Source organism: Python bivittatus, unplaced genomic scaffold, assembly GCF_059951505.1.
Source record: "Python bivittatus isolate LINGU-HERP-01145 unplaced genomic scaffold, Pbiv_v1 ctg000080_np1212, whole genome shotgun sequence".
NCBI lineage: Eukaryota > Metazoa > Chordata > Lepidosauria > Squamata > Pythonidae > Python > Python bivittatus.
The window spans coordinates 50,197,946-50,342,124 of NW_028277035.1; the positions used below are offsets into that span (position 1 = coordinate 50,197,946).

The 144,179-nt window shown below is 40.7% G+C and overlaps 1 protein-coding gene and 1 pseudogene across 1 annotated transcript; both read left to right on the top strand.

The window, feature by feature from the left end:
• Window positions 1–6,991: 6,991 nt before the first annotated feature.
• LOC148216695 (uncharacterized) lies at window positions 6,992–47,331 on the top strand (annotated as a pseudogene).
• Window positions 47,332–47,385: 54 nt separating this feature from the next.
• On the top strand, window positions 47,386–54,117 carry LOC103064046 (kelch repeat and BTB domain-containing protein 12-like). Its single transcript, XM_007428776.2, has 4 exons — window positions 47,386–47,470; window positions 48,110–48,188; window positions 50,511–50,738; window positions 52,677–54,117. Exons 1-4 carry the CDS (start codon window positions 47,386–47,388, stop codon window positions 54,115–54,117), a joined length of 1,833 nt encoding a protein of 610 aa, XP_007428838.2.
• Window positions 54,118–144,179: the final 90,062 nt, after the last annotated feature.

A 144,179-nucleotide genomic window follows, 5' to 3' on the forward strand; every position in this document is an offset into this window, starting at 1 on the left:
AATAAAAATATATTTTTTAAAAAAGTAAATACATTCCCAACTGTTTGGCTTATTGATTTTCATTCAGCTCATTACTATTTCAGACATTTGCTCAGGAATGCCACTGGTGGTCATTAGAATTTGTAGAACAAATAGTTAATTATGTGTCCAAGCAGTGTGAGGATACATGGCATGGATTTATTATTTACTGAATTGATATAGCACCAAATCATGTAATTCATAGTGGTTTACAACAATGATGTAACTGTAGGCGTTATAAAAGTAGGTAGCCATCTTCAAAGCCCTATGGAACAGCTCAGTTTTCACTGCTTTACAAAATGGTGTTAGAATCTAGCCTCTGGTGGGGGGGTTAGGTAATAAAGTGGGGGCCATAACTGAAAAAGTACTGTACCACAATTCAGTCCAACTGCCTGTAAAGTAATGACCACAGAAATGCCATGATGTTGTTGCTGTTGTTTAGTCGTTAAGTCGTGTCCGACTCTTCGTGACCCCATGAACCTTATTGCGCCAGGCCTTCCTGTCCTTCACTGCCTCCCTGAGTTTGCTCAGTTTCATGCTCATTGCTTCAGTGATGCTATCTAACCATCTCATCCTCTGCCGTCCTCTTCTCCTTTTGCCTTCAATCTTTCCCAGCATCAGGGTCTTCTCCAAAGAGATCTCTCTTCGCATTAGGTGACCAAAGTATCTGAGCTTGAGCTTCATTATCGATCCTTCCAATGAGCAATCAGGGTTGATTTCCTTTAAGATTGACTGGTTTGACCTCCTAGCAGTCCAGGGGACTCTCAAGAGTCTTCTCCAGCACCACAGTTCAAAGGCATCAATTCTTCGGCGCTCGGCCTTTTTATGGTCCAGCTCTCACAGCCATACATTACTACTGGAAAAACCATAGCTTTGACTATGCGGATCTTTGTCGGCAAGGTGACGTCTCTGCTTTTCAATATGCTATCTAGGCTTGCCATAGCTTTCCTCCCAAGGAGCAAGCGTCTTTTAATTTCATGGCTGCAGTCTCCGTCTGCGGTGATCTTGGAGCCCAAATAAATGAAGTCTGTTACTGCTTCCATTTCTACCCCTTCTATTTGCCAGGAACTGATGGGTCCAGATGCCATGATCTTAGTTTTTTTAATGTTGAGTTTCAAGCCAGCTTTTGCACTCTCCTCTTTCACCCTCATCAAGAGGCTCTTTAGTTCTTCTTCACTTTCTGCCATTAGGATGGTATCGTCCGCATATCTGAGGTTGTTGATGATTCTCCCTGCAATCTTGATTCCGGCTTGTGATTCTTCCAGCCTGGCATTTCTCATGATGTACTCTGCATATAGGTTAAATAAGCAGGGTGACAGTATACAGCCTTGTCGTACACCTTTCCCTATTTTGAACCAATCGGTTGTTCCATGACCCGTTCTGACTGTTGCTTCTTGGCCCGCATACAGATTTCTCAGGAGACAGGTAAGGTGGTCTGGTACCCCCATCTCTTTAAGAATTTGCCACAGTTTGTTGTGATCCACACAATCAAAGGCTTTTGCATAGTCAATGAAGCAGAAGTAGATATTTTTCTGGAACTCTCGTGCTTTCTCCATGATCCAGCGAATGTTGGCGATTTGATCTCTAGTTCCTCTGCCTCTTCGAAACCCAGCTTGTACATCTGGTAGTTCTCGGTTCATGTATTGCTGAAGCCTAGCTTGTAGGATTTTCAGCATAACCTTGCTAGCATGTGAAATGAGTGCAATTGTGCGATAGTTTGAGCATTCTTTGGCGTTGCCCTTCTTTGGAATTGGAACATAAACTGACCTTTTCCAATCCCGTGGCCACTGTTGCGGTTTCCAAACTTGCTGGCATATTGAGTGCAGCACTTTAACACCATCATCTTTTAGTATTTTAAATAACTCAGCTGGAATACTGTCATCTCCACTAGCTTTGTTGTTAGCAATGCTTCCTAAGGCCCACTTGACTTCACTCTCTAGGATGTCTGGCTCAAGGTCAGTGATCACACCAGCGTGGACATCAGGGACATTAAGATCTTTCTTGTATAGTTCTTCTGTGTATTCTTGCCACCTCTTCTTAATCTCTTCTGCTTCTGTTAGGTCCCTGCCTTTTTTGTCCTTTATCATGCCCATCTTTGCACTAAACGTTCCTTTCATATCTCCAATTTTCTTGTAGAGATCTCTAGTCTTCCCCATTCTATTGTTTTCCTCAATTTCTTTGCATTGTTCATTTAAGAAGGCCTTCTTATCTCTCCTTGCTATTCTCTGGAAATCTGCATTCAGTTCCTTATATCTTTCCCTTTCACCCTTGCTTTTCGCATTCCTTCTTTCCACAGCTATTTGTAAAGCCTCATCAGACAGCCATTTTGCTTTCTTGCATTTCTTTTTCTTTGGGATGGTTTTAGTTGCTGCCTCCTGTACAATGTTACGGACCTCCGTCCATAGTTCTTCAGGCACTCTGTCTACCAAATCTAATCCTCTAAATCTATTCATCACCTTCACTGTGTACTCACAAGGAATATGATCTAAGTCATACCTGAGTGGTCTAGTGGTTTTCCCTACATTCTTCAATTTAAGCCTAAATTTTGCAGTAAAAAGCTCATGATCTGAGCCACAGTCAGCTCCTGGTCTTGTTTTTGCTGTCTGTATAGAACTTCTCCATCTTTGGCTGCAAAGTATATAATCAATCTGGTTTCGGTATTGACCATCTGGTGATGTCCATGTGTAGAGTCGTCTCTTGTGTTGTTGGAAAAGAGTGTTTGCTATGACTAGCTTGTTCTCTTGACAGAACTCTATTAGCCTTTGCCCTGCTTCATTCTGTACTCCAAGGCCAAACTTGCCTGTTATTCCGATTACTCCTTGACTTCCTACTTTAGCATTCCAATCCCCTATGATGAAAAGGACATCTTTTTTTGGTGCTAGTTCTAGAAGGTGTTGTAGGTCTTCATAGAACCGGTCAACTTCAGCTTCTTCAGCATCAGTGGTTGGGGCATAGACTTGGATGACTGTGATATTGAATGGTTTGCCTTGGATACACATTGAGATCATTCTGTCGTTTTTGAGGTTGTACCCCATTACTGCCTTTCCCACTCTCTTATTGACTATGAGTGCAACTCCATTTCTTCTAAGGGTTTCTTGCCCACAGTAGTAGATATAATGGTCACCCGAATTAAATTCACCCATTCCCGTCCATTTCAGTTCGCTGATTCCCAAGATGTCGACGTTCAATCTTGTCATCTCATGTTTGACCACATCCAGCTTGCCTTGGTTCATAGATCTTACATTCCAGGTACCTATACAATATTGTTCTTTACAGCATCGGACCTTCTTTTCGCTTCCAGATACATCCACAGCTGAATGTCCTTTCGGCTTTGGCCCAGCCGCTTCACTCTTTCTGGAGCTACTTGGAATTGCCCTCCGCTCTTCCCCAGTAGCATATTGGACACTTTCCGACCTGAGGGGCTCATCTTCCGGCGTCATATCTTTTAGCCTTTTAACATTGTCCATGGGGTTTTCTTGGCAAGGATACTGGAGTGGGTTGCCATTTCCTTCTCCAGTGGACCACATTTTGTCAGAACTCTCTGTCATGACCTGTCCATCTTGGGTGGCCCTGCACGGTATAGCTCATGGCTTCACTGAGTTACGCAAGCCCCTTCGCCATGACAAGGCAGTGATCCATGAAGGGGTTGGAGGAGATACACAGCTACCAAAGGGCTCATTGCCAGAACAACTAATACAGGTGGCAAAATAAGGCATCTCACCCATCAGTAGGTTTACTAGATCCTTCTCCCCAATATGGCAGTGTGCTAATTAGCGGTAATTGCCGCAATTGCAAATCTCTCCCCGCTTTATAGCAAAGCACTGACTAGGGATGCAATAACTGTAAATTCACTGGTGAATTTAAAGGGTTTTACTTTCTTTTCCTCCTGCATCCCCTAACTTAAGAGGCCTTGGCATCCTAACTGCCTCTAATCTAGTTTTGGAGCCGTTTGGGGAATAACCCTCTAGCCACTGCTTGGTCACTTCTTTGTAGTTATTTTGGGTACTTGTTTTGATTAATTGTCTGTATTTTGCTGTTTTTTTAATGTTATTTTATTGTTGTGACCTGCCCAGAGTCGGTTGGAGTCAGGCAGCATCCAAATAAAATAATAAAATAAAATAAAATAATATTCTGTTCGTTAGTTTGATGAATTTAGGAACAGTGCTTCTTAGAGTATCTAGGTTCATCTGCTGGACCCAGGATGTAGGGCTTTGGGTTTTTTTGGTTTTTATGCTGTGAGGAGTCTTGATTATTTTTAATTTTGTGTTGCCTTCTGTCTTTATACAGTGCTTTTAAAATATGTTTTGTAAGCCTTCCACAGTCACCTGATTAAGATGGTGGCCATATAAATTTGCTAAATGAAATAATATATGAGATAAATGAACTTTCTAAATAATAATGACAACACAAAAAATTATGTGCCTAGAATTGTCCTGATTACTTTAAAGCTCAACAAAACTGTTGCTGTGAGTTCTGCCACTTGTATTCTGGACCCATGCCTCTCCTAGTTAGCTAAGGCCTCCCCAGGAGGTGGCATGTGGGTCCAAATTAAGGTTAATGCCTCCTTACAGATGGTTATGTGGTGCACCCTTCTCAAAAGGCCATCCTTGGACCCAATGGTTTTGGATAATTTTCATCCAGTCTCCAGCCTTCCCTTTTTAGAGAAACTTGTTGAGAGGGTGGTAGGGGCCTAGCTGCAGAGGATCCTAGATGAAGCAGATTATTGAGACACTTTTCAGAGAGGGTTTAGGTCAGGTTATAGGACTGAGATAGCATTGGTTGTACTTGTGGATGATCTTTGGAGGACTTGCGTTAGGGGTGGTCTAGATCTCTTGATGGCTTTTGAAACCATCAACCATGGTATCCTTCTGGACCAGCTATGCAGATTGGAAGTGTGTGTGGGGGGGTGCTCCTCCTTTGTTCATGGCCTTTTTTACAGTATGTGGGAAGCCTCAGGGCTTGGATCTCTCACAACTCCTATTTAACATCTACATGAAGCCACTGAGTGAGGTCATTTGGTGGCATGGGGTATGGTATCATTAGTTTGCAGATGATACTCAGTTATATATTCCCCCCCACCCCAGGCTGGGCAGGTGATGACATTCAGTTGCTTGCCCAGTGCCTGGAGGCTGTAAGGGCCTAGAAGGGGAGGAACCAGCTGCAATTCAACTCTAGCAAGAGTTGACCAAGGCTTGGGGTTTTGGCCCCTGAGGTCTAGTGAGTTGTCATCTTTTACTCTGGGTGGGGTAGTGTGATGGACTGGAATGGAGGAAGGGGGGTGAAAACAGTGCTCTCGTCTCCAGAGCAACGCTCAGGAGATAAGCGGAGGAAGCTGGCGCATCCCTAAACATTCCAGAAGACAGTGAATAGCTGTGCCTGGGAACTAGTGGTCAGTCTGAGAAGATTTCTGTAAACAGGCGCTGGCTAATAAACCTTGCTGATTGAACCTGCATGATCTCCAGGAGTTCTTTGGGCTAGGCCTAACAGGTAGCACTCCCCTAGACAGAGTTGGTGCACAATTTGGCGGTTCTCTTAGACTTGCTGCTCCTACCTGAAGAGGAGGTGGCAGCCATGGCTGGGGTGGCCTTTGCATAAATTCATCTTGTGTGCCAACTGAGCTCATTCCTGGGCCAGGAGGCCTTGCTCATAGTCACCCAAGCCCTAGTTACTTCCTGACTGAATTACTGCAATGCATGGGACTGCCTGTGAAGATCACCCATAAGTTACAGCTAGTCCAGAATGTAGCGGCGCACACAGTTCTGGGTGGCCCATAGTTTGTCTGTGTTACACTGCTGTTGTGCAATTTGCACTGGCCCCCAGTTTCTTTCTGGGTGCAATTCAAAGTGCTGGTTATCACCTTTAAAGCCCTGAATAGCATGGGGCCAGGTTATCTGCAGGACTGGCTTTCCCTGAGGGTATCCACCTGTCCCACCAGATCAGATAGGGTGGGCATGCTCCAGGTCTCTTAAGTGTTGTCATATGGTAGGACCTCAGAGGCATATCTTCTCCATAGCTGCCCTTGGAAAAGCCCCCCCGCCCGGAGACCCAGAGAGCCCCTACTCTCTTAGCCTTCCGGAAAGCAATGAAAACCCTACTCTTTTCCCAGGCATTGGGCTAGGATGGGAATGAGCCCAGCAATGTGGAGTTGACAGGATGCTTTGGCATGATGGCAGGAAGCATGATCTTTTTTTCAGTATGGTCCATGCTTGTGGGTTATTCTGTTTTTACTGGGTATTGTTGTAAGCCACCTAGGACTATGTTATATAAAACAGGCGGCCATATGAGTTTTATAAATAAATATAACAATCCTTAATAATGGATTCCCCAATATACAAACTTTCATTGAAATAAGGATGTTGCTAACCCTCACAGAAGTTTGTTTAAGTGAACCTGACAGATTTTTCTATAAAAGCTCTTTTTATATATGAATTTCAGAATTCTTCAAGCAGATTTAACCAACAGATATTGGTTCATTAATTGAGCTAAATAAAAAACAGTAAACAAATAAACAAATATCTTGCTGGTATTTCAGGGAGCTTTGAAGACCTGGCTCTTTGCCCAGTGCTTTGGCAAGGGTGATTGAAGCCCTGTTCTGGGTAATATGGGTTTGCTTTGGTTGTTGTCTGGTTTGCGCCATTTTTTGTTATCTTTTGTTCTATGATTTTATCATTGCATTCTTTTATCGTTCTGTTTGTTTTTATCTGTGAACTGCCCAGAGTCACTGAGAGTCAGGAGGTGTAAAAATTTTAAAAAATAAATAAAAAATAAATAAGAATAATAAATGTTGAAGTATTGTAAAATACTCACTGACTTGAATGAAAAAAGAGCCTTGGGGTGCCTAGTTTCCCTCCCAGGTATGGCTGGTAAGGACAGCAGATGCTCCCTGGTTTTGGGAATTGAGGGGCTTCAATATAGGGATGGGGCTGCTGTTGGGGGGATGGGGGCAGGCCAAAATATTATGGTGGTGACAGGCATGGGGAGATATGGTGGGAGACGGGGAGCAGGCCATTCCTGGGGACCACGGGACTGTTGTTTGCTGCCGGTTTCATGTTCCAGTTCCTCAGTCTCAGCCCCAGTATCCTGTCAGCAGAACTTCAGAGGCTCTGGTCTCCGGCTGCCACTTCTAAATGCCAGGTTAGTCTGTAATAAGGCATCCCTCATCCGTGATTTAATCACGGATGAGAGGGCTGACCTGGCACGCACCACTGAGACCTGGCTAGATTCGGAGGGGGGAGTAGCCCTCACAGAGTTATGCCCAGCTGGGTTTCGAATGTGGCATCAGTCGAGAGTCGGGGGCAGGGGTGGAGGTGTGGCAATCCAGGAATCTCTTACAGCCTTCAGGGGCGCTGCACCACCGGTCACTGGATGTGAGATCCTGTTCATTAAGTTAGGCTCTAGGGATCAGTTGGGATTGCTGCTGTTGTATCAGCCTCTCTGCTGCACAACAACCTCCCTGCCTCAGCTCCTTGATGCCACATCTGGGTTGGCAGTGGAGTTCCCCAGGCTTATGGTCTTGGGGGACTTCAATTTGCCTTCTCTAGGGATGGGGTCTGAGGTAGCTTGGGTTCATGGCCACCATGACGGCCATGGGCCTATCCCAAATCATCCAGAGCCTGACACGGAACAGTGGTCGTACACTGGATCTGGTGCTCCTGTCAGAGCAGTGGCTATGTGATTTGAAATTGGGGGAGATTTTGGCGTCCCCCTTGTCATGGTCAGATCACGCCCTAATTACAATGGGATTCCCTAGCACCACTATCCACTGCAGGGAGGCTGGACCTATTAGATCGGTCCACCCCCAGCAACTAATGGACCCAGATGGGTTCCAGAGGGAGCTGAGGGTCGTTCCTGTCAGTCTGCTGCACAGTCCATCTGAAGCCTTGGTCGCTGCTTGGAATAAAGGGGCGGCTGAGGCTTTGGATCAGATCACGCCCATGCAACCTCTCTCCTTTTGGGGATCCCAGCACTCTCCATGGTTTACAGAAGAGTTAAGGGAGAGGAAGTGAGAGATGTCTACAGTGTCACTGGCGCTCGCAAGGGACGAACTCGACCGAACATGGGTTAGAGCGGCTATTTATGCCTACTTAGTGGCAATAAGGGCAGCGAAGCATCATTACTCCTCTGCTCTTATTGCATCCACAGATAGCCACCCCGCAGCCCTGTTTCGGGTGACATAAGCCCTCCTGGCTAAGGATGGCTGGGAGAACCTTCTGCAGGGATGTATGGAGGAATTTTCTCAGCATCTGTCGGATAAAATTGGATTCATTCTCAGATGGATGCTGGCTTTACTGCAGGTCCAGTGGAGGTACCTAGGGTGGAGTCTTGCCCTGTTATCTGGGAACAGTTTGAACCTGTTGGACCTGAAGAAGTGGACAGGGTCCTTGGGGCTGTGAGCTCATCCACCTGCTCTTTAGATCCATGCCCCTCTTGGGTTGTGAAAGCAGCCCTGGGGGTGTTGTGTAAGTGGGTTCTAGTGATGGTTAATACATCCTTGAGCGAGGGGGTTATTCCCTCACCTCTTAAGGAGGACTTGGTTTGCCTCCTCCTCAAGAGGCCATTGCTAGACCCCACTATACTGGACAATTTTTATCCAGTATCTAACCTCTCCTTTTTGGGGAAGGTGATTGAGAAGGTGGTTGAGCAACAGCTTCAAAGGATCTTGGATGAAGCAGATTATCTGGATCCCTTTCAGTTGGGATTCAGGCGTGGGTATGGGATGGAAACAGCACTAGTCGCACTTTTGGATGATCTCTGGCGAGGGCAGGATGGAGGTTGTACATCCATCCTTGTCCTACTTGACCTCTCTGCGGCTTTTGATATCATCGATTGTGGTATCCTTCTGGATCGGCTCAGAGGATTGGGGGTGGGTGGCGCTATGTTGTGCTGGTTCACCTCCTTCCTCCAGGGCCAATTCCAGTCGGTAGTGGTTGGGGAGGAGAGATCCCATCCTCAGCCCCTGTTATGTGGGTGCCATAGGGTTTGGTGCTCTCCCCCTCCTATTTAACATCTACATGAAGCCGCTGGGTGAGCTCATCCATCATCATGGGGTGAGGTATCATCAGTATGATATACCCAATTATACATCTCTGCCCCTGGTGAATTAAGTGATGCTGTGAATGTCTTATCCCAGTTCCTGGAGGCTGTGAGGGTCTGGATGGGGAACAACGGGCTTCAACTGAACCCTGGCAAGACTGAATGGCTGTGGTTTTGGAGTCTTCTGGTGCTAGAGCTATGTTATCTTTGGTGCTGAATAGGGTTGCACTGCCCCAGAGAGACCCTGGGTGCAATCTGGGGGTCCTCCTGGACTCACAACTCCTGCTCGAAGACCAGGTAGCAGTCATGGCTAGAAGGGCTTTTGCACAGCTTCATGTTATGCGCCAGTTGCGCCCATTCCTAGATCAGAGGGATCTAATCACTGTCACTCCTGCCCTGGTCACCTCCCATTTGGATTTCTGTAATGCACTCTACATGGGCCTGCCCTTGAAGAGTAACTGGAAGCTTCACCTGGTGCAAAATGCAGTGGCATGGGCAGTTATGTGTGCCCCTAGGGCAGTACATGTTATATCTCTGCTTCACGAGCTGCACTGGTTGCCAGTTTGCTTCCGGGTCCAATTCAAGGTGCTGCTTTTGACCTTTAAAGCCCTTCATGGCATGGGGCCAAGTTATCTGAGGGATCGCCTCTCCCCCATTACATCTGCCCGTCCCATCAGATCTGGCAGACAAGGCGTGGTGCCGATCCCGTCTGCTAGAGAATTACATTTGGTGGTCCCCAGGAGGCGGGCCTTCTCTGCTGTGGCGCCCACCTTGTGGAATCTTCTCCCCCTGGAAGTGAGATTAGCTCCATCCCTCTTAACGTTCTGTAAGTCCCTCAAGACCTGGCTATGTGATCAGGCCTGGGGTTCCCAGGAGACTGGGGAGATTTTACGATGGCTCCCTTATTAATTTTATCCCCTCCTATTTTGTATGTTTTTACATTTTTTATGTATTCATTTTTTAATTGTTCTACGCCATCCAGAGTCACCTTGTGTGAGATGAGTGGCTATGTAAATATGATTGATTGATTGATTGATTGATTGATAAATAAATAAATAAATAAAGTATTTGATTCTACAGCATCTCTAAGGAGATATGAATCTTACCAGTCCCTTGACCACTGGAAGTTTCATGTGAACCCAAAATATGAGTACAATCACTAAGCCTTTTCTTAATAAGAGGAATTGCTTAATGAAATAGAATATCAAGTCTATTTCCTACTCTAAAGACTTCCCCATCCTTATCTTCATTCACTCCTTTGCTTCAGCCTGCTTACTTTAGCTACTAAAATTAAATCCTTGAAGAACAAATTTCCCACAGAGAATATTATGTTTATTAGCTATTTTATGTTGTGGCTATATCTATTTTCATCACAGCACAGCATGATAGATTGTTATCAGCTAAGATCCAAGGACTCTTGATGAATCATGGTTAGACTCTTTTATGCCTGCTGAACTGCTACCATGGAACATTAATGTAAACTGATCCTACTGTGCCAACCTTGATGTGCCAGCACAGTGTCCCATTGAGGTCATAGGAAAGACCAAAAAACTGCACTAACTTTTCACCTTTGAAAACTTACGCTTTATGCCTGTTCTACTGAGAAGAACGCTCAAGGAACATGAGCACTATCCAACCTCTTCTTAATGAACAACTTGCATGGCAATTCAATGTGTATAAAAAGAATCCATAAAAGAATCACAAAATGCTTTTCAATTTCAATCTTCCTCTTCCCTCCAATCTACTCTAACAGTATTAACTGCTTTTATAAAATTGTGTCCATTTAGTCTCTGATGCCAAATTAGATGAATATTTGCTGAGAAATATACCTAACTTGGAACCTCCACCCTTTTTTCTCACTGGACTACTCTCATTAATAGCACCTCTATATTCTTTTACTCTGACACTCTTTATAGTGCTGGAATATTTGTATACTGTCAGTGCCATTAAATATTTTCTGCCCATTACTGAATATTATCCCAATGGATCAGGCAAATCAGATGTGCATGTGTTTGCTAAATTTGCTAATCACAAATACTCTGTGTTTGGGCTATATTTAATTACTTTGTCACTAAAAAGTAGCAAAACTGCTTTTGTCTCTGCAGTCCAGTGTTTTGTTTTATTTCAACCTGGCTCCGAAATCAAATAAGGCATTTAAAAGACAAAAAGGCTTCAAGTAGTGGAGTACAGAAAAGGGTTGCTCTTGGCCCCATGAGTTCTATTAAAGGTCAAAATAGACACTTCATCTCCAGTTGGATGCCTTGGCAAATACACATAAACCTGATTCATTGGTGGTGATGCACTTGCCTTATTTTATGCTTTAAACTGACACCTCATTCATATGTTTATATTCACAGTCACTGCCCTGAAGTGACATCCACAGTGAGAAAGAGAACAACAAGGAATATGTGGTAGTTGACTGGTAAGTAGTTCTGCCTAGAACTGAAACAACATATGCCACCGAATGCCACCAACAGCTGTGTGGGGGAAGCTTGAATCTTCACTGCTGTGCATCTGGTACAGTCACTAGCACTTCACTGAAATTCTGCGAGATCACAAAAATCTATTCATCAATTCAAACAAACTCCTGCTCAGTATCCTGATCAAAAGACTGCCCATCTGTCAGATGCATAGGCAGAACCACTCGTGGTTGTTCTTTACAATTGTAAAATTCATTTGGCAGTGACTTGGAGCAGACATAATAGAGATAGGACAGAACGGAGGACAGAACAATGTGTGTTTTTCCCAGCTCATAGATGGGTGAGTAGTAATTTATCTCAGTAGTGGGGAACCATCTTAAGGAATGGTTGGGTTTCTTCCTTTCTATAGAATGGATAAACATCTATTTGTTTGTTCTTTCCTTCTTATAAGAAGATACTGAGCCTTCAGCCAGTTAATGGGCTGTTATTGTATTAAAATCATTGCTTTTGGATCTCTATAAAATTTCTTTGTTCTGCTTCTAAAATGCTAGGCTGGTGTTTCCTTCTGCAAAGGAATGAACTTGGAGTTTTGAATTTGCTGAGCAGCTCTCTTACTTTAAGAAGAGGAGGAGGAGAAAGAAGAATTCCCTTCTCCCCTCAACAGCTGGGGTTTAAAGTGATTATACCAAACAGATTTTCTACATTCCCAAAGGATTTGAAATATACTTCATAGAACCAGAAACCAAAATACAGGAATCTATAAAACACTAAACAAGACCCAGATGTTTTGTACTCAATCTAATCTCCCAAAGTCTTTTTTTTTTTCTTTCATTCCCCAAGAAGTAAATCTGCAATAATGTGGGAGAAGAGCCACGTTTCAAAATAACAAGTCAAGTTGTTTTTCAAACACAACTGCCTGGATAATTAAGTTTTACACCCTTGAAAAATTTTCATCCAAGTATTCCTGACCTCAATAAATTAATACTCACAGAGAAATCTCTTGTTGAAATAAATGAACAATAGAAAACACTTTGATTCCTTATGATTCCCATTACAATCTTACTCAGTATAAACAATTTTACAACATGAAAATAATCTTGCATGATATATTTGCTGTTGTATTCATTATATCCTGCCTTTATTTTGTACAAGGTTCATAGTGGCACATATAATATTCCATTTTCCTATTTTACTCCTAAGCATGAGGGCGGATTGGGCTGAAAAAGATGACAGCCAGCTTCCATATTTGATGGAAGATTAGAATGTAGGGTTTCCTGGTTCTAGTCTGGCATATTATTATTAGTAGTATATTTTATTTACAAATTACCCCCCTCAATTGATAAAACATCTAAATACCCCACAAATCTTCCACACAATTAACAAACCAATATTTAAACTTAAAAAAAAATAGAAACCCCAAAAAAGGAAAAGACTAGTTACAACCCCCCCCAACAAATTAAGAAAGAAAAAAATCTACATTATATATTATCAATAGTCCCTGGTTTATTAATAAGTACCATACACTAATATGCAATATGATCAATACAAAATATTATTATAAAATACCACAAAAACTGGCATCCTAACTATTACCCCACACTGGCTCATCTATCATATTGCTGAAGGCATTATCAAGATATACTACCAGTTCCTCTTCATCTCAAAAAGGTATGTTCTGGATATTCTGAGAATATTATTTTGTACTAGGGTTGTTTAAGAATACTAAGAGAAAATGAAATCATGTTATAGTGGAAATGCTGATACAACATAAGCCTCAACGGGTGTTGAGCTAGCAAGCTACAATTTCAGTTTCTTAGTCAAAGTCAGAATTCACAGTGAAGACATTAACATCCCCATACTGTATTTTTCTTACTCATTGGCACAAGTTTTTGATCTATTGGTTTTACCTCTTTGATGTAATATTTCAACTAAGGTATGAAAACTATTATTTTTTTAATGAGATTCAAAATGACTCAATAGTTATCCCAAGGAAAGAAAAAAAATACTTTTAAAATCAGTCTGAGTAACAATGAAAGGTTAAAGGACAGCAACAAATTAGTGTTTTTGTCTGCTAATGCATCCTTAATGTTCTGCTCATCTCAGGAAAAAGCAAAATGTGTCAGATTTAGAAAGGACTCTGTGCCTTGAAGTCCAAATCCTGGAAAACACAGCACATTGTTTTTTGCATACCTTGTCAAATTCTGCCTTAAACATACAGATGAAAGCAAACATTTCATCCAGGTTTCCCATTAGAAACAAACAGTAAAGCCTGGGTTTTATTTATATACTTATATGACATACAGCGCTGGTTATACTTGAATTCAGTTTTGGACTCTGTTTTTCATGTCAGAATTTCAAAATGATTTCAAGTGCTTTTATCACTACTGGTAGTGGTAAAGCATTTGGAAGGTATCGAAAAGACTTTTGGAAGGTTTTGAATCCAATCACTCCTTTTAGATATCAAAGATGACACAGCCACGCTGGCTATGACTTGCAGAATTTGATGTCTAAAACACTGGAGGGCACAAGACTGGGCCAAGTTGTTGTAAGGCTTACTGTTGCAGTGCCTTAGACACTTCTCTGCCCATCAAATTACCATTGTTGTGTAAGAAATTTTTACCACTATAACAATGCTGAGGTACAGGATTATGGCTTTTAACTTAAGGAAGGCTAGATTGGTAGAGGGCATAGGAAATGGCCTTGAAAGACAGGAAGAACAGTGGCTACCAAGGCAACAGTCAGAGAAGTGGGGCTTGAGCCTGTTCCAAGAAACTAATTTGAGAAAATGCCTCAGACAAGCCCCTCCCTAGTTCACACAAAGATAAAGTAAGAGAGGGGGAAGCACATTCAAACTTGCAAGATTCTGTTAGTATAGCTGTTAAAATAAACGTAGTCCTGGCCTATATAGCATTGGTTTCTTAGTCTGGTCTACCTTGTGGGGCTGAAAGGTTGCTTCTGTTTCTTTGTTGATCAATTAATCTAGTATGGTAATCTGCAAACGATTCAGGACCTTTTGTGTTAGAATCTATAAACTAAAAATAGGCATAAATATCACATGATCGTACCAACTGTGCACTTTTATGCCTGTTTCCTTTTATGTCTATAGTTAGGATTACAGGTTTCAGGGGACTGTGTGGCAGACAGGAAGAGAAAGGACATGGGAGAAGTGTAGAGAAATAGACTAAAAGGAAAACCGTATCTAAAATGAGTATGTAATCAAGAGTCTATATAAAGTACCCACTAAGAAAAGAACAACAACAATTGAAAGTAAGATCCTGGAATATTATATAAGCATGACTCACTCTAGACTTGCTGCTCCTCAGCCTCTTAATATTTATTTATTTATTGGATTTCGAGGCTACCTGAATCCAAAAAGACTCTGGAGGCTTACATTATTTAAAAGAATGCATAATTTAAAAAGGAACATGAATGCCTGACAAAGCCACTAAATAACATCCAAATGACTTATAAACATACGGATAGACATTTTTGCATTCTATGAATTTGCTATCAAGCTAGATAAGGAAGATGCTCTTTGACTGCACTGCTTGGGAGCTCCACTTCAATGGATTTTTTTCAAACTTACCAGGAGAAAATTATATCTTTTCCCACAAGCTAAAGATGCTTTGGATAAATATTTCACTCCATGCATAAGTGTTGTGATGGAACAATTAAAATTTGGACATAGAATACAGGCACCTAAAGTTTCTGTAGATGCATATATTAGTGCATTTACAGAATTAGCTAAGGCACTAAGAAGTAGGGTCTGATTTAATATCAAGAAGTGAGAAAATGCATTCACAAAACATTGTGTTATATATATTGGCAACAGAAAGATTTGACACTGGATAGAGCAGTTACCATATGAAATTATATGAAAGTGCTCAAGAAGAAAGTCACCTAATGGCTGCAATGAGTAGCATTTCTGTAGAGATTTTCATTACTTGTGTGTATCAAGAAAAGGTGGTGAAAGGTTTAGTAAAAAGAAGTTACAAGGCCATAGTGTTTCAGGATTCAAGTCAGTCACTGGCAGAACTGCCTTGTTATTGCTATAGATCATTGTAACATTCTAGAAAACAATATAACACTACCTATTTATATTGAAAAATAATCAGATTCAAATTGTTACAAGAAAGCCGAGGATGCATCTCATAATCAGAACATGAACAACCATATAAAGGAGAAAGTCCATGGGGGGCAAAAAGACAACAGAAAGTGAAGATGAGTTTATGTTCTGGATTCTGAAGAAAAAGAAATTGCGTTAATGGGTACCCACTAGACACGGTGATTGCTACTGGGACAGAACTTTATTTGCAGCAAACTTTATCATGCATATTTGCAAGCAGAGTTATTGCCAACATTTATTTTATTTTAATTGTTGCCTATGGTCAGCCTCACTCACTCATGTGCCTGAGTTACTCCATAGCAAGTTCATTTGGAATTGTGGTTGATGATTTTGTATAGCTTATCCAAGGAGATCTAGAGCCATTACCTGACTGAAAAACTACTTTTACTCATCATATACTTCAGAAAGGAAACTTTGCAAACTCACTAATTATTCTCAGAATCAACTGGATCAACTGGTATACAACTTCTTGTTTAAAGGGCATAAATAGATTATTGAATGTTCAGTGCCTACAGTGGTTGAATGCATTGTGCCTTTCACACATATCTTGAGACATATAGCCATATGGCACCACAGAAGCTGTGAATGCTGAATTAAACAAAATGTTGGAGAGTGGTATTGCAGATGTAGTACACAAGGGTATGAGTTGGATATTGAACATGTTGATTGTACCAACAACTTGGGTGGCGTACAATTTGATTATTATTGTTGGTTACACAGCCAAATGTTTAGACTAGATTTGGCATTTTTATCCACCTATTGAGTTCTTCCCAAGGACCTGGGATAGGCAGATGTTGTTGTTTGATGGTGTTAAAGGTATTGTCGCAGGATATAAGCTGTTCCAAGTAAAGCTGCCTTTTGCAATTGACTGATGGTGATTTTGTCAATGCCGATAGTCTTCAAGAGGTACTCCAGATGTTTTGGGATTGCACCCAAGGTGCCTATAGTACTACTGATACTATCTTTGCTTTCCTTTGCCACAGTCATTCTATTTCTATTTGCAGGTCTTTGTATTTTGCGATTTTCTCCAGTTTTTTCTCTTCTCTTCTGCTGTCTCCAAGTATTGCAATATCCACTATCCAGATTTTTTTGTCTTTCTTATCAACAATTGTTAAGTCTGGGGTGTTGTGTGGCAGGTGCTTGTCTGTTTGAATTCTAAAGTCCCAGAGCACTTTAGCGTCTTCATTTTCTCTCACTTTATCTGTTTTGTGGTCCCACCAGTTCTTGCTTGCAGGCAAATGCTATTTCTTGCAGATATTCCAATGCACTATTGTTGCTACTTTGTCATGCCGTTGTTTGTGGCAGCTGACTAGGTGGTCCACTGTTTCTTCAGCTTCTTTGCACAGGCAGCATTTGCTGTCTGTTGCTGTCGTCTCGATTCTGGCTTTGTATGCATTTGTTCTTAAGGCTTGGTCTCGTGCAGCCAGAATTAGCCCCTCTGTCTCTTTCCTCAATTTTTCTGCTCTTAGCTATTGCCAGGTCTTGTTGTTATCTGCTTTGCCTGCTAGTTTTTTTTTACTACTGGCCATGTAAGACTTTGCCTTGCCATGTCTCCTTTCTATTATTTATTTGGTCTTTCTTGTAGGCCAGTTTGGTCTCTTCAGTATTCAGTAAGCCTTTGTGGTGCACTAACTTCAATGTATCTTCTTCACTGTCCTTCAGATATTCTTCCAATGCCTTTTTTTTTTCTTCAACTATCTGGTGTACTTGCAACATTCCCTGCCCACCAATGCTCCTTGGTAAGTAGAGTTTGTCAACATCTCTGCATGGATGAAGGCATGATTCATTGTCATTATTTTTCTGGTCCTTCTATCCAGGTATTCTAGTTCTGCTTGAGTTCAGTCCACTATTCCAGCTGTGTATCTAATGACTGGAATTGCCCAGGTGTTAATTGCCTTGATGGTATTTCCTCCACTGAGTTTGGACTTTAAGATCTTCACTCTCACCTGTAGTTGCCTGGTACTACCCCTTTTGTTGGATCTTTCATTATCAGGTAGGTTTTGCCAGATGTTAACCAATCTCAGATACATTGAAGATACATTGAAGTTACTACTAACCTTCTTCTTGACTTCAATATGCTTAATGTTACCAGCTTGAAGAATGCCCAGGTATTTGTAGTGATCTTTTTCATCCAGACTCTTGATGTTATTTCCATAGGTCATCTTGATTCCTTGAAAATAGGTTTTCACTATTTTTCCCCTGTTGATGGTAAGGGTGGCACATTTGTTCAGTCCAAACTCTATTGCAATATCTTGGCTGTATGTTCAGACAGTGTTGAGCAGCGATTCTATTTCAGATGGTGTTTTTCCATATAGCTTATCACTTCTCAGCCTTTTGGCTAAAATCAAGTGCAGTATCACACCGCTTCAAATCATCCATGTAAAGGAGGTGGGAAAGCCTGGCAGATGTTTTTGATGTATGATAGCCATGGCCTGACTTGTTCAGTATTGTTAACAGAGGAATCAATGCAATGACAAACAGTAGTGATAATAGTGAGTCTCCTTGAAAAATTCCTCTCTTGATATTCACCTCTCCTAGTCTATTACCATTGATCAGCAAGTGTGTCTTCCACTGAGCCACTGATCTTTGCACAAAGCTTCTGATGTTTCTACTGACTGCTGTTATTTCTAGGCACTTGATTATCCAATCATGTGGCAGGGAGTCAAATGCCTTCTTGTAATCAATCCAAGCTACATTCAAGTTGATCTTCCTTCTCTTGCAGTTTTCCAAAATCATGTTGTGAATTAGGAGCTGATCTTTTGTTCCACTGCTGTTTGGGCAGTTTCCTTTCTGCTCACATGGAAAGAGCTTGTTTTCAACTAGATGCTGTTGGACTACATCAGCTACCACACTAGTTAGCAATCTGAAAGGTGTTGGTAAGCAGGTAATTGGCCTGTAGTTGCCTGGTGCTGCCCCTTTTGTTGGATCTTTCATTATCAGGTAGGTTTTGCCAGATGTTAACCAATCTTCAACTTCACCTCCTTGCAGGATGTTGTTAAACTGCTTGGCAATAAGTGGGTGCAGGCAAGTCAGATGTTTCAACCAAAAACCATGCAGTTCATCTTCACCTGGTGCTGACCAACTCTTGATCTTCCTTGTCCTTTTCTCTACCATTTCTGCTGTTATTACAAGTTCCTTGATTTCAGCTTCTTTTTTATTCTTATCCACCTTCTTTATCCAAGCTGCATTCTTGTTGTATTTCTTTGGGTTGTCCCATAGCTGCGCCCAGAACTGCACTGTTTCTTCTTCGTCAGGTGTTGACTGGTTCATTGCAGTCTCTCCATTGATGGGTTGGTAGAAATGTTTCTGATTCAACTGAAATTGGACATTCTGCCTATAATGTGCAATTCGAGCTTTGTATGCTGATCTTTTTGGCTATGGCTGTTGGTTTATTATTTTACTTCTCTGATCTTCCTTGTTTCTAGGTGATATTTCTTGATCAGGTATCCTTTGGTCTTCTTGTTCTTCAGTTTCTTTTCTTTCATCTGTCCTAGCTTGCTTGCATCTGATCTTAGCATGCTGATCTTATTTTCCAATCTGATCTTCCATTTTGGTGGTGCATTGTTTGGCTTTTTTTCTTGTTTGTTGATCTTGCATCCAAGGTATTCAGTTATAACTACAGCTGTGCTGAACATTAGTTGGTTTGTTTCTTGCAGTGAGCTGGTGCTTATACAGTGGTACCTCGGGTTACGAACGCCTCTGCTTACGAACTTTTTGGGTTACAACCAGCTCTGGCCACAAAAATTTACCTCGGTTTGCGAACTCCGCCTTGGGGTATGAACTGGATCCGTGGCCATTTTCTGCCGTGCCACGTGGTCCGCGGCCATTTTCCGCCCGTGCCACGTGGTCCGCGGCCATTTTCCCGCCCGTGCCACGTGGTCCGCGGCCATTTTCCGCCCGTGCCACGTGGTCCGCGGCCATTTTCCCGCCCGTGCCACGTGGTCCGTGGCCATTTCCCGCCCGTGCCACGTGGTCCGCGGCCATTTTTCCGCCCGTGCCACATGGTCCGCAGCCATTTTTCTGCCCATGCCACGTGGTCCGCGGCCATTTTCCGCCCATGCCACGTGGTCCGCGGCCATTTTCCCGCCCGTGCCACGTGGTCCGCGGCCATTTTACGCCCGTGCCACGTGGTCCGCGGCCATTTTTCCGCCCGTGCCATGTGGTCCGTGGACATTTTTCCGCCCGTGCCACGTGGTCCGCGGCCGTTTTCCGCCTGTGCCACGTGGTCCGCGGCTGTTTTTCCGCCCTGCCGCGCAGTCCGCGGCCGTTTTTCCGCCCGTGCCACGCGGTCCGCGGCCATTTTTCCGCCCTGCCGCGCAATCCACGGCCGTTTTTCCGCCCTGCCGCATGGTCCGCGGCCGTTTTTCCGCCCTTGATGCGTGGTCCGCGGACGCCGGAACGGATTAACGGTAATTATATTGAACCTTATGGGAAAATTTGCTTCGGGTTGCGAACAAATCGGGTTGCGACCAGAGTCACGGAACAGATTAAATTCGTAACCCGAGGTACCACTGTATCTGATATTACAGTATTGGCATCTTTTAATACTTGTGCTAGCTGTTTCTTTGTAACAAGCCTCAATGCAGGAAACCTTATTCTGTTCTTTGCGTTCTGTTCTAGATGCTCAGGTATTCTTTGTTTCAATTCATCTTGTTTGGTGGAGGGCTTTGTTCTTTCTGAGGAGAAGGTAGAGGAGAGGGTGCCTGGTTTGGGAATGAAAATGATTCAATAGCTATGCTGGCTTCCTCTACTGCCGATTCCCCCTGGTTTGTCTCTACAGTCTGAGCTACTTCTGACAAGGCTTCGATTTCTTTGCCCTGGGTAGACTTTTGCAGTTCTTTCAATTCTACTTCTGTGAATACTTTATTTGTTATTATAAATCAACATTGATCTGCTAGCCTCTGTTCTGTTATTTCTAATTCTTTTTAGAACTGGTGCATTCTTTTCAGATATCCTCTTCTCACTGGACTTAATTTGTAATAGCAGATCATTATTTCTTTGTTTTCAGTATTCATATATTTGTGACAAGTAAACAACTTTTCTTCCAGTAGTCCTGCAGCTGCTGGCCCTGGTTGCTCAGCCAAGAGTCCTGAGTCCTGTAGCCCACTTGTCACCAGATGTCCAGGAACTAGAACACCTAGCGTGGTCCTTGTTGACCCAGGTGACAACCGATCCGATATAGGTTTCTGTAAATTATGTCTCACAGTATTGTTTATGGGAAAGACACTCTTCATCTGGCTCCTCTGATGAGACCTGTCCAGTATGGCTGAACCTCTGGTATAGCTCTCATCCTCCTCGGAGCAAGCAAGCCCCACAACCATGTCAAGGTAGTGCCTCACTGGGGGTATTATTATTATTATTATTATTATCATTATTATTATTATTATCATTATTATTATTATTATCATTATTACGATTATATCTGCCTTTGTATCAATCTGGGGGCAGTAAACAAGGCTGTGGTGTGACAGCACCATTCTGTACCAACAATAGATAATATTTTGCAATGCTATGCAAGATGCATCAGATTTGCTAAATTAGATGCACCAGAGGTTTTGGCAAACAGAATTGCCACCAGAATCTCACCATTTGAAAACATACCACAAATGTTATAGGCTCGATAAAGTTCTGTTTAAATCTCAAATACCCGAGACTTATCAAAAAGCGATTAACTCTATCCGGTAGGGTCTTCCTAATGTTATCTGATACACAGATGATGTTGTCAATGCAGCACTTGTTGAAGTTTCAGGACAGATTGGTGACCATTTTGAGAGATTTCCATAAAAGAGGACATAAACTAAATAAAACAAGTACCATTTTGGTTTTGAAGAGATTGTTATATTACAGCATGGTGTCTCAGCTGAAGAAATTAAACCTGATCCAGAGAAGACAGAAGCTGTTCTGAAAGCTCCAACCTGAGAATCTGGGTTTGCTGGTTCTTTTCTAGCTATTGTGACCATCTCATGACATTTATTCTTAATTATGCAGACCCACTCTGCCTGCTGATTAGAAAGGGAATCACTTGGCATTGGTCTGCAGCAGCTGACTCTGCATTTCAGCAACTGAAAGATGAGTCCACTAAAGAACCTTGTCTGGTTTATTATAATCTCAATGTACCAACTTTTGTGGTGACTGATGGTAGTCATGTGGAACTTGGTGCCATTTTGCTACAGACTCAGGAAGATGAATCAAAGATGCCTTTTGTGTATACCAGCTGCTCACTTTCTTCTCCAGAGAGAGGATTTTATGGATCAAGCACAAAACTTTGGGCTATAGAAGATTTTAATACTTATCTGTAGAGACATCAATTTCTGTTGTTAATAGAACACAATCCCTTTGTACACATGCTTCAATCACACAAAACCACCATTTTGCCATCTTGCAGCCACCATCTCATTTGGATATTGGTTGGATATTGCAACCTTACGATTTTGTTATTTAATACATTTCGGGAAAAACGAATATTTCTGATTTCTTATTGTGCCTTCAATTACCTGATTCAGGATCAAACTCATTGGTGGAGGAGTAGATTCACTGAGTGTTCAAGAAGCCCCTCTGTCTGATTTCCAAATCTGGCCTTGGTTTAGAGCCAGTCAGGATTTAGATTTAAATTACTTGTGGTGCAACTGCTCAGTCTCTTTCATACTATGGTGGCTAGAAGAAAAACTGTTCAATTGTAGTATCCTAATTATGGAATTATCTCCTTGAGAAGGTACTGTTTGTTTCCACAGTGTATGCTTAAACAATTAAAAACGTGCTAGTTCAGATAAGCATTCACAAGGTAAACAACCACTCCAGAACTAGACCACCTTGTAGGCTGCCTGTTAAAATGAATTTTAATTGTTGTTTTATTTGCTTATTTTTACTGGAGATTGTTTCATTGCTGTTTTGTTACCAACCTGAGCATCTTCAGTACGAAGTGTACTAATGAAATATGTATGCATGTATGGGGAAAAAATCTTAAAAGCCTTTATTTTTTAACATTTATCTAAGGCTTGGGGAAAGATAACAAGCATGTTATGTGCAGAGAGCATGTTTTTCTGCCACTTCAAAAAAAGCCTTTGCTCTTTCTTTCATTTTCCCTCTAATGTTTCATTTTTAAACTGCTTGCTTTCTGCTTTTTTAAATGCCCGAGGGCAAGCGAGTGAGGGCAGAGTACATGACAAAAGCTCTCAATACCAATTAAAAAAAAAATTGTTCTTTTTTTTCAGATCTGGTTTTGCAGTCATGAAGAAACTTCTGTGTTTGGTCCAATGGCTTGTTGGTGAACCAGAAAAATATGGGCTGAAAAAAAATAATTATTAAGCTGCTATGCAGGTCTGCCTTCCCCCAACTTTCCGCTTTACATTTGCAATCTTGAAATTTCTTAGTCTATTTTGTTCTTTCTGTGCAATAGCTTATTGCCAGAGTTCAAAGGAGTGTTTTTGTATTTTGAGATCACCCTCCATCTTCTACCTTTTGCCTCTGCATTCATGAACTTATTTATCAAATTTTTAAGGCCGCCAGACTCCATAACAACTCTAAGTGGCATATAGTATTCAAATCAGTTCAGAACAGAATAACAAATAAGGTATAATAATATTCAGAAAGAACAATAAAACAGATAACCTACACACAAAACATTCCCACAAGAGGCCCACCATATACTCAAGCCCAACGTTTGGGCAGAAAGAGTTGATTTTTAAGGCATTTTTTAAACAAAAATCAGGGTAGGAGCCATACGAATCTCTGGGGAATGCTGTTCAGGTGCTATGACAGAGAAGGTCTATTTCTTGAGTTCTATAAGATGACACTATGTAATTGATGGGACCCGATGGGAAGTATCACACAGGACAGGCAAAAACTGTAGGAGACAATCCCTCAGTGACAAGTCCAATACAGATAGTCCTTGCTTAATGACCCTAATTGGGACTGGAATTTCCATTGCTAAGTGAAGAGGTCATTAGGCAAAACATCACGCTTAGCAATGGTAGTTCTGGGAGTTCCGGTTGAGGCCATTAGGAGAAGACCGAACTGTCCTTAGGTGAGGACTTCATGCTTCTCCTGCCCTGCTGCACTTGCCTCTGCTTAAACTCCCCCCACCTGCTTATCTTTCCCCCACATCTCTGCCCTTTTGGCTGCCCTGCACTCCACCGCTGCCGCCTACAGCTGGCCTCATCAGCTCCTAGCCCTCTGCGAGGTCTTCACGCAGCCTCATGGAAGCCTCACAAAGGGCCAAAAGATGCCTCAGCAGCAGCAGGAGGAAGAAGACAGCAAAGGTCAGCTGGGGCAGCAGGGGGCAGCAGAGGTAGGAGGCATGGAGGGCAGGGCAGAGACGGGGGGGGGGGAGATAGGAGGGTGGGGAGAGTTGAAGTGCACCCTGCGGTTGTAAATGCAGTGGGCTGAAGCAAGGACTACCTGTAAAATGAAGATAATAAGTAATGATATGTGGGAATGACTTTGGGAGGCAGGAGCAAGAGCCATAGACTAGACAACTATCACGCAAAAGTTATTTTAGCCCACAGAAACAGAGGGGACATGGGAAGCCTTTCAGAAGAAACCCTCCCTGGTTTTCTGGAGAGTAAAAGTAAAGGAGGGGAGAAATACTTGTAGACTTGTAAGTCTGTTGTTAGCCCTTCGAGGTAGAACAGATGGGAAGCACAAACTATGAGTACTAACACTACCTTTATTGTAAGGTTACATTACCAGAATCTTGCAAGTCTAAAAGTCTGTGGCTCTTACTCCTGTCAATCAATATTTTATGATGGTCACAGACCAGAATTTCTTCTTCCTGTCTTCTAAGGTCATTCCCACATACCATTACACCAGCACATTTCGCCCAGAAACCAACTGGAAACCAGTGCAGCTCACAAAATAGAGGTGTTCCATGAGCACATTGTGGCATGTCCATAACTGCCCTTCTGCTGTCTTCTTGACAGGCTGCAGCTTCCAACTAGTTTTCAAGGGTAGACCCATGTATAGCATATTGTAATAGTCCATGTGCAAAGTGACCAACAAGTGACTATTTGAAGGACCTCCTGGGACATAAAATGAATCTATGCAAAGGCTTTCCTGACCACAGATTCTGAAGTTATTTTCTTCTTGAAAAACAGTGCTATCAATGCCCCAAACCACACTGGGTCAATACTTTCTTAACTTTGTTTCTGCCTAGCACTGATATCACAAGTTGTGATCCCTGGCTCTGCCAGCAATGTCCTGACTTGGCCCAACTCTGCCTTGGACACCCCCCCCCAACAGACGCTACTTCTCATATGCTTCCTCTGAGCTAACGCGGCTTAATTTGTGACACTGAGTCACTGAATCAGTCTCACACACGAAATATCTGGCTTCGATACAACAAGGGGCATCTTTCCTGCACGCAGCTCTCACTTTAGCTTCTACTGAGTAATACCGACTAACTCTGCAAATGGGCTCCCAACAGGCAGGACCAAAGTGTAGTTAGCTTGCTTGTGGCTTGGTGTGTTGTGGGAACCGGGTCCTTGTGGTTTATAAAGTATGGTTTAGCACGATATGCAGACCCAACCCATGGCGCATTATTCAGCAAGCCACCGTCTGCTTGTTCGTTTATTTATTTCATTTATATACTGCCTGACTCCCAGCGGCTCTGTTCATGTCTACCCAGAATCACTTGTTAACTCTAGGCTCGGTAACGCGGAGAAACCCCAGACATGAGAGAGCCTTAAAGCAGCCTGCCTCGCCGCCCGTGTGTGCCCCCCATAGGCGCTGACCCACCCCGCACCCCTCCCACACACCCCACACCCGGCTACAACGCCTGCCCAGGCTGGCCAACGGCGGGCCGCCCTCAGGACCCCGTCCAGCGGGCGGGTGACCGACTTCGCGAGGCTGCTCTAAAGCTTTCTGACGGAGTCCACGCAGATCCCGAGCCCGTCGCCACACCGGCGCCCCCCTCCCCACCGCCCCCCACCGCCCCCTCGGCCCCGTCGGTACCCACCGAGCCTGCGGGCTTCCCTGCCTGCGCGGGGCAACCGCTCGGTCTCCAAGCTACGGGACGCCCGGGAGCGTTGCTAGGGGGCTGAACCAATCCACGTTTCGGGCTTGGAAGGACGGCGCCGCTCTTTTCCGAAGTAAAAGTCATGCTCCCTGCTCCCTTCTCCTTCCCGAGTCCGCCTTCATTTCCCAGTGACTTACTCCGCCACTTTTACTCCCTTTAGCCACTTCCACTCTCCTCTCCGCCGCCCGTCCACCCACCCCCTGCTGCCAAGAAATTGGTTGCTTCTTAGGAAAAGCAACGCGCGCTGAATCCGGAAGTCGCTCGCCTTGCACGTGGGGAGATGAGTAGATTGTGAATCGCGACCAATGTAATGATTAAGAGTGTCCCACGTGCGGGTTGTATTTATAGGTGTATTGATAATGCAACGAAGCGAGAGAAGCGTTGCTGCAATGGCCAGTTGGACACCGTTTTATTACTTAATTTAATGCCTGGATGTTTAGGTTTTATTTTCTAACGTATATTTTTTTTCTATAAAAAGAGCAATAAAGTTGATGAGTAGAAGACTCTAAACTGAGCAAGAATCAAAGGAGTTACTTTTCTCAGTGTAGCAAGTACAGTATTTTTGTTTGGAATGAATGAAGCAACTTCGAGAGAAGGTTTTGCCTGATCATACTGCAAAACTGGCTCCCACTCTGAATTTGAAAGTCGTGGGAAAAGTAAGGCCCACTTGCTGAAGATGGGCTTTTGAGGGTAGGGAACAGGAGGATATTGGGGCCATGGACATTTAGTTTTATGACATGTAGCTTGCAGATGAGTTGGAGCAGGCTCTTTCCCCATGAGCTTATGCTTCGATGAACCCTTCGTTTTGTAAGTATCACAAGATTCACATTGCTGTGGCTCCTGATGGCAGGTTGAATGTTGCCAGTCGTATTCAAAAAGACATAAATCATGGGCTGAAGCTGGAAGCAACACTGTAGTTAATATGTTTGTGAAGGCAACTTCTGGAGAAAGTGACTTAAGAAGGACAGCAGCAAAAGGCACATTTGCTTACCATGTTGTAATGCGAAACCACAGCTTTCAATCAACAGACTGCAATTCTGCTTTATGATGAACACTTCTGTGCTTGTCAAAGATTAAAGCTCTGGTTACATATGGGTTTGCATATTTTGCCATGGATAATCTGAACAGTGATGTGGAAAAGTCCGATTACAAACCTATGTCAATTGATTTTTCCAATAGAAAGATGGCGATACTGTAGTAACCTGTTACTTTAAATATTAAGACTGGAGTGAAAGTAAATTTTTTGGAGTTTACTGAATCTTTTACACAAAGAAAGTCATGACAAAAGACAAAACAAAAATCTGCTGGAGAAAGAAAATATAATGAAGAGATAGTGCAAATTTATTGAAGAACTGTCAAACAAAAGTCCTCAAATCTATCACATGCATGAAGGTTTGTGAGAGCCACACATTCTGGAAAGTAAAGTTAAATGCCTGCCTCCCCCCCCCCCCCAATATTGCTAACAGCAGAGCTATAGGAGTTGATGAAATATTTACAGAACTGCTAAAACTCTTGCAAGATGATGCAATGAAAATGTGAACTGCAGTTATAAGTGGGTATGAAAAATACAGCAGTGGTAAATAATGCTAATACTACCAAGCAACTGTACTTATTTCATACCCTTATCAGATACAGTAACACTCAAGATTTTGCAGCCTAGGCTTCAGCAGGACATGGAACAAGAACTGCTAGATGTACAAAATGGATTCAGATTAGAGACAACAGAGATAACATCGCATTGCTGAAAAGGCAAGGCAGTTTAAAAAAAAAATGTCTATTTTTACTTAATTGATTATTCAAAAGCTTTTGACTACAGAGTACAATAAATTGTGGCTAGCCCTTAAAAACATAAATGTGCCTGGTCTGCCAGTTCAAGAATTTGTATAATGATCAGAAGGCAACAGTTATAATGGAATATGGAACAACTAAATAGTTCAGAATTGGAAAGGAGTGTACCATATATCATCAGCTTTTTAAATTTACTTTATATGCAGAATATATCTATAGAAATTCTGGACTAGAAGAAATATAAACTGAATTAAAATTTCTAGCAGAAGCATCAGCAATTTCAGATATGACACTACTTTGATGGCTAAAAGTGAGAAAAACTTATTGAAAGTGAAAGAAGAGTGTGCAAAAGCCAGTCCTATTGTTCAATATGTATATACAGTACATATATAATATTTCAACAGGTGATACCAGCCCAAGTGAAACAGTTGAAGAAAAAGTAGTAACAAGCTTCATCTTCCAAGGTTCAGACATGAGAATGGGGACTGTAGTTCCTTGGGAGAAAAACTATGAGAAATTTCAACAACATATTAAAGTGCAGGGACATTGCAGTGACAAATAAGGCACATACTGCAACACTATGATTTTCTGAGTTGTTAGAAGGCTATGAAAACTGGATTATCAGAAAAGCCAAAGAAAAACTTACATTTTTAATTGTGGTGTTGAGAATACAGTGGACTGAAAGAACAAATAATTCAATACTAGATGAAGCAAAAGTGACTGCTCACTGAAAATATGACTAAAAAGCTAAAGTTATAGTATTTTGGACATATAACATAACAGCACGAGTCACTGCAGAAGACCCTGATGCTTTGAAAAATCAAAGGGAATCAAAAAAGAAAGGTGGCTGGTGACTATCACTGTTGACACAAACCAGAAGCAGTTTTTGACAGTCTGTCTTGGCAAAATGATGTCCATTGTGTCATGAAGAGTTGGAAGTGACTGACTGAATAACAACAACAAAAACAGGTGAAATTTCTTCCATAAGGTGTGGAAATATCTGTAAGGCCTTTAGTAAGTAAAGTTACAAAAAAACCAAAGTGATTGGATTTTGAACTGACAACACAGATGCTAATTTAGCTGGTATTAGTATACTAAAAAGAATATTTTCTTAAACATGAAAGAAGCAATCCCCCAAAATTATTTAAATGAAACAGGTAGCATAGCCACCTTGTCCAAATGAAGTGCAAACTGCGGATGAAGAATGGTCTTCACACAGAGTCCTTGGTTATCAAAGTTTACAAGTACTTCAGAATTTATTGTGTCAGAACCACACAGTTAAAAGAATGCTGTGATGTAGTTGATCTGGAATATCAGCAATTTCTTCTGTCAAATAAAACTTGTTTAAGTTCTCTGATGCCTGCAGTGGACAGGTGCTGGAGCTCTTTCCAGCTCTCAAATCTCACTTTTCTTTGTAAGAATTTATCTCAATAGCATTTCTTCTGTTCTTTGATGACCCTTTTGGTGAAATCAGTCTGGTTTCTGCATAGCCACAATACAATTATATATAACCAAAGTGATGGACATTTCATGGAACTGAAAGGCCTAAAAATGTTGGAAGTGGCTTCTTTTCTCTCTAGTTTTCTACTGCAATAGAGCTAACAATGGAATGGCTCTGCTTTCTGTTCACTACTGCAAGGCTAAGAATATATTCTCAGTTTAACTTTCCTGGATTAATCCTACAGAAAATGTACATAAAAGGGATGCTTTCATGCTACAGATTTTGAGATGACTAAATAGTATAGATGCAGCAGGAGCTCCAAGAAATTGTGCACAAAAGATCTATGTTTATAACAAATTAAACTGATTTGCCAATTTCTTTGTAGATAATTAAAGAAGTGCAATAATAACAAATATCTTCATCTTCTGCCAAACTCCCCAAAAGGAACAAAGCACTATGGCACTTAAGAAAATAATGAGGCTTCAATTCTACATACATTTGCATGGGATTAAATCTCATTTCAGTCAATGAGCCTTACTTTATTAAGTCAAAAGTAAGTCAAATTGACTTAAATTAGTTTTATGTTCAGGTAGCTATGTATAAATGGAAAGTATATGTGAATCGTTGGAAGGTATTTCCACTGTTACTGCAGCATGAACTTCCATAAGAAAGAACCAATTTCAACAATAGCATGAACAGTTTCAGATCGCACTAGGTATATGTTTCAGACTGAAAAGAAAACCAAGGTCAGACAATAAAATAAAAAGAATGAAATGAATTAGCACTTACAGAAAAGTTGCCCAATGAGATAATGAAATTTTGAATATGTAGCACGGAGTGCAGAATTGCAGTCTAAACTTGTAGTCTTGAACACACTTACCTGAGCATAAATGCCGTTAGAGAAAATCGGCGGTCACTTTTATATAAACAAATATATTTGTGTTCATATTTTTGCTTTCTCTACGATTTAGGGGGTTGTCCAGGACCCAGAATATGACCGTATTTCATATGTAGTCTCTAGTCATCCAAATTTAAAATTGTGTACAATTTCTGAGCATGATATTCTCATGATATTCAGAGATACTCTCTTCTATTGGTATTTCTGAGCATGTTAGGATTTCAGCATAGGCGTAGTAGCAGTGGTGCCTGCAGGCTGTTAGATCTGATGGAATGGAAGGCAGGGCCAGCTGCAGACGAAACAGTGTGTGAATGGAGCTCCGTTAATTTCAGAACGCCAGGAGCTGGGAAGTCCTGAGTGCAGACAGAGGAGTGGGAGTGGTAAAGCACTGCAAGTTAGGGTACGTACCACCATATTCAAGAGATAGCTGGCAAGGACAATGGGTCACTACCTCAAGAAAACTATTTCTGGGAGGTGGGGGGAGGCTTCCTTCAGAAAGTGGAAGTGTTGCTCAGTCATGAAAAAAGGGAACACAAACACTAATTACCATGAAAGAAATGCAGAGAGGCGATAAGGGATGCAAATAGCCCCCCCCCTTTTTTTATTGCAGAACATAAAATTAGTTGAGACCAACTAATGAAAAATCTTAAGTACAGTATCTGAAGTGATAGTTTATTGGATAATTGGGGAGTAAACAAATATTAAAGGAAAAAATAAGGAGGTTGCAAAGAAGCCGAAGGCTTTGCATTTGTCTTCACTGTAGATATAGAATGACTATCCAGACCTGAAAGGATATTTTTAGGGACTAATTTTGAGAAATTAGGGCAAGTAGTATCCCCTCCCTTTTGTTATTTTATAACAATAATGATTGTTATTTTTAAGAAGTAAAAAAATGGTATGTACTTCCAGGCCTTCCTGTCCACTAACCAATTCCTTGTTTCCTTTCAGTTTTCTTGAGGTCTCAGCAGGCATGGGAAGAATAAAACAGTAGCCACATTCATGGGCACTGACTGACCATGGAGGGCCTTTGGGGCTGCTACACAAACGTTTGGATCCCAGTCGGTACGGGTGGAACCAACCAGAGCTGACTGAAGAAGGGCCTCATTGACTGCATCATTTGTAATGCAGAAGAAAGTAGGGAGGCTGGCTCCCACACATTAGCGCAGCCCTGTTGAGAGAGAGGAGACTGAGAGCAATATTGCCCAGTGCATTCCACTTCCCTGGAGATCATGGGTAAATTATGCGTCTCTATTATGAACAAGATATTTCCCAAGCATGATCATTTTTGTTAACGAATATGTTTTAAAATCTAAAGCAAGTAGGAAATCAAAGCAAAATGCTTTACTTATCAATTGTCACTTTTAAGAAATTGTAGCATCCATCACATTTTTGATAGTTTTAAAGATGGGGCAGCAACGTGGCCACAAGAGGGCAGTGGAGATCACCCAATGAACCACAGGCAGCAGCCACTTTCTGTGGGGCAACTGTACTTCTCTGAAAGCAGGTCCAGCAGTCATGTGTCAGAAAGTGAAATGTTTGTCTTAATGACATTCTTGGGGAAGAATATATCCAGATTTGGTACGCAGACAAAGAAGTTTGCTGAGTTCAGGAGCACAGCCAAGGATTCTTGTTGGATAAGAAGCCATATTCCAAGAACACAGGATTACCGCTCACTAGCAATATAATTGGTTTCTAAATACCTGACCAGTCCTAGTGGCTGAAACTCTGCAGGCTGAGCTGTTCCTCTGAACATTTCCTTCTTTATGTATTCTATAAGTCTTTCTTCAGGAGCACCATATATTCTCTTTAATTCTTTAAAAAAGTTCCCACTCTAGTCGGAGATGGATCCCCTGCCCCCTTGAAAGGTAATATAAAATGGCTAGTTGAGCACCAGTTGCATTTAGTCCCTGTGGAAAATCCAAGTGATTTATCCAAGGCTCTTCAAAGCTTTGGTTCACAGCGAGCCTCTTCTGCCTCTGTGCTTCATCTCATCTAATTTTTACTGTGTGTTTCAAGGCTTGAGACAAAATGCTTCACTGAGTCAAAAGATTAAAGTGTAGAAGTTTAACTAGCAAGGAGTTCAAGCAGCTACTGAACCATAGCAGACCAGAGAGTTCTTGTGATAGGCAGGTGATTTCATCCCCATGCTTTCTGGCCTTTGCAAAGAACTGGAACTTAATTTTTCTATGGCTGCCGGAGAAAAAATGATACACCCTGTCCCCCAACATGCTGTGCCCATTTGTTCTCTCCGAAAGGCACCGTGTTCTCCTCTTCCATTGAAATCTTCATTACTCTCAGTGGAAGTTTTCTTAAGCAATAAGCTCTATAAACAGCCTTCCAGATGGTGTTAGCATCTGAATTACAAGCTAGCCAGCTATATTTACCCTAGCATGTTCTAATATCTTCTCTGTATGGTTAGCTGCAGGTCTGACACAATGTGCAAATACAAATGCAAATGCAAAAAAAAGTGTAGTTTTGGTTAAGCAAACCATTGATCATGTGTTTCATGCAAACAAAGTTGATGTGTTGCACCCCAACTCTCATAATTCCCAACCTTCACTGGGACCAGGTTGGGAAAAGTGGTTTTAAACCTTTTATTCCAAAAGGGAAAACAAATGTCAGTATTCTCTCTTGTGTGTAGACTATAGCCTAAGGCAGTGTTGTCCAAACTTGGGCACTTTAAGATAACCCATGCTGGCTGGGGAATTCTGGTAGTTGAAGTCCACTCATCTTAAAGTGCCCAAGTTTGCACAACACTGATCTATGCTAACGTGGGAGTGAGCTGTGTTGAAGGCATACATCCAGCAGGGTGACCTTGGGCCAGTTATTCTCCCTCATCCCTAGGAGGAAGACAAGGGGCAGGCCAGTTCCAAAATCTGGCCAAGGAAACTGCAGTTGCCAGGAGTCAACACTGACTCGAAGGCACACACAGATACACAAAGAATTTCTATACTATTTGTCTGAAAACCATCCAAATAGTGCATGACAATGAAAAACTATAAAGTGGTAAGGAAATTACCAAGATCCTTAAAAAGAAGAAAATCTAGGAAATGGCATCACCCGCTGGTTCTGCTTTTCCTTCCTAACCGTGTCAGAGGAGGTACGGCACAGCTTGTACCTCTTTCATAGTTGTGTAGAAGAGGGATTTTTGTCAAACTTACCTGGCCCTTAGTTTATTATTTAATTGAGCTGCTGGACATTTTATATGATTCTGGTGATCATATTTGAAATTAATCTGTTTTATTTTACTCATTGAGTTATGTGCTAGTGTGTTGCGGTTAAAAGTGGGCCATTTTGTGGTTTTGAAGGATTCATTCTTGCAAGTAGAAGTAACGTAAATACATTTGGATAACTCTAGATAGTGCTTAATTCAGATTATATGGCCATGTACAACAGATACATAGTTAAAAGTTTAATGATTAAGTTAAATGAGCTTCCAATTACTCTCAACTCACTGAAAATACTTATATGGAAGTTTTAACAACCTTCAAGAAACTCAAAATACAGATCGATTTTGAAGCATTCTGTAAGGCCAAGAAAGATGAACTGAAAGCTGTTTGTCCTTTCCCTTTTTCCATATGTTTCAAATAGACAAACTGATGCAATAGATTCCATTTTTTGACCTTGAGTCACCATTTATACTGTGTGGATTAGTTGTACAAAATGTGAATATTGATACTTTGGGTTCACCACATAATTCTCTCAGTAGAATTGTTTGGGACATGGGGTGATTGCTTTGACTATGTTGAGTAACAGCAAGCCTTCCATTTTTGTCAGTACACCTACATACTCACCCACAGGATAAGATACTAATCTGGAGTAAACATCACATGTTATAGCAATGGCCTTAAAATACATCTGACAAAGCTTAATCATACTTCAACGTGCAGTTTTATAAAAATAGCCTAGTGTTATAGGGGTGTAAAGAGAATACTACAGAAAATGTCAGGACAAAATAACAAGGCTTCCAAAATGTATCTTCCACTGGTTGTTTTGCATCAGGGTCTGTTTGTTTGGTTTTTTGGTTACTTCAGTTTCTAGCTTCTTTCACTATAAGTCTTGGTTTGTTATGTAGGTAATGCACCTCTCCTGCCTTTTTTCCAATAGCACAAGGCAGCTTGCTTGGATATCTTCTCCCCAGAGCAAGAAGCCTATGAGGTAGCCTGGGCTAAGAGACTGACTGGCCCCAAGTCACCTAGCGAATTTCCATGGCTGAAGATAGATTGGAATTTGGATCTCCCCACTCTTAGTTGAAGTGTTTAACTTTATAGACTCTGAGCCATGAAATCTTATACCATTAAAACAAAGTTAGTATTTTTAGTATCAGTAGACATGTTCTCCTCCTCTGTAAACCAGCTGATAAACTAGGTGATAATTACTTTATTTATTTGATTTATTTGATTTATAGAGCTACCCATCTCACAGCAGTGACTCTGGACTATATACAAAGATTTAAAACCATCACAAAAGTACAAACTTATGATGCCCCAATTAACAATAACCCCCAAAACAAAATCACATCACCAATATAGCTTGCCTAACTGCATGGCTCAAAGCCTGGAGGAACAGCTAGGTCTTCAGAGCCTTACGAAAATAGGTATGTATGGCATAGCCTTGTTGTAGTCACTTGGTAAACAAACAATATACACAATTAAGATCCTTAATGTTCCCCTATAAATCTCCTTCCCCTTCTGCTATAAGGCAGAAAGATCTCCCAGGGACCATAAGATATGGCATTACAGTATCTTTGAGAATTCTAGAGATCTCCTGTTGGAGAACTCTCATCTCAGATCCAACATCCCATCACAGAAATCCCTTTGGAGAAGGAGGTATGCAGGAAGCTACCTGGTCTCCAGACACCCTCTCAAACTAGTGGTAGCTCTATCTAGCCCCGGATCTGGCATAATTCAATACTGTCTCACTGATATTTGTGGGACACGGAATCTGTAAAACAAAGGAACTAAGCTGGGAGAGGAAAATTGAAGCTCAAAAAGTCTATTTCTTCCATTCCATCAGTATAAGCCAAACAGGATCTTAGATACCTCGTGGTCTCTTCCAGTAGAACTGTATTATTTCAGTGGCTTGTATTTTGCTTGACATTACCCAGAAATCTTGGCTCAGAGCTTCCATTTTGTTTGCATTCTGTTCTGGATATAGCGAGACCAGCTGGAGAAGGCCGAGGAAGCTGCCAGAAACAAAAGGCTGTTTTTAGCTGTAATTTGTATATCTCAGAACATAAATGAATTAAGTAGTCATCTGCATATGCCTGCTAATTTGATTCAGGGAAATTTCCTCAAGTGATAGTACAATTATACACTGCGTATCTAATTAGGAGCCACTGCTCAGCTGGTAAATACTAGGGCTGTGCAAAACATTAAAAAAGGTGCTTCAGAAAACACTTTAGCACAAAGTATCTCTTTTCAAAATGTCAGAGTCGCCACATCCTTTACAAGGCTCACGTGGCTACTTCAAAAGTTGTTGAAATCCACTTCATTTTCCTGGCACTCCCGTATGAAGTCTGTGGGCAGGGCCTGGACACAGGCGTACCATTTGTAGCCTCTCCCCAGCATATGATTTTTGCCCTCCTGCTCCATAAAGTGGTCTGTATACAGGGGCTCTTTTCCACCAGCTGTGAACCTGGGTGAAGTCCCTTTCCATCCCACTTTCTCTGGAACAGGTCACTCCAATCTATTCTTCCATCACCTCCTTTGTAAATCCCTCTGTTCCTTTCCTTCTGCATTCTGCTTTTTTTCCTTCAGCAACTGAGCTTATAATTCTCCATATAGTGTCCAATTGCTGATATCTCCCTTCCTTCCAATCTTTAAACGCTACTCCTTTTCTTCTTATTTCCTCCTTAGGTTCTCTTACTATTTTCTCCTTCGGTTTTCTTACATTTTCTCTTTAGATTATGACACTTAAAATCAGTATGTGAGTCCATATAATGAGTGATGCGGTAATCAGCCATTTTCTCCTTTCTAAAAATAAATCATTGCTTTCTCTGTGCTTTCTTGTTTATTAATATTGGTGTAAAATAAATGGGTTAACCTGTTTGCACACTAAAACTTGCCTGATATAATTTTCCTATTGCTTTTAAATCTTGGCTGTGCTAATTTTATGTCCCATTGTTTGTGAGTACAAGTGTGAGATAATTTCCCCCCCCAAATTAGTGGGACAGAAATAGCTTTTCCCAAATAGCCAAACCAACAATGCCTAGGTTTGCTGCGTACATATCAGACCTCCATCAGGCTGGCTCCTGTGAGTTTCTGTGCACCTGCAGAAGGAGGACGTCATCTAACAAATCCTAGCCACAACTGGTAGGATTGCTCTGAAATCATTCTATACTTTTACTGGTAAGCTCGCTTGTTTCTGGGTTTATGAATTTAAGCCAAACTAGATGTTTTATAAGATGCCCTATCTTATCCTGGCTATGGTTCCTTTCTGTTTCAGGCACACAAACACACAAATCGATCAGGAGATGAATGTAGATTTAGCTCGTGGTAGACTGTGAAAATTACATGTTCAAATTGAGCTCTTTACTTAGTTATTTCCTAACTATTAGCAAATGATGAGTCAATAGGGAACTAACATATCCTTGAATGTCTCATAGTGGAGCTTGCCCTACAAAATGAATTCATTTAACTGGGCTTTACATTTATACTGAATACAACTTATTTTCTATTTGTTGCACATTTCAAAAATTATACTACTTGAGAACAGTGGTTTTAGAATAATAATGTTTTATTAAAATATAAATATTCAGTAGAACAGTAAACAGTCTGAAGCATCATTTGGCCAAAGATGTTGGTTAATATTAACACCAGCTACTGTGGAATTTGCTTCTTCATACCACTTGCTCTCTCTCCCGCTATGAGGAGCTACACTGTTATGTAACGAGAGAAGTGCACCTATTTTAATTTGACAAATATAGAATGAGAGGAGTTTATATATACTTTTTGCTTTCCTTTGGGCCATGGCTAAATAAAACAGAAGACAGTTGCTAAGAGAACCTCAACTGCTTCCACTGATCAGGCTAGGACTAGGGGAGCGATTCTTACCTTGCACTGATCTGTAGAAATAAGTCCCTTTCCAGAGTAGTCAGGTGTATATACACAATTCTGATACCTGTGAGCAATGGTATATTTGTACAACTTTAGTATGTATCAAGAACAAAACAAGTGCACAGAATTAACAGTACTAACTAAAACTGGACCCCTTCGCCTTGCAAAGCCAAGAAAAAATACCCCTCTATATTCTATCCCCATCAGTCACCACAACATTTACAGCCAAATCAATCAGGCTATCTATCATACAGGCTTCATAAATTTTGTCTGTCATTATGCTAGACTTCTCAGCTGAACTGGCGTGGTGATGAAGAGTCTAGGAAGCAGGCTCATGCAGCAGATTTCATAATCTGATTCCTGGCTCCACCATTTCGTAGTAGAAAAGGGCAAGGAGGACACTAACCATTGTTTCTGCTGGAAATGTTTCTTTAGTGAGTTCTTAAGATCTAGATGTGTATGAGGTAAGGTAGTCAATGCTTTTAATAGTTGCAAAGAAGAAGGAATTTCAAAAGGGGCTATAGTGTGGCAGGAAATTCCATTTAAATGTGCTTTGACCTCTTTGATCATCTATTTTCCCCCTCTTTCACCTATGATAATTCCTCACCATCCAGCATTTTTGAGGCAGAATGTTTCAGTTTAATCTTCATGGAGACAGGGAAGGAGAAGACAGAAAAATTAAGAGAGGTTCCATTCTCCCATCTTAAAATTTCAAGATGGACATCCCACATGCATGGTTTGTACTGAAAGTAAAATTTATGGCAGCTTCAGTCTCTCTCATTATTCACAGTTCCACAATCCTAGAAAAAAATCTCCTGTTGATGCAAATGAGGTGGATGCTAAATCATTAAAGGCTGCCTGAAAGGAAGAACATGGTACGCACTTTCTCCCCTCATGCATTTCTTATTTTCTGCAGCCTTTTCTATTCTCGTTTTTTCTTGTATCTGACAGTGTTTTCAGACCTCTTTCCATAATCAGGATCTGATTCCCTTCATGAGGGAAAGATACACTGCAGACAAGACGCATCCTGCCAGATGCCATCAAAGGCTGGCAACCTTGTATTGATGCTTTCTCTGGGCATAATCAGTGTAGCCGAATATAAGTCCTTGCTCATACTTTTGACATCTAGTTTCCAGGCAACCACCAGGGGAATGGGAGAGGAGAGGTCCTGTTTCCACTCCTCAGAACTGTGCAAAGAAAAGTTCACATTTGGCATATCCTGATTACTCTCCAGAGTCAGCTCTTGACTGATCTAGGCTTAGGAATTTTAGTCTTGCAGAAAAGTGGTATTTTGCTAGTTAGGCACAAATAGGTTCCAGCCAGCCTTATGGATTCCCATAAAGGGCTCAGAAAGACTCCACAGAAGTCAGAGTGGGGACTCGGGCGATTGGGACCAGGGACTTTACTGAACAACAAGACTGATTCGCCACAGAGATCACCCTCCTCTGCTGGCTTTCCGTTACCGCAAACAGACTCCTGAGGAAGATCTTCTTAATGCGGTGACTGCCATCTTTTTAGATCAGGCCACACCTCCCCTTTTCAACTCAGTGTTTTTGGTGCAAGGGTTTATTTTTCTGCTTGCAGGTGGAGAGCTTCTCCCCCCCTCAGCGTAGCTGTATCATATTCTGCATTTGCCTCCTTAATAAGTGGTAGTGGGAAGAGAAAAGAAAGGGTTACAAATGAAAGGGAGTCTCATCTGGCATCTTTCTGACAGTTGTTGAATGATCCAGGAGGGTGGACAACACAAGCCTCGTTTGGAAGCCTCCACCGTCTACTAAAACTTTTCCTTCTGTGCCGCTTTTGAAAAACAGCAGCTGTATTGGGGGGGTGGGTATTTTTTCATTTGTAGGTTCATTTATGCTTTATTGCGCTATGCCTTGGCTCTTTGCCTTTCTCCAAAGAACAGTCCCTTCACCCTTTAAAGGTCTAATCTGAACCTCCAGTGGAAAAACAACGCTCGGGACCCCTTTCCCCCAAGTCCAGGCACGGTGCACCGTCACACAGGGCTGGATCGGGTCCCTCTTGGTCTGCTTCGCAGCTGAAGCCTCAGCACCACTTGCCAGGTCCTCTCATAGAACTGACATTTCCCGTCCTGACATTTCCATAGCTCCATCTGGGGATTAATGGCTGGATATTAACAGTGATGGAGGCTGTTTATCATAATTAGGCTCATGAAGTTCTTGAGTGTGAGGCTCTCCCTTTCTCTTTTTTTCCTTTTAATCAATTCTGAGGCAATAAGAGCAGAATCTAATAGGAGAAATAGCTGGCTGGCTGGCTGGCTGGCTGGCTGGCTGGCTGACTGACTGACTGACTGACTGACTGACTGACTGACTGACTGATTTTGGTCTGCCAAGGTTCATCTGTAAAGTTAGCCAAATTGTGCATCTCTTCATAGGGATAACCCCAAGCTTGACCTGATTTGGACATGTAATTGGAATTACTGAAGCCATTCGGTATTTTGAAAAGACGTGTATTATTTTGACATTTTCTGAAATTCAGACCTTTTCCAAGGCAAACTAAATAGACAGTCCTGACAGGGATATTTCAAGTACTGCAGATATTATAGTGCTGTATCGTCTGTAAATGCATAGAAAAATTTTTAGATCATATGCAGTTTCCCACATTTCCTGTTTCTGTCCCTGCAGGGTGACCTCAGGATTACTAGATCAAAATCTTTTCTTTTCTTCTCTTTTGTTTTTTAAAAAATCAATTTTTATTTGATCTAAGAGCACTGTTTTCTATGGACATGTGAAATATGCAACAAAGGAACATCCAGTATAATTGTTACTTTTATTGTTGATTCTTATTTAATATCTCTCCTATATGTTTTGGACCTCTCAAGTAGCTGACAAAAAAAGGAAGAAAAGGCTAAAACTCAAAATCTATAGCAATAAATCATATACACAAATGAAAACACCAAAAAAGCACATTCAGATAATACATTTGATGTACAAGGAAAAAAAAAGGGAGTGGGTTAAATCAGTTTTCACCAACCCTGTTCAATTTCCTAAAGTTTTCTTCCCCTGTAAAAGAAGCTTTTCTTATTCTACTCAGTTCTTGGGGAACTTTAGTATTTCTTTCTCATTTCTTTTGGTTAAATTGTACTTATTGTTAGGAGGTAGTAGAAGGGGCTGGTGTTCTCACTTTATTTTTATTCTTCCTATTAACATTTTTATCTCCCTCTGCAGCCTCCCTGGCTACTTATACTTCCTGATCTAAAAATAAAAAGAAAAGAAAACTCATAAAAAGTGTTCCTTTATGATATATTCCCTTGTTAAAGCATAAGAAAGCTGGGAATCTGCAGACTGCTAGAGAAATGGAGACAAGATACTCACACATAGTGTGAAAATTTCAACCAAAAAAAGCTTCTCAAGGGAAGATTTACAAATAATTTGTTTTCTATCAAACTGAAGGCCAGTGGTTGAAAAAAGGCAAACACTTTTTTTTTTTAAACTGATCCAGGACTAGAGAACAGCAACTAAACTGCGTGGTCCTCTCCCAGCTATAAAGGTCTGGACTCAAGCCCACCTCCTTTACTTCTGATGGGAGAAAAACACAGAGGAAGCTCTCATGTATTCACTGAAATTACTGAGAAAGTACATATGGGACACGATATACCATCCATCCATTCACTCATTATGGTTGGGAATATTGAGAATGCCTCTTCCACAAAAGATGAGGTTAGTGAGAGCCCAGGAATTATGTTTTTCTATAGTGGTTCTGAATGAGAGCCAGTTTGGTGTAGTGGTTAAGGCACCTGGCTAGAAACCAGAAACCATGAGTTCTAGTCCTGCCTTAGGCACAAAGCCAGCTGGGTGACTTTGGGCCAGTCACTCTCTCTCAGCCCTAGGAAGCAGGCAATGGCAAACCACTTCCAAAAAAAACTTGCCAAGAAAACTGCAGTGGCTAGTTCCAGGCAGTTGCCAGGAGTCAAAAAGGCACAAAAGAATAGTGATTCAGACTTTGTCAAATAGGCTTCTACCGGTGCACCAACTCTGGCATTTTTAAAAACATCACCAAGCCAGTTATTCCACAGGGTGTTTGGAAGTTGAAACTGCCTAGTTGTGCCAGCAGTTGTGTCTTATAATTAGTATTTTTGTTATTTTGATGTTTTCTTTTGGATTAAGTTGGTGGTTATTATTTTTTCTGTTTTTGAAACAATATAAACTGTCATGAGTCATCTAATTTGAGTGGTATAAAAATTAAATAGGTAACTAATTTGCATCAAAGTACTGATTAATTTGTTTGTTTTTTCTCTTTTTATAGTAATTGTATTAAAGATTATAATTACAACAGTAAACACTAATACAAACTAAAAAAAGAATAAAAAGAAAGAGTAGAAGGTGCAGAAAAGAAAGGAGAAAGAGAAAGAGAAAAGTAAGAATATAGTAAAGAAAAAGAAAAGAAATATATAAACAAGTGACTTCCCACCTTCATCACAAAAAGTATAAATAATTTTAGTAACTTATCACCTCTTCTTAAAATATAACAAATGATCTCTTCTTCCCATACGCCATCTCTTATCTATAAACAAATCCATAAAGCTTTGTCATTTCTGTCCTAGTGTCAGCAAAAGTCCATTAAAGGTTACCAGAAATAACATATATATTTTAATTTTGATTAAATAAACCAACTTTATATTCCTTCCTTTTACTTCTAACAACCTTACTCTTTAGTCCATTCAAACAATGTCATAGAACTTGATTTCTTTTTCGTCCCTTCTCACGAGATTCTTCAAAACTTAAAATAAAATGGATGAAACTAGCGTATCCAAACTTATAAAATGGATAAATGGAAAAAGAAATCTGGCATATCCTATACAAACATCACTTAGTTCATCTATAAGATTTGCAAATAAAAAAGCAAACAAAATATGGGACAGTAATAAGTTGTTCTGATGTTACCCTGAAATTCCATCAGAAATATATCTATATGTATATATTTCATTATTCTTATCTTGTTCCTCCCTACCCCATGTGTACACTATTGTTCCAGATGTCTATTTTCCCTGTGTATTCCAGTTCTGCCCCAAGTAGGCCTCTGCCAGTGTCTTCCTGGTGTAACTCCCAATAATTCCACCAATGGTTTTCCAGCACAAAGAGATTATCTAAAGCTTCCTCTCTAGATATTTGCTAGGTAAACATAAAAGATTTTGTGTTTACATATTATCCATTAACATTCTTCTGCTGTTGCTGATGTGAAGGTGGTAATTATAGAACCAGATGGGGATGTACATACCATCTTTGACATCAAGCCCACACACTGCTGGGTGGCATTTTTTTTAATGAGAGGCCAACTACCAGCAGGAAGATCAGCAAAGCAATTAAAAACTGAATGTCTAAATCTACCACTTGGCTTATTCCAGGTGAAAACTAAATGCTTTTGGCTGAAGCATTTGGCAAAATAAGTAGAGTGTATGGGAGCCATTCCAGGCTAATGTGCTTAAAACTGAGATACCCCTTGTTATAACATGACAGCAATAGTACAATAATTATATGCCATCACCTTCATGTTCACTGCAAAAATCCTTATCTCTGAAAGGGTACTCTATGCTGATACTGTCATGTTTGAAATTCATGTAGCACATGGATGTTTTCCCTGTGCAGACTCTCTGTTCAATGTTGCATGATGCTGAAGACATCAGATGCTGATATGGAACCTCTGTAAATAAAATAGCCTTTGCATGCAATTTAGCAATCCAGAAGCATTATCAGCCATCTTAACATGAAGGGTTATAGCATATCCATTCAATTTTAGTCCCTGAATGCCAGTGGGAACATTTCCATGACTCAGGAGAAGTTTACAGAAATTGTATAAGTAAGATCCAGTTCTGTCTTAGTTACCTATAAGAAAGAAAGTGACTTATGATTGTCCTAAGGAGAGTAGATCAGGTTTTTTCCCTAAAACTTCAGACTTCAGAGGTTTTTGGGACTACAGCTCCTGGAATTCATAGCCAGCAAAACTAGTAATATATGAGCCAATGAGCCCATTCAGTGTATCTCAGCCATTGAAGGTTTGCTTGCAAGATAAATATTAACAATCAGTGTTAAATGCTTCATAAATGCCCAAGGATACTACATTATAGTGGATAAATAAACAGTTATGACATTCATAAAGAAATATGGAAATCAAATTGATAATGAATAGGGAGTACTACCAAGCTCTGTGTGTTATTTCACAAATCTCAGAATTATAAAAATAAGGGAAATGTTTAAAATATTACTATTATTATAACAACTTTGGATAATCCCAATTTTTCACAAATACAAAATTCCTGGTCTATTGCTATTTGGAAAGTTAGAAATTTGGTTTCTTTGAGTCCAGATGTTTATTATACTATTCTCTTGACTCACTAGGGCTTTTTCTTCTCTTTGTATAGACTAGCAAGTGTGTCAGACATGGTTTGGTGCCTCAAAAGAGTAGGAAACTTGGTTTGAGAGAATGCATAAGTGAACTCTGTATCTATAGAGATGTGGGCAACCTAGCAGAGACAGCAATTGGGAAACAAGACATCAGGTGTTGAAAGAGAAATGGAGATGAGCCAGGGTAAACTGCACAAAATTCAAGATCTGTATATGTTTATAGAAGGGTTCCACTTCTAGTACCAATGCGATAGCTAAGTTTTCTATAATCATTTAAAATGCTTAATTGTTCATAACTTAGAGGGGATATGATTGGGAAGATCACATTTTGCTCTGGCAGTCATGTTAAAGTTGAAGAGTTATGGATTATTTACACAAAGATAGATCTATCTATCTATCTATCTATCTATCTATCTATCTATCTATCTCTATCTATCTATCTATCTATCTATCTATCTATCTATCTATCTATCTATCTTAGATAGAATAGATGCTATTACATGGGCATAGCTTTTATTGTAGAGTTAGAAACATAGTGTAAGAGCCAAGCCCAATTATGACTGGCCTTACTTACTTACTTGGGCTCAGCAAATAAAAGGAATTGTTCTCTGTGTTGGACAGGTCAGATTCTTAGATTTACATCAAGGCTGCCGAATCAGAAGGTTTCTTCTCATCTACAAGAGACCGTGTTTCACACCCACATTCCACTGCTTCTTCTGAGGTTTATGCTCTTAATTACAAAAGCTGGAAACCAGGGTTGTTCTTCCCAAGAATTGTCAAGCTGAGAAATGTACTGGCTTTTTTCCTGCATTCTGGCAAAGAATCTACAGATTGTGTGTTACGCCAGATCCCTGTTTGCAATATATATTGTTAGGAAAGAAGCCTGGTGGTAGAGGATAGAAAAGATAAAGATAATGTCTTCTTTGAGTCAAACATAAATGCGGATGATTTCATGGACACATCCATGTAGTTTTCTTGACAGCCTTATGGAACTGGGCTGCCATTTCTTTCTGGGATTGTCTTTGATTTCCTAGTTTAGCTTCTGGCCCTGACAGTCCCTGAGGAATCCCGTCCAAGCCCTTAGGAGGGCCTACCTTGTTTAGTTTCCAAGCCCAGGAAAGGTCGACTAGGTACGTACAAGTGTGCATATGTGTGGGTGCACGCTGAACAACAACAAAGCTAGATTGGTGGATGGATGGATGGAGAGAGAGAGATTGAATTCCTTCACCTTTCTTTAGCTCTGATTAAGTTCTTGGCCCCTAAATGATTTGATAAGGGAAAGGAAGACAAAACCATGCTATAAGAATCTGAGACAGAGATTGTTTTTTTCCCCTTCACTATATGCCTTTGTTTCTGATAATACGTTACATTGGAATGCAGCTTATCTGGTCTGGCACTGAACACTGTGATGTTACAAATCACTTCCAGGCTTTATTTAGAAATGATCAGTTTTGTTTCATATACAAGGAGATAATTGTCTGAAAGTAGGTACAGATTAAAATCAAAGCAAAATAAGTCTCAGCTAACAATATAAGCCTCATTAAAAGTATTACCTGAAGCATTTTGAATAATTAAAACCTTTTTTTTCTCGCTGAGAAGCTCATCCTGAGACAATTCAAATTTTTATGCAAGGTCAGAAGGTTGCGCCTTTTATTAATTTGCATTTTACAGGCAGATCTGGTCCAGCTGGACATACTTCGACATGGGCAGAATTGTCCCAGTCCCGTACATTCTGTTGCTGACAAACTCACTCCAGCCAGACACATCAAATAAGGACAATTTTGAGCTAAACACTTGCAATTAAACAAGAGCAAATAGTCAAAATCATAAAGACATAGTTGCCCACATTTCTTCATACTTCAACTGTTATATAATAAAAAGATAACTTATCAAATTGGATCAGTTGATGCATGATCACCTATATTTGTCATGTATGTATGTATATGTATGTATTTAATCAATTTGTAAAGCCACCCATCTCAATAAGTGACTCTGAGTGGTGAATAATGTCAAAAAGAAATAAATATATCCTTCATAGAAGCTTAATGCATCACTAAAAGAATTTTAGAGAGCACCAACAGTCCTTATGAAATGTCATGAGAACTATTTTATCCAGTAAAAAAGGAGAAATGGGAACTCTGTACAAAGATTTTTCCCACTTATCTGTTAAGCAGGACCTAGGAGACAGTTATAAATATTCAGAAACTTAATGCTGAAGAAAGACCTTTAGGACTGATCCTGCCATTTAATACGATGAAGAGGGTTGGATAAAGGCAAGCAGTGAGATCCAAGAGATGTTGGTCCTGGTATATATATGGGGGAAAGTCATCATTTGGACTTCACTTCAACACTAAACTATCTTGGGCCAACATAATGGAAGATTTGATTCAGGAAGGGCTATCACATGTTATTTAGGAATAAAGAATAAAGAAAAATGCCTATGTGAGTATTAGTAGCCCATAGATGACCATTTAAGTCATAAAGTATCCTATGCTCTCTACAGGGAGAATACAGACTTATTTCTAGCATTCTAGAATGGTTTCTCTTTATTCATTACAGCTGCACACTAATAAAGATTGGCTCTAATACTGCTAGTAGAGTTGTTAGTTAATCCACATTTCAGAAGATTGGTTTTTGACTTTCAAAACATCCCTAAAAAATTATCTCAATTTAGAAACGTACTTGTAGCCCATCTTCCTTATAAAAATTGCCCATCCTTTTGCCTCATTGTCTACAGCATCGCTTTGTAGATGCTTGGCAATTTATCCTGAAGACTCCCATAATCATGTGGAAACAGACTAGTTGATCATGGAGGTGTTACTTATCTTATTCTTCAACCCTACTGTGGTATAAAATATAGGATGTTTCTTTTCCTAGAATAAGCATCTGCCTGGTATCCCTGGGTTTTAAAAATGAGATCTCCATTTATAAATTTAAACCTTCCCAAAGGTTCTGTGTATGAAAGAAGAGATAATTTTGCACCTACCCTTGATGCTCAGGTCTGAATTAATGGTGCTTAAAATATGCCTTATTAGTCCCTCCTCCACTATGCAAATTAGAAATAGCATTAACAGCTCATTGGCTGCTGCCTGTTATTTCAAGATATACAATCATAATGGGGGGCTAGAGTCTTAGGGAATAACACTTATTCTTATACTGTGCATTTCTGACTCCTGCAGTAATGCCTATGTACTTTGACTTCACCAATAAGCAACAACTGAAAATCAACACAACCAGTTTCCTATGGGAAATCAACATAGATGATAAGTTGTATACCACTAGGCCTATTGTTCTCTGTTTTTCCTCCACTGATGCTGGGGACTGCTTTTGCCTTAAGATTTGTTCCAGGCCCTGTAAAAATAACTGATATACTTATCAAAGAACAGCCCCCAAAATCAGATTTGGACACTATTTTGATACCTGGTTCTGGTAGATGCGTAGGACACTCTTTTGAACATCAGATGGAAATAAAAGCCAAGGGCAGAGACTGGGTTTGTGAATGTTTCTTTGAATGTTCCAAGGTAACCATTCATAGAATGTAAAAAACTGAAGGTTTAGCTAGATGTTCATCTAACCCACTACTATCTATTCAGAATAGTAACAGCCACCCCCACCCCACCACTCACCCATCCCAATCAGAGGTGGCAAATCTCCTGCTGCCTAATCCTTTAAAAATGGAGAAGTCAGGAATGAAATCCAGGAGTTTCTGCATGTGAAGTCTGAGCTGTGTGAGCTATGCTTTTTCTAGAATTTTAATCAACAAGGGCAAATATATTGACTGTTCAAGAATTAACCAGAAAGAGAGAGAGAGAGAGAGAGAGAGCGCCGTCAGTGAGTGTAGGGAATATTATTCCTAGGTGCCTGGGAGAAGAAGAAACAATAAGATCAATGCTGCTCTGAAGAAGACAGAAAAATTAGGTTAGACTTCTCAATATGGATTACAATTTGTAATACACTTCAGAATTACATGATGAGATCTGGAGTAAAAATCCTCCAGGTTTCCAATGTATTATATAACAATGGGTCTCAGGAGGACAGCAGAGTATCTGTGAGGATATATTTGCCTTGATGCTGCTGGGTCCTGGAGCTCTATATTCTAACTCCCATGAGGCTGCTATTAACATCTTATTGCCAATTGTAGGCTGGTCTCTTCTTCCCTAGAAATGATTGGTTGATGAGTCTTAGAGAAGAATCCTTTTTTAAGAGATTCTTGAACCTGTAGGTGGATTATGGATGCCAAAAAAGACTTCGACAATAGTGAAGACGATGATTTAAGTGTGAAGCCTACTTCTTTGGGATATTATGTAACTCAGGGTAAGTTTATCACAGAACATGGAAATTAGTTGTCTATATTGACTACTATATTTCCTCCAGCAGGAAACCAATGGCTTTTTCTCCTATGGAGATCATTTCTGCTTTCACTCAGAAGCCACACTCTTGCCACAGTCTCATTTTTTTGTACTGTCTGGGACTTTTGGGATTTGCAATCCCACATATGTGGAGGCACCAAGGTGGGAAAGGCTCATGTTGTCTCATACTGATATGAAATATTTTGTGATTTATAGTAAGGCAATTTGAAGTGGCTTAGGCTGTAGTACTATGTATTCAGGTATGGTTTCTGGATTTCTTTCCTTCATATTGATGGATCACTTCAGCCTGATATTTTCATGCTGATTTTATTTTTGTGGCTTTTATCCTAGCAAAAGGAAAGCTGGAACAATAAATAGAATCCAAGAAATTATAGCAGAAGACATGGTGTAGCAGAGTATGTTTACTTGATGAAACTATTTCTGATATACTACTGAAATAGGAACAATACTGGAAACAAAAGGTCCAGGACATCTTTAAACTCTTGGTGTTGTTCTTACATGACCAGTTGGCATGTCCGTCTTCTTTCTTGTTTCTAGGCAGGATCTAACATACCAGATTTGTTTTGTTTCCCCATCCTGACAGGTTTGATGCAGCTCTATGAGACCCAACAGCTTTGTGATGCCATCCTGGTAGCTGAAGGAAAGCATTTCCCATGTCACAGGTGTGTTTTCTGCATTTAATGGCCTCATAGCCTTTGAGTGAATATTGTCCTGAAAAGCAAAGTCATGTTACGTGTAATCTGCAACCAGGTGTTTTATTCAGGGAGGTGAGATAGATAGATAAACTAGGGCAGAGAATATAATATTAACAGCAAGATGTTGCAGTTCTAGGGAGCAAGTTTAGAACCTATGGCATTTTTTGTCACAATGGATCTCACCATATCATTTCCATTATAAACCACTTAAGTCACTCAAATTCTTGTGCAGATCATGTTCCTGCAAAAGCTTGAGATATTTATTTTTGTCTAACACAAACTTTTTTTGTAAAATTAGCATAGCATAAATCCTGCTCCTGGTCCTAATACTTGAGATTTATATAAATTGGAATGTATAATTAAAGTTAATAAAATTATGCCTGGTGTGAAGAAACTGGATAGAGATATCCACCACCACCCCTTCATATTATGAGGGCCCAGAGTCATCCAATAAAAGTGATTGGCAAAAGATTCAAGGAAAACAAAGTCCGTCTTCATATATCACATAATTAATGCACAAATTTCATTATCACTCATTATGTTAGACAGCTTTAAAGGCGGATTAGATATGTTCATGGAAGATCAACCAATCAATATATAAACAGTTGATGACTGTAATAGAGAAGCAGAATCTCTACATTCAGAGGTACTAGATACCAGCTTCTGGTGGAAGGTGTCTGGGAACAGCTATTGTTTTCATTCCCTTATGATGGACTTGGAGCAACCACACTGGCTAGCCATTATGGAGAAGATGATACTGTATAAGATGGCCTGATTAGTTTGATCCAGCATTGTCCTTCTTATTTTCTAGTTGTTGTTTGTAAGTATGTATGTATGCATGTATGTGTTTGAATTTATTAGCCACCCAACTCCAATGGACTCCAATATTTTGAAATTTTGATGTTAAAATGTTTGTATTTGCTATCCTTATAATCTTGTAAAGTATGGAGAGCTTTAACAGACATAGAACTGCAACTGACAGTGCCACACGGTGAGTCCTGAACACGGATCAGAGTCTAACTCCCTGTTTATTAGAGACCAGTTTCACTGTCTGAAAAATTATACATCTATATTTCTAAATCTAGATATATTGCTATATATATGAGTATGTAGCAATATATTTAGATTTAGAAATATAGACGTATAATTTAATCAGCCTTCCACAACTGCCCAGTTTCCAGATCCACAACACTACAGTTCCCATCATCCCAAATCAGCAGAGCCAACATCTGTAATGGCTGCAGGATAATAAAAGTTATAATACATTTTGAAATTTTTTAGTTTTGCAAAATTGATCTAAAATCTCATTTTTTCATACCACATTCTCATATTTAGAAAGATTAAAAAACACATACCTATGCTAATGTTAGCTATCATTAGTGAACATAACGAATCATCTAGGGCTGGCTTTAGCATGGATTTAAGAACTGGAGAACTGTAATGAAGCCTGCAGCAAACTATAAGCCTTGATGGAGGTGGGGAGGGGCTGGGAGCCATCATTGACAAATTATCCTTTCAAGCATACTGAAGAGTCACCTTTTCCACTCCTCAATTCTTCAAAAGAAGTTTGAGACCAACCCATTATCCCTTTCACTTTTGCCAGTTGTGAAATGCCAAGAACAAGACCATCTCTGTGCAGGGGTAGGGGAGAGGGAAAGAAGCTGGGAGGTGGACTGAAATGAGTCCCTAAGCTCTGCACAGCCATCAAACAAAAAGACCAGATTAGTTGCTATTCGGTCAACAATGAATTGTCTCGGCTTCTGGACTTTTCTGGTAATGTGATATAGGACAGGTCAGAGCTGATTCTGAACTCAGGCAATTTTCACTTTCCAATTTTCTGCTTAAATATTCTGCTTCTGTTTCACAACCATTGTATTTGGTTTTTTTTTTAATCCTCATGGAAACATATTTAGTGAATACAGTATTTCTCCTAATTACATATTCTTCAGAGTATTTCTGCCTGATGGACAGTTTTTGGTAAGGAATTGCCCCTAGGTATAGTGCATTTTTGCACACTGATTTCACTAATATAAAGCTTTTCTGTTTGCATTGTCTCTATTTATGCATTTTATTGCAGTTTTTATTTGAAGAATTGCACCATGACATTCAAATAAGTGGAAATACCAAATCACATTTTTGGGAAATGTGAATTGGATAGATTTGCATGGACATGTGGCCTCAGTAACATTTTCCCTATCTCTATTTAAAAGAATCATATAAACTCAAAAATGTATATCTCATGTTTCACACAAGCTCACCTTCTTAGTATTTTGCTGTCTCTCTTTGTAGGGCGTTGTTGGCTTCATTCAGCCCATACTTCCGTGCCATGTTCACCAGGCCCTTTAGAGAATGCTGGGAAAGGCAAGTTGTATTTGAAGACATGACCTCTTCCATCCTTCGGAGAATCTTAGATTACCTCTACACAGGGCAATTGCTACTTACACCAGAGGTTGCTCAAGATCTTTTCACAGCAGCTAACAGGCTTGTCATCCTCCCACTGCAGGACATTATTGGCAGGTAACCTAGACTAAACAGAATAATGATTTGGAGCTGAAATTGGGGCTGTCTGGGTAGGTAGATGAATCCTTGAAAGATCTAAAGGCGAGACCTCCTCCTCTCTATAGGATAAATGATATTCCTATAGGACACAATTTATTTAATATTTTATTCAAGACATTTGAGCAAGTAATGTGTGATGGAATATTCAACATGTCTGTCTGAACATGTAACAATGTCTGACAAAGTAGCTATATTTATTTTGCTTGCATAAGTAAAGTGAGGTTGGATTTTCATTCTTATCTTTAGTATTGCATCTTGGTCCTTCCTAGGTTCTCAAAGAGTTTAAGAATCTTTTTCATTTATGGCTGAGACAATACATGCTTGAGATCTATTAGCAAAAAAGAATGAAAAAATTCTTAATCCACATAGTGCTATGTAATTTGTTACTATGGGCTTTGCAGAAGATATCACAAATGCCACCACATTATCAATTAAGCAAAGTGACATTCGTGTAAAGACAACCATTGAAAAATTCCAATGATCTCATAGCAGGTTATTAGCAGCTGATTGTCTAATGGAAATAGAAAGTTTCCAGAGATAATTGAAATCAAGAAAAATAGAATATGGATGCATAGATAGTGTTGCTGCCATATCTATTTCTGCCTCAAAAATATGCTGCCTAAAATGAGCAGTATTCAACCATTCTGTGGTCCTCATCTTGCAATTGCTATTATATATTTCATTTCCCCATAGCTTTGGAATTTGTTGTTTATCCACATACATTAAGAGTGTCCGTGGGGTATGGTCAAAAAACCAAGATGGTGACTATGATGGTGTGATTAAAGCTCTGCAAAGGAGCTTCAGTCGCATCATTGTGGCCACCATCTTGCTTTTTGACCATACCATGCAGACATCCCTGACATACATGGTTAACAATCTCCATTTTGTTCCACTCGTCCCAGTCGCCAACCTTGCCCTTGCTAAAGCTTGCTTTGGCTCATCTCCCGCATTTTGCCTTACCAAGTGCTGACCTGCTACACAGCAGCCCTCTTTCTGTGTTCTCTCCAAGCATTCCTTTCCTTCACTCCATCTCCAAGGATACTCAATTCCTAACCCTCACTTGTTCATTGAGCCTTCTGTGAGGTAAAATGTGCTCTCAATTAATGGGTTCTCTCTCCAATGAGTAATCTTCCATGTTTGATGTTAAATATTTTAATTTTTTTTTACTCTGATTTAGATTTATGTTGTAAAAATCTCTGAAACTATGGTATCAGCAATGTAAGAATGTGTCAATAAATACAAATAAAAAAGCAGAGTCACAAGGGGCTCATACTTAACTTTATATTTAAGGAAGCCTGGAGAAAGGCACAAATTATCTTGCTGGCCACTCCTTTGTGAATATTTTGTCTTTTTATAATTGCTGCAGAGAAGATAACATTGTGCCCCTTGGCAAACTCACTTCAGTAGTCATATCTGATCTCTAGTGCAGGGACAAATTGGGCAATGTCTGTGGGCATGGTGGGCAAGCCACTTCATTAATGAATCTTTAAACTATATCTTCTTTCCTTCCTTCCTTCCTTCCTTCCTTCCTTCCTTCCTTCCTTCCTTCCTTCCTTCCTTCCTTCCTTCCTTCCTTCCTTCCTTCCTTCCTTCCTTCCTCCCTCCCTCCCTCCCTCCCTCCCTCCCTCCTTCTCTTCTCTTCTCTTCTCTTCTCTTCTCTTCTCTTCTCTTCTCTTCTCTTCTCTTCTCTTCTCTTCTCCTCTCTTCTCCTCTCCTCTCCTCTCCTCTCCTCCCCTCCCCTCCCCTCCCCTCCCCTCCCCTCCTCTCCTCTGCTCTCCTCTCCTCTCCTCTCCTCTCCTTTTCTCTTCTTTCCCTACCCTACCCTACCCTACCTTACCCTACCCTACCCTATCTTATCCTACCTTACCCTATTCTACCTTTTTTTGCACTCACTAGGTTCCTAGCTGACAGCATTTCTATGGACAGTTGCCTAGAGATTTATGCTCTGGCCTATGCTCACAATCACCATACTTTGCTCCGTGTAGCCACACGCCACATCACCTTGAATTTTGAGCCTCTTTCTGAACATGAGGCCTTTCCAGGTCTGGATCTCAGTACAGTGATCAGCATTGTCTCATCCGACAAACTTCTTGTGTCTTCTGAGATGACAGTCTACCAGGCTGTGCAGAACTGGGTGAGGTCTCAACCTGCTGAGCACTTCTCACTCCTCAAGAAGCTGATGCAACAAGTCCGACTTCCACTTTTAACTTCTGAGGAGATCACAAGAGTCCAGAAGGACATTATTGCAGAATATGGGCATGCTCATTTGCAATGGGAGCAACTGGATGGAGTAGGGAGATTGTTGAAGAGTGGGGGTCTTAGGCATGGCATGTATGATGACTGGATTGTGAGCTTGGGTCTCTTTGTAAGCAACATGCAAGGAGGAGTAGTGGAGCGTTTGAAAACTCATTTCCTGGGGTTCAATCTACAGACAGAAAGTTGGGAGGAGATACCACCCTTGATGTATCTTGATTCCTCTGGCTTCTTGTCTGTGGGGCACAAGCTCTACGTGTCTGGAGGACAAAGGCTTAATGGTTCTGTTTTATGCAACCTGCATGAGTTTGATGCTCTTACTGGCCAGTGGATGCAGCTACCTTCCATGTCCATACCCCGACGAGAACATGGCTTTCTAGCATGCAAGCAGAAACTATACGCTTTGGGAGGCCGGAGTGGCCGAAGTGTGCTTGATTCTGCAGAAAGCTTTGACTTAGTAAAGAAGACCTGGTCTCCCATTGCCAATCTACCATTTGCAGTGAGTCATTTTGCTTCTGCTTCACTGAACAATAAGCTCTACCTAATTGGAGGGTTTTCTCATACAAGGGCAAGTGGTCTTGCTCACAGGGGCATCCTGATTTACAATACAAGCTTAAATGTATGGAATCAGGTGCCATTAGCTTTTCAGTGTTACAAATCAACTGCAGTGGCAATGGACAATGGGATCTTTGTCATTGGCGGACTTGTTGAAGAGAGCAGCCGGCGTGAGACACCTGGCACTGTAATTAGAGCTCTGATTTCTGGCACCCATAAGTGTTTTTTCTTGAGCAAGGATGGCACGGTGAGTCAGGATGTGGCCATCCCAGAACTTCCTATACTGGTCTTGCCACCTTGTGCTGTGCAGTGGCAGAGAAGAATCCATGTGCTGGTAGGCAATACAATTTACCAGTGGAAACCTGGAGAGCCAAACTGGACAAGGAGTCGGAAAAGTGCTCCCAACACAAGGGTGACATTTCTAACTGTGGTTAATGGGGTGACTCTGAGAGTACCAAAGAAGACTCTGCAGCCCCTTTTACGTGAAGCCTCAGCAGCCCTGACAGCACTTTGGGTGGCTGACAATTAGGAACCTTCTTGACACTTTCCAAATCTGGAGCTGTTCTTCAGTATCTTAGGGTCACCTTCTGCCCTGAATGGAGGACTCCATCATATCAAGCTGCTATCCTTAATATTAAGAGGGAGGATTTCTTTAGAAGTAGGATTTGGTTATGCTGTTACACTTGAGAAGGAGCTGTCTGGCCCAGAGAAGTAGACTTCTGCTGAATAAACTCCATTCCTACCTTCAACTTATTTTACTTATCATATAGTTGTTCTGAGTGCAGTATGGTACAGGAGAAAGGTAAGAAGTTTATTACCAACAGAGAACTTTCCTTGGGGAAAAAGGAGGGTTTCCTCTCTCAGACATCCTTTACTTGCTTCAGAATTTAGAGCCAGGTCCTACCCTGGCATGTGTGGATTCAAAGAGGAATGGAGGCACACTTGTGTAACACAATGTATTGTAAGGTGCTGCTTGTACTACAGGAAAAGTGGTAGATATTTCTTAATAGAGGGCAGAAATCTTTGGCTTCTCTTCTCTACCATTTACCTTTTTCTGAAAATTAAAACAATATGTGCAGGTGGCCAAGACATCTGGTACAAAAGCAGTATTTTCAAGTGATATGTTAAAGCATCAGTTTAGGTTAATGTACAGAAAAGGGTTATGCCCATGATAACCTATATCAAACTCCTAGTCCTTTTAGTTAAAGCTGCATGCCTAAAAATATATTTTTCTCTCTCACTTTTTTCCACTTTGTTTCTCTAGTGGTGACTTTGCTTCCATCACTCACTGTAACCTCTGTGCCTTGTTCTGTCCTACTACAACCGTATCCACACTTAAAAAGCCTTGTCTTTGATAGTCAACAGACCACCTCCTTCTCTGCAGTATCTACTTGTTTCATAAAATGAAGTGGAGCATAGCTAATATCCAGAAGACAGAAATAAAAATCCAAAACAAATTCAATAGGTTAGAGAATTAGGCTGAAAATAGCAGACAAAAACAAAAATATGCACTTCTAGAGTAGGAATCAAATCCATATTTATAGGATTGGGAATACACTGGCAATAATACTTATAAAAAAGATCTTGGAACTTAGTTATAAATTGAATCCAAGTCTGCAGTAAGATGTGGCTGAAAAACAGGCAATGCAATTTTACACTGCGTCAGCAGATGTATATTCCTGAATCATGACAATAATAGTTCCACTTCATTCTGCATTGGTCAGATGTTACCTCAGATTTGGGAAACACACTTGGGGGAGCATTCAGATGAATATTGACAGGTTCAGAAAAGGGCAATGAGGACGATCAGGGGACTGGAAGCTCTTAAAAATATTGAAGAAATTGGGAAGATTGCTTAATCTTGAAAAGGGAAGACTCAAGGCTCTTCCAGACGTTAAAGAGCTATTTACCAATCCTTGAGCTGGCATAATAGTATGCTGGCATAAAGTATGCCATTCCCTTTGCCAATCTCTATTCTGTAACAGTAACTAGGTTGGCAAGTGGTGCTGTTGTTACTAATATCTTGCCTACTGTGTGAAAAGGAAAAGGATACTTGGCTTCATTTCCCCTCAAATCTGACAGCAAGAAAATGTGGGCTGGTCCTTAGAATAGTGGGTTTACTCACCTGTCAAGTTGCCCTACTATGGCAGGGATGAGGGAATCCCCCCCCCCCATTTGGCACTACTCTTCTTCCACACCTGGGACCTCTCAGATTATTTCTTAATATAGGACTACCGCTCATCTGGAAGAGTGTTAAACCTGTATCCAAAAATAGCCTGGCTGACAGATCACAAGCACAGAGGAAGGAGGTGGGCTGAAGTGGGAAGTAATGATAATGAGTAAGTTCTGTCCTCAGCTACTACCGTAAGGAAATGGTACTTCGGGCAGGTAGCGACCAAGGAATCCAGTTCCGACCCTGCAGCCCACAGTATCTGGAAGTAGATAGTAGAAAGCCACAGGGAGCACCCAGTTGTGGCTGGCCTGTGCGTAATAACAACAATCATCATCATTGTACCTACTGCTGTAAAATCCAGAATGAAGTAGCCAAAATGGCACCCCTCCCTAAGTAATAAAAACAGTAAAGGGTATGTCCGCCTGAAAGCCCTGGTTGAGAGAAGCAACAGAAAATCAGCAATGCACCCAAGAGTGACAGAATCAGCAACACAGAGCTGGCAGAACCAGCTCTCTTTTTCTGATTTATCTCAAACTGTTCAGCAAGGACTAGCACTAGACTTTTTAAACAAAGCCCAAGAGTTCTTTCAAAAGAGTGCTAACCTCATGTTTATTATGAATCTGCATAAGACCTAACAAGTGATTTGTAAAGCACCAATCAGGCATTACATGCAGATGTCTTTGTGGAAGCCAGATATCTGGTCTCTCCTGCAACCCAAGCAAAAATGGCCTTGGAGGGCTGTGTCCAGTGGTGTGCTAAAGCTAGCTCATATCAGCTCACAAGAACCAATTATTATATTTTCTGAAATTTTGCAAGCTAGTTGAGAGCAGAGCTGAGCCACTACTTCTAGTATGCCAATCAGCTGTCCAATGGCTAGTGATGTGATATGGTGGCAATGGAGCCAGAAGAGCTGATTCTTAAATATTTACCATTTACCAGCACACCACTGGCTGTGTCCAACAACCAAAGAGGAGAGACATGCTTGCAGCAGAGCCTAAAGATGGCAGCAGGAGCTGAGCAGATCCCAACTCTGACTGTGTCATCAGTTACATTGTCCATAAAGCAGGCTAGATCATATCAAAATGCAGTCTAGGCTAGCTAAGGATAACTGTCTCATTCCCAGTTTCAACTATGGCAGTATGAAGAGAACATGACAGAAGAGTCCATCACCAGGTACGTTTGTACTGTAGTTAGGGGATAGTGAGGAAGAGCCCTGAGGAGGGATGCGATAGCACCCCTCAAGTACCTAAAATGAGATCAGAGAGAGGAAAGCAAAGACCTGTTCTCTATAACACCAACTGAAGGAAGGCAGATTCCAGCTGAATGTTAGAAAAATTTTTCAAGAAATAAGAGCAGCTTGACAGTGGAACCAATTACCCAGAACAGTGGTGAGCTTCCTTTCAAACAGAGACTGGATGGACTAAATTTGGATTCTTGCTTGTAGCAAGGTGTTGGATTTGATGACACAAGGACCTCTTCCAGATCTATGACTCCAGTTGTACACACAGTTGCTATCGGTAGTTAAAAATAGATGTTTTTTTCTGAGTCAAGCTTGACTCTTAGGCACTTCATGGACATGTTCTCATAGTGTTCCTGGCAACATTATGAAAGTCGTTTGACACTGCCTTCCTAACAGGATGTTTTTTCAATTTCTCAGCCCTGCCTACAGCCAATCTATTTCCTGGTCATCTCCCATCCAAATACTAACCAAGTCTGACCCTGATCCGTTTTTCAAAATTAGCCAAGGTTGGACTAAACAGCCCACATTGTTTAGTCACTGGAATGGAGGAAAGAGGCATTCTCTACATACACACACACAAAAGTAAGCTCTTGTCTATTTTTGCTAGTAGCTTTTACATGCTATCATTTCTAAGTACATTTCAATAACAGCAGTTAGCGTAGGCTAGTACAATTAGCCTGCAAACTATCAGGCAACTTTAATTTGGATTAAATGAGCAAATGGCCCATTTGTTTCCTTGGATCATATCTAGGCAGTAGTATAACCTTGGTAGAAATTTAATACCTAAAGCATACTCTGTTGTTCTTGGTCTGAGATCAATGAGTGGGGCCTGAATCAGAAATGTTTCTATATTGCATTGTGCTCCCTGGAGCTCTCGCTCCTCTTGGATCCTTCTCCTCCCATCTCCCATGTCAGGCTGCTGCCTGCTGTAGGAAAAGTCTGCTATTCCATTTCTTTATCCATTTTATGCACCCTCTCAGGCCCAGCAAGGCTGTGCTCCCTCCTCTCCCTCTCTGTACAAAGAAGTCATAAGCATGCTTATTTGAAACTGGAACAGGCATTAATGGTGTGCCATAAATTATGCCCAGCCGAGCAGTCAGCCCCCACAGAGGAGTGACTGCAGGTGGGCAGGTGAAAACTACAAATAGCTCTATCTGATTTCTCTTTGATTCTGAGCTCGCCTCTCTGCATCATCTTTGATATTTTATGCTGCTCTTCCCAACACCAAAGAAAACAGCAGACCACTACAATATAGTAATCCTTAACAATGTTCAGGGAAATATCAGTCCCCAACCAGAACCCCACTTGTTTGCCCCTGCCTGCTGCAGACAGGGTTCCCCAGGAGAGTTACTACGAAGCATATCCAAATGTTATCTCTCACAGCTTTATGTAGCCACCTGCATAGCATAGTAATGGCCACCTGCTCACCCTCTCAGCTATAGGAAAGTACACCCACATCAAGCTGTTCAGCAGGAGGCTTCATTCTTTATGGCAATAGAAAAAGGACAAAACAGTAATAGGGAAGACCTTCCACTTGGGCAAGAGAATTAAAGCCACCAGAAAAGCCTTCCTGAAAATTCCTTGGTGTGTCTGATCATTCACTCTGAAAAAAAAAAAGAGAAAATCATTACATTCTGCCATGCTGTTGCAATGTAAAACCAGAAGGAGAGCTAGTTTGGTCTACAGGTAGTCCCCAGTTTAAGAATGAGTTCCATTCCCAAGGTCTGTCCTTAAGGTGAATTTGTATGTAAACCGGAACAGTAATATTGTATAATACTGTATTAGTATTGCATAATGAACTCAAACCATTGTGTATTTAACTCAAATTTTGCTGCAATAGGCTCTGTTCTTAACTATGGGTCGTTCTTAAACCAGGTGTTCTTAACCCGGGGACTATCTGTAGTGGTTAAGGCATCAGGCTAGAAACCCGGAAACCATGAGGTTAGGCATGAAGCCAGCTGGGTGACCTTGGGCCAGTCCCTCTCTCTCAGCCCTAGGAAACAGGCAGTGGCAAACCCCTTCCAAAATCTTGCCAAGAAAACTGCAGGGACTTGTCCAGGCAGTCCCCAGGAGTCAAAACTGACTTGAAGGCACCAAAAAAAACCAAACAACCCCAACCCCAGAAGAGAGGTAATCAAGTCAAGTATAACTCTTTTGAGACAATGTGTGTCAATTGGTCCTGGCAAATAGAAGGGGTAGAAATGGAAGCAGTAACAGACTTCATTTATTTGGGCTCCAAGATCACCGCAGATGGAGACTGCAGCCATGAAATTAAAAGACGCTTGCTCCTTGGGAGGAAAGCTATGGCAAGCCTAGATAGCATATTAAAAAGCAGAGACGTCACCTTGCCGACAAAGATCCGCATAGTCAAAGCTATGGTTTTTCCAGTAGTAATGTATGGCTGTGAGAGCTGGACCATAAAAAAGGCCGAGCGCCGAAGAATTGATGCCTTTGAACTGTGGTGCTGGAGAAGACTCTTGAGAGTCCCCTGGACTGCTAGGAGGTCAAACCAGTCAATCTTAAAGGAAATCAACCCTGATTGCTCATTGGAAGGATCGATAATGAAGCTCAAGCTCAGATATTTTGGTCACCTAATGCGAAGAGAGATCTCTTTGGAGAAGACCCTGATGCTGGGAAAGATTGAAGGCAAAAGGAGAAGAGGACGGCAGAGGATGAGATGGTTAGATAGCATCACTGAAGCAATGAGCATGAAACTGAGCAAACTCAGGGAGGCAGTGAAGGACAGGAAGGCCTGGCGCAATATGGTTCATGGGGTCACGAAGAGTCGGACACGACTTAACGACTAAACAACAACAACAACAACAAGTGTCAATTGGACAGAAGCATAAGTCATTTCTTGCAGTCAAAACTTGAAACCTGGGTTTCCGAGCTGCAAAATTTGGGATGCCTAAGTCTACATTCAAAATTTAGCCTCAATTGAGTATTTCAACCAGCAGAGCTCAATATCACCAGTTAGAGGCTTGGAGCAGAAGAACAGGATCAGAATTCAGTAAACTGGCTCAAGAGAGCTGAGTCTGAACTGAATTTGCGTTGAATGTGTGGCCTGTCACTCAGTGGTTTGCAGAGATGCAAGGCCTGAGGTATGTTTTGCCTGTTGGCCTGTAGTCTATTGAAGTGAAACTGATGCTATACACATTCCACCATTTGTACCTGGATGGTATTTGCTCTTGCGCCGTAAATAAATTTTAATTGATTGTACCTGATGAATAGTTATATATCTTGCCCATCTAGTATGAAGCAGGTAGAAAGGTGCAGGGAAATCTAGGAATGGACAAATGAAGGATTATAATGCTGAAAGTTTCCATAAAACCTGTAGCTGAAAGAGGTCATTGGCAGGAGAACCAAAGCGTCCCCCCTTCCCCACATTACTGCTTACCACAGTTATTTATCAGCTTAAAATTCATTAATAATTATATTACTTTAAAATTAAGTTCCAAATGGCATTTACAATCAGATATAATGATGTTTTATATAAGAAGAACATATAATTTTGATGGATCAGATTGAAGGCAATTCTGGGCCAAAATTCTGTTTCTCACACAGTTGGCCTATTGCCAGACCTAAAGGTAATAGCCTTTTCACATTGTTTCTTCCTAGCCACTCTCATCCAGGGATATCATGTCTCTGATCCTGGCAGTACAAACACTAAGAGCCACTGATAGGCCTTACTGTTCTAATATCCTTATCAAGCCATCTAAAGCAATCAGCACACGTTGCAAAAGTGAATGCAGTGTTTTAATTATGTATTGTATAAAGAAGTTCCTTCATTTCTTCATCCTGCCCCTGTCAACATTCAGCTTTATTGTATCACCTAAGAAGGGCTAATATTATGAGAAAGGGGAAAAGATAGTTTCTCCATTTTTTTCCTGATATCATGCATAATTTTTTGCATTGGTTATTGCATTGGTTATAATTTTTTGCATTACAGAAGTTGGTCACATCTGTACCACTTCTGTACCTTCAATCATGCTATCATTATTTGATCTTTTTGTATACTCAGCACCATTCAGATTCTTTCTCACTGGTTGGTCACATCTGTACCTTTTCCAGGGCTACTACACTATATCCTTTCTGAAATGTAGTCACCAGGGCTAGAGGAAATAGCTTCTACTATAGAAAACAATGATAGATTTCTATAAAGACATTACAATATTGGGTTTATTTGTGTATTCATTACATTACACCTCCCAACTCCCAGCAACTTTGGGCAGTTCACACAGTAAAAACACAGAAAAATAGCAACAGAACAATAAAAACAAAAGGAACAAAATGGCAAAACTAGGCAATAACAAGAGATATACCTGCATGACTCAGAAGGGGCTTCAATCACCCTTGCCGTAAATCTGGGCAAAGAAGCAGGTCTTCAAGGCCCTCCAAAACACCAGTGGGGTGGGAGCCATCCAGAACTTGGGGAGAACTTCATTCCAGAGGGCGGGTGCTGCAACAGAAAAAGCACGCTTCTGGGGTCCTGATAGGAGGTTTGTTTTTAGTTCCTATTCCTTATGATTTATGGCACAGATTATTGCCAAGTATACAGCTGCCACTCACTAGAAATCCAGGTTTTCTTGGTGCTATCTACCACAATCACAATTTCTTTTACACTAACTTAGATTCTATGTATATGCATGTGTATCTGTATCTGTAAGTATGTAGGTATGTACGTGTACACACACACACACACACACACACACATATAGTGGGAAGTGTGCTCTCCTATTTTATCTACTCACCAAGTCTGAAAAGTTCTTTTTATTATCACCCTGAAAAAATTGGTGTAGGCAACAAACTTGACCAATTCAGTACACTCATTCAATCCTTATAGAGATCTTGGAGGTCAACTTCTTAATATTTGCCACATATTCCTATTTTTGCTTCCTAATGATCCATAAACAAACCAGTTCTTTTATCAGATTACTGTTATGTGTACTCTTCAAAGTAACAGGCACAAACTCTCTAAGATAAATAGTTTGTTCATATAAAACATTCCATTAATTTAAGAACTGAGCCCTAAATCTTTAGATAACTGTGTATGCCTTTTTAATTGTCTTTTATTTTAATTGACTGAACATGCAAAAAGAAAAAGTAGTGTCTAAAACATATTTATTTGCCTTATTGCTACTATTCTTATGCCACTCTATTCTAAAACAGCTCTAAGCAGAATATATTCTAATATTGCAATAATTTGGGAGTTTTAGACACTACTAATACATCTGGACTAAATTGTTACATCAAGATCTGTTTTAATTGAATATACTGTCATTTTGCAATTTCAAATGTCCCAAATTCCCCTTGCAATAATTCAAATAACTTAAAAACTTGATTGGCAATATGCTGATCTGGAATACTAATAATTCTCTTTGCTGTTGACTTCCAAAAATTTTCAAACTGGGATTGTCCCAGAGTGTAAGCCTGTCATGTAAATTAGAATTAAAATTATGTTTCCAGTTCAACATCTTCTAAATTTGCTTGGCAGTCTTTAATGTGAGAAACAATAGAGCTATTGTTAAAAGTGGGACCAAATGTTTGCCATAATTAGAGAAGTGACATAATAGCTGCAATTCAGATAAAGAAAATCTAGGGGTTTGTCTTTCCCATAAAATATTTCTTACTATTAATTGACTTAAAATAACTTATTGGTATTAGCATGGTGATACTTTTAAATATAAACACACACACACACACATATACATATACTGTATATACATATACATATACAGTACATATATATAGGGATCAATTTGGACACTGAAGACATTCACTTAAGAGCATCAGGGGAGTGTCAAAAGGCAGGAGCTGGGTCAAATGGTAGCTTACCTCACAGTGGATCACCGGTTCAGATGTGTACATCCTTTCTCCTAACTATAAGTAAGCATTATTGTAGAAGTATTTTGCCATAGTCTTTTTTAAAACCAACTTTTTAGAACTGCTACTTTTTTCATTTAGTGGTTTTCTCAGTTCATCCAATTCCATCTCTTTTTTTCTCACATCCATTTTGACGTAACCTGAAAGATTAGCCACTGTATTTAACAAAACCAGTGGCATTTTTAATTATTCGAATCACTCCTTTTCATGAAGGCAGAAGAAATAAATATCTGGAGATTAATTAACATAATCTACTCTCACTTCTTTTACTTAAAGAGCAGCAGAACCAGTCAGCTATTCCATAGTTTCACTATATATCACTACACTACACTAAAGTACACTTCCCTATACTATATTACCTTTGCTCTGATCAACGCAACTGGTTTTGTGTAGCATGTAAAGTATGGATCAGGAAATCTCTGGTTTGAATCTCAACTCTGCTAAGAAATGTAAATTATGGAATCACTTCTGAAGCCCTACATCTTATTCCAGCACCTAAAAAGGTTTGTTTAGCAGTAATGAAAAGTAAGTTCTTCTCTGTTTCAACTTCCAGGTTATGAAGTTCTTTCTCAGAAGAAATTTGATTAGATCTATCCTTCATAGCTTTTAGGCAGGCAGTAATTTAAAAAAAAATCAGTGTTTTTAATGGTATTTTGCTTAAATGTTAAAAGTTTTTATAATCTCCACCTTCTTTGACTTTTGAAATTTCATTCTGCTTCTGTTAAAATATATAAAGTTGTTTTAGCAATGTTATTGCTTTGATTTAATTTAAGCCAGTTTGGAGGATTAGCTAGGACCAGAAGGTGGCCTAGAGAAATGCTTTTTAATAAATAGATAGATAGATAGATAGATAGATAGATAGATAGATAGATAAAATACATGAAGCACTATGCACAGTGGAAAGCACTATACAGATGTATTATTATAAAACTGACAAATGGTGAGAATTTCTAATTTTGTACCATTTTTAACAAGGGCTCGTTCCAACCAAAATCCCTCTAGGATTTATTATTATTATTGTTGTTGTTTCCAGCAGTAGATGAAATATATCACAAATGAGCAAACTGTTGTCACTGACTTTTCCTCTTTATTCAGCATGCACAAAGAAAGGAAAAAGAGACCTTTATTGTTCTGGTTTATAGAGTGTCCCCAAACTCTTGGGAACAGCAGCGTCAGACTCCGCGTTCTGTATTGTGGATGCACAGATGCCATGGCAACCAAAGAGGTCAAGAGTCTGGAAATTAATTCCATTTTCACCCAGTAAATGACAATCAGAGGCCAGAGTGAATTCATTTACACACATAGAAATGCATACTTGCCTAGGTGGTTTTATATGCATACAAAATTTCAAACACACTTACAGAAACATACACAAAAAGCAGAGATATGCATTCTGTCATGACACACACAAATGTGCAACTTTCCACATATGCATAGACATACACAGGAGAGTAAATGAGCAGAGTGCTATTAAATCCATAAATCAAATGTGAGTATTAATTTCCTTCGACAAACCCTCAAATTCAAATTTACATCCCTTGAGTACCTCCCTGAACTCTGACTTGGAATAATTTGCTTCATTTACATTTTAATGTAGGCAAAACTTTGACTTTGATTAGTTCAATTACATTGTTCAGAATTCAACTAATGAAAGTCAAAATGTGATTTTGAACCAAGCAAAGGTTATGAAGCCAATGCAGCACTCCCACTGGCTCAGATGAGGATTTCAAGTGTACAACATCCATCAGAGAGTCCAACTCAAACTCTGGAGTTAAAAGACTGTCTGCTGCATACATCAATGTGAACCATCAATGTAGCTTTCAGTGTATCATCCTCGTGGTAATTGCATCAGAAAACCTTTCAGAATAATGTATGATAAACTTCTGTATTCAGGACAGGCCAACTGCAGTGTCTCCGGTGTTCACACTTCTTCCATCCCTATCGTGAATCCTGAATAAAGAGTGAGGTTGTCAGTTTCCAATAGGCCTCTTCAAGTTCATCTCCTTCTTTTTTAAAACAATAACTCACCTAGGCAGATTTGCTAATTCGTTTATCATGTAATTCTGGAATCATTAGGAAGAAAGACTCAACTGCTAGATAAATTTCTCATTAGGTATTTGGCCCACTTACATGAGAGAAACTGCCGCCGTCACCACCACCCTGGCTTTTTACTGATTTTAGTTTCCAAAGAATTGAAGAAACACTCTCTCAGTGTTGTCTTCTGAAACCAGACAGCCAACTAATCTACAATGCTCTTTCTCACATTTCAGCAAGGAATGCTGTATCTGCTCTGAACACTGAGACTGTGCTCAGGCAAGTAATATGAGAAATTAGATTGACTTGTAAATGTTTTGCTTAAAAAATAAAAATATTGTAAACTCATGGGTGAGATCTGGAGCCTTTCCTTTCCTTTTCCACTACCCCAGTTTTCCCCCAGCAGATTCCATACATGTACATCTGGCTTCCTTGTTTTTTTAAAACATATATTTTTAGCAATTTCTCATTAATAGAATCTTACCTACCTGCCAACCTGCTAACGTAGCATAGATGTTAAGCTGTCCCATTTTTTTTCTGAGATATTTCCCAAAATCCGGGAAATCTAATTATCAGAGAGCTCAGCTGAAAGTAAGACTCTTAGCAGTAGATCTTTTAGTTCTTCACTCAGCTATGTAGTCTGCAGTGCTTAAGCTAGAATTAGCCCAGGGTGATGGTTTATCTGGCTTTCTTTTGAAGGGGCATTCACAAAAAGGGTATCCACTAAAGACACCCCCCTCAAGCCCATCACAACATGCAACATCCTTCATTAAAGTGATCATTCACTTCTGACTACATGAACATGAAGGTGGTCTTCCTTCCTAAAGCCAGAATTTGTAGCAATGCTGAGATCCAACCTGCACATAGAGGAGAATCTGGAAGCAAAATAGCAGATAGCCAGTGGACAATTTTTCTGAATGCTTATACAGCAACAACAATGGTACTTACATTTAATATAAATGTACAGCTAGTCCCTGGGTTAAGAATGCCTGGTTTAAGGATGACATACAGTTAAGAACAGAGCCTATTGTAGCAAAATTCAAGTTAAATATACAATGATTCAAGTTAAATACACAATGGTTCAAGTTCAGTATACAATATTACTTATACATCATTATACAATAATACTGTTCCGGATTTCATACAAATTCAACTTTGGACACACACTGGGAATGGAATTTGTTCTTAAACTGGGGACTACCTGTACTACATCAGGGAGACAGGTCATAGTGCAGCTTTCTCTACTGAGTTACATTTCTATTTAGGTGATTTTTTATTTTGCTTTGCTTTTAAAATATATTAATTTTTTTTCAAGAAAAGTGTGATCATTCGGCTATAATGATACCCATCCTGTCATCTCAGGATTTGGTCTCTTTATTGCCACCTTACTCTGCTATTTGTATAAACCAACACTGCCTCCTATCAATATTTGAGTCTCCCTTCTCTGCACAAAAAAAGATACTTAGAGTGATAATGCAAAACCACAATGAACTTATACCCTTTTGGGAATTAGTAACAATGAGCCCACTCTTGCTGTGGTTACTATTTCTTGAGTAAATCTGTGGCTGGACAAGCTTCTGCTGCCCCCACAATTTCGCATTTAGAAAATTGCCTTCTACTAGATCAGCCTACTGATCTATTTTCCCTGGCATTGGGAAAGTTCTCTGATAGATAGAGAGGGTGTTTCATGTTGTCTGCTCTCTGACCCTTCTTAGATGGAGATGCCAGGAGTTGAATCTAAAAATCTTCCACATGCCAAGAAAGTACTCTTTGACACTCACAAGATGTCACAAGCAGCCAGAGAGAAGGTGAAAAGAGGTGGAGCAGTGGTGCTGGAGTTAGGGAGCAGTCTCCATGGACAGGGGAAATCATTATGCTGCAGTACATGCTACAAATAATATAATTCATGAAAGACTATTATGACGTTGATGCTACCCAGTATATCATGGCACTGTGGAGGGACTGGCAGACTGGCTGATCATAAGAAGGGGGCCCATCCATTCAATTGTTTAAGGAAAAACAGAGTTGACCAGAGAAGGCAAGATGCTTGAGACTAAATTAGAGATGACAATAGTCAAAGCAGCAGCAACCACATAGATGGATGGCTTTTGATCTTTTAAAATGCTGGCATACTTGGAACCACCATGGGAGGCAAAGAATAAAGTCCCCCATATTCCCATGTTTGGAGTACCAATACTGACGATTTTAGACATATAGATAATCACCCAAAGGCAACTAAAATACACATCTTTATTAACAAAAGTGGAAGGATGCATTACCCTGCAATAAAACTAGGAGAAGAAAAGTGGAAGGAATGGGAAGATAATAAGAAAAAAAAACATTGGAGTAACTAAATATTTTACACACACACCATCTCTAGTTCTAGAAACTATCTTTTGTATTCATTTCATTCATTTTTGCTGTTATATTTAATACTATGCAAGGGGGAAAAGAGAATAAATATGCAAAAAGGCTCATTAAAATATTGATTCAACAAGAGATACTCTGGTTGAAGGATATGCAGCTATTTCAATCCAAAGTGGGAGAGGTGCTCCAGATCTGTCATTGGTGAGCCTATTGCAATTGCCAGCAGCTCCTTAAAGAAGTTGTATTTTTCCTGGGCTCACACAGTAATAAAAGAGGTGTTAAAAGACATCATAGAAAGTCATGAATTGCTGCCCTGTCACTGCACCCTTCACTCAGGCATTGGGTTTTTCTACTAGCTGAGTCCAGTGTTCTTCACCCATCTTTCAGCCAGCAAAAAACTATAATGGCATGAAATGTGCTGCCCCATTGCCAGTTCTTATCCTGTATTGCCTCTGTTTGGACTCACTGCCAAATGGTGCTGTCCTGATTACATGTGTGCAGCAAGTGATAGGCAAAACAGTTGGCTGAGCCTCCTGTTGTGCTGCCTTCTCATCAACCTATCACCAGGGGATGGGAGATAGATCTGCCAATCACAGCACTGCAGTTTATATTTTTATATCTGAATGGTGTTGCACCTAGCTTGGCTGATAATTTCTTAGTGGATGTTCAGCAAGAATTAGAAGGTGTCAAGTTTATCCTTTGACCAGTACCTTTTCTGCTACCCATTGGAAGGAAGGGGCCTATAGCATGTGTCTCATCAACACTAACTCATGAGGTAGGCTCAATTCTCCTCATTTTCCTTTATAGAGTTAGAAAGGCTTCCCCCCCCCTTATTTCAGTTAATATAATTCAAGTGACATCTAGATCATTTGAAATAATTCTGATTCTTTATATCCCTTTCACAAATACTTTATATTATGTAGAATTTCCCACTTACTGAGATTCCAAAAAGCTACAATAAAAAAACAAGATCAACAAGCTGCAAAGTGTTGTAAATGAAACTAAAAAGTTTAGGAAGTAACTAAATGTGTGTGTCTGTGTGGGTGCACACACACATATGTTGTGTTTGTGTAAGACTTACTGGCAGCACAGTTTGACCATCTGTAAAAGATCATGCTGTCGCTATAAAAATGTCCCTATTGATGCACCCGCTGGAAGGCAAGTTCAGTTGCCATCCATGCCAATGAAAGACTGCACAACTGTTAAGAAAAGGTAACCTTAGCGAGGAATTAAAATGCAACCCCTTGTAGCCTCTGTGGAATGAAGAGTCCCACACCAAGCCTGCAATCGAAAAGGATTGCTAATTAGTTTGAACTTGACACTGTGCGAGCAGCTCTGCAGAGAAATGTGGAGATAGGGTCTCTGACCCAAAATAACTATCAGACTGACTCAGAAGCAAGAAAAAACAACAAAAGCCATAAGACTGGCACAAAGGTAAGGATCAGCCATTTTAGGTTCATGAATGCCTATAAAGTTCAGTGCTCAGATATTTGTGAATGTTAATATAAAATTTAGTAGGCTCTTTGACAACAGAACAGCTTTGTGCTCTTCAGATTTATTGGCTTTGGGGAATGATAGGACCAAGTCTCCCTCATTGCCTTCCAAACAGAATACAGAGGAATTTGGAAATTAGCCTTTGTTGCCTGTGTAAAGAAAAGAAAAGAGGAGGGAGAAAAATCAAAATAAAAGTACCTCTGGCCTTTTTTTTTTTTTTAACTGTTATTCTGTTTGGGTTATAGCAAAATGGGGTATAGGAGGAGAAGCACAGAAAGAAACCTAGACATGACAGCATCTTTAGTTACACCCACCCCATTTCTGCTGTAGTGCTTCCATTGGCAGGTCCTTTTTCCATCAGGTGGTGATGGGTTGAAGAGAAGGCAGCAGACCTGGAGGCTCAACCAACTGTTGAACAAAACTTTTGTTTAAGGATTAGGTTCTTCATCCATTTCCTCCAATGCATGGAGTTTCCTATACAGCACAGATATTTGTGGTAGGGGAGCTGAAGGGGAGGGAAGTGATAAAAAGATTGTTCTAACAAACCAGTAGGGGATCTAAAAATGTCGTCCACAACACGAGGGAAACATATGTGTTCATCCCGCAATGTAATATATGCCGTAGTCTAGCCTTCTCCACCCTAGAGGGCCTCCAGATTTATGGACATGAATACCCAGAATCTTTATTGACTATCATGATCATGGAACTTGGAACTGAAATCCACATGCTGCCATTATCTATCAGCAATATCCTATGCATTTTACATTAGATAAACTGCCCAATCTCAGTGCAAAAAAATACATGAACATCAATCTGACATCAGAAACAACTGAATCCAAAAACCAGTGGGAGAATGTTTTAACTCCCCAGAGCACATTGTTGCTGACCTCAAGATGGCTATCTTTGAAAAAGAAAAATTTACAGCGACCAATTTCATTGTGGAACAGCTGAATTAAAATGAGATATAACATCATTTCTTACACATTAACCAGAGAATGAGGTGTCTTATCATACTGCTTCTGTTAGCCAGCAAATCAATGCAAGAATGTCTGTGTCATACCTAATTGCTGTTCTGTTATGAGTCCTTATCTATAGGTAATTCTGTCTCTCAGCTTTCACCATTTCCCTCCTTTCCTCCAACAAAGCTATATATGTATATATGTGTATGTATGTATGTGTCTATATAGCAAATTTCATTATGCTAAAAATATTATTAAAAAATTATGCTATGTAATTTAAAAGTTTATGCTGTCTTCATCCCCAAAAGACTATCCATCATAGATGAACTCATAAAGTACATGTCGGGCAGCAGATTATGAATGTTTTGGGGGAGAGAGGGGGTGCAACAAGGTGTAATAAATTAGGACATCTTATGTCAACTTCTGTTAATTGATCTGAAGGAAGCAGCATGAATGTGAAGAGCTCTGTCTCCACATCACAACACAAGAGGACTGTGGAGGCTGATTGCAAAGGTGGGCAACTTGAACATAAGCAGAATGGACTTTTCCTATTCAAGCCAACATGAAATTTAGCTCAGTCACCTCTCTTAGTTGAGTCTGATATGTAGTTCTCAAAGAAGGAACTGCCTTCCTTTTAAAAATTCCAGAAAAAAATGCTTGATTTAGAATTGGGGGCCTGATTCAGATAGTGTAGCCTTCCCAAAAGTAGATGCCGCCAAATGGGTTAGACCAGTGTTTCTCAACCTTGGTACACTGGCTGGGGAATTCTGGGAGTTGAAGTCCACACGTCTTTAAGTTGCCAAGGTTGAGAAACACTGAGCTAGACAATATCTCATGTCATTTCAAAATGTCATGTTTGCTGCTGACATGTATATGCCCAAGCAAATGCATGCTTTATCTTCTCAGATATTTTCTTTCATCTTGTAATGAGACCCCCAGATTAGATGAATCACCTTTCATGATGTAAATGTCACCAGACAGTGAACCAAAGCTCACCCTTCCTTTCTGCTTTTCTTCAGTCCTACTGACTTGCAGTGCAAATAAATTGCTTCAGATTCTTGTAACTCAGGCAGAAAACCAGGCCCCTTGCTGATAAAACCAGCTGGCCTGGATAGTGTTGCTATGGCAACTTGCACTTTCTTTCCTCATCCCTTTGTTTGGTTGCAGACCTGGACTTCGTGCACAGTCATAATGGAGCCAGTCTCTTGGGATATTTTGGAGTGAAGTGGGAATAGTTTCACACAGCAAAATTGGCCTGTCGTTTGCCCATCTTTTTTCTCAAAGAAGAGCATGGAATATTATTAACTAAGAAGTCTCCATGCAGCAATAAAAAAGGCTCTTCAGACCTTAGGAGGTCATACATATATTATAACTGGGTAGTGCTTCCAAAATAATTCAGAAAAGGTGCTTTGAAGTGTGTGAGAGAATGAGCAGAGCACAACTCTTTAAAATTGCCAGGATCATGTGGTAGCTTCAGAGGGTAGCCAATAATCCCAGGAAAAGACATGGCTGCTTTAAAGGGTTGTAGAAAGAGGTGGCATTTGTTACCCTGCATATTTTCCAAAGTACCTTTTTGGAACCAAATCCAAAACACTGCAGAACGCTGTTCACACACGCGCGCACACATGCACATGCACACACCCACACCCACACACACATTCTTCCTATCCTATAAACATCTTTGTTGTATGCTGCCCAGAGTCACTTCTTATGAGATGGGTGGCCATATAAATTTGATATATAAATAAATAAAATAAATAAACATTTCATGCATCTAATCATATAAAATGCCCATATTAGAAAGATCTTATCTAACATCACTTCTTATCTAACATCACTTACTTTACCTCTATTTGTGCTCAGGGTATTGTCTAACCAGACAATCATTCTAGTATAATTAGAGTTCAAGAGAGAGAATCTACCTTCTGCATCCTTTTCTAGTTTCTGCAATGAACTTGAGATTTTCAAAAGTCATATATGGATCCTTTGTCCCTCAGGCAGAGATCCAAGTGGCTAGGTGGCTAACTTAAAATACCCACTGGCATCAAAGCCAAGTACTCTTTGAAAGCATTTGGTATTAGAGATGATTCCAAAAATCCAAATATGGAGACAATCCGGCATAAGTTATATGGGTTTTGTAAACATTTATCTCTTCAGGACTATGGAAAACGTGATTGCCAGACGTTGCACTTCTAGTTTTGCTTTAGAGATGCAGGAACATGCTTATGTGACAGGAAGGCACTGGTATATTCAGTATTCACAAGACACTAATTGTGAATAAAGGGTCTCACCTTTCCTCTGTATCTATTATACCTTTACCAATTCAAAATTATAATTATAATTTATAATGTATGCCTTTTCTGAATTTTGGAATCAAATATTGTATATATGCTAAACATACCAGATTTCTTGATTCAAGGTTGTGAGCCTTGGAACATTTTATAAAAAATTATGCTGCCTTATTCAATATTGGTTATAGCCATTCTCATCCAAGCTGACTGGGGAAAAATAACTTCAGTAATCTGTTTCAAAGAGAAGATCAATTTGATGAAATATTAGTCCATCAAGTGGCCAAGAGGTGAGTGTCCTGTCTTTTGCTATATAGTTGCCTCTCCAGTGGTTTGTAGTGGTATCTCTGGCTTCTCATGTTCAGCCAGAAAACCTATCAGGAGGGATACCGATGGTTTGGTCTCAGCTTTAGAACACAAGGGAAATGGCAGTTGTTGAAGATGTGTAACAGAATACACACATTCATTCATTCACTCTAGGGTACCAGCACACTCTCTCACTTCATAACAAGAAAGGAAGCTTAAAAACATGCATATTTCAAAAGAAATTCCAAGTAATGTGGAAGAACAGAAGCACTTTTCACAATGGAAGAAAATTTATTAGAAATTGGGAACTGAAGTCAGCACAATAATTAAAACTGCCGGTAAATAAATAAATAGACACAGACAGACAGAAAGACAGTTTGGTGTAGTGGTTAAGGTATAAGGCTAGAAACCAGGAGACTGTGAGTTCTAGTCAGATCTATCTATCTATCTATCTATCTATCTATCTATCTATCTATCTATCTATCTATCTATCTATCTATCTATCTACCTACCTACCTACCTACCTACCTACCATCTATCTCACTATGTAAAATTAAAAGAAGAAATGAATTTCCTACAAAATCTTCAGGTGCTTTGTTTACTCTTGAAGAGATGTCCAGCTCCTCTCTCTCTGTATTCCCTGTAAACATTGTTAAAGTTAGTGTTTGCAATGAAGTCTTCAGAGTGTGCAGAAAAGCTGGATCTGCCCAATCACTTTTTTTGTTTCTCTGATGCTGGGAACAAACATTTATCCTTCTTCCTTGCACACACATAAAACCTCATCTTTTTCTAATTTTGGGGAATGAAATAGGAGAAATGCACAATTGGCTTGGTAGAAAGTGTGAGGAGGAGAGAAATTATTTTTGCTCTGTGTAATACCTCTCACAGAGCAGAGGTATTTATGAAAATCCATGTTTTACTATTTCCTTTGATTTTGGTTCTGCTGAACCCACACGAAGAGTTATATTGTGAAGAAAAATGAGGAGCAGCCGAAAGGAAAGAAACAAAGATAGGTATTTTAAGAATCCACATACTCACATCCAGATGTAGAGTTTCTAAGATGGACTGCTTCTATTTATATAAAAATCCCCAAGATATGAGCAAGAAGAGGGAGGTGGCACAAGTTCAATGTAAAATTTTCTCTCACTATTTCTCACTCCCATCTTTTCTCATGTGCCTAAGTAAGAAGACATGAGCCTATATATTTAATCATAATTGGCATTTATATTCCACTTTTACATTTGCAGAGTAATTGACATATGTAGCTTTGGAGTGGTCAAGATGATCCCATAGATTCCCTTCCAATTTTCAGATTCTTAGATTGAAGGTATCTGAAAGTAGAACTAAATTCTTGGTGATTAAAGGTATCTATTTTGGGTATTCCTGACAAGAAGCACTTGATAGCTGTGATTGTTCCAATGATCCAAGAAAGAACAGATAATGGGTAAAAATAATGGAGTAAAGGAATGTAAATTTGGTCTGTGTCCATAGACCAAAGCAGTTTGTGTTGAAACTGAAACTGAAAAGGACGTAGACAGATGATTTGGTTCTTTGCAGGAAATCTAGTGTTTCACTGCTACTCCTAGAAATCTTTATGCAAAACAGAAATTGCTTGGAATGCTAATGGTGTGAATCCTCATTCTGTGATGACCTGCACATATGTGTAGATTGTATCACAGAAATGCTATCCAAGTGCTTTCCTTCCAGGAAAAGTGACATCTTGATTACATATGCACTGGCGCTCATGAAACTTCTTTGCTGGGGCAGACAAAATTTGCTTTGCCTACTCATCTAGCGAGTTCCTGACAAATAGAGCATTTGATAGACAGACTTTGCATTTGTCGATCTCGAAATTCTTACAGCTTACCAAGATTTTCCTAAATCTGAATGGTATCTTCTAAAATATTTGCTATCCCTCCATCTTTATATCATCTGGAAATCTGATAATCATATTTTGAATTCCCTTGTCCAACTCCCAAGCCCTAGAAGAGAGGTATACCTGAGGTATACCACTCAACACTTCCTTCCAGCTTGATAAAGAGCCATTGGGTACAATTGTTCAACCAGCTCTTACCCATGTAATGGTAGTATAATACAACCTACTTTTTGTCAATTTCTTTGAGAGAATTACATATATATCTACTGCATTCTTGTGATCAACTACCCTGGTCATTCTAGCATAAAAGGATTGTTTGACGTGATTTATCTTTGATAAACATGTGCTGATTCTTGCAAGGCAGTGTTAAAGGTTGATAACCACATTTTCAAAATGTGGCCTATTTGCGGCCTGACTTAAATAACTCACTAACAAGGGAAGTAGATGAGCAACAACATCAACAAAATGGTTTCAACATAGAGTGAGTGTGATAAGTGAAGTACAAGCTGCGAGATACATCATGTGACTCTAGTTGAATGTTTTCAAAAATTTGATAATGCCACCAGCATGAATATCAATAGAAGATGTACTACTATGTACTACTAAGATGTACTACTAAGTACTAAGATGTACTACTAAGATGTACTACTATGCTGTTTGTTCATGACCCTCTGCTCCAACTCCTGGAGAGATCCAGGAGTATAATACAACCAGATGATCCAACAATCTGGAGATCCATTCCAGATGATATAAAGATGGAGGGATAGCAAATATTTTAGAAGATACCATTGCATGTTTAGAGCAAGCTACTACTCATTAAAAAAATGGCAGGTATTCATTTAGGGGGCAAAAATGGTTGACACACCTATTTTATCTATCAAGTGTGAACTAGGAAGAAAAATGTGCACCTGGGAGATAATTTAATGATTTTGCAATTAAAAATGTAACAAAACTTTAGTTAACTGGTCAATTTGGAAATGGCTTGCACATTTATAGGCTAATAATAATAATAATAAGCAAGAATCAGATATGCCTTCATTAAGACCAAAGGAAATATTAAAAAACAGTTGGTAAGCTTTCTTCGATTATTCTCCAGGCTGCCTGTTATATTAAGCCAGAGCATCATGGAGCAGAACTGAAAGATAATACTTTTTTCCCCCTCCAAACAGAAACTTTTAAAATACCTTAAAAAGGGGAGGAAAACAACCCTGATTATAAAGTAGCAGCTTCCAAAGAAGCAGGAAACATTTCAGGCTAATAACAAACATTAGAAAAACTGCAGGTACCCTGGAAGGCATAAAATATGTGGAAGGCTGAACAGGGAAAAGCACTGCAAAAAACATGAACAAATACAGAGCTGCATATGATTTATGAGATAATGATTATGCTGTTGTTTATTCATAAGGGTTTGAGATGCCTTGTGTAGTTTGGAAGTCACATGATTCCTAACACTGACATGGAGAGGCTGCAATTTAATGGGAATGGATTGGATACATCAAAGGGACAGTACTGATTTCATATTGTATATTTTCAATTTGGGCAAGACTCAATAGCAAACACTGCAGAGATTTTAACATAGGGTTTACTTGCGTATGGTTTGGCTCATTCTTCTTTCCAATTAGTAGAATATTTGTGTTGAAAACATACAAATTACCGCAGACAAACTAGATTATGCTTTCAGCTGGATACTATAAGCATCTTTATATTTTGTACTGAACAGTTGTTTAAGATTGCAGATTGCTTTGAAATGCATAACTCTGCCCCCCACCCCACCGCCCCCAGCCCGTTAAGGTTTCTGCATTTCAGCAATGGCAGGAATGATTTATAAATCTTTCTGCTCTATAAATGTAAGATCATTATCATTATTAATGAAGTTAATTGCCGTACTGCAGCAAAACAGCCTCATCAGTTCCTTGATTTGCTCTTCAGCCTGACGACAAGCAGATAAAAATGTAGCAAACACATCAAACAAATGAAAAACCCAGACACATAAACAACATCACATTTCCAACAAATGGCATGCTTTGCATTTTCAAGCTGTAATTTCTGTGCCTCAACTCTGTGGGGATTTTTTAAAATAAATGCCTTACCTTGTATACAAGAAGGCTGAATTTCTTTTGATTTGGGGCATTTTACTGATTCACGTTTGTTTCCCTATTATGTTTTCTAATGCACCAGCTTCTCTGTAAGTTGGTAACATCAACTTGGTTTGTATTTTAAGCAGGGTATGACTCATCACCTATCTCCTCATTTATCAAAGCAGTTTTATAGCTGCCCCTGATAAATTCCACCGTTTGGGAATTTGTGGCTGTTGATTCCTTTAGCATCAGAACCAGCAGTCGATGATAACACAGTTCTAAACCTTTTCTGAAGCTCTCTTTGCCACCCTCAGCCTTTAACTTCCATCCTTTCCTTTTGATCAGTTGTCTAACTTTTGTGTATAAAACACATGTTTAGGGAAGCAACTGGATCTCATGCCAGGATGTTGGCCATTGCTTTAACTATAGCCATTGTACCCTATAGAAAAAGGAGGGCATGTGGAAGCATACATTTGATTCTGTTCTGATATTTGTGCAAGTCTATATTTATTCTATTTCTGGTATGTTTATAATAGATCTACTCCATGGCCCTCAGTGAACCCAAAACGTTAAAAATGCCATGCATGTAGTAGAAATGTGCTAGCAGCAATAGCCAACCGTGTGGAATTGTCCAAGAGCAGAAGCACCCAAAATACTCCTTTATACCTGATTGCAATCGATGGGCAGCAAAGCAAAAAGGGATGTAAAGTTTACAAATGTAACTATCCCAAAGAGGAGCCAGCCTCCTTCTGAGCCCAAAGCACACAATATTAGGTGTCCCATTCTCTCAGACAAGCTATTATTGTTTTCAATATTACTTGGAAAATAACAGATCTAGCTGCTCCAGGTGGTAACTATCATCCAAAGAAGAGCTTGGTATTTAAAGAGGTCAATTTCCCCACCACTAAATAATGCAGCTCAAATTGGCTGCAACTGACTTTTATTTTGTTTTTTGTATTGTTGCCTTGCACCTCCTAAAATTATTTTTCTCCTTTGCTGATATAAAGACTGTTCATGTTTCCCTTTATGTTACTCTCTTCTAGGCCAAGTCCCTGGGATTTTTCTTAAGAAAACAGACAGGTCTAATTTCCAGAAAGCCTATATGATTTTAGAAAGTATAGGGGGAGGAAGTCAAGTCCTGCTTTTTTGACCCCGGAGTAACAGGTATCATTTGATATTTGCAACAATTATTATGGACTAATTTGTTATGCTTGCTGTTTCCATTTTCAGATGGAGGCCACTTCCCCACTAGTGATTTACAATGTCTTCTAGCATCACCCGGCTATCACTGAGGCGATTTAAGGTCTGTCCTCATTATAACAAGAGCTGGATGGCGCGAAAAGACATTATAAGTCACCTGTGAGGAAATGAGCTGAGTCTAAATCATCCAACATATCTACAACATCTGGCCTAATTGTTAGATTTTTCTACTTTTTGCATCACCAAGCCTGATGAAGAATTCTGAAACAACTAAAAAACTTGCCCAAGTTTTATTATCCCTTCCTGCTAATCCATGTGTGGGTGAATTATACTACAGTGTTTGGGCTTGGAACTTCTCATCTTGAAGACACTATTACCCATCCTTTTCTCATTAGCATCTTTTGCCATGGAATCCTCCTTATTGCTCTGAGTTTCAACAACTGCTTTCTTGAAGTCCAAGAGGCATGTCTGACCATACTCAGCTTCAATTTATCTTAAAATCAAGAATTCTAGCATTATGGGATCATGTGCTCCCCAATGTTCCTGCTACTTTTACTTTGGATGCAATGGATTACTATCAAGTCAAGATAGCAGATCCTCTTGTACCTTCTTTCATCTTCTGAAAGAAAAAGCTGTCAGCAACAATTCAGGAATATCCTAGAAGGACTATGCTTGGCAGAGTTTATCTCCCAACAGATGCTGAGATAATTAAAGCCCATTATTATTATTTTCTCACTGAAGGATCTGCAATTTGCTTTTGGAAAGAATCATTCACAAGTTCCCTACTGTATCACCAAATTTATTTACCTGGATTTCTGAGCAGGTGTGGATACTTATAACATACAGTGCATATGTAGTGCAATTTGTCCTCCCTTTCTGTTGCTTTTGCTTGTTTTGAAAAAGTTCTGTCCCTCAACTTGTGTATTCTAAACATTGGAATCATCCCATCAGTTGTAGGCAAAATTTAAGATACCCCTTGTCAAGTGGTATGTTTCACTGAATACCTAAATGAGCAGAAACTGACAAAACCCTTAAATGGTCAAAGTTGAAGATGACATCTTTCTGCAAATTTGAATGTGCAGTTGTTTATAGATTTAAATTAAGAAAATTGTACATGGCAGGTGCAAGTGTTTGGACACCCTTTCAGTTAGTACTTTGTATCAAAGTTTTCTTCTGCATACTTTAAACAGCGAGGACTTCAGTGTCAGCTAGCCAACCTCTTTTCATCTTTAATTTCATCACTGACTGTGGGACATTAGCTTGAAAACCAAGAAATTCTTTGCTAGAACTGCTTGAAAACTGATCAGATCTGCAAAACATAACTCACAGATCATTGCAAATAATATGCTGAAAAGTTAACTTGATACTGGAGTAACTATCCATAATACAGAGCTACTTATAGAAAAATGGCTATGTGGGAGTTGTTGTTGTTTAGTCGTTAAGTCGTGTCCGACTCTTCGTGACCCCATGAACCATATTGCGCCAGGCCTTCCTGTCCTTCACTGCCTCCCTGAGTTTGCTCAGTTTCATGCTCATTGCTTCAGTGATGCTATCTAACCATCTCATTCTCTGCCGTCCTCTTCTCCTTTTGCCTTCAATCTTTCCCAGCATCAGGGTCTTCTCCAAAGAGATCTCTCTTCGCATTAGGTGGCCAAAATATCTGAGCTTCAGCTTCATTATCGATCCTTCCAATGAGCAATCAGGGTTGATTTCCTTTAAGATTGACTGGTTTGACCTCCTAGCAGTCCAGGGGACTCTCAAGAGTCTTCTCCAGCACCACAGTTCAAAGGCATCAATTCTTCGGCGCTCGGCCTTTTTATGGTCCAGCTCTCACAGCCATACATTACTACTGGAAAAACCATAGCTTTGACTATGCGGATCTTTGTCGGCAAGGTGACGTCTCTGCTTTTTAATATGCTATCTAGGCTTGCCATAGCTTTCCTCCCAAGGAGCAAGCGTCTTTTAATTTCATGGCTGCAGTCTCCGTCTGCGGTGATCTTGGAGCCCAAATAAATGAAGTCTGTTACTGCTTCCATTTCTACCCTTCTATTTGCCAGGAATTGATGGGTCCAGATGCCATGATCTTAGTTTTTTTAATGTTGAGTTTCAAGCCAGCTTTTGCACTCTCCTCTTTCACCCTCATCAAGAGGCTCTTTAGTTCTTCTTCACTTTCTGCCATTAGGGTGGTATCGTCCGCATATCTGAGGTTGTTGATGATTCTCCCTGCAATCTTAATTCCGGCTTGTGATTCTTCCAGCCTGGCATTTCTCATGATGTACTCTGCATATAGGTTAAATAAGCAGGGTGACAGTATACAGCCTTGTCGTACACCTTTCCCTATTTTGAACCAATCGGTTGTTCCATGACCGGTTCTAACTGTTGCTTCTTGGCCCGCATACAGATTTCTCAGGAGACAGGTAAGGTGGTCTGGTATTCCCATCTTTTTAAGAATTTGCCACAGTTTGTTGTGATCCACACAATCAAAGGCTTTTGCATAGTCAATGAAGCAGAAGTAGATATTTTTCTGGAACTCTCGTGCTTTCTCCATGATCCAGCGAATGTTGGCGATTTGATCTCTAGTTCCTCTGCCTCTTCGAAACCCAGCTTGTACATCCGGTAGTTCTCGGTTCATGTATTGCTGAAGCCTAGCTTGTAGGATTTTGAGCATAACCTTGCTAGCATGTGAAATGAGTGCAATTGTGCGATAGTTTGAGCATTCTTTGGCGTTGCCCTTCTTTGGAATTGGAACGTAAACTGACCTTTTCCAATCCCGTGGCCACTGTTGCGTTTTCCAAACTTGCTGGCATATTGAGGCACTTTAACACCATCATCTTTTAGTATTTTAAATAACTCAGCTGGAATACTGTCATCTCCACTAGCTTTGTTGTTAGCAATGCTTCCTAAGGCCCACTTGACTTCACTCTCTAGGATGTCTGGCTCAAGGTCAGTGATCACACCAGCGTGGACATCAGGGACATTAAGATCTTTCTTGTAGAGTTCTTCTGTGTATTCTTGCCACCTCTTCTTAATCTCTTCTGCTTCTGTTAGGTCCCTGCCTTTTTTGTCCTTTATCATGCCCATCTTTGCACTAAACGTTCCTTTCATATCTCCAATTTTCTTGTAGAGATCTCTAGTCTTCCCCATTCTATTGTTTTCCTCAATTTCTTTGCATTGTTCATTTAAGAAGGCCTTCTTATCTCTCCTGGCTATTCTCTGGAAATCTGCATTCAGTTGCTTATATCTTTCCCTTTCACCCTTGCTTTTCGCATTCCTTCTTTCCACAGCTATTTGTAAAGCCTCATCAGACAGCCATTTTGCTTTCTTGCATTTCTTTTCTTTGGGATGGTTTTAGTTGCTGCCTCCTGTACAATGTTACGGACCTCCGTCCATAGTTCTTTAGGCACTCTGTCTACCAAATCTAATCCTCTAAATCTATTCATCACCTTCACTGTGTACTCACAAGGAATATGATCTAAGTCATACCTGAGTGGTCTAGTGGTTTTCCCTACATTCTTCAATTTAAGCCTAAATTTTGCAGTAAGAAGCTCATGATCTGAGCCACAGTCAGCTCCTGGTCTTGTTTTTGCTGTCTGTATAGAGCTTCTCCATCTTTGGCTGCAAAGTATATAATCAATCTGGTTTCGGTATTGACCATCTGGTGATGTCCATGTGTAGAGTCGTCTCTTGTGTTGTTGGAAAAGAGTGTTTGCTATGACTAGCTTGTTCTCTTGACAGAACTCTATTAGCCTTTGCCCTGCTTCATTTTGTACTCCAAGGCCAAATTTGCCTGTTATTCCGATTACTCCTTGACTTCCTACTTTAGCATTCCAATCCCCTATGATGAAAAGGACATCTTTTTTGGTGCTAGTTCTAGAAGGTGTTGTAGGTCTTCATAGAAGCGGTCAACTTCAGCTTCTTCAGCATCAGTGGTTGGGGCATAGACTTGGATGACTGTGATATTGAATGGTTTGCCTTGGATACGCACTGAGATCATTCTGTCGTTTTTGAGGTTGTACCCCATTACTGCCTTTCCACTCTCTTATTCACTATGAGTGCAACTCCATTTCTTCTAAGGGTTTCTTGCCCACAGTAGTAGATATAATGGTCACCCGAATTAAATTCACCCATTCCCGTCCATTTCAGTTCACTGATTCCCAAGATGTCGACGTTCAATCTTGTCATCTCATGTTTGACCACATCCAGCTTGCCTTGGTTCATAGATCTTACATTCCAGGTACCTATACAATATTGTTCTTTACAGCATCGGACCTTCTTTTCGCTTCCAGATACATCCACAGCTGAACGTCCTTTCGGCTTTGGCCCAGCCGCTTCACTCTTTCTGGAGCTACTTGGAAATGCCCTCCGCTCTTCCCCAGTAGCATATTGGACACCTTCCGACCTGAGGGGCTCATCTTCCGGCATCATATCTTTTAGCCTTTTAACATTGTCCATGGGGTTTTCTTGGCAAGGATACTGGAGTGGGTTGCCATTTCCTTCTCCAGTGGACCACATTTTGTCAGAACTCTCTGTCATGACCTGTCCGTCTTGGGTGGCCCTGCACGGTATAGCTCATGGCTTCACTGAGTTACGCAAGCCCCTTCGCCACGACAAGGCAGTGATCCATGAAGGGGTATGTGGGAGACCTTATCACAAAAGAAATTGCCTAACATATACAAAAGAAAACTGTGATAAGTATGAAATATTTCAGAACAAAATGAATGTTTGGTCACAACTACACAGGATACATTTGGAGAAAAATGGGTGGAATATTAAAAAAAAAAAAACTACATTGCCAACTGCTAAGCACAGGGGTGCTTTCATTATGCTTTGGGATTGTATGGCAGCCAGTGGCACAGGAAATATTGTGAAGATAGAAAGAAGAATGGATTCAACTCAATATCAACATATCCTAGAAGCTAATGTCCCACAGTCGGTGAAGAAACTGAAGCTGAAAAGAGGTTGGTTATTTCAGCAAGACAATGGTACCTCCAAATCAGCCATGAAGTACTTCAGGAAAGAAAGATGAAGGTTTGGAATGGCCTATAATCTCCAGACTTGAATATTATTGAAAATCTTTGGGAGAACTCAAACCTGTAATCCGTGCAAAGAGACACAGAATATTACTGAGCTAGAAGAGTTCTGCAAAGAAGGGTGGGGAAAAAATCCAAAGTTAGAATAGAAATTGGCAATGGGAGACATATGGAAGCTGTTATTTCTGCTAAAAGAGATATTACAAAGTATTGACTAAAAGGGTGTCCAAACCTTTGGCCTTGCCAAATACACTGTTTAGTAATTTTGAATCTGTAAACAACTACACGTACATAGTAATTATGCATTCAAATATGCAGAAATATGTCATGATTAACTCTGTACCATTTAAAGGTTGTGCCAGCTTTGGAGATTCATTGAAATATACATTGACCAGGGATACCTAAATGTTTCCATACAACTTGCTTTTCTGCACTAAGAGCTCATGCCCATCTTATTTCCCATATTCTGATCATTTCAATGGCCATTAACTTTATGAACCAATGCTCTTTTACATTTGTCACTGAGTGGGTTAATAAGACCCATTACAGCAACATTCCCACTGCCTTCTACCAGACACAGGTCTTTCTGAAGCTCTTATTTCAACTCTCACAGGATTCAGCAGAAAGCTTCTTGATAGAGCTTGCCATGCTTCAAACACATATATACCAATCCTTGGGAGATGCAACCATCATGTACAGGTAGTCCATCATCCATATAACTCAGACCATCCTCCCAGCCCTGAACAAGGCTTCTGTTCTCTCATTGAAGAAGGAACACAGAAAGCTGCCTAACATCAGAGAAGACCTTTTGTCTATCTAGTCCAATAATATCTACTTTGACTGGCAGCAACATTCTAGGGGTTTAGGTTCACATTACCTGCTGTCATTTATTCCTGTTAGCTAAAGATGAGGAACACTGAACAGAGCACATTTTCCATGCAAAAGAAGGGCTTTACCACTGTGCCAGCGTCCAGGTTTGTGGCTGACTATTCTGATAGACTTGAAAGAAGAACGTGTGGAAGGCCTGATGGTGTGATCAAAATAGAAAGATGGGATATTTATATATAAACAGGACCCAGGATAATCCACCTGTGAAATTCTGAGTACTATTACACACTACAGAAAATGTATGATCATATTCTGATTGGAAGGTATTGGAGTTTCTGCGGCAGAACAGATTTTCTTCATATTTGGTAGGAAAGAATTGAAAATCACTCGCTGTTTATATTTAGCCCTTTTAGCACTTCTATTGGATCTTTATAATGATCACACACTGGATTAACTCATAATAGGAAATTGGTTGATTACGGCAAGAATCATTCTGAAAAGACATGCAAAATGGGAATTCTCCAAGCCTGAAGCAATGATTATGAAATGTTTCTGAGATAACATGGATGTTTGTGAACTAATATTCTTTGTTCAAGAATGAGGAGAAACAAGGCATTTAACAAGATATGGAGCACTTTGGGCTGAGGCTGCAGTGCTTTTCAGAGACATATTATTATGCAGGTTTATAGGAAGGAAGGAAGGAAGGAAGGAAGGAAGGAGGGAGGGAGGGAGGGAGGGAGGGAGGGAGGAGCTGAAAGTAATGAAAACTGCTTTGAAATAAGGAAATTCAAAGAATATGAGTCATCAATTTGAATAGCATAGGTAAAAGAGGGAATTTCTTTCTCTGCCATATTCTCTACTTACTGTTTATTATAAACAGCCAATCAAAAATAAAAAGAAGGGAAAGTCAAACTCTTATTTTCCTTAAAAAAACAAACATAATTCTCAAGAATCTTACACATATGACTCACACATGTATTATGCAGTGGATCACTGCTCTAGAATATGCTGTCCTGAAGAACAGTGGTACCTCTACTTACAAACGCCCCTACTTACGAATTTTTCGAGATATGACCAGCTCTGGCCCCAAAAATTTACCTCTACTTACGAACTCGCCTCGACTTACGAACCGGATCCGCGGCCATTTTCCACCCGTTCCACATGGTCCGCGGCCATTTTCCACCCGTTCCACGTGGTCCGCAGCCATTTTTTCGCCCGTTCCACGTGGTCTGCGGCCATTTTTCTGCCCGTTCCACGTGGTCCGCAGCCATTTTTCCGCCCATTCCACATGGTCTGCGGCCATTTTTCGCCTGTTCCATGTGGTACGCGGCCATTTTTCTGCCCTGCTGGGTGGTCAGCAACCATTTTTCCGCCCCTGACGCGTGGTCTGCAGACGCCGGAACGGATTAACAGTAATTACATTGAACCTTATGGGAAAATTTACTTCGACTTGCGACCAACTCGACTTGCGATCAGAGTCACGGAATGGATTAAGTTCGTAAGTAGAGGTACCACTGTATATACTTGAAAGAAGATGCCAGGACATTGGAAGGCAATTAAGATGCAGTCTCATGTGATCTGCTTCTCCTGTGCTAAAATGGGAGCAGATACTAGAGTCTGTCTGTGTGCGCGCACATACAGTAAACACACAGGCATCATTTGGCTATGTAATAAAGCATCTGTGTAAATACTACTCCCCATACCCAAATCCTGGTCACTCAGTTCATCTCAAATTCTTTTACTCAAAATACAGAAAGTTGATTCATGCAAGTGAACAAATTGCACAACCGCTCCGCTGTGCATGTGATGATTAACTGGTTCAGCAAATAAATGCATCTTATGCTTACTCTAATTTGATATTCTGCTTTCTGTGTATTTTGTTCCAGGGGACATTTGGATCATCTCTGATGACTCACCCAAATGCCATAAAGAAAGGGCCCAATGGGATTAACTACCCTGGTGGGCATGCTGTAATGTCATTAGCTGCCCCTTCTTTCAGGGCAGGGCCAAGCATCTACACAACAGATCTATGCAAATCCTTGAAGGGATGCTTCATTTCAATGTTTCGAGCAAAGCACTTTCACAAGCCTTGTGAAACTGAGAGAGCCCTTGCTTTGTTTTGCAATCCAAAGTGATGACCAGCACAGCTCAGTCTCTCTGACCTTGTTCACCCAATGCTTTGGTGCACAGTGTTCGGCTTACATTCTCTGGCCCAGTTTACCAAACATTTTGACAAGTTCAGTGGGAGGACAGGCCGCCTGCCTTCTCTGGCCAGAACTAGAAGCGTCTTCTGGCTTTGGAAAGTGGCAGTATTGAGATAACACAATGCTTCATTGAAGCAACTGTGTTGCCTCTTTGCTTCAGTGAGAGAGACACCAATCCCATCATTGGTTAAGTTATCTTGTAGAGGCCTATATAAGCCTCCATTAGTTTTAGGCCCATTATGTACTCCAAGATGGCTCAATGTATGCACTTGGCCTTTGAGTGGCATGCTGGGGACCACACTCGAAAACCTCAAAACCAGGGTTAGGGTCAGGGTCAAAGCAGGTCAAACTGGAATCAAACTTATATTTGAGTTCTTAAGTTAATTCAGAATAAACATTACTCATTTGCTTAATAAGTCTCCTTTCTGGCACATTGCAACTTAAAATATAATGGCCTTTCTTAGACACATTCTATATTCCACACCTTAGGCTTTTGGATGATTTATGTGGCCCTGAGACTTCAAGTTACACATCACTGTCCTGGTCCTTACTAAGCATATTTTTGGAAATGGCGGGACACCCAGTAGGAACTTTGAAAACTAGATAGGTAGGCTCACATGGTCAAGATCAAAACTTCACATATATCAGTCCCAAAACATTTAGATTTTTACATATTTTTATCAGTCTATTATGCCTAGAAACTAGTAAGCCAGAACAGCTCCTTCAGCATGGGAATTCCATGCTACCTGTGCGTACTTCTGGATTTTGTCATTCCCGATCATGACCAGCCTCCCTGCTGCATAGCAACTTCCCTGCCTGAGCTCCTTCACTCCATTTCTGGGTTGGCAGTGGAGTTCCCTAGACATATGATTCTGGGGGACTTCAATCTGCCTTCCCTAGGAATAGGGTCTGAGGTGACTCGGGAGTTCATGGTCACCCTGACAGCTATGGGCCTATCCCAGGTCATCCAGAGCCCAACATGGAACAGTGGTTACACTCCGGATCTGGTATTCCTGTTGGAGCAGTGGCTATGTAATCTGAAACTGGGGGAGTCCTTGGTGTCTCCTTTGTCATGGTCAGATTACGCCCTAATTTCCATGGGATTCTCTAGTGCCACTATCCTTTGTGGGGAGGCTGGACCCATTAGATTGGTCCTTCCCCAGTGACTGATGGACCCAGATGGGTGTCAGAGGGAGCTGGGGGTTGTTCCTGTTGCTCTGCTGCACGGTCCATCTGAAGCCACTTGGAATAAGGGGGTGGCTGAGCCATTGGATCGGACTGTGCCCATGCAACCTCTCCCCTCTCGGGGATCCCATTACCCTCCTTGGTTCACAGAGGAATTGAGGGAGATGAAATGAGAGAAGACACGTCTAGAACATTTCTGGTAATCAACAACGGATGAACTCAACAGAACACAGGTTAGAGCCACTATTAAGCCTACCTTGTGGCAGTAAGGGCAGCAAAGCACCAGTATTTCTCCGCCCTTATTGCGTCTGCAGATTGCCGCCCCACAGCTCTGTTTTGGGTGACATGAGTCCTCTTGAGTAAAGGGGGCTTGGGGAATCTCTTACAGGGGCATGCAGAGAAATTTGCTCAGCGTCTGTCAGACAAAGTCACTCAGATTCATTCCCAGTTGGACACCAGCCTTGTTGCAGATCCAGAGGAGGGGAGGAGTCTGGTTATTTGGGAACGGTTTGAACCTGTTGGACTTGAGGAAGTGGACAGGGTCCTTAGGACTGTGAGCTCAGCTGCCTGCTCTTTAGATCCATGCCCATCCTGCCTTGTTAAAGTGGCCCAGGGGGTATTGTGAGTGGGTTCTAGCAGTGGTTAATTCTTCTTTGAGTGAAGGGGTTGTTCCTTTACCTCTTAAAGAGGACTTGCCTTACCCTGTTCTCAAGAAGCCATTGCTGGACCCCACCATACTGCACAATGTTTGTCCAATATCCCACCTCCCCTTTCTGGAGAAGGTGGTTGAGAAGGTGGTTGCACAACAGCTTCAGAGGGCCTTGGATGAAGCAAATTATCTGGGTCTTTTTCAATCAGGATTCAGGCCAGAGTATGGGATGAAATGGCATTGGTCATACTTTTGGATGATCTCTGGCATGGGCAGGATGGGGGTTGTGCATCCATGCTTGCCCTACTTGACCTCTTGGTGGTTTTTGATACCATCAACCATCGTATCCTTCTGGATTGGCTCAGAGGATTGGGGTGGGCAGCACGGTGTTGTGCTGGTTCACCTCCTTTCTTCGGGGTTGATTACAGTCAGAGATGATTGGGGAGTAGAGGTCCCACTCTCGGCCCCTACTATGTGGGGTACCGCAGGGTTCAGTGCTCTCTCCTCTCCTATTTAACATCTACATGAAGCTGCTGGTTGAGCTCATCCATCACCGTGGGGTGAGGTATCATCAGTATGATGATGATACTAATTATATAACTCTGCCCCTGGTGAATTAAGCAATGCCATGTCTTATCCCGGTGCTTGGAGGCTATGAGGGTCTGGGGAACAACAGGCTTCAGCTGAACCCTGGCAAGACTGAGTGGCTCTGGGTTTAGGGGCCTACTGCTTCTAGGACTGTGCCATCTTTGGTTCTGGATGGGGTTGCATTGCCCCAGACAGACCTAGTGCACAATCTGGATGTCCTCCTAGACTCATGACTCCTGCTCGAAGATCAGGTGGCAGTCATGGCTAGGAGGGTCTTTACACAGCTTTGTGTTGTGCGCCAGTTGTGCCTGTTCCTGGATTGGGAGGCTCTGTTTACAGTCACTCATGTCCTAGTCACCTCCAGATTGGACTACTGTGATGTGCTCTACATGGGGCTGCCATTAAAGAGTATCCAGAAGCTTCAACTAGTACAGAATGCAGCGGCGCACACAATTATGTGTGCTCTAAGAACAACACATCACACCTCTGCTCCATGAGCTGCATTGTCTGCCAGTTTGCTTCTGGGTCCAATTCAAGATGCTGGTTTTAACCTTTAAAACCCTTCATGGCATGGGACAAGGGACCACCTCTCCCTGATTACATCAGCCTGTCCCATTAGATCTGGCAGAAGAGGCATGCTGCAGGTACCATCTGCCAGGGACTTACATTTGGCGGATCCTAGGACAGGCCTTCTCTGCTGTGGCGCCCACCTTGTCCATCCCTCTTGATGTTAAAGAAGTCCCTCAAGACCTGGTTATGTCACCAGGCCTGAGGGTCCCAGGGAACTGGAGACATGTTTAGATGGCTCCACTATTGAGGTAGATATACTCACTCTCTCCATGCTTGGGGTTTGTATATTTTAATTTTAATAATATTTAATTTTTAAGATTGATTTTTAATATTTTTATATAATTGTTTTTATATATGGATTGTTTTATTTAATTATTGTGCGCTGCTCAGAGTCACTTCCAGTGGGATGGGCTGCCATATAAATTACCCAAGGTTAAGCTACTTCTTTTGGCAAAAACAAAGCAAGCAGCTTTCCCCCTCCTCTCAAAAGTAATTACCTTCTAAGCCATAGGCAGCAAAGTGAAAAATGGACATCACTTTGGGATAAAACAGACCACAACTTAATAAACTTTAAACCAGTAAGGCCACTCATGGTGGAGTGCCTGTGCTTGAGTGGGCTGCTCTGCTCTCCTACCACAAATGTTTCTCTGGGCTGACATCTCAGTCCTGAGCTAACTGCCATGGATAAAATTGAAAATTTCATCCAGGTGATCAGAGTTTCACCAAGTAAGCTACACCTAGATTACTGTCTTCTGTGTAATCCTATATTGTGTGTAGAAAAGAGACAATCATCCTCACTCAAAGACCTACTCTGTAGGCTTTCAGCTTTTCCTTCCTAGATTTTATTACTAAATGGCTTATTCCCCATCCCTGGCTCTATTGCCCAAGTTTTGATGGCAGCAATTAGCCAAATTACATCACTCAAATGGTGCTCCAGGGAAGATGAACACCATGCCCAGATACAATAAATCAAGGAGATGAAAAGATGCCCAGCTTCATCGATGTGATAAACACACTTGGAGCAGTACAATATACCGAAAGAGGGCGTGAGTGAGACTTGTAGCTGGCCTGATCCACCCTAAGCGCCACAGCAGGAACCCTGCTTATTTGATTTTGTTTCCTGTCTCTTATGGTAGCCTTCTTCACGAAAGGCTGCCTCCATCACTGTGATACTTGGCTGGGGATCACTCCTAAGCAGCTCATTTCTGTAGTTGGTGCCCATCTTTCTCATCATTAATCTTCTGCGTCAAAAGATCAAGTCAGCACAAAGGACGTGGCAAGCGATACTCAGCTGCTATTGGGGGAGCGGCTGTCTGAAAGGTCAAGCTAGAAAGCTTCCAGTCTCTGCTAATTGCCAAAGAATTGCTTGGGAGAAGCTCAGGAAATGGGGCCAAAGGCTGCCCTTGCCCCCAAATGCAATTCGCAGCCCAGTTGTCAGGCAGAAAGGCAGAGGCACTCTAAGACTGGGGCTGAGTGCCTTGTTAGGCTTCTGCTCACATCAGTGGCAGTTGAGGGGGGTGGGGGTGGGGAAAACGGTTTCATTTGCTGGCCTGATTGGACTGATGAGATTTCCATATTCTTCATTAAGGGCCTGCCAGCCAGCCTGGCTGCCCTGCCATTTCCCATTACTCACAACTGATCCATTATGCAAAAGGAGAAGAGAGTGTGCCGGGCAGGTGGGAAATAAGAGAAGGGTCTCAGCTAGAGACTGTAATGATGCCATCAGCAACCTGTGCTACAGGAATAGGAGGGGATTGAATACTTGGGAGCCATGGATTCTGAGACAAGGGGTTAAATAATATCTCCTTGAGCAACCTGTTCAATGTCTTTGCTGCACGACTTTTCCTTCTTCCCTTCAGTGCTCTCCAGGAGAAGCACTCTTGTCACATATATTCCATACATGCAACCCTCCTTAATATGAAAAGTGCCAAGTGTCAGACAACAGTCTGATAAGAATGAAAGAGCAACCAAGAAAATGCTTGCAATTTTTGATGTGAAATATTTCACAGGCTTTTCTTGAAAACGCCTCTGCAGAGCAGATAGCACTTCAGCGGTTCAAATCCAATCTGACATATATTTTTTAATGCTTTTCTATAAGGCCCAAATATATCAACATGACTTTTAAAAATCATCACTTACACACTATCACTGGGATATATAAAAACAGTTTGGTCCGTGCAGTGACTCAGCCTCTTCTATGGCCTTCCAGTAGAGAGACCAATGAAAATAACCTGAAGCCATTTGCTCAGATGTAATGGCACCTAAATCTGCAAGGAATGTGGCAGAATAAATGGAAGAGGACCTTCCTTCCTTCCTTCCTTCCTTCCTTCCTTCCTTCCTTCCTTCCTTCCTTCCTTCCTTCCTTCCTTCCTTCCTTCCTCCCTCCCTCCCTCCCTCCCTCCCTCCGCTGGAAAGAGCAGCCTAGTCATTTCAGCTACAGAACCTGAATCTGTCATGCACTGAAGAGAATCTGCACTGTAATAATGGGATATTCTCTTTAGTTTCTTCTTCCAGTTTAAGCAGAAATGTTCCTCAGTCTGTTTGTTCTGAATCTTAACCACCAGCCTATTTTAGATCATGCCATCTGACAGACATGACGGGACTTACATCCAATAACCCAGTGAACCCAAACTTGGGAATCATTGTAATTCAATATTGGTCTAGAGAGCCCAATGTTCAAATTCAGGGTGATGGCTTCAATATGATCGTTTTGAGCACTATTAATGTATTTTCTGAGTCTAGATATATATTTTATTACATCTGAGTAAATAGAATTCAGCTAAGATCCCCATCATTTCATGTATAGCATTCAAAAATTCAGTACACATACACATACAAACTCATTCATTCCATCTCTTGGAAAGTTGAAGACAGCGTCCCCACACAGGGAATCAGTCTGCAGTATGAAGTAGGCCCATCCATACAAACCCCACACCAAATACTTAGTCTTCTAAACACTTTGTATGTTTACCACTAATATATGTGAGTCTTTTAAGGAATTTGAATAACTGAGGAGTTTGCATGTATATGCAAATATTCCCATGGTAGGAAAGGAATGGAGTGGCTGGAAAGGGAAGAGGGAAGAGATACACAGAGAAAAGTGGAAAGAATTAGCCCGTTATCTGGACAGATGATTTCCAGTTTCCCACTGTGCACAATGGCAGGAATGCCTCCTCGTGGGGTCAGTGATTTCTACCTTGAAGCTCTCTTATCTCTGCCACAGCTATTGTTGTATTCCAACAGAATAGTGGTTATCACATTTACCTGACATATAGAGGGTCACTGTTTTGTTTATTATTATGGTTGGTCACACAGTCAGCCAGATGTTTAGACTGGATTTGGCATTTTTATCACCTATTGAGTCCTTCCCAAGGACCAGGGATAGGCAGATGTTGTTTGATGGTGTTAAAGGTATCGCCGCAGGATATAAGCTGTTCCAAGTAAAGCTGCCTTTTGCAATTGACTGATGGTGATTTTGTCAATGCCAATGATCTTAAAGTGCTGCTCCAGATGTTTTGGGATTGCACCCAAGGCCCCTATTACTACTGGTACTATCTTTGCTTTCTTTTGCCAAAGTTGTTTGACTTCTATTTGCAGGTATTTATATTTTGTGATTTTCTCCAATTCTTTCTCTTCTCGTCTGCTGTCTCCAGGTACTGCAATGTCCACTATCCAGACTTTTTTGTCTTTCTTATCAACAATTGTTAAGTTTGGGGTGTTGTGTGGCAGGTGCTTGTCTGTTGAATTCTAAAGTCCCAGAGCACTTTAGCTTCTCCATTTTCTATTACTTTGTCTGTTTTGTGGTCCCACCAGTTCTTGCTTGCAGGCAAATGGTATTTCTTGCAGATATTCTAATGCACTGTTGTTGCTACTTTGTCATGCTGTTGTTTGTAGTCAGTCTGTGCAATCTTCCTGCAGTGGCTAACTAGATGGTCCACTGTTTCTTCAACTTCTTTGCAGAGGCAGCATTTGCTGTCTGTTGCTGTTTCTCAGTTCTGGCTTTATATGTATTTGTTCTTAAAGCATGGTCCTTTTGCAGCCAGAATTAGCTCCTCTGTCTCTTTCTTCAACTTTCCTGCTCTTAGCCATTGCCAGGTCTTGTTGTTATCTGCTTTGCCTGCTAGTTTTTTTTTATATTGGCCATGTAATACTTTGCCTTGCCATGTCTCTTTTCTGTTCTTCATTTGGTCTTTCTTATTGGTCAGTTTGGTTTCTTTGGTATTCAGTAAGCCTTCATGGTGTACTAGCTTCAGTGCATCTTCTTCACTGTCCTTCAGATATTCTTCCAATTCCCTTTCTCCTTCTTCAACTGTTTGGTGTACTTGTAACATTCCATGCCCACCTATGCTCCTTGATAAGTAGAATCTGTCAACGTTGCTGAAGGGCATGATTCATTGTCATTATTTTTCTGGTCTTCCTATCCAGGGCTTTTAGTTCAGCTTGAGTCCAGTCCACTATTCCAGCTGTATATCTAATGACTGGAATTGCCCAGGCATTAATCTCCTTTTATGGTATTTCCGCCACTGAGTTTGGACTTTAAGATCTTCAGTCTTCTGATGTATTCACTATTAACCTTCTTCTTGACTTCAGTGTGCTTGATGTTGTCAAGGATGCTCAGGTATTTGTAGTGATCTTCTTCATCCAGACTCTTGATGTTATTTCCATAGGTCATCTTGATTCCTTGAAAATAGGTTTTCACTATTTTTCCCCTGTTGATGGTAAGGGCGGCACATTTGTCCAGTCCAAACTCCATTGCAATATCTTGGCTGTATGTTCAGACAAGTGTTGAGCAGCGATTCCATTTCAGATGGTGTTTTTCCATACAGCTTCAGCTCGCCCAAATCATCATCATCATCATCATCATCCCATTGGTAACAGTTGCTGCAGCAGAGGAGCACAACATGGGGCAACACAGAAAAGGAATGTTTAATTTTAAAGGTGGTTATTGTGCCTGCAAGTAAGTGTATATTAATGCTTAGACTTTGTATATACATGTAACTTTGAGTACATACATTTTTATATGAGTATATATACATATGTATGCAAACTCATAAGAGTTTCACATACACGTATGTCCAGCAAAACCTTGTTACAGAAAGGAAAGTGACTGTCAGTTGGTTTCCTGGCATGGAAAGCCAAGAAGGCAAAGCAGAAGAGTTCTCCAGTGGGGGAACTGTGGCAGCTGCCTCCGGGACTAAGCACTTGGCAAGCCACTGTCCAAGTGCCCCAATTCTCCTTAAGCAGGTTTGGAAGCCAGCTGGCCTTGGCACGGGGCAGCAGCAGCTTGAAGAATGAGGTGCAGATACGCCCAGAAAGGAAGTTTGAGAGATAACAGCAGTTGTCTTTTTTTTTTTTAAATAGCCTTTGATAACTAGAATCTTACTACTGACATAAAAGCATAAACACGTATTATGCATACAACGTATGATTCTCAGCCTTCAAGAATCAAGACAATTACTTGAGTTCAAGGAAAGACTAATGATTCCTTTTTCTTTTAGGGAGGGAGGGAAAGAAAGATCCCTATTTAGATAGTACTTCTCCACAGCATGAGTGCCCTTTTCTCTTCATTCTTCCCTACTGCACCTAATTTAACAGCACCTTCTTAACTCTGCCCATAAGAATCAGGAACGAAGACAATCTTTTCTAGTCACTGTTATGACAAAAAACAAGCTAACCCACACTGGTTTCCTGTTTCCACAGGTTTGCAGTGGTACTCCCTTGCTTAGCACAACATTCATCTATCATTCCCCAAAGTGGGCTGATATTAACTGTCAGCTGGGTTGGAAAACATGCTAGCTCAACACATCAGTGCAAGTTTTCAGAAGTGCACGCCTCCTGTGTGACTGGGATGAAGCATTGCCCCTTCCAGTACTGCTCAGATATATTTGCTGTTTGCTTCACACAGCCTGGAGACATGAGCTCCCATTGGCCTCTGATTTAGTGTCCTGGCCAGATTGACGTGGCAGAGAAGTAAATGCATTGGCAAGACAAAGCTGGGAACTGCCACTGGCAGGTGTTGCCTTGGTTCCAGCTGGCACCCAGAACAGGACGGCTTCATTCCTCCTTCGCATTATATCACAGCAGAAAACCTTGGTTTTAAGGAATGCAGCTCTGGTCCTTTCGCTGCAGGTAAATCTTATTATGGGAGTCCAGCAGAAAAATGAGAGAAAGAAAGGCCTGCCTTTGATCAGTGAAGAATGATGGTGGATAATAGCGGTATGATCTGTTGCTGAGTTCTCCTGCTGGTCTGAAGTAATTAATCAGCTGAGTGCTATTTACTGGTGGTCTCTCTGTAAATCCATCCCACAGTGCCTTCCTTATGGTTCTTCCTTAAATACTTCTGCCAGTGAAAGAGATAATCATAATATTACAGCAAAAGAAGAAAGACAGGTTGTAGAGTGGGAGCACTGAAGCACATCCATAAGTTGTTTTCTGTTCTGGTTATGTCCTGGTTGTGCAGATTAAAATAGAAATATGACAAAATTTATTCACATCAACACAGCCACAGAAGTAGGGAATGTTGAATGAGAGAGAATGTGCCAAGAGGGCATCTTTGTCCATCCAGGTGTTTTTCATGCTGATTATCTCATACTTCCTGGAGCCCAGATTTCAAGCTTGCTCTTGCTTCCTTGCTCAAGTCAATGGGGGAGACCTGGTGTAAAAGAATGTAGAAATGACCTTGGAAGAGAAGAACCATTAAGGGAGGTAAAACAGCACCTCAGTTCTGGGAAAAATGGAAAACATGAGAAAGAAACTCAAAATAGCCCCACCTTGATTTTCTTTCATAAAAGATGAGGCAAATAATCATTTGACAGGTTCTCAAGGTTCTGTTACTATACCTTATAACAATACAGTAGCAATCCTGGAATCCTTGTGGTGTCTGTTTCTTGGCCTGTTCAACCTCAAAGGGTTGACACCCTGGAATCACTTTCCAAAATGGAGACATTCTTCAGTCAATTCTGTAACTCTTTGTGGTAGAGCTATATGTGAACCAACCACCCACTCCTCCAAATCAGACTTTGAAATGGTAATGTTTGATCCTTGGTAAAGCTGATAAAAACAAAGATTTCGAGGACTGCTGAGTTCTGATAGTCCAATTCTTGGTAAATCCAGCCCTGTGGTTCCTTTACATTGGGCTTCCATTTGTGTGGCCATTAAAATATCCAAGGAAAAGAGGATAGTGGAATGGTTTTTTACAACAAAATGTACCTCCAGCTACAAAAAGTATAATAAAGGGCAATTAAATGCATACTCACCAAACATATAGAGATTCATATATTCTCACACAGATATGCAATTTTTCCCCTTCTACTCCTATATACCTATGTGGGATTTGGGGATTTTTTACTTGCATGTCATGGCAACATCAGCTGTTCTGCTGGTAAACTTTTAAAATTTGCACTGACAGCTGCTGAGAGAAAGAAGACAGGGGCACTCTACTCAGAAAAGACTTTTCTGTCCTCTAAGGATTATGCAGCCCAGAGATGGAACCCTTACAGGAGAGGAGACAGAAGCAGAGCGGGCCAAACAAACAAAAAGCACACCCAAAGTGGATCTGCCAGAACGTGAAAGTGGATAGAGAGTAGACTTTCAAAAAATCTGGACTGTCTGGCAGAATTCCAGACATCTGGCCATCCTAGCTTCCAGACAGCTCCTCATTTAAACACTGATCCGTTTGCTTTTATCACATCTCTTCAGACCATTCCTCAGGCCCACTCCACTACCCTCTGATCATAACAATGCTGGCATCTGAGCTATTAGACTGAGCAGCACCTGTGGGTGTTGGGTTGCTTCCCAACTGGTCTTTTTGTCCAGCACTGCCATCCTCTATTAACTCAGTTTTTAGAGTGCATCCAGATGTTGTCCTGGTTATCCTATTGCATTCCAGGGCTTTCTGAGTAAATCTCCTATGTTTTTTTTTTTCTTTCTGTTTTGCTGTTATTTTGGGCGTATCAAATGCAACTGCAACTGCTGCTTGTCAGGAAGTATTTGCCTGAACACTTTCTTTTTGCAAACTCAGACTGTTTTACTGCTGCTCGTTGACCTAGGCCACTTGTGGGTGATGAGCGGCCTTGGCTTTGTCCCTTGAATAGCCTAGTCAAGAGGAAGTAATGAAAATAACTTCACTTAGCAATAGGAAATGTCCACGTGAGTATCACAGTAGGACTTTTCCTGAAAGGAATTTTCTTGTGAGCAGGCAGAGAAGAATTTTTCAGGGAAAAAAGGTGACTGGTATTGAGCACTTGTCTGGAGCTGCCACTTTAATGTAATGCCCACCTAATGTGGAAAAACCAAAGAGCAGTGTAAGGAGCAAGCCAGAATCGGCCTAAGGAACTGGGTTGTCCATTGGAGAAGATTGGACAGACAGATCTAACATTCAGCCAGCTGTACCTAGGCAATGCATACAGGACCAGCCAATGTGGACATTTTTCCAAGCTCACTTTAAGAGCAGAATTTAGCATCACCTTATAAAGGTTCTTGCATATGGCATGATGGCAGTTCACCACAATAGTTTTTGGAGTGGTCCTTAAGCAAAGAAGAAGTAAGTTACCATCTCAGCTTATGTCAGAGCATTGACAAAAATAATTTATATTTATCATTCAAAGAAGGAAGCAGGGGGTAAGACCATCTATTTAGAGAGGGGCGAGCTTCTGAATCCAGCAAAAATAGTAAAAGAAGCAGAGGGTCAGTTTCTGCATCAGCCAGCCAGCAGAACAATATTATTTCTTAACAGAATGCTTGGGGTTATGGGACAAGAACTTGAATTATAAGTCAGGATGGGTGAAGTCTGAGCAGCAGAGCTCTTCAGGGGGTAAAGACTTAAAGAAATCAGGGAACATTGATTTGTGTTCTACTATCTACCATACAGGACCTCTGCAAAGATTAAAGAAGAAAAGAAGGCAAAAAAGTCTGGCTGTCCAAGAAAGCTATGTTGAAATAAAAAATACTAAGTGAAACACCCAGTACTATATCTTGATGTAAAGATCGTTCTATGTCTGAATTTCGTATTCTCTTTTTAAGCTGTGAGAGTTTTTGAATCACTGCACATGAGCATATACCTTTCTCTCTAAAACAAGCTATGCTCAATTTAGTATCCTACCCCATCTACTCCCTTTAACTGCACTTTGAACAAACTCAGTTCATGCCAGAGCCACTGCTAACCATCCATATCATTGAGAAACTACTAAGATCTGGACCTCTGCAGTGTTGGAAATTTACTATGGGTGATTTGCAGTTTAGTTTGCACTAGCCAGTCCTTATATCCAGATCAGAGCAAGCATACACACCACTCCAACTAGCAAAACTAGAACTTGATTTTTTAAAATTAAATATCATCAAACATAAAACAGTTAACTGGCAAAAATCAGGATAAAAAGTAGGCAAAGCAGGGAGAGAGAGACACGAGCAAGAGGGAAGACTAATCTGTCACTCAGGGCACAGAACTTCCCAGACCCACTGGAAACCATGCTGTGGGAAATTAGCATGGATGGTTCCAAAAGGAGTGACCAGCTTTAACCATTTTGTATACAGAACAGCAGCAGAATAGAGATGGCAAGTAAGAACTAGGTGATCTCTCCTCTCTTCTGCAAAATAAAAGAAACAGTTGGGTGGACAGGGTGATATAGCTTCGAAATACAGGAAGCTCACAGGCACAGCTATTCTCCAGAAGCTTCTATTTGTCTGCCTTGCTGTCATTATCTTATCACAATTTCTCTGTGTGTGTGCAAACCAAAAAAAAAAAAAAAAAGCGGGGGGGGAGAAACAAAAAGGACAGGTGAGCTACTAGAGAGAAGAAAAAAGCCACTGATACTATGTCTAAAAACAGGTGCAGGACTTTGAAGTGCAGGGACTGAAAACAGCAGACATTTCTGAAGCTTCCTGAAGCAAATGCTAGTTCCTTGACATGTACCAATTTCCAGGTCTGGACTCCTTCTTTAAACAATGGAGGAGGCTGATTCCTGAGAAAGTAACCACTCAGATCTCATACAGATTTGTGCATGCAGAACTGGTGACTTGAAGATTCTACTCCTGAAAGAGTAAAGGGATCAGAAGTTGGCCTAAGAGAAAAGAAGGTCATGGGGACTTTGTCTCCAACTATCTTGGGACACCTTCTGCGCAAGTCAGCTCTTTCATCTTGCCTCACACTAGCTGGCTATGTTAAGCATAACAGAATGAGCAGGAGGGATAAATGAATAAGACCTCCAAATGTAAAATAGTCATTATATTTTAGCATTAAGTGTATTTGGATCTCTTGAGTTTACACTTTTACTGAAAAACTAACAAAAGTTAAATACCAGGTGCTTTCATTGCACATTGTCCCATTCCTCTACTGTCCCAAGGTCCACTTGCCACCCCATAAAAACCTGGAACAACATCCCTAGTCATGTTCCTACAGCAGGAAAATTTAAAAATTAATTATAGTCAAGAGCAGTTTGATTTATTAAAATTAACAGATGATATTTTGCTATTTATTTCTGCATATCAAACTTCTATTAGAAAAAAAAGGAGGGCCAATGGAGGTGAGATTTTTTTCTGATTGCCTACCAGACAGGAAGCAGAATACCTTTCATTGTAACAGCTCTTACGCAGAAGTAGATCACACTCAGTTAAGCAGAACCTACTCCCAAATTAGTATCCCTAGAGCAACGTGATAGTGTATTTCCATGCTCATTTATCATTACTGAATAATGACAACAGCAACAATGACGTAGGAGTAAGAACAGGAACATACTTTGCACTGTAAACCAGGAAGAAGATGAAAAGCCTTGGAGAAAGGAGTTCCTCCTCATTCTTAGCAAGTTATGAAATACAGTGATCAAAAACAAGAGTAATATTCTTTCCAACGGAGCTATGAACTAGTTTGATCTGGGGAGAAAAAGAGGTAGAGGAACAAGGCCAGGAACAAGGGTAGGCAAATTTTTGTAACCAGGATGACAATTCTCCTTTAATGACCATGGAAGTATTTCTGCAACCAAGGATGATGTCAGGGTATTAACTGCAACAGTGCTGAAGAACTGTTTTTTTAACATTTACAAACAAAGCAAAGAGAAGGAAAGAGGGGGAAGTTAATAAAATAAACCAGAGCCTTTTTTTCCCCTTTTCTTTTCTCATCCTCTTCTTTTGTGCTATGTCTTGTTTAGATTGTAAATGGAGGGCAGACAGTAGTTTTTACTATTATGTAAACCATAATGAGAGAATTTTAAGCTGCAGGGCCAGGTATAAACATTTTAAATAGATGACTAAATAAGGCTTAATGTAAGGGGTGTTACAAGGAAAGGAAAATGCAAGCACTTTCATATTGGTGTAGGTCTCATTCAGAAATTTGTGAAATACTGATTTCTGAAAGTCATTCTCAGTCAGGTACCGGACGGTGGCTTTGGAGGGATCTCTCTTCTCCTCTCATCTTTCTGAATTGTTGTCTTTGTGAAATGGAACAATAATGGGCTGGGCCTTCAGAGTGCCATAGCAAGGAGAAACTCCCTGACCTTGGCTGTCATGGGAAGGCAATTACCTTGCTGCTGAGAAATTGCAGCCTACAAGTGTAACAACCCAGTGAAGGCTCTCCCTCCCTTGAGCTCCTCCCGCGGCTCCTCCATCTTCCAGCCGGAACTTTCCACTGGCCCAAATGCAGAGACGAGTTGTCCCTCTGGGATGCCATTGTCTACCCTGGCACCGGAGTGCCGATTATGGATGAATCTTGCCGCTAGGCTCCTGCCTCATCTTGCTCTGATTCATTGCAGGCGTAATGGAGAGAGAGGCTGATGAATGCTGATGAATAAGCGCCATCCTTGCCCGCCTCATCTCCGGCTCAGACCAGTATTTCAAAGGATCATTTCTGATGTTCTCTGTTGAGAGGAAGACTTGGGGGACAGCTCTTTAATAATCAGTGGTTGAGATGCACACAGAATGTGGGATGATCCCCAGAGAGCCATTAAAGTCAAAAGAGGCAGTTTATATAAATTACGAATCCCAAGTTTATTTCAAATTGTCCAGATAGGTCAACCAGCCTCATCTGATGAAATAAAATAACAGCACTGAATACTCCCTGGTGTGTTTGTTTTAAAGGGACCTTGGGCCATCCAGCACAGGGAACCGCAACTACATTGTTTTGTGCTGAGGCCTGCCTGCCCACCTGCCCACCTTCCTCCCCGCCCCCCCCCCCACACACAGAGCCCAACCTTGGCTAGCTATGATGTTCTGATGATTAGCAGCTAACACCCACTGAAAACTGTTGAAGAAACAACTAGCACATGAAAAATAAATCCATGGATCAATATTAAATATTAGCAGGCAATCAAGTATGTAAATAATAGCTGTTTAAGACAGATTTTAAATGGACATACTATTTGTATCTGCATTTTATTTTATGGATTTTATATATTATTTTTATGGATATTTATAGATTTTTTTCTGTAATATTGAAAACTGGCTTGAAACTTGTGAAGTAAGTAGCATAAATATTTTTATGTAAACAAATAAATAAGTACATTACTTAACAGCTCTTAATCAACCCAAAAGGCCATGCTTAGTAACATAAATCAGGAAGACTTTGCTGAGCTCAGCAAGTGGACAGAATCAAACCTATAAGCCCGAGTTTGCGAGTGATATTCCTCTGTGAAAGAAGGTTTGAACATATGTTGTTTAGAAGCCACATATATGTTACTTACTGAGCTATTCATACTGTGGTTAAACAAAGTATCTCTTGTTCTGCCACAGCAGATCACAGCACTTAGCCAACCTTGCCTAGGTGTTCAGTCTGTGAGGGAGAGAGGAATGAAATTAAATTTGCTCTCTGAACTTGGGAAAAGCAACACTAAAAATGTGCCCTGGATTAGATGCAGCCAGGCAGAAATGCTCCCCCCACTTCCCAAAGTTAGGCTCAGCAAATGCCCTTCCCAAAGGGACATAATAGCACTCCATTCCCCCCAGTTTACTGAGAGAGACTGGCTGACCAGCACAGACTCACCCACAGGCATCCATGCAGGGATCCCTGATAGTCATTGGGCCACACCCAGCAATTTGATGATGTTAATAACATCCCAGCTGGCTAGCTGAGCCGTGCCCTGGCTTTTTCAGGAATGCACTGAGGTCCTTGGGCAGCCAAGTGAGCACACCTTACTGCCCCCCATGCCCTTAGCCTAGAAAAGAGAAAGCCAATACAGAGGGTGGGTGGGTGAGCCCAAGAAGAGTGTCCTTCTATGAGCAGGAACTGAGGACCTTGCACATTCAAAGCTTGAAAATCTGTCTGATAGGACAGGCCAAGACACTCCAAACCCATATGGCTGATGCAGAGATCCACTTCAGCCCCAGCTGAATGCACACGGAACTAACATTATGTATTAACCCAAACCACCAGCTGGTCATTTTTTATCAGCATCTAAACTGAGAGATCTACTATAGCTGACATCTGGTCTTCTCCTGAGCAAATGTAAAAACAAACAAAATCCTTAGGTGTGGACTACTGATTTCATGTTGTATCAGTATGTGTTGGTCTTCTTTAAAGTGATCGACTGAGATCACCTCTAATAATTCCCCATTGTCATAGCCTGATGGTTCCCAGCCAAGAGTGGCCTCCAAATATTTTGGGATTGCAACTCCCTGAATTCCTAACCAGCATAGCAATGCTTGCTGAGGCATCTGGAATTTGCAACACATTCATAGGTGTCAGGAAGTGCCAAAGAGACTGAAAAGAAAACAACAAGTTGTTGACTTTTTCTTCTTTGCTCCTTCCCCCATGTATTGTAGAACATCCCAGCTATTCCATGGAAAGCACTTATGGAGTCACTTAGCAATATGGGCCACAGATTATGGCAGAGAATTAGCTTGGATGCCCTCAATGGGTATTAATACCCATGTAACCATCACCTCTCTCTTATTTTCTTCTCTTGGTCACAATCTATATGGCTCTTACAGAGGAGAAGCTGATGCTGTCCTCCTTCTCCTTCCTCATGTCACTGCTTACTAAGTCTGGCCCTATCCAGAGCAAGGACTGTGCCAGTCCAACATCAGTGCCACATCCTGGGCCCTCACAATACTGTAGGGCTTCTATAGATTAACTTCAAAAGTTAATCAAAGAAATCTTCTAATTCTACAAAGGAAGCTCTGCAAAAATACTGTTGCAACATTTTCCCATAACAGATGGCTTGTTCCATCTCCTTGAACATCCCTCCCCCCAAAAGTCAAGAAGCCATGGTGCCATCCTGGTCCTTTCTGATAAATCCAAAGGACATTATACCCCTTCCCTTCAAAGTCACAGTTTGTCTTTTTTTTCCTTGCCACAAAACAAATGTCAGACAATAAAGAGGTATTGAGACATTCAGAGAGTTGTCTGCAATGGCAATTGTTGTGCTCCATCAAGGGCTAGCTGGGGGAGAAGGAGGAAGCCCTGACAAGTTGGAAAGCACTTACAGCAGCTAAAAGGTGAGGATGTTTGCAGAGTAGGGCGGGGGGGGGCAAAGTGTAATGGTTGTGCTGAACTGACCCCAGAAACAGCAAGTGAAGAAGCAACCTCGAGAAGAAAGCTGGGGGGTTCAATGGATTTGCACATGGCAAGCAGCCTGGTCTTCATTATGTGGCCAGTGGGGCTATCCAGTAAGGTCAGCACTGTCTGTCAACTTCTTTCAAGGAAACATCCACCAGCTGCACCTGGAAGTAGAGTCCTAATCTACATGTTCTGCTTTGCAAACTTTTCCAATTGGGTAAATTCTGCATCAGCTGCCAAGATTCAATAATCAGCCTCCCCCAACTTGTTCAGGACACATCTGCCTGTTGGAGGAGGAGGCCTGTCTTACTGGCAGCCTCCATAAACATAGTTGCAGAAGGCCAAGCCGTGTGGATATGAAATGCCATCTGAGAGCCAGAACTTGTTTGGAAACTGGGCTTTGGCTTATTCCACTGGCTTTTGTGTGTATGTGTGTGTGAAGGGGGCTTACGAGTCCCCAGTTCCCTTGTGGCCGTCATTAGGCAGCCATTAGCTAGTCACTGTTGCATCAACAGTGTGAAGCACTGAATACCTTTCCTTTGGCAGCATTCCAGCTAAAGGGAGGAAGCTTCTGAGAAAATGCAATTACAGCAAACAACAGCCAAGCGAAAGCAAGAGCCGCAATCCACACCTGGCACTAATTAACTTAATTAGCCCTTAATGAGCTACACTGGTCGGAAGGCCTATTTTTACTTAATTATCCCCTAATGCGTTTGGCAGTAAGCAGGGGCCCAATGGATAGAATGGCTGTGCCTAGCTCCCTCCACCCAGCCAGGCAGTGTGAACTTTCCTGCATCCTTAATCACTGAGCTTGTCTAGCTGGCAAGGAGGACCTGATCTGAGCATTGCAATAGCCAGGAATTCCTGCCCAGCTATCACCACTGCCACACAGCAGTCCTGTAGAGTGGAGTCCAGATTAGACCTCTGGGGGCTTTATCTTGCTTTTTCTGGCTCTAGATGTCCACCAGGCAGATGAAGATTTTGAATATCATTCAAATGTGTATGTATGAAAAAAAACCCAAACCCTCTCACCCCTATGGGTGGTACATGTCTTCCTCAATTTCACTTCCTCTACCAGAGGCCTGGGAGTTTGAGGGTTCTGCGCAGTATCTTAGCTGTTCCTAGCACCGCACTCTTCTGGACAGAGAGCTCTGATGCTGTTCCTGGGATCTGTTGGAGCCACTCTCCCAGCTCAGGAGTCACAGCCCCAAGTGCTCCTACCATCAGTGGGACCACTTTAGCCTTTACTTTCCACAACCTCTCTAATTTCTCCTTCAGGCCCTGGAACTTCTCCAGCTTCTCATAGTCCTTCTTCCTGATGTTGCTCTCACCTGGCACCACTACATCTATCCCCACTGCTATTTCTGGCCCTTGTCTACTACCATGATGTCTGGTTGATTAGCCAGTACCTGCCTATTCGTCTGGATCTGGAAGTCCCACAGGATCTTAGCCCTGTTATTCTCCCTGACCTTCTGTGTAATCTCCCATCTGGACTTGGGAGGGTCTAGCCCATACACTGTGAAGATGTTCCTGTACACAGTGCCAGCTACTTGGTTGTGCTGTTCAGTGTATGCTGTTCCTGCCTGCATCTTACACCTTGCCATTATGTGTTGGGCTTTCTCTGAGGTCTCTCTGCACAGTCTGCACCTTGGGTCTTATCTAGTGTGGTAGACCCCTGCTTCTATGGATCTGGTGCTTAGTGCCTGTTGTTGTGCTGCTATTATCAGTGCCTCAGTGCTGTTTTTTAGTCCAGCCCTTTCCAGCCACTGGTAGGATTTCCCAATGTCAGCCACCTTGGCTATCTGTTGATAGTACATTCCATGCAGAGTCTTGTCTTGCCATGGCACTTCCTCTGCTTGAGCTTTTTCCCATGTCTACTGCTGCCTCAGACATTCTCTCAGCAGCTCATCTTTGGGTGCCATCTTACTAATGTACTCCTGGATACTCTGGGTTTTGTCCAGGACAATGGCTTTGACACTCACCAGACCCCGCCTGGCTTCTTTCCAGCTGGTATACATTCTTTGGGTGTTGGATTTGTGTAGAAACCTTGGTACATTGTGAGGAGCTTCTGGGTCTTCACATTGGCAGCCTCCATGTCCTCTTTTGGCCAGCTCACTCTACCAGCAGGGTATCTGATGACTGGCAGGACATACCTGTTGATGGTATGGATCTTGTTCTTCCCATTGAGCTGGCTCTTCAGGACCTGTCTTATCCTTTGGTGGTACTTGGATGTTGCTGTCTTCCTTGCCTCCTCATCATGGTTCCCATGTGACTCTGGGATACTAAACTACTAGTAGCTGGTCTCTATGTCTGCTATGTGACCGGTTGGTACTTCCACCCCATCAATCTTAACTACCTTCCCTCTCTTTACTACCATCTGGCCACACTTCTCCAGTCCGAATGACATCCTAATGTCCTCACTGTAGATCCGTGTCAGGTGGATCAGTGAGTCGATGTCTCGTTCACTCTTAGCATATAGCTTGATGTCATCCATGTAGAGGACGTGGCTGATGGTAGTTCTATTCTTGAACTTGTATCCGTATCTAGTCCTTGTGATTATCTGGCTGAGGAGGTTCAAGCCTATGCAGAACAGCAGTGGAGACAGCGCATCACCTTGGTATATGCCACACCTGATGGCCATTTTGTGCAAGCCGTCTTGAGATGACTTCCAATTTTGTCTTCCACAGTCCCATTGAGTTCTTGAGGAATGTCCTTAGTGTCCTGGTGACTTTGTATAGTGCCAGACATTCACAGATCCATGTCTGTGGCATTGAGTCGTAGGCTTTCTTGTAGACAATCCAGGCTGTGCTCAGATTGGTCTGTCTAGACCTTGAGTCTCAGGCAACTGCTCTATCTATGAACAACTGGTGTTTTGAGCCTCTGGTGTTGTTCCCAATGCCCTTCTGAGCTGTCCTCATGTACTGGCCCATATGGTCCTGTAGATTGGCAGCTTTCCATGTTGTTGGAAGGCAGGTTATTGGCCAGTAGTTGGATGGTGCTGTTCCCTTTAGGGGGTCTTTCATGATCAGCATTGTCCTTCCTTGTGTTAGCCAGTCTGGGTGGGAACCTATTGCTAGCAGGTGGTTCATCTGTGTTGCTAGGCATTCATGCACTGCTGTTAGTTTCTTTAGCCAGTAGGCATGGATCATGTCTGGGACAGGTGCTGTCCAGCTCTTCATGTTCTTGACCCACTGTTGGATGTCTGCTATTGTGATGGTGACTGGTTTCTATTCTGGGAGATTGCTGTGGTCTGCTCTCAAGTCCTACAGCCACTTTGCACTGGTGTTATGTGTCTTCTCTTTCTCCCATATGTTCTTCCAGTACTGTTCAGTTTCTGCTGTTGGTGGCTCTGCTGCTACTGTGTTGTTGCACACAGCAGTTGGCAGTATACTTTGGATAGTTCTTTGGAGAACAGGACATTTATCTTCTTGGCCTCTGCTTCTCTCACGTATCTTCCTAGTCTGGTAGCCAGTGCTGTGAGCCTTTGTTTAGCAGCTTCTAGGGCTTCAGATGGAGTTAGGCCCTTGTATTTTTTCAGTAGCAGGGTCTTATCCTTAATCTCCACATCCTTTTGTAGATCCACCAGCTGACTAATTTCTGAGTTGCCCTGATCTTAGCCTCCAACCTCATTTACTGGGGGTGGGGTGGGGTACATACTGCTGTTCTTGATTCTGTTAGCCAAGCATCTCCAGAATTACAGCGGCTGTAGCGTATACCAGTTCATTGGTTTGAATTATGGTGGTAGTAGGGATTGTTGTGAGGGCTCTATTGGCATCTTTTAGCATGGTGTTGCTAAAGTAGTGGAGATGATATTTCTCCACTAAGCCTTGGTAATTGGTCTCGAGGGTTGACTGTAGCTAGTTTATCCATGATCTTACACCTCATATTAGCTGCTGTGCTCTGTAATGGAGGGGGTGGTAGTGATGTTTCAGCTTCAGGTGTTGGCTACACATCCAGTTGTTATTTCGTGTCTGAGTCCGGGATGTAATGTGTAGTTGGTCTATCTCAAGTTGTGAAAGCAGCTTCCTCTTCACTATGTTGAAGTGTTGGGTAACTAGCTGTTTCTCAGTTAATGTGTGTCTTCTGTCCATCCATAGTCCCCTCATACGTTTCATATATCCCCTCTCATTAGGTCTACTATTGTAGTAGCATTCCAGCAATTGTTCTCTTGTCTTGGCCATGTATGGTTTGTTCTCTTGTCTTTGTGTGTGCGTGTGTGTGTGTACACATATAAATGTTTTCTCCATGATTATAGCATATGTACTTTCATTAATATCCATGCCACTGTATTTTCATAGCCACCAGTTCCTTGTCTTTTCTTTTTGCTTATTGAAGAGATGACCTGCGTATATTGTGATCTTGAATCAGGCAGTCTCTTCTAACTTGAAAGCCAGTTTGGTGTAGTGACTAATGTGCCAGGCTAGAAACGGAGACTGTGAATTATAGCTTTTCCATAAGCATAAAAGCCAAATGGGTGACTGTTGGCCAGTCACTCTCTGTCAGCACAACCCACCTCACATAGTCGTTGTTGCTGTGGAGAAAATAGGAGATGGGAGCATTAGTTATGTTCACCACCTTGAGTTGACCAAAAATGAAGGTGGAATTAAAATCTAATAATAAATATGTAAATAAAGGGTTATTATTTCTGGTAGTGTTTAATAGTTTTTAATTTTTTTAGATTCTGATTATTGAAGAGAGGTTATTAGGGGAGTTTTGATTAAATGGAAAGAGGGACTATATACTTACTGTATGTTGTTAGGTATTTCTGTTAACTTTTACTGAATCTTTGTGATTAATAAGGAGAGCTGAAGATTTAGAAATGAGTTTATAAAAAATGGGCTGAGGTATGGAATGAAATATTTGGTTGTATTTTAAGAGACAATGATAAGTTGTTAATGTTGAATATACTTGCTGGGGGTGAAGGGCGAACAACTTCTTCTTCTTCTTCTTCTTCTGGCTGATTTTTTCTGCACTTTTAAAATATTTTTTCTTAATGTATTTTTGTATTAGGTTTTTGTATTTAGTTTTATCTGTTTAATATAATGCTTAATAAAATTATTGAAAAAATGTAATAATAAAGAAAGGTTTGTAGGACATGTTGGGCTAGAAAGAATGAGCTCAGCTAGTATCAAGAGAGGTACAGAATGGTCCGACTTGTACAAAGCATAAACAGGATGGATCTTGGACAAAGAACTGAAGAAAATTCCTGGAGGCTCCACATTAGGGATATTGCAAGAAATTTGGCTGAAATCTGAATAATGAGTTGAACTATGGGGCCCCCATATCTGGGCTGCATAAACCTGAATGACCATTGGATGGCAGCAAAGAGACTGATTTCTGCTCTTTGCTCTCATCTAGTGATCATTCAGATTTCTGTATCCCAGATATGGGGGCCCTTTGGAAATTGGCTGTTTCAAAATGAATCTGTGGTGGCAGTAAATCAGCACTGAATCTACCAAAGCAACTGAAGGTGAACAAGGAAGCTCTGTCAATGATTTGCTGCTTCAGAGTGCCACAGAAGGGCAGATGCTGTACCTGCAAAAACTGTAACTGCTTCCATTTTGTGTCAAATGTTGGTATGGAGGTAGGGTGGAAAAGGAGGAAGGCAGTCATACCATGGACACTTTTGCCTTCTAATCACAGAGAATGGTTTCTTAGTGGCTTTCCAATCATAGTGCTTTGGAAAAGTATTTCATGTATAACGAATGGGGATCTATTAAAAACAACAATGGGTGCCTAGCACAATGCAATCTTTCATACTAAGTGGCCACTTTAAGGACCATCAGCAAATCAGACTATTTGCTGTAAATACATTGTGTTTTATATTTTTAGAAACTATTTCCAAATCAAAATATTTCTTTAACAGCAGACTTCAGTGAATGGTATTTAATTCTGCCCACTTGCTGTTTGATAAATTAGCAGGTTTATTTTTTCTTACCTTACCTTACATTACCTTACCTCATGACATGTGTGTAAGTTCTGCAGTTTTCATTTGCATTCCCTACTAATAATATGCATATTACAGAGCCTTGTCCAAACTGTTTGGATGGGAGGGAAGCAGACAACCTGATGGCCAGAGTCTGGGGGAAGAAGAGTGAATATTACTGGTGATGTGTTGCTATCTCACCAAAGCAGGCTATGTTATGAAGTGACAAATTGGTTTTCCCAACTGAATTGGGTAGCCAGAGCACACTCCTAACTCTCATCTATGAAAAGAAGATGTAACTTCAGTGATGTCAGACAGCTTTAGGAACCTGATGAATTTTAGTCCAGTTCTTGATCCCATTCCCTCTGATGAGCTTCCTATGGATTTGAGCAGATGTGTTTTCTTCCAGATTTGTTGAATTACAGCTTCTATGAACCCTACGGGCATTTAGAAGACTGCCTTGCTGTGCAGATTTTGGTCTTTGGATGTGCCCACAGCAAGTCTTCTGAATCCAACTAAATGTAAAAAAACAATGTTTTTTGGCCTGGAGAACTTGCAATTAAAGACAGAGATCCTTGAAGAAGTATTTCCCCTGAATCTGTGTCTCTTCTGTTCTTGAGTGTGCATTTTGCAGCATTGGATCATGATACAAAGAGGGTTAGAAAATAGAAATAACCAAAACAATAAACATCTATTGTTAAAACAATGACTAGATTAAAAGCAGGTGACAGGTATTCTCTGTAGTAGTCCCAGAGCTCCCATCCTGCTCGCAGCTCCTGTCCTGCTTGCATTTTGCGAGGAGATAAAAACTATCCTACTTCAGTGAACCTTTGGTCAGAGGTGACTGGCTGGGGCACCCATCATGGCAATGGAATATTTTATTGCTTGATTATCTTATTATTAGTAGCATTGTTTTAGTGTTTGTTTTCATATTTGCTTTGAATTTGATGCCCAGAGTTTGTCAGGATTGGTGTGGGATAGAAGCACTGTTAAATAACTCAGTAAAAAGCAGTTCAGAGTCAAAAACACAAATAGCCAAGACTAAAAATCAATAAAAACTAAATTAAGACACAACAGAATCAAATGCTTGTTCAAATTCAAATATATTTAACTGCCAGTGAAATGGAGAGAGAGAAGACCATCTAACTTCAGGCAGAAGATCCCTGAGGCACCCCAGCCTTGAAGAGGAGACTTTTACATTACGTCTTTTACTGCTGGAACCTCTCAAAATGTGGAAATTCTGCCCTCTGAAAGGCCAAAGGCCTAAAGCAGGACTTGAGCAGGGAGCAGCATGGATGGCACAGCATCCAACCAGCCCCAAGGCTTCCTTGGCCTTTGTCCACACTCACAGTCTTATAGGCTCAATGGGCCATTAAAGTCACTGAGTCCATCTCCCTGTTCAGTTCAGGAATCTATTTACAGAATTCCCAAAAGACGGCTGTCCAGCCTTTGCCTGAACACATATGGTGGAGGGGTGTCTATCATCTCTCTAGATAATTAGTTCCACTATCCTACTGTGGATAAAAACCTTTTAACCTTCAATTGGAATCTGCCTTCCTGTAACTTCAATCCAGTATTCCATGTGCTGCACTTTGAAATAAAGAATAAGTCTTCATTTTCTGTGTATCATCCTTTCCATTATTTGAAGAATGCTAGCATATGCTCTCAGTCTTCTCAAGGCTAAATATTTCCAATTCCTTCAATTTCAAATGTCCATTTTTTATGGAATTTAGGTTCTAATCTCTTCCTCTGCTCCAGTGTGTCTAAATCCTTAAAATGTGATGCCCCAAAATAGACACAACCAAGGCAGGATCTGATCAATACAAAACACAGTGGAACCATTACTTCCCACAGTATGGAAGCTATATTTTTGTTACTGCAGCCTAAAATTACATTTGCCTTTTTTGCAGCCATATCACATTGCTGACTCATACATTCACTTTGCAGTCAACTACTACTTCAAACTCCTTTTCAGAAGAACTATTACCAAGCCAGGCCACCTTCATGCTGTATACCTGAATTTAACTTCTGTTTCCTTAATGAAGAATTCTGCATTGGCTGTGTTAAACTTTATTCTGTTGCTTTCAGTCCATTTCTCTAATTTTTCTATCAAAATCATTTGTCTGTTAGCATATAAACTGTCCAGCCCAATTTTGTGTCATCTACAAATTGGTAAGCACCCTCCTAATCATCCAAGTCATTAATAAAAACGTGGAGCAGCAGAGCACCCCAGACTGAACCTGACAGCACATCACTTGATACTTCCCTTCAATTCCATGAAGAAACTTCAATGAGCACACTGAGTATAGTGTGATATATAGCTATCCCTCCAAAGCAGGGCCAGACATCCAAATAAGATTGAACTGACATTGCTCCCACTGATTGCTCTTTAGCCCACTTTGGTTATCTCATCAAGATTCCAAGATGAATAATTTCTTAGACAGATGGTCATCTTTCCATACTAGAAGGCAGGACATGTTGGCTACAAGGATAGAACTTCTCTACAATGGAAATGTTTCCTGTTACAAATAGGACCCAAATTTCTTCTCAGCATGATCAACTTCATGCATATAAAACTAATGCTTCTTCACATCTCTAGAAATAAAGATTAGGGTTTTGTTTTTAGTAATGTATTCAGTAGTATAAAGGGCCCAGCTCTTTTTTTCCCCCGTTTCTCTCCACTATGCCTACACACGACATGTATTCTTGCTTATACTGTGTGGATTCATCCACCAATTATAGCTCAGTCAACAAATAACCATGATTTAAAACACTATGGGTTTTCTTGTTTAATGACCACAGTTGGGACTGGAATTTAGGTTGCTAAGTGATGCAGTCATTAAGCGAATCATCATGTGACCAGACCTGATTTTATAATTCTTTTTGGCAGCTGTTAAGCAAATCACCATGGTTGTTAAGTGAATCATGTAGTCATTAAGAGAATCACACGGTCATTAAATGAATCACATGGTTCCTCATTAATTTTGCTTGCCGGAAGCTGGCTGGGAAGGTCACAAATGGCGATCACATGAACCTGAGACACTGCAACCTTCATAAGTGTGAGCTGGTTGCCAAGCGCCCAGATTGTGATCACATGACCACAGGGCTGCTGTGACAGTCGTAACTTTGGGCACCATTTGTAAGTTATTTTTTTAACACTATTGTAACTTTGAGTGGTCGCTAAATGAATGGTCATTAACCAAGGACTACCTGTATTTCTGTTCTAAACATCACAAACATCACAAAACCTTATGGCTCAGCTACAATGAAATGGATTCACATAACATATTGTGATGGAATGTATCTACAAAGGGGGAGGTGGTGTGATGGAATGCAGTAGAGACCCAGGTTCTCAGGAAGGAAAACGGGGAGGCAAGAAGCAACATAGTCCAGAGCAGGAGCATGGGAAAAAGAAGAGACTTAAGATAGCCACTCCCTAGATTCTCCCAGAGTATATCTATTAGGTTAGCATAGTATAGATTTAATCTGGCAAGTTTCTGTCTATATGGTGTAAGCAATAAAGAACCGAACTTGGCTGAACTGTTTCCCTGTTGTTCTTGGGCTGGGCCTGATACATATTAAGTCATAATATTTCGTATGTTTGGTTTTGGCTGAGTGAATTATATGAATGTGCATCTTTTTTTTCTCCCATGTATATGTTTTTTGTACTGATGCTATTGTTGTAAGCTACCTAGAGCTATATGGAGTCAAGGGGCTTTATAAATCTTAAATAAGCAAATAAATAAAGACCTTTGCTACTGAGGTACTATCTTGCAGGTGCACAGGCTGTACCAATCCAGATACAGGTGCTACCCTGTATCTCCCCAAGACTTTGGTCTTGGGGAGATCTTCAGCAGCTGCTGCTGCTCCAGGGGAAGTACTAAAAGTAGAAGAGGACTTGTTCATGTCAGACTTGGGAGCCAACAGGGAAGCAGTGCAGGGATTTACAAAGGGCTGTTGGACAAGGTGAAAGATTCTGGCAGCAAAGTGCAGGACAGATGGTGAGGGTAGTAAGAGCAGGAAGCAGAAGGCAGATGACACTGTTTAGGCAAAAAATGTCCAGGGTGTACACCTGAGATTTTGCCCATGGGGTGAAGAGGAAAGGAAGGACTGGACATTTTTTTTACTCTGTCTTGCCTTAAAGGGCATGAAATTCAGGAAAGTAAGTCTCTGGAAGCAAAGGGCCAGAGCTGCAACAGGCCTTCAGTTAAAGCCAATTCTTTACAGAGGCTAAGAAAAAGAAGGTATGTTTACATGGCCCAGAGCCTCCTTAGTTGAACAGAAACAAAGGGCTACCTGTAAAGCTGGGTTTGCATTATGTGCTAAACCATGATCTGCTGAACTGTGGCTTATTAACTTAGTTCATATACACGAAGCAAGGAATCATAACTTTACATATCACAGTGGCTGGGTTCACGCAATACTCTGAGCCAAAACTAGTGAGTCTCATAATGGCTTAGCATATAACGTGAACCGAGCCTGTCTACCCATCTAGAGGCATAAGTAAACTCTGCTTGCCAACTGCAAGATGTGATTCATTTCAGTATCTTTCTGTCCCCTTTCTGACTGCTATCTATACATCTCTTGAATGGCAAACTTTTCTTTCTTCAGCCAATGAGCATTTAATGGTCCTGAATTAGTGGTCAGAGCTTCAAAGTGGAAGGATTGCCCCATGGGTACTTTTGCGGGCCAGATGTCTTGCCACTAGCCCCAAGGTCTTTCTCTTCAGTTGACAAAACAACCAATTTTACTGTTTTACTGTGTAACACTTGGCATATCTTATCTCTTTCTCCCTGTGTTGCCTTTCTTTTCTCTGAGCATTTTATGATCGGAAGGTGCTCTCATTATAGCTCTATAAATTGCCAGATACTTTGATGCTGTAGTAATAAATCATTACACTCTGTGGTTACTGACATTATCTCTTCCTGTTTGGGAGATGACAGCTGATTGAGCTGTTTTGAAATCCTGGATTTCTCCCTCTCCCGCATACTTTACACTGCGTATTCCGTGCAGCACCCTGGCACAAATGTAGCATTGCCAAGACATATAATACAAATAAAAATCACTAAACTGCACAAATGTTTTAACGAGCTAGCATTAAGCTTGTACCCATAGAATATCTTTTGAGTTGCTTATGACTGAATTGCTTTAATTGAAAAGCTTCAAAGCAAGCTTCCATCAAACCTTATTTATATATTATAGTTTGCCTGATCCTAGTTGCTTTTACATTTATGTATAACTAAAGAAAGAATTCTTTGTCATATTAAAAAAATCCAACTCATCTTTTGGGAAAGATCATTTGGAATCTTCACTGTTTCCCCTTCCTCTTGGGGAAACTTTTGGGAAGGGTTGGAGCTCAGAAATAGAGCATCAGCTGTGTATGTACAAGTCCCTGGTGCAATCTTTGGCTTTTCCAGGCAGGGCTGGCAAAGACTCCAGTCTAAAACCCCAGAGAACTATGATCAGCCTCTGCCAACAATGCTAACAAAAATATTGTGACATCTTTTCAAAATATTGATTTTATTGTGGCTTAAGGACTATCAGATACAAGTCTCTGTTTAGGCAAGGGTTTGTTCTTTTTTTATTTGTGATCAGCTTATTTGATGCCTGCCACAGCTAAAGGAATCTGGTGGAATCTCGAAGACTAATCAATTTATTGTGGTTTGAGCTTAGTGTAATAAAAAAAAAAACAGGCTTTAATGGTAGAGTCAACTCCTGGTGGCTTCATGGACTGCTCTAGTTTTCTTGGCAATAGGAGAAGTGATCTGCCATTCCCATTTTCTGGGAAGGTTTTTTTTTAAAAAAAACATTTTCAAGGGGAGCTTACAGACCTGGGATTTTTGCATAGTGAGGACAGGCAAGAATAGTCACCCACTGCCACTTGCAGAAAATGTAAGATATTTACAAATATCAATATTACTTTTGCTACAACTGACTAATGTAGAAATAAATATTTCTGAGACCATTTCCTCATTAGAGATTTCTAGCATCTCATAGCATCATCCAATCATTGGTCAGCTGAATTAAGATAGGCTTATATTGCCATAGTAATGGCTGGGTGATGCTATGACCCTATAAATCATTTGTGAAGAGCTGGCTAAAAATACACAGAATAGTGCTTTGGTTCCATGTAAGATAAGTTCCTGTGTTCATGAAACACAATATTTTACATAATGAATCTTTATATGAATCAAAACTAATGGATCCTATACAAACCTGACCTTTTGTAAAGTATGTTGTTCTTCATTCCATTTGCTAACTTGGGATGATCTGGGAATGCCTTACCCACCTGCACTGTTAATAGGCCATTCAAGTAACTGATGTTCTATATTTTAGTTGTGATCTTAAATTGGATTGTAGTGAGTTATTGTATTAATATTTGATGTGTTTTATTACTTTTGTATCATGCCTAGCTATAGGAGAATGAAAAAAAATCAAAAACAACAACAAACCCTTCTGATACTACAATGAAGGGGTTGAGACACCAAGTGGAAACCAGGTCATGGCTTAGTGGGGTATGAAACAAGTGAAATTACTCGGTGGTGAACCAGCAGTTTCAGTGACCCTGTCCCACTCTCATTGCACTGCAGCGAATAAAAGAGTGAAAGCCAAGAGATCCCAGGTGAGAAAGATTCACCCGTAGCTTCTTTAATCTTTCATTGCTGGATTGTCCCTGGCTTTATGAGGGATGAAAGCTAACTGACCTTTCTATTCTGGCTACAAAACCCAGGAAGGGATGAGAATAATTAGCCAAGGTAGGAAAGAAGATGTGATGGAGAAAGGGGTGAGGGGAATAATGTTAATTATCACTCCATTTCATAGCCAGGAGCTATGCAGAAAATGCCCTCTTACAACAACCTGAAGTTAATTTGTGACAAACATATTGCACCAGCCCAGCTGTATTCACCCTACCCTGCCCCTAGGCTGGTGCTTACATGATGCCAGCTGGGGCCAGTGGGAGCAAGAAGAAAAAGGCACCCAGTACTGTAGTTGCAAGACGTGCTTTCTCATTGACAGGGCTGAGAAGGGCTAGGCAGGTCAGCTGAAAGCAGGACAGGTGCCTGCGGAAAGCCTTTGGGATAGATGTCGTCAGAAGAACAAAAGCACCAGAAAGCAGAGGGCTATCCAGAGGAGGAACATTTTCTTGTTTGAAAATGGCTCCCTCGTATTCTTGTTTCTGCTTTGAGGTCCCCCTGGTGTTTTCCACTGTGGCAAGCATGTGAACAGGCTGGGCTGATTCACATGCACACACACATCCCTACATGCTTGTGTGTGCTAAAATCTCCAGAGATAGCTGATGATCTGATTAAAAATAAATGGCATAGATAAGACTTCCAGAGAATCTCATAGATTTAGAGCCTAACTGCACATCAAAAATGGTGCTTAATATTGTTGGAATGGCTGTAGCCCAAGATATATACATTCATGTGTGAACTGGCTCTGTACATCAGCCTCCTAAATGATGCACATCTTTTGTTGTACCATTGATGTCAGTAGTTTTGCCCCATTTTAAAAGGATATTGTACAGAAAAGACAATTCTGTAAAAGGCAACTGAAATTATCAAGGTTTATAAGAACGGCACAGCTTTCCTATAAAGAAAAGCTTGAGAATTTGATATTTTTTAAGGAAGTAATCAGGCTACAACTAAGAATGGAGGACATATATAAAACTATGAAATGTGAGGAGGGAATGAAATTAGTTTTGTGTGGTAAAATGTAGCAACCTCAGATATGCAGATGATACCACCCTAATGGCAGAAAGTAAAGAAGAACTAAAGAGCCTCTTGATGAGGGTGAGAGAGAAGAGTGCAAAACCTGGCTTGAAACTCAATATTAAAAAAACTAAGATCATGGCATCTGGACCCATCAATTCCTGGCAAATAGAAGGGGTAGAAATGGAAGCAGTAACAGACTTTATTTATTTGGACTCCAAGATCACCACAGACGGAGACTGCAGCCATGAAATTAAAAGACGATTGCTCCTTGGGAGGAAAGCTATGGCAAACCTAGATAGCATATTAAAAAGCAGAGACATCACCTTGCCGACAAAGATCCACATAGTCAAAGCTATAGTTTTTCCAGTAGTAATGTATGGCTGTGAGAGCTGGACCATAAAGAAGGCTGAGCGTCGAAGAATTGATGCCTTTGAACTGTGGTGCTGGAGAAGACTCTTCAGAGTCCCCTGGACTGCTAGGAGGTCAAACCAGTCAATCTTAAAGGAAATCAACCCTGATTGCTCATTGGAAGGATTGATAATGAAGCTCAAGCTCAGATACTTTGGTCACCTAATGCGAAGAGAGGACCCTTTGGAAAAGACCCTGATGCTGGAAAAGATTGAAGGCAAAAGGAGAAGAGGACGGCAGAGGATGAGATGGTTAGATAGCATCACTGAAGCAATGAGCATGAAACTGAGCAAACTCAGGGAGGCAGTGAAGGACAGGAAGGCCTGGCGCGATATGGTTCATGGGGTCACGAAGAGTCAGACACGACTTAACGACTGAACAACAGCAACAACAACAGAATGTAGGGATTGTCCTAAGAAAAGAATCTTTTTAAAAGATTATAAAAAAACCCTCAAAATCTGTGTTGCAATGCAAAATGCACTGGGGTGAGAGAGGCAAGTTGAGAGCCAAGTGAACATTAAATTAACTACCATAACATGTAAACTGATTGAAAGGCTACAAGGAAGTTCTGTTCCCCTAGAACAGCCTTCCCAAACCTGATGTTTTCCAGGTGAGTTGGACTTCTGCTTCCATGCTTCCTAGGTGGTGGAGTTCAAAGTGCCAGATTATGGAACCTGAAATCCAACATAGCAGGCAAGGGAAGATGGATCTCAAGCCAAGGGACCACGAGGTAGGAATTGAGAATTCTCCTTATAAGAAGCCTGGGGCTGGGGAAGCTGAACTGCCATTAGCTGGGAGTGTTCCTATAGCTAAATTTCTTCCATTAAACGGGTGATATAATTAGATGATCTATAAAGCACACTCCCTAACTCAATGATTCTACACCACTCCGAAAAGATTAAAACCCTTTAACTCTAAGATTACTGGGATCAAATAATGGATCAAATGCATACTTCCTTGCCTGTCAATGTTTCAAGACATTTGATAGACCAATAATGGAGAATATAGCATCTGACTATAGACTTGTCCGATCTAAAAAGGCAGTTCTTAGTGCTTGCAGCAGCAAGTGTAACAAAGCGTAGGATGTGTTATCTTACACCAGTGTAATTCAGTTGCAGTTAATTGTGAGGCTGCATTATTTTTCACATGGCCAAACGTAGCATGCAAAGACTTTTTCAAATGAATACATATAAATAAATAAATAAACAAACAAACAAACAAACACATTCTTTTCCTTCTGTAATTAAGATTCAGTTAGCATCCCTGAGAGGTTTTTGCCATCCCGAACAAAAGCATGTCAGACACTTCTGGCAGGAGCCAATGTCTCAAGAGATGGAAAGATGTGCCCACTTTCCAAAAGCACAGGGAGGAAGTGCTACAACCAGAGCGTGCTCTGTTGGGGATTTTACCCTGGGGCTTTGGGGGCTGGGATATGAACTGTAGCCTTTCTCATTCTGAAAGCAGCAGATCTGTCTAGCAGCCTTTACAGTTCAGTGTTCTGTTGATAAATATCCCTGAGCAAGTCTCTGGCAGAGCCAAGCAAAGACTGGTGCTTATTAGCTGGAATGAATGCTATTATATCGCCTTTTGCTGTGCTGAGGCATTTCTGGATAAACTAAGTTAATCTTCTGCTACTTTTGTGTATGTCTCACTAAACTCCTCTAAACATCAGGAAGGAAGGGGAAAGTGGTGAGTGGAATTATGTCGTTTGTGCAGAATCTCAAGATAGCAAGGTCTCTGAAGACCCACCACCTTCAGCATCATTACTTGCACACTGGTGCTTAACAAGGAGGCAAACAGAAGAGCTGGCCTTGCCTTCCATCTGGACCTGGTCTTTCTGTCTGTTTGTCCTGCTATATTCTTTAGAAGTGCTCAGAGTGCTTGTCATCTTGTCAAACTCAACTCTGTGGGATGCAGTGTCTGGGCAAATTAACACCAGCACAAATGCAGAAAATGAAAGCAAACCACTCTAGTCTCTTGGGTATTTGCTGCTGTCAATTTCAGCAAGCAAATACCCAGCAGCCAGACTTTTATATCTACAGCTGGGGAGGTAGTGCGTAGGACTCAGAAGGATTAACTCTTGTTTCTGGTATCTTGGAAGCTGCTGTTTTTGTTCTTGCCCAAATATGCTGGCCGTGCTCAAGCAAAGGTCTCATGCTCAGTGAGCTGTCAGACCTGTGTCTGGACCCTACTGTGTCAGACAGCAGCTGAAGGCTCACTTGATTGACATTCACTTGACTGATACTCCACCATAATTTTTTCCCTCTGCATGTAATATGATGTGGAAAAGCATATTATGTGGGCCCTTGTCTGCAGCATGAAGTGATAGAGTTTAGGGGGAAAAAAGTTCTAAAGTTTAGACTAGTTCTCCCTAAGGGCCTTTCCCTATGGTGGAGTTAAATTGCTATCCATACATCTTTGAGCCAGCAGAAAATTATACTGGTATAATATTTGCTGGCCCCATTGCTTTCCTTCTCCTATCACTTTGTCTGTCTTCTGCCTTGCTGCCAAGTGACAGTATTCAGATTTATTGTGTGCAGGACACACAAAACAAAATGATTGGTGGATTCCTCTGGTTTTATTTCCCTCCCTTCCTCTGAACATCACCAGCCAGCAAGAAAACATCCACCAATCAATACTGTGATGTGGGAATGAAGCAGGATTAAATATTAAGTGTCTGTGTCTTTTATGCAAATAAATTAAGGCTAGGCGCTGGGTTCATGAAGGGAGCTAAGTCACACATGTGCACACACAATCCCATGAATGTGTTGAGCACATAAATACTGATTCCCCCTAGAAGAGGGGGCATTCTCTACTCATTTCACTTTTGCACAATTACAAATTTGTGCACAACCTCTCTTTTTCTTTCACTGAATGGAACCGCCAAAGGATCTTTCCCCATTCTATCTCCATCTTTGCTTCAACCCCATAAACCCACTGAGAGAGTTTGCAGAAATTTAGGAATTTGAAAGAGCCATGCTCCTCAAAGCAGGAAATGGGGATCTTTCAAAGCTTTGCCTTGGAGAGGAGAAAAAAGAATTGCCAGGGGATTAGAGTGGCAGAAGGGTCCCTGTCCCAGCCTGAAATAGCTAATAGGCATTAGGCTGATTCACCCCTGTGGACCAAAACCATGGGAAGGAAAAGGTATCTAATCTGAAATACCTTGAAACTGCCAGTGGTTGTTATCAGCTAAAACATTAGCTTAATATCAGTATAATTAAAGAGAACTTAAGGCTACCTCGTGCATGGGCTAAGGAGAAGGTGGCATCCTGAGGACACAACAGAATAAAAATGAAAGACTTGGCTTGTCAGTGCTATGGTTAGATGCAAGTGGGGAAAGGCCCCATATCTGTTAACTTTCACAACAAGTATATTATGAGAATAGCAGGAATTGAAAAAATTACAGCTAAAATCAAAATTGGTGGCTGAAACACTAACAGTGTGAGATTTACAGATGGTACTACTTGGTTAGTGAAAAGTAAGGAAGAATGAAAAGGCACTAATGATGTTACCTAGTTGGGTAATGAAACGTCTGCAAGCAAACAACCAAGCTCAGAGAGCACCAAGGATGCCACAGAATGAAAAGAGCTTGGGAAAGAGTCTCAACAGGTTAGCTAAGGTGACACAGCAGTTATTTCTTTCACTGAACTATTCACTACCAATGCATTTTGACTCACCAGACAATTAGCTCTGTATTCAAGAACTTGTTTATGGCAGAAGCTCATAGATATGATATGGCTAGATTAGTTGCTTTATTGACAACAAGAAAAAAGCCATACACATACAGAAGATCTGCCTTCTGAAATACACAGAAATCAAAGTATGTTTGTGTGTGTATATGTGTGTGTATGTGTGTGTACACTCACACCAAGGTTTAAATTCTAAGCATTTTCCTCTTATCCTCTTTCAAATTAGTGGAAATCCACACTCTTCCTGGCCTTGAAATTGGAAGGCACCTGCTTTATGCTTATATAACGGGTTTGTCTTATCTGGAAACAACTGGTTCCTGCTTTGTCAGCTACATTCCTTACCTCCTTTTCCACCTCTCAGCCATGAAATAGCTGAAAAAGATAGGAAATAGAAGGAAAAAGAAGGAAAAAGAAGGAAAATACCTCATTTTCTTAATAAGTGAAAAAAAACAAAAAACAAGGGCATCTAATAACTAGTAGTCAGTCTGCAAAGGCCGAGACAGTCTGAGTCATGGTACCAAATTTCAATAGCCAAGACACAAACTGGAACCAAAAATATTTTTTTAAGATAAAACTTAAAACAGCAAAAAGTAACATGGCTTATTCTTAGATTTAAAGAACAAAGATTAGGTCTCAGAGAGCAAGGATAAAGAAAGGAAACATGGACAGGCCCATCCAAAACAGAAAGTGAGACTCAGGAAAAATAGTTTCAGAAGGAATTGGGCGAGGCTTGGAGACACCCAAAATTAAATTAATTAACTGATGTCACTTTTCCTACAATACCTGCTGTAACTAGAACTCTGCATAGTTTAATTCCTTCATATATCCTGGAAGAATTACATACCACAGTCCTGGAGCAGACTTTAAGTTTTTTCTTTCCCTGCAGGAAGTTTCAAAGAACAAAAGCATCCTGTAAACTTTTCCCTTATTATTTAACCTCACAGAAAGATATTGTTTTCACCTTACTAGAAGGGGGAGTTCTATTAATCCAGTGGGATCCTCTAGAGCATATAATCTAGAGGTGCCCCTTACAAGCTCTTTATGAAAGGAAAATAGAAGATGAACAATCTGGGTTAATGAAGAAGATAAAGGTAATATTAACCACCATATTAACTCAACAGCTGATACTGAAGATGTTAGAAGGTTTGTTATAAGAATAAACACAGATGGCTAGTTTGCTGGGGAAATAAAGAGGAGATTAATCCTAGGATAGAAGACAATGACAAACTTAGACAAGATCATGAAAAATAAGGATATTTCTATGACACTAAATTCAAAAGAGTTGGAGCAATAGTTCTTCCAATGTTGTATGTGGAGCTATTATGAATCAGCAAATCCCATTCACTCAGACCAGGCATGGCAAGCCCTGCCTTCCTCCCCATTCACTTAACCAGTGTTTCTTAACCTTGGCAGCTTTAAGATGCATGGACTTCAACTCCCAGAATTCTGGGAGCATGCTGGCTGGGGAATTCTGGGAGTTGAAGTCCATGCATCTTAAAGCTGCCAAGGTTGAAATACACCGACAATCAACCAAGCCTGTATTGTACAGAGGCAGTGAACCTTAAGGACCTCAGTATACGTATCTCAGATGCTTGAGCAGACAGGCAGGAGAGTTGAGATGGGCTGCAAAATTTAAACCTCAAAGGAGGAGGAGGAAGAAACTAGCTGGAGAAGTGAGTATGGAAATTCTTCCTCTTGGTGGTAAAGGAAATTACATTCAGAGTTCTTTGCTCTAATATACGCTACTCTGCTTTGTGGATTCTGATAATTGGAACGATCTGCAAACTGCTTCTAGAAATTTGCCTCTGGTGGGTGGTTGTTGTTATTTTGTATCATATCATATGTTTTATGGTCTCTTCTGTTAACTCAAATCCTGTAAGTTTTGTGCCAACTTAAGCTGTGGGAGACTGATGTCTGAGGTGCTATTTATGACCTTATCTGTACTAAAAGCTTTATTTCACCCAGTTGTAACTGTTTGGGCATTTGTCTACCTCAAGCTAAAAGAAAGTTTTACTTTTTCTTATTTTTAATAAACTCATTTTAAAATAATAAGATTGATGCTTTTATTTTCATCTCAGAAGGAGACAGGGCTGCTGTTCCATGACTGTATGCCTCAAAGCATTATTGTTGTTGTCGTTGTTGTTATTTTACAGGGAAGTAAGTTGCTCAGGCCATGAGCTTCTGTCTCACTGTCTCACAAAACAGTGAAAAATAAGAGTCTTGTCAAGGCATTTCTTTACCCCATGAAGTTGAGTGATGGAAGTAGGAAAATACTACGTAACCATAACCAGAAGCTACACCATGCAGCTGGGCAGGAGGGAGGGGTTGAGAAGGTTGAGACATCTTGCCAACCATCCTCTACAACAACTATGAAAGCTGAGCATTGAGAAGGAGCAAGAGAAAAAAGATACATGCTTTTAAAATGTGGATTTGGAGATAGTTACTAAGAGTACCTTGTGTGTGTGTGCCTTCGAGTCAGTGTTGACTTCTGGCAACTGCCTGGACAAGTCCCTGCACTTTTCTTGGCAAGATTTTGGAAGTAATTTGCCATTGTCTCTTTCCTAGGGCTGAGAGAGAGTGACTGGCCCATAGTCACCCAGCTGGCTTTGTGCCTAAGGCGGGACTAGAACTCACAGTCTCCCAGTTTCTAGTCTGGTGCCTTAACCGCTACACCAAACTGGCTTTCTTAAGAGTACCATGGATAGCAAAAAACAAAACCCAATCGGTCTTTTATGAAAAAAAAAAAGCTTCCTTGTGATGATGACCACAAGCAGAAGCTTGCATACTTTGAATATGAGGTGAATAGATGAGGGAAGAAGAAAAAAGACTATGCTTGGCAAGGTTATATTTTCCTTCTTACAGATAATAAAATGGGTAGATCACTGAATTCCCTACAGATTTACTGGAGATGAATTGACATGGCAAGAATTTATCCATTCAGCCAGCAGGAACTGACCCTAACTTGATAGCACATAACTAAGGATACAGAAATTCTGCCATATGTTATCTGTGTATCAGCTAACTCTTGAGCACTCTTTCCTGTCTGAAAAGAGTAAACAATAAGCATAGAGTTGGAGTCTTCTGCTGGGAGAAATTGCCTGGTCTCCAAACATGGGGGAAGGAAGCATACAAATTATGGTTTGGTGTCAGAAGTAATCAAAAAGGTGATACTTCTCATTTTAGGCAGTGATCCTAATCAGTTAAATACATAATCTCAAGATTTATTGAGATACATAGTCTTAAAAGTTGAATCTCAAAACATAATCTCAAAAGTTCTTTCCATATTTGAGGTTTCCTCACATACTCCTGTTTACAGGGCCATTGACTTCAATAGAAGCAGAAAAGTAGAAAAAAAGATTGCACATAAGATGTAATGAGAAGAAAGGGTAGGGCTAAAATTAACATTTTAAAAATGTTTAGTTGTATTAAGAAAGGAGAGGAAAAAAGAAATAAAAACACCCATCAAAGCATCTTTCTTATATGCTCAATTATAAAATAAAATGAAATATATAAATTCAGTCTTACATATATAATCATGTCATGTCATAAAATTAAATTATTAAACATTTCAGTCAGCTTACTTAACAGTAGGAACAATGGGAAATTAAGCATATAAACTACCCTAAGCAGAAAGGCTGTATGAAGCTTTGACGGTGTTTCACTTCAACAAAATTCAAATTGAATTTGCTTTGTGAACCCATAGTGGTTGCCTTGTCTTCAAGACCTTCAGTGTGCTTTGGAACCCCTTTCAGTCTTCTGCCATAAAGTTCATACTATGGGAGAAAGACTGAGAAGAGCCTTCTCCTGCAGACTGGTGGGGGTCTTCCAGCCACAATGTGCATTGCAAGTGGACCGTCTGATGCCCCCTTGGTGTGTGCCAAGAGACCTCCCAGGACAAGCAGTACTGGTGCAAGCTGTTGCCATGGAATCTTGCAGTCAAGAGAAAGTCTCTTAGCACATGCTGAAGAGTCTTCCAGCCTAGGATGTTCTGGCTGCAGGAAATCAGTGTGTCTTCCTGGCCTGAATCTGTTCATTGGAGTGAGCAGATGTCACTGCGCACAGACTAAGTATGTAGTCTAGATTTTAAAATAATTCTCCAAATGTTTGCTGTACTATCAACAGAGAGGTGAATTCTTTAGATGGTTACATAACTGATGGAGTGTGGTTATTTTTCCATCTCTCTGGTATATATTAATGATAAAAGTGTTTCATGTCCATTTATGGTATATTCCAGTCATCTTTCAAGACATTGGTATATAATTTTTTTTAAAAAACATAGGAATCTACAAAAACCAATGAACCTTCCAAACAAAATAAGTATGTGAAAAAATCTTTCTCCAAGAGGGAGTGAGGAGAGCACAAGACTATATCAGTTAAACAGTGTTGCATTTTGAATACCAGGTCTTTAAAAATTAGCTGAATTTGCGCATTTCTTCCTGTAAAAAATGTGCAGCTGTCCAATAGACATAAAATAATATCTTTGTTGAATGAATCATAATTCTAAATCTCTTGAAATGTGACATATAGATGCCAAAATAGTCTTCCACTGATATTCATGTACCAGACCTGCCAGTTCTTTATTGCATGCTTCTCTATACTCCTGGACATTTAATTTCATGTATTAAGTATAGTTTAACAACCATTTATAATTAGTTATTACAGTCTTATTATAGGACTATATTAAATCCTCCAGTGCTAAAAGTAGTTCTGAAGCATTAAAGATTACTGGCATATATCTAGTTATTAAGTGGTGTTTTAACTCTTTGTATACATTTTACTTGCAGCTCTTCAAATATAATCTGATTCCATGTATTGATCAAAAAATCCAATGCAGGGATTACCTTGAAAATAACTTGAAGTTTGGAATTTCCTGTGCCATTAATTTAGCATGATCATCAGCATCAAAGTAGAGTTAGCCTGTTATTGCACACCATACATCCCTAATAATTAGCATAGTAGGAGAGGAAATTTTATGCTTTTCCATATAGTTAGACTATAATAACTTCTGTTTTACAATGGGCATGTGTTATACCTATTCCAAGGTTACTTTTCATGTGCAGGTTCCAAGTCTAAAGTAGAAGAACAAAACCAGTTTTCATGATATATCTTGAACATATACTCACCATTTTCAAGAAGAACATTGGGAATTGTTTTGAAGTCTTCAGTCTCAGTGATATAGAACCAGAGGAACTGTGGAATGAAATCAAAGATGTTGTTAAGGATGAATGTAAAAAGAGTCTGCCACAGATTCGGAAACACAAGAAAGCAAACTGGATGCCAGAACAACTAGTGGAAAAGAAGCCAACACCAAGAAAGTCAAAGGTCTTAAAAAGGAACTTAATAAAGAATTTCAGAGAACTGTTAGAAGATAGAGCAGTATCACAATGATATCTGTATCATCTGTAAAGACACTGAAGATGGAAAGAGACAAAATAAATAAATAAATAAACACCAAGGAAAATCTTCCAAAATATCTCCAAATACACAAAGAGGTTTCAACCTCAAATTAGCATGCTAAAGAACACCAACTGATAGGCAATAACTGATACAAAGAAGGTCAAACAAAGATGGAGGGGATATACTGAAATTCTGTACAGTAGAGATGTCAACATCCAAGATACCTTAGAATATATATTCTTCCCCCTTTCCCAGCATTACAGCCTTCTCTATAGAGCTAGGTAATGTGTTCAAAGTAGGATAATTTGAGCTTGGTCATTTGTGCCTCGAGTAGGAACTCTGGGTTGATTTGTTGCCCATGGTATTCTCAGGAATTTTCTCCAACCCAAATTTCAAAAGGGTTAATACTCTCTCTATCCTGCTTTTTCGAAGTCCAACTTCCATAGAATCTGCATAAAAACCATTATTTGTACAATTCTGTCTTTTAGGTACAGACATGTCACAGAATCTTAATATCTTTTCCAAGACCTTCATGGTTGATCTACCAAGTGCTAGTTTGCCACTACTTCTTAACTACTTGTTCCTTTACTGCAGATGGTTGATCCTAAAAGGCAGAAGCTATCTGCCACTTCGATATCTTCATTGTCAAATCTAAGCCTGGTTGTTGTACCTGTTATCATTAGTTTAGTCTTCTTTATATTTAATTTTAGTCTTAATTTAGTCAATTTTTCACTGTGCTCCTTGATTTTCTTTAATAGAGCTTGCAGTTTATTTGCATTTTTTGCTATCAGAGTAATGTCATCAGCATAATACAGGTTATTGATGTTTCTTCCTCCAATTTTAAAACCACACTCATCTTCTTCCAGTACAGCTTCCCTTAATGTATATTCAGAATATCAGTTGAATAAATAAGGGGACATTATACAGCCTTGTCCCATTCCTATGCCAACCTGGAGCCAGTCTGTTTCACCATGTTCTGTCCATTCTGTGGCTTTCTGACCTGTATGTAGGTTTTGCATGAGGATAATGAGATGTGCTGGGATTCCCATTTTTCTAAACACATTCTACAGCTTGACATGCCAAACTATTGTACAATACCCTTAATTTTACATGCTAGCAAAATAGTGCTTAGGATCATCCAACACAGATTAGAGCCCTACATGGAAAGGGAGATGCCAGATGTTCATGCTCGTTTTAGGGAAGACTGAGGAACAAGAGGCTTTATTTCTGATGCACACTGGATAATTGGGAAAGCCAAAGAATATCAAAAAGAAGTCGATATGTGCTTCATTGATTATAAAAAGGGCATAAAGTGTTTTGACTATATCAAGCTGTGGAATATCCTTAGGAAAATTGTCCTCATGAGAAATTTATAAGCAGGCAGGAAGCCACAGTTCAGATGGAATATGGCAAAACAGACTGTTTCTAGGTTGGAAAAGGCTGTACGCTCTCTCTGTATTTATTTAACCTATATGCTGAGACATTCAAGAAACAGTGAAAAAAATGGAACTAAGAATGAATGTAATAAAGACCAAACTAATGTCAACAGGTACAGCAATCAGCCTAAGAACTGACAACGAAGATATTGAAGGGGTAGATCTGCCTTTTAGAATCAACTATTAACAGTAAAGGAACCAGCAGTCAAGAAATATGCCACAGACTAACACTTGGTAGGACAGCAATGAGGGCCTTGGAAAAGATATTAAGATGCTGTGATGTGTCTATACCTAAAAGGTTAAAATCATATAGACAGTGGTTTTCATGCAGACTCTATGGAAGCAAAAGCTGGAGTTTGAAGGAACAGGATAGAAAGAGCATTGATGATTTTGAACTTTGGTGCTGGAGACGAGTCTTGAAAATACCATGAATAGACAGGAAAACAAACAGATGAATCACAGAGCAAATCAATCCAAAGTTCTTACTGGAGACACAAATGACCAGGCTCACATTATCATATTCTGGATACATCATGCAAAGATCTAACTCTCTTGAGTAGTCTATAATGCTGGAAAAAGTGAAAGGAAAGACAAAAGGATGTCCAGCAGCAAAGTGGATGGATCTGATTGCATTCTCTTGTGACCCTGAATGAAAAACATCAACTGTTCTCAAATTCCCATTGTTTCTATGGCTAGAACACCTGAAATATTTCAATTTTTATTGTGATAAAACACAGAACATTCATGCCATTTTTAGTTTTGTTCCTTTGGACCAATGCCAATTCAAAGTACTCTGATAAAACGTTTTGAGAGATGCTATTTTTTCTCAATTCAAAACAAAACTTTGTTTTACTTATTTCCTCCTTCACTTTTTAAAACAGAAGATAAAGCTGCCAGATGTTAGCTGACCAACTCCTTGCTATCCCAACATGTTTGGAGGGTGCCAGATTGGGAAGTCAGGAACAGAACTTTGAATATGAAATTGGGTAGAGTAGTGACTTCACTTTTTTGGAAGTGAAGTTTAGGTGTTTTAAGAGCAGTCTGGGGATGGAATTATTTGTATGATTGTTCTCCAAAAGTAACTGTCTGTGGCTTTGCTGCTTGCTGCAGGAATTCATTTTTTCCATTATTCACTGTCTCTATACCTTGCAATTATGTTCTGAAATGTGCCTTACAATTTATTGAAGAACGTTTCCCCTACAAAGGAGGCTTCTGTTTTTCTACCTCACATTCAGGGTATTGGGTTATGCCTTTTGAATTGATCTCGATTATTTTTTAGCCTCTGTTATTGTTGGGGGTAGCAGAACAGCATTTTTTCTAGCATTGTTTTCAGTTACACATCTTGCTATTATTCTTAAGCATCCCCAATTACCTCCAGTTCCCAGGTTAAAAAAAAAAACACCAATGGGAAGAGATCCCTCATGATATTTCTCCTTGGAATTGAATTAAAACATGGGAACTCATGGAGACCACTGTGATCGGGCAATAAAAGTCAGGACTATCCCTTCTCTATCTTGGACTAAACAAATGCAAAAATACAATGGTCCACCATGCAAAGTTCTTTAAATAATTTCTTCTTTAAAATATCTACTAGAACCAATTCTCTTTCATTAAATGGAATGAGAACAGGGAGAAATAAGCTCAGAATTTTCCTGCTTGGTAGTAATATTTTGTAAGTAAGGTAATTCTTACGAAAACTCATTTCCAGTTTGTCTTCTAACCTTCCCAGTACTTGTAGAAGCAGAAAGTGCTTGACAAAATACATTTGCCAAGAAAATCAGCAAGCTGAAAGCCTGTATCGCTGCCATCAACTGACATGTGTGCATATACTTAATTATCTGGAATCAAAATACAAAATAAGAAGGAGCATTTAAACTCTGAACGTGAAGCCCTGCCCATGGTTGCCTTGCCAATCAGCTTTTTATCTGAGCAGAATTGAATTGCCAAATGTGGAGATGTCTGTACATTTCTACACACAGGTCTTACAAAGTGGAATCACTTACACTTAGGAGAGTTGCTCTTAACAGCAGGTCTGTTAGGAAGCCTTCTTCTCATGAAACAGCTGGCCTGGAGCTGGGGACTCAAGACAGCAGTGACCTTTTTTTTTAACAGGTTGGCTGAATTAACTGAACCCAGTAGCCAGAGGAAATGGTTCCCCCTTATTTGCGTGGCTTTGCTGGTGGACCTACGCCAGCAAGACAATTCACACTAATTGGCACATTTGTAGCAGGCTCCGGGGAAGCTGTAGACAGAATGGGCCATGGAGCCTGAACCTGCCATCCAACAAGGAGAGGAAGAAAAGAATGAAAAGCTGTAGAAGCAGCAGATGGGAGGAAATGTGCAAAGAAGAAGAGGTGAAAGGAGGTGCACCAGATGGGAACCACAGGGAAGGAAAGGATAAGCAGGGGGAATGGAGGGGGCTGGGCCATAGGATAGGAGAAAGATAGACATCGTGGGAGAAAAGAAAATTAATGGAAAAATGGCAGGAGGAAGAGATTAACAGGAACAGGAACTTGCTGCTACCTGCTTCTGTGCTGTGTTTAGACACATACACATACATACATGCACACACGCGCACACACGCAGAGGACCTTTTGTCCTGCACCTGGCAAGCAAGGAAAAGTTCCTTAGCAACCCCCCTTCCCCCCGACAGCTCTTGCCCTCTGAGCATTTCTGAAGTCCCAACCCTTCAGCAATGGCGATTTTGATCCTGCCGCTGCCTCCGCCCTGAGTTGGTGTGTGAGCTGGAGGTATTATTAGGAGGCTTTAGTTCATGGGTTCTTCTGGCTCTCTGCAGTTTCCATGGCAACCAATCCAATTCAGCCCCCGTTCTGTTTAGCTACAGCAATTCTCCAGAGGTTTCTTGAGAAAATGTGTTTGTCAAAACAATTTTATTTTTCCCCCTTTGGGTCCTGCTTAGCGACATCTCCAGTTAAAAGATGCAGGAGGTGGTTCTGGGCTGTTGCTTGGCAAAATGCATGCTGTGTGGGGCCGCGAGAGACAATGCAATCATGAGTCTGTCTTTGGGGCACGGGGATCCAACAGATTGGCCTGACACTATTCCACGTGTAATGGCACGACGGTAAACTGGAGTGAACCCTTTAATGGGAAACATGGATGTGTGTATAACTTCACTACTACACCTACCTGACAGCTAATTCACGTGAACCGGTGAGAAACTAATTTGGGACTGAAACACACTTAGTTGCTCAGGGCATTTTCCCGGTTTGTTCCTTATCTGTTTGCGAAGTCAAAGAATCTGGCTGAGGGGTTCTTAACCTTTCTGTGTCCCAAACCCCTTGGAGAGTCTGGTGAAACCTACAGACCCTTCTCAGAGAAATGAATTTAAAAGCATAAACTAAAAAACAGATTGCATTACAAAGGAAATCAATTATGCTCAAATATCAAAATATTTTTAAACTAACAAATGTGTAATATAGTAATATACATGTTTCTTAATTAATCCATTAAATCAGGAACAAGACAATACCTTTTTTAGAGCATAATTTTAGAGAGTGAGATTTATTGAAGCAAACAAACATTTCTGGAGCCTAGATAAATTGTTTTGTTGCCTATGTAAATTATTGAATGAAAAGCTAAGTTTCAGTTAGAAGTTAGTGAAAGTAACATAATTTTTTTCCCATCCAAGTTCACAGACCTCCTGAAATCTGTCCACAAACCTCCAAGGGGCATGCGGACCCCAGGTTAAGAAACCCTGGTCTAACTAGGGCAGAGATAGGCACGAGGTCAGGTGCTTTCCAGACATTTTGGACTTTAGTTCCCATTATCCTGAGGCAGTTTGGCCCTCAGTGAGGGAGGATGGGAATAGTAATCCAATATATCTGGAGGGGCTACACCTGAGCAAGAGTTACCTAGTTAACATTCAGCAAAATCACTGTGCACACAGCAAAGCACTCATGTGCCATGTATCATATCTAGCTTGTAATAAAAATTTAACTTCTACATCCTCTGTCCACTCTACGTCCTGCTGTTTTTTTCAATTGTTCCTTTGCTTTCTCTGTTTTTCCATGTTTTTCCTGCTCTCTCCTCACTCTTGCTAATAAGGATTCAATTTCTTGTGCCACAATGCTCTGATTCTTTTTGTTCAGGTCCCTCTTAACTCCACTACCGCACTGTCATTTAGAGCAGAATAAGCCATGAAATCATGGGCTGATAATATCTCTCAACAATTGGATCATAAGGATTATTTTCCTGACAGATGAATAAGTTACCTTTATTTTTTTCCAAAGCTACATAATGTTGGAAGCAGGGTATACTTGTGTGTGTCTATGAGCAGTGCCCAATTTTTCAGTCAGGTGCATGTCTGGGGTTTTTTTTTTTTTCAGTGAAACCTCTGTGAGTGTGTGTGTGTCAGCTCAGTTAGTTTTACAAAACTATTGAGATGACATATATTGAAGAAAATTGCAGTGCAGCTCCCTGATTTGGGCAATAAACAGGGCAGGTTTGAAGGAATGGGTAATAATAATATTTGTGTGAATGTGACAAAGATCATTAGGAGGAGAGCTACTAAGAAAAAGGAAGGATGCCACTTTGAATTTTTTGATCCACCCTATGGGTACCTTGGCATGGATCAGAGAAGGGGAGAAGAAAAAAGGTAGGAGTTACCTTGTCCTGTTTTTCTCATGCAAATACAGTGGTACCTCGGGATACAAACACCTCTACTAACGAACATTTCGGATTACGACCAGCTTCGGCAGGAAAATTTACCTCGGGTTACGAACTCACCTCGACTTACGAACCGGATCCGCGGCCATTTTCCCTGCTGCCACGCGGTTGCGGCTTCCTGTGGGCGAGGTCGCGGTAGCAAGGAGACGTTCGGTGAGGCTTGTGGTGTGTTTTGCAGTGTTTTGCGAAGGTTTTTGGTGTGCGTGTTAGCATGGCTCCAAAGAAAATGCAGAGCAGGCTTGGCGGGAGTAAGGCTCTGAAGAGAAAATTGCCTCGGGTTGTGACCAAATTCGGGCGGAGGGCGAAACGGATTAACCGGATTTACATTGAACCCTATGGGAAACTTTACCTCGACTTGAGACCAACTCGAGTTGCAACCAGAATCACGGAACGGATTAAGTTCGTATCCCGAGGTACCACTGTAGCTGCTTGTCTTGTTTGTACATATTTGACTTCCATGGATAATAGTAACTCAGGGAGATGGCTCCATCTATATCAGGACATCCTCATGGAGGAAGGAGTTCAGTCTTCTTAAAAGGGCTCTCCTCTAGCTCTGTTTTTTGTTTTTGCAAAGAAAAAGGGAGAGCTTATTACAGATCTTCTGTGTCAGTTTGTTATTGTGGAATAGAATGGATATACCTTTGAGAGTTTGTAAAAAAGTTCTCAACATTTGATTATACTTTAATGCAACCAGTGGAACATCTGATGTGGTAGGCAGAAAAAGAAGTGGCAGCAAACAGATGAGAGTTGTTTTCACTCACAATGATACCTACACACAATTTTACCATGCCTCTGCCATTGTGCCTTCTCTCTTATCAAATGACATAGACAACAAACCCTGCTTCCTTGCCACCCCTTGAAAACAAATATTTTGCCACTCCCAGTGCTTCTGTTATGGATGAAACTCACATTGCAACAAGACCATCTTGTGTTTGTGGGTGTTTCTCAGGACTAGTTAACACAGCAGCTTTAAGATGTTTATTTCTCATGCTGAACCCAGTTGGAGATGAGACTGGCTTAAGTTTCACCATTCCACAGTTTCCTTGGTCCATCGGTGCAGTTTTACCCTGGCCCACACCACAGCACGGTAAGAGAAAAAAATAAAGGTAGTTTTACCATTTCACTGGCCCACGGATAGCCAGGTTTTAAAAAATGGGGTGGGGGGAAGGGGGGGACACAATTTTACTGTTCCACTGGTGTGTGTAAAGAGGAAGTCCAGGGGTTCAACAGTCTTGTCTGTCACTTGCCCAAAGCAGAATTAGGCTTTACATGGGGAGGCCCCTGCAGCCCAGCAGCCCACTAGGAAATGTCCATTGAAGGCAGTAACCACTGGCTAGAGAGGAGTACACCCACCATAGTACACATTAGCCAATAGGAGTGAAGGATTTGCATACAACAAAATGAAGTGAAGCAGGCAGACTGCACAGCCCTGCTTGTGCCAACAGATTAGAAAACACAACTTTTGACATGGGGCAGGAGGGCAGGAGCTGAGGGACTGAACCTATCCACTGTATGCTAGAGTCCTCCATAAATGGTAGGTGGGCTGTTTTCTCAATAGGGCAAGCCACATATGCAGATGAATCTTCAGCCCAGTTTGCTGAAGGACCTTGCCGATAATTTTGCTGGGTTGCTACACTATCAGGATTTGTGGGGTAATACATTGCACAGAGCATGCTAGAAAAACACCACAATGAACTGAAGAAGATTTTTCCGTTGTTTGTTTCTCTTTTTGTTTCTCAGAGCATTGGAAAGTCTCAAGAGCAGGGAAGTAACCTCAGCCACTGGCAATTTTAAAACAAAGATTGAGTGCTGAATAGATGAAGTTCTCAGAGCTTAACTTTGGTAGCTGGGAGTGAAAAATGATTGACTGAAATTACTCCCTGTCAGCCGATGCTAAATGCATCTGGGATTTGCATAGGACAGAGTGTAGGAATTGTGGAATGGGTTTACAGTGCATTGGGAATGATTTGCAAATAAAGGTGACATCACAGAACTCAGCATCTGGAATAAAGGAAATCACCGAGACAGATTTAACCACATGGTTATTGTATTCTCAGTTGCCTCGTATTGTTCTCAGTTTGAGACATAAATCATTTCACTCTAAGACATCGCTGAGATGAAGCAAATAGTCCTGCAGGAACTCTAAAGGAAAAATTATCTTCTGCATGTGCTTGGCTCAGGATGGACAAGATAACTCATAGGGAACTTTTTATTTGGTAAATTACCAAAAGGCAAGCTGAGATGCATTTTTGCAATGGCTTTTCATTTCCAGATTCCAACTCTGGAATGCATTCCGAAGAACATTCCCAAATGGCAGATCTACCCACTATTAGATATAGATCTCTGAGCTACCATTTAGATTGTTACAAGTGGTCACCTGCAAGAAGCATAATAAGTTCTGGGACCAGGAGCATCAGGTAAAAAATGTGGAGATAACACTCATGACTGTACAATCAAAACTCTTTAAAAAAAACCTTTGCAATTTATGGACCCAACCTTTGGATAGCCCAAGAGTTACACATTTATGTATCACTGAGGACCATTCCCTCCTAGTGCAAAAATGCTCTGATAACATTTTCTGCTGGGTCTTCCTCTCACCCCCAGGACTCCAGCTGATGAGTAAGACAAGCTTAAGTCATCCTTAGCTGTACTGGTGAGTAAGTTCCTCTTAATTCTGACAGCTTAGTTGTACTAGGTTAAACTAGCATTTTAAAACAGAATTCAAAGACAACCCCAAGGTATGTAATACCTGTTAATGCTTCACCATCCATTATGTTGGAAGTAAGGTCAAATAATCAGTAGTGGGTGGGTCCGAGCACTTATTGGATATTTCAGGCGGATGCAAACACCTTCCACTCTCCTCTGATTCCTAATCTGCCACATTTCTGCTCTTCTCTCACTAAAGAGCTGGACAGAGCAGCTCTGTCCTGGTGGTCTTTCAGAGTTACACAATACTCTAGACTACTCAGTCAGAGATATTCTGTATATGCTTTAACATTTGTGTTCCCTTACCAGTTTATTGCCAGATTGAAAGTGTGGAATGACAGGACCAGGGCCCCTATCTTCTGAACAGAGCACAGAGGAATTTGGATTTTTTAAATATACATTTGTTATATAAAGAAAGAAAAGGAAGTGTGGAGAACTCCTCAATAAGAGTGCTGCTTGTGACTCAGCATCCTTCACATCTCTAATCTGTTGTTTTCCCTAACTTTATTCAGGTGGCAACAGAAAGGGGTATAGGAGGAGGGGCACCAGAAAGAGGAGGCAGGCTTGCCTTATTCGTGGTGGTGCACCATGACTATGGATGTTTTTGTTGCCAGCTGACATTAAGAAGAGGGAGGACAGCAAAGCCAGAAGAACTACCCAATTGCTTTAGTGATCACGCATCGCACATGCAAAATGAGAAGAGCACCATTTACTGTTGAGTCAGAACAGGCAATAAGGTGGGAGAGGGACTGGCAATGGGGGCAGCAAACTTCATGCCAGTATAGTTTTCTGTTGACTCAAGATGAATGGATAACATTTTAACTCAGCAGTAGGGAAAGGTTCTAATTCTGCACAGATCTGAATAAGCCCTTACATTTGTCATAATTGCTAGATATTGTCCTATTGTTTTGTAGTTGGCCGGTTTCAGGAACTAGGCTCTGACATTCATGAGTGACTTTTCTTTTCCCAAAAGATTCCTCACTCAAATGAAAGTCTTTTCCTCATAGCTACTTATAGGACTTTGTGTTTAACTATGGACTTTGAATTCTTCTCTGTTTCTCTCTCCCCACTCCCCTCTCATTTCTTTCTCTATAAAAACAAACAAAAAATATATGAACTTTTATCAGTTAACCAGCTACATTAACTTTCAACTCATACATAAAAAAACCACAGAAAATGACATTCAAGTTGCACAGTAGCAACTCAAACATTTGCACCTTATTTTTTCCTTTCTTTTCTCCTGTAATTCTCAGGATCTCTTTCTCATCCTTCTCTCCCTGCAAGCCAGTTTATTTTTTCCTATATTTAATTCATAATATTCTAAAAATTCACCCCAACTTTTTAATGTTATAAAGAATCCTTGCAATTTTCAATGTGCAAGTTTGATATATGCTTTCCTTAAAACTGTTTTTATCAAAAGCATTTGAGACTGTGTTACTAATATATAACAGCATAGCCCCTGCCCCCATTTACCTGGAGGAAGTCTTTTTATAGTAATAGTAGATATACTATAACTTGCAGATACTTGTGTGCATTAGTTTAAAAAGAACCCCACTCAATCTGATTTCTATATACAAAGCACCGCCTTTGTGGAAATGCTGGTATGCAAGGAAATAATCTTCTTAAGGATCAATAGTATAGAAGAAATAGCAGCCATATAAATTAGATGGTTTGCCCTATAGATGCAACACAAATTTTCCTTGCACTTGTTAGAATATAAGCATCTAATATGCTACAATAATTGCAAAACACATTCAGGTCTTGTGGACCTCATAATTCAGTGCTGTTTTTGTACAAACCAACTTTGGTGTCACAGAGGTGTTCTATGGAACTGTGAAGTTCTACAAAAAACATTCATTCTTTAAAATCTGGACATGTCCCACAAATAAGTCCTTGTCAGCATTAACTGTTCACTGAGCACAAGTATTGATTCATGTTTCCTTCTAAGCTCACTTGATCTGACATTACCCAAAACTTTGGGGAATTTGTCCAAAGACACATGGCTGAATGGGTAGAATTTAAGAGGAGCAAATTTCCCTGTAGTGACTTAGTCCTGCGACAAGAATTCTGCAAATTGGATGTCATATTTATCACTGGTTAGTTCAGCAGATTGTATCCTTTTATCTTACTTTATCTTGCTGTCCTTGTTTTTTCCTTCTGAGTTGTTGTTGTTACTGATACTACTGGTTGTTACTAATACTACTGTTGTTATTGCAAAATCTAGATGTACAGTACTGTAATTATAAGAGTTCTGCTTGGGAACATAGTAACTAACTATGGGACAGAGAATGCATCATTGTCAGCCAGACCTGTGAGGAGAGGAGAGAGAATACAATGTATTGCCCTCCAAGTATGTTGAGTGACAATATCCATAATTCCTAGCTGAACTGTCACAGCTGTTCTTGATTTATGCTTAAAGTCCTTGGTTTGGGTGGAATTTTATGAAACCAGAACCTGGACATCTCTGAAACTACATTCTTTCTATGAGAACTGCCATATCATTGTTTGTTTTTCTTTTCCACTCCTCACTTCCTCACAGTTTGAAATTGACCTGTGAGTGTTTTCTTTTCTGCCAACACACAGAGAACGCTATGGGCCATGCCCTGTCCAGCTGAACAATAAGACAATGCAGAGTGTTACTTAATCAGTGTCCTCCCTCTGCCACACAAAAGGAAAATCGCTAATGTCCCCATCACACATTCACTACACAAAACTCTGAATATTTGCTATGAGGGGACATTTTCTGAAAAGCCACCATTCTCCTGCATTTAAAAGCCTCTTGCAAGCTGGGAAGATGAAATAACAGCATACTGGCATTTTTTAAACCAGGCTTTCCTCTGGTAGCTGTAACTATGGTGGTGTGTTGCTGCATTGGCAGAATCGCAGTAGAGAGGGAAGAACTTGTTCTAGAGTATTCCAGTGGACAGATATTGGAAGCAGAATACTGAAGGAGTGGAGTAGAGAGACAGACACTAAAGGTTGGCTTAAGTCCAGCAACTAGGAAGTGGCTGACCATGGGGAAAACAGATTGTCTGAAAACTACATAGTCCAAAGAGAAAACTCAGCTTTGCTCCCATTTCAAATAAACTGGCTGTGAGCCAGAAATAAATAGACTCCCTAAATTTACCAGTGTCATAAGATGAGACAGATCTGAAGCTGATTCTGAACCTGTGCAATGGTTGAGCTGCTGGAATTATTGTAATGGCTCTACGCTCCCCCCCCCCCTTCATCTCAATGAAGCTTTATTAAAAAGAAGTCTGAAAGAATCTTGCTGTGAAAAGTATATGTTTTTGGTTTTAGGCAGCTGCCAAAGAGCTTGACAGGAAACTTCATAAGGAAACCATAAAAGCAGCAACTTACCTCTACTATTGGCAGAGTCATGGTTACTTAAGCAGAGTTTGTTGAATAACTCAAAACTAGCTAAACAATGAATCCCACTTTATAAGCTACAGCGATTGGGTTCCCAGAGCAGATTGACCCACAATCCAAGCTACTACTTACAGCTTCATGTGATACGTGCACTCTATTTATGGGCTTCTGTTGCAAGTTTCGAACAAGGGAATTCCAGGAAGCAATCATGGTTCATAGCTATTGCATTCCAAAGCTCAAGGGATCACTTTAAGTTTCAGCAGACTCAGGCAGATAAGCCTCCAGCACTGCTCTGGTTCCAGCTTCAGCATCTGGCAGTAGAATCACCCACAGAATCTTCATATGGACCCTATAAAGTTGGGATGTGCTGAACTGAGGACAGGGGCTCATGTATCTATAAATCTTTTGTGCAGAGAGTCATTTGGTGCCAAAGGAGAGTGACAAGAGCAATTTGAATTTGTGGTGAGAATGGTGAAAGCATAGTGAATTTGTGAAGAAAGCAAAGAGGATGAGGAGAAAGTTCTGAAAATGGAGCAGGTGGGATGTGATACTTTCATCCTTTACTCTTTGATCAAATATCCTCTAGAGTGAGAAAGAATCACAAGATTTTCTGTAGAGGAGAAGGGTAGGGGAAGGTGTTTGGAGGTAGTAGGTCCTAGGGAAGCTTATCATGCTGTCATATATTATCATTAATATTTTTCCTTGATGCAAAAACTTTCCATATTAAAAGAAGACACAGCACCAGGCTGGTAGCATCTATATTTCTTAGCACATCAAACTACTCCCCAGACGAGTATCTGTGTAAATTATAGATCAAACTCTTTGCACTTTCCATCAGAAAGATCATGATCTGGTGCAAATGGAGCATGTGTGTTACTTCAGAGTTCTGAAATGAATCATGGGGAGAGAGGGTAAGCTCAGACCATCTCTCCTCAAAACAGTTGAGAAAACAAAACAAAGGAGAAGGCTGATGAGGAAGCCTTAAGACAGTGGCATTCACTTTATACTCTAGTGACAAATGTAATTTCATTAAGTATGTCCATCTTGACAGGTAGTCTCCTTGGACTTAATTAAATGGATCCCAAATGTTCTGATCCACAGTGAAATAGGTTGTAATCAAATTTGCAGTAAATTATTCTAAAATAGTGTGTTCCACTCCCTCATCAAATCCCCACCAGATGGAAAAAAATAAGGTCCCCACTGAAGAGCCAAAGCACTGAAGGTGGGATGGAAATCTCACACATTGTCCTGTCTTGGGTAAAAGACTCATATTGCCTTCACACAACTCTTTGTAACATGATCTTCCTAGGTTAAAAGTTTGAGCCTCATAATGATGCTGCATGAATATCCACTTTTATTTATTTATTTTCCCAAGGAATTCATTTCTAAATCTGGCAAGAGAAAAGAAAAGTTTGAAGATAAAACTGCAAAGTATAACCTCAGGGCACAAAGCTCAGTGAACATTTAAAAAAGAACATTTTGTCCTTTAAAAAAACCTTCTTTCTCTTCAAAGGCAAAAATCATTATTTTATTCAAGATCCTTTGAAAGGAAAATGCTTTAACACCTTACTAGCTACAGGCTCCTGCACATGGTTTCCAAGTAAAAGGTCCAAGGTCCAATCCCTGATATTTCTAGCTGGGGCTGGAAAACATCCTTATGAGTTATTGTCACTCCAGATAAACATAATTTCCTCAACCTTGACACCTTCCAGTTGGGTGGACCTACAGTAAATTCCCATCAACCATGGCTGATCTTAAAATGCTAAGCAGGTTACATCTGCTCAGGACTTGATTGCCAAGACATCCTAGAGCTGTAGACTAGACTGGGAAGGTGAAGAAACATCCCAGAATAAGGCAATACTAGCCCACCTTTATTGTTGCCAATGAAGTTATATGAACATGTCATGAAGGCCCCAGAAGTTGAGCTCAAAGGAGGATTTATTTATATTAATCTAAGCTTTTCCAAGAGTTTTTGTATTCCTATCCTTCTGCATAATTCTGTATGACACACACCCCATTATTCATCTTTCACACAAGTTACGATGTGACGCAGGGACCTTTCATACTGCATTTTAACTATTGGGGTTCCTTGCTTCCCCTGAACACCAAGAATATTGGATGAGCTGTCTTTGGAACTAAGATTTGACAAGTTCTATTCTTCAGAAACAGCATGATAATTTGCACTTATTAGTGCTGGTGGATCATAGCTGCCAGCCTGTGGGACCACAGTGCCTGAAATCTCCTAGCCTAACAGCATGGATAATATCTATTTTAACTGAATTTTCTGTTGATGCAAAACTGAGCAGTTACACCTATAAGGTTCACCTAATAAATCCAGACTATAATTAATATTGTTGGAAGAGGAGTGACCATTTTGGTTCAGATTTGCATTGTTAGAAAAACATTTCAATAGTACAAGTGCATGGAAATTTAGTGGGTGGTTGCTTTCAGGAATTTCTCCATTTTAGACTCCTGACCAGGGGTGTCTGCAGAGCAGGGGTTCAAAAAAGTTGAGATGGGCCTGTGTGATTGAAGCTCCACCCTTTTTGGCATGTGTTGTGATTCATGTAAAAAGGGTCAAGGCTTTGAACACATGGTTGGGGCTATTATCTTGATTTTTTAAAAAAACACCCCCCAACACTCCTGCTCCTGAGATCTCTAAAACGATGCCTCTTCATAAATTTGAATGTAATGAACCTGGATTCCTACACAAAGACATTGTTGAACAGTATATGGTGGCAAAGTAATGTATACTTAGAAGATTTCAAAACTAATCAAAAGAGGATCAATACAATTTTAGGGACAATTTTTTCGTGCTGTGAAAACAAAAAAAAAAAGCAGAAACCAGCCCTAGAACCATGGTATACCAAAAAGCCCCTTTGCATAAAGCGGGAAAGCAGCGGGAGCAAAAATACAGTGAAGGTCAGCTGGGGCAGGGAGCGGAGTACCAGGTGGTAGGGGTCTTGGAGTGCAGGGTGGCAAGGGTGACTGCAGCTGGGACCAGGCTGGGGCAACTGCAGCTTCCCAGGGCATGGCAAGCAGCCCCACAGCCATGTGGTTCTGCTTGCTGCCCCACAAGGCAGGGTGCAGGGCAGCCAAAAGGGTAGAGATGGGGGGGAGATAGGTGGGGGGAGTTGGAGGCATCCCCTACCTTATTGAGGCTCAGGGCTGGGAGGAACCAGGCCTGGAATGGCTTGGATTGGGATGAGTACTCACTTAACTACCCGCAATTCTTGGTTAACGACAGCAACCGGGACTGCTGGGACTGCCGTTGCTAAGCATTGCAGTCATGTGACATCTCGCTTTACAACCGCATCACTTAGCAATGGGAATCTCAGTCCCAATTGTGGTCGTAAGTTGAGTAGCCAATCCTTTTTGTGCTAAAGTAAGAGTTATAATGGTAGCCTTTCTGTCACTTCAAACAATGGTTGGTTGATACTATGAAGCTACTAGAACTCACTAGAAATGGCCAGATTTGCCCTTTCTTTCACTGATGTTCTTGAGGTATTATTTTCTGTATTCTTTTCCATTGTCTGCATGTTTAACTGCATATTTTTTTAAAAAATAACATTTCACAAGGAAACTCCCTCCAACTTGTGGGTTTCTTTAATTAACATTTTATCTGAACAAGACCAGATAACATTACAGAATAATGTACAGAGTACATTAGCATGACCGGTTTTCCACTGCAATTTTTTAAAAATCAAACCAAAATGAATATGATGACAGTAAAATGTTGTTAGAGTTCCATGAAGGGAAAAAAACCACAATCCTTACAAAACATTAGTGAATTGTTTTAAATCAAGGATGAGGGATGAATTGTGGAACAAATATATGAAGGAAGAGTGAACAGGTTGAGAAGAAAATCATGGTTGAATGGAATTAATGAGCTCTTATCAAAGAACCCGCTGAGAAGATTCTAGAACAAAAGGCATTGTATGAAACTGTGGATGTAGGAGAGGCAAAGTTTGCAAGAATAGAAAGGTGTGGAAATGCATAGTAAATGGTGATGGTATAAATTTAATTAAGCTGTACTTCTCTCTCTCTCCCCCCCCCCATTCTTTAATTTCTTTGGTTTATAATTCTTACACATGTTCTTCACTTTGCGTAACATCACATAACCTGAAAGGAAATAGCATGGTGGGTATGTCATGTAGTTTATGTATGTATATGTAGTTTAACTTCATTAATTGATGATAACACTGGAAAATCAATACTATCCAGTTTCTTTTGATGTGTTTTCAAGCTATTAATCTGCATGCGTTCTTAATGCTAGCTTTTGGTGCATAATAAAAAGATGTAGTATTTCTAAAGTGCTTAGTGAAGAATAACAGAAGCACAAGGATTGAAATTTATCTGAATGACAGAACATAGATCAGAAGAGAATCACAGCAGGGAAAGAGAATTTGCCAATCTGAAATCAAATGGAAAGGGAAAAAAAAACTCAGATTGGGAATAAAAAAAAAATCCATCTGATCACTTTCATATTTGACCTTGACACCTTTTGGGTGCCTGAGGGCCATGGTGGGTGAAGCCAGGATTTTTTAGGATTTTTTTCCTCCTCAGATTTTGCAATTCTATAAAGAAATCTCCAATCTACCACTTCTAAGGTAATTTAAGCACTTTCATGTTGGTTTAAATATGTAGAGTAGATTTGCCCTAAATCAGGTCTACAGCTTTTTCATTTCTTTTGCATTTCTGATTGTATCCTCTGTATCTGGTGCTAGCTCTTTCTTTTTCTTTTTTTTTATCGGAGTCAATAGCATCACAGGCCAAGCCTGGCCTGGAGCAGCTCTGGTGATTCTGATTACAACCTTCCCTCCCAATTTTCTTTGGAAATTTCTTTGGAAGAGGTGGTCCTTCAGAGTCTGTAGCTCTGAATGCTGCATCATCTTCCGTAAGAACTCTGGCAACGTTGTACCTGCTTGTACTGGAAGTAAATTGACTATTACAGCCCTGGAGAAGGAGGAGATATTGAAGGCTGAGCAAGTGACAGGTAGAGAGTTGCTCTGTGTGAGATGGGCAGCTACATACATGTGACAAACAAACGAACAAGGCTTCAAACTGTCCTGCCAGGTGATATAATAGGACCGAGGGGAAGGGGAAGGGAAATTTGTGACAGAACCTTGGGTCAACATCTGCTCATTCATGCTGTCTATTCTGTGAGCATAAACTATCAAGTTTCATGGTTCCATGACTTCTTCACAAACAGTGTTAGAGTCAGTTTTTCATTTCTCATGTCCAGGTACAATGCAGAGGTAAAACAGGACTGTGTTCATTTTAGAAGTTCTTCAGCTTTCTCTTTCATGTTTACATTTCTTGGGGATGAGAGATTCCATTCCAAAGGCAACTTATTTTAGCATTACTTGTGGAAACAATCTATTGCACGTCCTTTCTCTATGTAAATTCTCCGGGGGCTCAAGCAAGGTGCCTCTGCTCATCAATTCCTTCCTTCATTCCCCTGCTTCATTCCCCTGCTACATCAGTCTTCATTCCCCTGCTACATCAGTCCGTTGTGTCCCAGATCTAACTAAGCCAAAGGCTTAAGATCTATTATTTTTGTTGACCTCATCAATCTGATGAAACTATCAAGCCAATCTATTAAAGATAGATTCTGAATTTGTTAATCTGAAGGGCTAGGAGGAAAAACACTCCATTCATGAAGTACCAGCCTACTGGTAAACACATTAGCAGCTATTTTAAACATAGACATTTCCAGTCTATGTTTGTAGACAGCACTTTTTCCAGATTAGAAGTATTATTATCACTTTCCATCAGCATGCTTAAATAATTGTCCTTTAAACCAGATAATGAAACAGAGCTAG

Bases quoted from the DNA above. Each gene is read 5' to 3' on its own strand.
- LOC103064046 (XM_007428776.2), top strand. From the start codon at position 47,386: ATGGATGCCAAAAAAGACTTCGACAATAGTGAAGACGATGATTTAAGT. The intron at 47,471-48,109 runs GTAAGTTTATCA...CCATCCTGACAG, and splicing joins GGGATATTATGTAACTCAGG to GTTTGATGCAGCTCTATGAG. The intron at 50,739-52,676 runs GTAACCTAGACT...TGCACTCACTAG, and splicing joins CTGCAGGACATTATTGGCAG to GTTCCTAGCTGACAGCATTT.